The following is a 144,179-nucleotide window of genomic DNA, read 5'->3' as shown; positions in this document are numbered from 1 at the left end:
AAGTTAGTATATGTTTCATAGGTTGCGAGCTGAAGGCTTAAGTTTAGAGAGAGCTAGTAAGAAAACAATCGTGTGTACCTTATTCTTGGGGGTTAAAGCCCTTATATAGTTGAATTGCCATGGATTTCACGAAATGGCTCCAGGATCCTTGGCCCGCGTAGTTGGGATCGGTTCCGCTTTAGAGGGAGAGTAACATACCAGACAATAAAGTCTATTGTTACCTTCCGATCCGGGCGAGAAGAGGATAAGTCCTACGGTTATGCGGCTGATCTTGAGAAGTTCAGAGTCCATTGAGAAGCTTCTAGAGTCGATTAGGTGTCACTTCGGCACACGTGTGCCGAAGTGATTTTTGGTTCCGAGGTGTCTGAACACTCGAGCTCCTGACCTGTTGACAAGGCTCTCCTCGCTGAGTTGTCATCCTGTTGGCAGGTCGCGTCCACGTGTCCTTCACTTACTAAGTCGGCCCAAATCACCCCTCGTCAATATATATATATAGATAGATAGATAGATAGAGAGAGAGAGAGAGAGAGAGAGAGCTGAAAGTGACTTTGGATATAACGAAAATAAAATTAAAATAAGGATAAATTGTTGAAACATCCCATGAAGTTTGATGATTGCAATCACCTCCCCTGAACTTTCTAACATAGTTGCAAGTAGACCCCTTTATTAGAATCTTCTAAAAAGTAGCATTAAAATGTCCAACATACCTATTTAGTTACTTTTGACCAAAATTTTTATTTTCTAAATTTTCACCTCATATGAATGGCTAGCCCAAACCTTTCAAATCTCTTTTTTGAAATATATTTTTTTCCCAAAATTTCCCTTCATATCAATCACTCAAAGATAAAGCTACAACTTTAAATTCTCTTTTTTTTGTTGTTTGTAAAGTTTGTATTGTTTTTTTTTTAAATTTCTGTAGAAACCAGCCTTAGTAGTAATTGTATGGGTATTTTGAACATTTTCATGCCTTTTATTAGAGGATTCTAATAGAGAGGGTCTACTTGCAACTATCTCAAAAAGTTCAGGGGAAATGATTGCAATTACCAAACTTTAGGGGAGATTTCAACAATGGTCAAAAAGGTTTAGGGGAGGTGTTAGCAATTTAACCTAAAAATAATCAATGAAATTTTGATAAAAGTGGCTTTAGTTTGTAGGCTCAACTAATTAGAATTGAGGTTTTGAACCTTAATTCTTTGTTTCTTTTCCCTATTTCAATATGTTTCTATTTAATAATAATAAATCTAATTTATTATACTTATTTTTATTTAACATGATGAATATATAATATTATAAATGTACAAATTTTGTTATAAATTTTTATATTTTTATGCATTTTATCTATTTTTTTTATTTCATTATTTGATTTATGACGTGTTGAGTTTATCCATTCAACTTAAACAATTGAACCAATGACCTTCCATGCACCTAGGGCTCAATTTGGAAGGAGTACATATACAAATACAAATACATACAAAATACAAAGTTTTGCACTATACATATTTGTATTCATACTCCTTCCAAACTGAACCTACAGGGAAAAGTAGTTGAATTTCAGGATTGCTTCTTAAAACATTCCTTTAAATAATCACCAATATTAAAAATTAAGATATATTTATTGTTGGAAACACAATATGGTTGGACATACAAGCTGATCACTAATGACATAAAAACTAAACAAGAACTAAAAAGAACAACATAAAAAGATAACAATAAGGAAAAACACAACACTAACACTAACACTGACACTGAACTGAAAAGAAGAACCAACAAAAATAACAATAAGGGAAAACACAACACTAACACACACTACACTTCTCCTGTGCTTAATTTATTTGCCAACACTAACATTGAACTAAAAAGAAGAACAACAACATAAGAAGATAACAATAAGGAAAAGATGATACTAACACTACACTTCTCCTGCACTCACCTTTTTCATACACTATTCTTCTATATATGCTTCCATTTAGTGTGTTGCAGATGTGTCATCACATGAATGAATATTTACACACATGTAAGGAGACACCTATAGCAAACCGAATGAAAGTGTAGGAGAATGTTGGGGAAAACGGTGTAGCTAAGAGATCCAAATTTCTAGCCAATTATCTCGCATCATCCAGAGATAATATAACTTCATTCTTTAAGCTGTCAATTCCCATTGTAGAGCTTTCAATTTGAGAGTTCAAAGAAGATTCAAGCAACAAATGCACAGATTCTTCATCATATTTCTCTTTCACTACCCATGGGTGCTTACCAACTCCACATCCTCGTAAGTGGTCTAACGCCTCAACAACTTCTCTCATTGTTGGTCTCTCTTCCCCGTTCAATTGTAGGCAACGTTCTGCGAGCTCGACAACTCCTTGAAGTTGTGTATGATTTCCTCCATTCATTACTTCATCTTCTAGGATATCTAAGAGACGGTTCTGTTTCATTGATGAAACAAAATACTTTGCCATATTTTTCTGTTCTTCAGGCTTGTCATTAGAATAAATCATCTTTTCTATTAATAGCTCAACAAGGACAGCACCAAAGCTATAAACATCACTCTTGTCAGTTAATTGGCCTGTTTGCATATATTCTGGATCCAGGTACCCTAGAGTTCCTTGTACAAGTGTAGATAACTGCATCTGATTCAGGGGAACCAATTTCGAAGCACCAAAATCTGATACTTTTGCAGTGAATTTATCATCTAAGAGTATGTTCATAGACTTTACGTCTCCATGAATGATTGGCGGATCACCCGCTGAATGTAGATATGCAAGTGCTCTTGCAGCTTCTGCTGCTATTCTTAATCGATCCTCCCATGAAAACACAAACTTTTGTCTCCCATCACCATGGATACGGTGAAACAAGGTACCCCTTGTAATGAACTCATAAACTAAAATTGGAACTGGGCTATCTAAACAACAGCCCAATAGCAAGAATGACAATCTCATTTATGAATTCTTTAACTTGGATCTTGTTTGTCTCTTTGGATATTTTAATGGCAATATCTCTCTCGTTTGGTAATGTCCCTTTGTAAACTGTGCCATAACCTCCTTTACCAACAATTCGGCTTTCATTGTAATTCTTAGTTGCTTTTCTAAGTTCCTCTGAAGTAAATATCTTTAACTTTCTCTCACTATCGTCGCCATGCAAAGCAAGTAATTGTTTTAAAAATACACCTCCATTTTCTTGAAAGAATTTCTGTTTGAGTTTACGTTTTTGTGAAACCCAGCAACACCATGTAATACCAATGATAACGAACAACAACACGCATGATCCTCCACCTACATATACAAATCAATTTACAAATGAGTAAAATTATATATTTATGTATAGGAATTAGGCTGCTTAATTAGGTTATGAGTCGAGCTTTTCTACATATCCAACTCCATCCAATATGATTCCATTACAAATAGACTAGGTCCAATACAATCCAATGAATACTTTGGATCATTTTGGACTGACCCAATTTAATGTGTGAACCATCCAATCTGTTCAAATTGAGTGTAATTTAGATTGGGTCTAACCCAAACACTGCTCCATTGACACTCCTACTCTTATCTTTTGTCAATGGATCAGATAACTAGTTTAGTCTGACCAAATCCAATATAAATCCATTACATATGTATCAGATCCAATCCAATCCAATAAACACTTCCGACCGGTCCAATTCAATATGTCTTATTGGATCCTTCAACCCATTCAAATTGATTTTGAATCAGATTGGGTCCAATCCAATCCTTGTCCCATGCATGCATTGATACCCCTAACCATGTGTCAACCAATGTTTAAAAAACAAAAAATTACAAAATAGAAACATTTTTCCTCCAAGTTGTGGGTCAACAAGGTCAACCTCATCCAGATCAAATAGATGAATCTATGACATCACAATCAAATAATAAAAATATAAAAAATGGATAGAAAATACATAAAATATGCAAAAAAGAAATGAGGATAACCCAATGACAAAATATAAGAATGGTAAATAAAAATTATTGCTATTATTATTGATAAAAATGGCTAAAAATATAATAACATTAGATATATAAAGAGAATTGATGTTTAATTCATAACCCATTGACAAAATCGTAAAATACTTGGACCACTGGGTCTTTGACCAAGTCAACATCCTTTCTATTTGGGGAAAGAAATATCGCAATAATTGTATGTTCTGTTCATTCGCGGGAAATGTTTTCAATACAGGGCTATAGCGCGACTGCTGTGAGGTGGGTTGTTACTTGTTAGGAAAATTATGTCAATACTCAGTAGGAAATCTAGATTCATAAATGAGACCTGAAAATCAACTAAATGAGTGACGAATCAACTGCTCCAACCAGATAATTCAACATTAGAATGAAAACACTGGTTTCAATGTGTACTCCGCACTAGTCAGCTCATTCCAACCTTGGATAGGAGTTCTATTTGATTGGCAATAACTATAAAATTTTATGTTAACTTATTAAACGATGCTGATTCTTAGAATATTAGGCAAGGTTTTTAAATCTAAAATTTTCATAAATCTTCATGTGCAATGATAGGGATGGCAAATTTTCCCGTAAAACTAGGGCCTGGCCCAGCCCGCCCTGAACGGGACACGGATGGGATGTCCCGCCCCATTGCCATTTTTAAATAAGGAGACGGTTTAGAGTATTCTTTTTTCAATCACAAACAAACATGTAAAATATAAGTTTCTTATTGGGTTTTTCTCAAGGTTTTTAAAACCGAATTGGACAATGAACCAATCAGAAGGTCCAGTTTCTGGGTCAAACAGTCCAACTGTTTAGATTGAACGAATGACCTGTTCTGACAAAAAAATTAAAAAAATTAAAAACCGGACAAAACCGTTAAACAGTTCGAACAGTTTGAACACTCGAGTCATCGATTTACCAACTAAATTAACGGTTTTTGACGAAATAACAGTTATGGGGTAAAATGGATGACCGGTTCCTGGTTTTTCTGGTCCAATCGTCCAGTACAGCCCAGTTTTGAAAACCATGGTTTATCTAAACTCCTTCACTAAACGACCTAACCAGAAAACCCACCAGTTGTTGGGCAAAGGAAAACGATAATAGGTTGTATAAGATAATGTAGTAATTCAAACTGGAAATTAACTAGAATTCAAAAAAAAAGAAGACATGGATCTTTGAAAATTCATTCGGGGAACAAAACCTAGTACCTATTCATCACGTACAATTGGGATGAATTGCCCTTATGATAAAACTCCACTCAATCCCTCGGCATCATTTCTTACATATTAAACCAATGTTTTAAAAACCAACCTGAAACCGGAATCACTTTGGCCATCGATGCTTGGGTCAGCTGTTTGACTATCTGGTTTGAACGGATAGTCTATACTAAATTAAAATAAAAATGATTAAAATTTGTTATTTGGGTCAAACAAGTAAATGGTTTGACCACGCAGATCAATAGATAAAATCAGTGATATGAAGAACGGATTAAGAGTAAACCAAAACAATTACCACTTTGAATCTACTACTTATCTATTGTGAGGACCCATTACTCCATCCCAAATAAGATTACACTTAAACCAAAACACTTGAAAATTATTTTTCGAATTCAAATCCAATTAAATATTAAAATATTCAATTTGATTTAAATTCGACTAATTAATTATTTTAGGTAATTAATAAATATATAAAATAAATATTTTATTTATATAAAGTATATAAAAATATAAATTATTTATATAATTTAATTATTATATATATTATATAAAATATTTTAAAAATTTACATATTATTATAAAAATTAAATAATTAATCAAATTCGGATATTTATCAAATCGAATCAAGTCATATCTGAATTCGAATCTAATTAAATGTTCAGTATAAATAGGATATTCAAATTCGACCGATTAAATATTCGAATTATCCAAATTTAATTCGATTATGTCAAATCTCGAATTCAAAATCCAATTTTTGAATGACACCTCTACCAATAAGCTCTCTCATTGTCACGTGAAGTGTCGGTTGAACTTGGTTCATGCAGAGATGCCTCTGGCATATTTCTACTATTAGGAGTACAACTTTCGCGAGTTGCATCAGGTATATCAATCTAGACTGGCCTAACCTTAGGACATAAAATCTTGGGCTCAAGCCTAATGCAACCCAAGGTCAAGTCTTGTTAAAATTTTCAACCAAGGTTCAACCTGAACCGAAGACAATTTGAGTTGGGTTCAGATTTTGACCCAGCGTAAGAAGGTTGATCAGGTATGAGTGGGTTGGTCGGGCTGAATATGTTTTTATGCATTAATCATTTATTGGGTGTTATAGCCAAATTTAGGAATACAATAGACCGGAACTACGTACAAATCTATTATTGTGGACCGGTGTGGAATTTGTGGTTTTTTTTGAGGAAAGGTGTTTTGTTTGTGCTTGTTGGGTTAGTGGTAAAGAATTACTGTGGTCAGGTGGGCTGGTTTGGCTTAGTTTGGGCCTGATGTTTCACCTTGCGCTTTTAGGGCATGTCTAATTTCGGTTGGACCCCTTTGTAAATCTTTATTTTTTTTTTATAAAAAATTTTATCTGAACATAGAAAAATGTAGATTTGCTCTGTTTTAACATAGGCCAGTGTTCAAATCTTTATACTTAATTTTTAGGGTGAATTACAAACTGCGCGGTACTTTGGGGCCAAGTAATGACAATTAGCATCCCAAACTTTAATTTCTAATACCCCTATACTTTTAAAGTTTAGCACTTTGACCTTATTGTTATTAAGGTTGGCAATTTTGATTCCAACCCATTTTATCTACCCAATTCACTCGCATTGGAACCCACCAATTATATTAGTGGGTCAATATAGGTCAAGTAACCCATTAGGGTCAGTGGAAAGGGTCAGGGTGGGTTGGGTGGAGGGTGCCCATTAAGGACAAGATGGGTTGTATCAAAGTCAAGCATCTATTTATACTCGCCAAATCTTAAAAAACCTACAATTAAGTGACTCAAACATAGGCCTCCTAGCACATCCATATTTCATTTCAATTCCAAACCACCACGCCACATTTTATTTTGTGATTAAAAGTGAAATAGAAAAGATTTTATTAACTTTCGTGTTTACATGCAATTTTACAAAATGCACTTTTGCAAAAGTAGTTTTATAAAATAATTTTATGAAAACACATTTATAATAATGCCTTTACATGAAAGTGCTTTCATAAAAATACGTTTACACAAAAGCACTTTCATAAAAATACCTTTGCACGAAAGCACTTTTATAAAAATATTTTTACACGAAAGCACTTTTATAAAAATACTTTAACACAAAAGCACTTTTATAAAAATATTTTTACACGAAAACACTTTTATAAAAGTACTTTTATAAAAGTTATAAAAGTAGTTTTATACAAAAGCACTTTATGAGCGTACTTTTATGAAAAAACTTTTATGAAAGCATAAAAATACTTTTATGAAAGCACTTTTACACGAAAGTGCTTTTATGAAAGTACTTTTATGAAAGCACTTTTATGAAAACATAAAAGTACTTTTATGAAAGCATTATTATTTCGGGTATACAGGCCATCCTGACCCATTTTTGTATTTATAAGTGAGGGTAGGAGGGTCAGTATGAGTGAGGGTGGTTAAGGATCAATATGGAAGGGTCAAGTGGGTCAATATGGATGGGTCCGACAGGTTAAGGTTAGGGTGGGTTATGACCCTTTAATAAGGATTGATGATGGGTCATGATGGGTTGGTGGATCAATATGGGTGGATTGGTATTCAACCCTTACCCAACCTAACCCAAACCCACCCATTTGCCACCCTTAATCGTCAACTTTCCATCATTAACTTCAAAAACCATTTTATCATTTATGAGACCATTTCCAAAAAAAAAGGTTAAAATATAACAAAAAAGAGAAATAAAGGAAAAGTAAGAAATTGCTGAAAAATGAGGAAAAATAATATAAAATGAAGGGAAACAGGAAAATACAACAAAACACATATAAATAGAAAATTACAGAAAAATAAAACAAAGAAAAGGATGAAAAACCGAAATAATGGAAAATACAAAAAAAAAACTAAAGATTGCAAAAAATAAAAGAACTAAATGTACAACAAGAGACCACCTGCGTCAATATGCCTACTTTCATTATTTTGAATTTTGATATTTTCATATCTCAGTCCATCAAACAATGAATGAGCATTTTAGTAATTTCACCTTTATCATAAAGCCCATTAACGAGATACGGGCTAACTGCTGTAATCTGAAAGTTCATATAAGTGTCAGTACCACTAAAGTACAAGGCAGCAGTCTCTAATTTATCCAATTTTTATAAAAAAAATTATAGGTTGTAAATTAATAATAATAATAATAATAATAATAATAAAACCAAACGAAAACCCTAGACTTTAGGTCCGGGCCGAATTTCCTGTTCCAAGCCCAGACCGACCAAAAATTCAAGCTCAGCCTATACACAATATCGGATTGGACCGGGTCAACTCAGGTTGGTCCCACTAAGTTGCAGCTGTGGCCATCGAACATAGATTGCTCGGTAAATAGAAAAGATCAAGTCAAGTCAACTTGCTCGACTTGCTCAGAACAAACATTTTTGCCCTTTTCTATATAAATAAAAAATTATTTAAAAAGGAAAAAGAAGAGAGAAGAACAGATACAAGAAGAAAGAACAGACATTTTTGGCTTCACTGGGCTAGATAACGGGGGTAGCCCGTCCCCCATACCTATATAGAACACTCGAACCTGGTTCAGTAATGGAAAAATTAAAAAAGGGACTGGAATATAATTAAAATTACCTAAAGCAATCTCAGCTACTCGGCTTTGGTTTTTAATGCAGCCAGTACCAGATCCTCCCTTCAAGCCGTCGCCATGAGTCCCCTTGGGGCACGAGCAAGAGTAACTCCCCAGTGTATTCGTGCAAATATGTGTGCAGTTATTGTCTTCCTTACATTCATCGATATCTAATTCAAAGCCAGTCATTAATGGGGTTATCAGATCAGAGATGACAAAACGATGTATATATTAAATGATTAATTCTCAGTAGGATGAAATGAAATGAAATGAAAAAGTAAAAAGGATTTAAGAGATCTAGCTCATCATCATCACCTTGGCATCCTTGGGGTTGGGGTAGATAAGGGTTCCCCCGGTAACCTTTCTTACAATAACAATTATAGCCGCCGGCGGGGTTGGAGGAATCGGAGCAATCGGTGTTCTCTCTACATGCGTAGCTCGTCAGGCTCTTTATTGCATGCGAGCAGTTGTTGTTGGGGATTACCCAGTCCAGCACCACTGGAGTTACAGTAGCGTTGTCATAACGGAACGGAAGTCTCTTGGGGAGATCTGTGATGTCGGATGAGGAGAGGTTGAAGTTATTAAACCAATCTTGGTCAGCCAGGAAGGCGTAACTGCATGGATTGAAGTCCAACGAATAGCTGTGGTTATAAAAGCTGGAGAGGCTGACGTTAAACGTATCCAGACCATTTGGGATGGCAGTCTGGCAGCACCCAATGCCGGAACAGGAGCCGTTAATCAGAGTTTCCTTGCTTGAACAAAAAGAGATGCAGCCGCTCGTAAAAGAATGACCTGATGATGATGAACTCGACATGTAGGCTATGGTGTCGCAACCGATAGCTGTGAATTTGTTTCGAGTGCTCGAGAAGCTGAATAGATTTGCCAGTGTGATGGGTACTTTTGGGGGTCTGACAGAGATTCTGCCGGAGCTATTGTAACAGTCCATACCAATCCGGATGTGGACGGTGGTTTGGCCTTGTAACGAGATATTCAGGAAGGCTATGTTTCCTCCCTTGGAATCACGAAGCACTGGGGAGCCGAATGAAGTGTTACAGACGAATCGGAAATCTGAGTCTCTGAAGCACTTTGGATCGTTTCCAAGTCCAAAGGGATATGGGATGTTGACATTCCCACATTTCTCCTGGCAGCCATCCTTCGTCAAACTCAGAGAGGAAGTTGATGTCGCAGTCAGCCGGAGGATTACTAACACGACGTTAAGAATAGTTACAACCTTCCAACCCATCTCTCTCTCTCTCTCTCTCTTTGATGAAGAAGAGAGATATGCTGGTAGTTGAATAATACACGATATTTTAGAACTTTGGGTAAATTACAGAGACACCCCCAACTAGTACCTTGGGGTTGGGGGTGACAATCCGCTAAACAATTTCTTCCACATTTAGCCTTCTATAATTTCATTTATTATCAAAGTCTCCATACCCGTGTTAACAGGTGATTATGAAATTACCTAATTGCCCTATATATATATATATATATATATATATATATATATATATATATATATATATATATATATATATATATTATTTTTCTGCTTTCAAAGCAAAAGCAAAAAGAAAAAGAAATCAATTTTAAGTAATACCAAATGTTGATTAATGGCAAAGGTTGTATACTCTATCATATGGAAACTCTAGTATATTAGTTGGATGGATCAAAGACAATAATCTATTTATGGATACCATTTTTATAAACCATATCTTTGCTTGAATTTGATGGATCACTTGGATATATGGACAAGGTTATTCCATCACTGTACAATACTACTTTTATGGCCTTTGATTTTTGGGCTGATCTGGTGCATTACTTGGATAATTTATATTGGTTGAAATCCCTCTTTATCACTAATTGGAAGGTTTTAAAAACCATTTTCAATGGCTTAGATCCATTAATCATGGACATCCAATCAATGTACCAAAACTTTTAAGAAATCTATGTCAAATTAAGTGATGTACAAAACATGTCAAAGATCTAGACCATCAAAATGGCCTCCTTAGATAAATCAGTTAATCTCAACTATCCTAAATCATATTACTGATGTTTCAATTAATTTAGCCCTTTCAAATGAGATAACAAACCAATAAACCTAGACCATTAAAGCCATTTACTAGAGTCAATGGATTAAACAAAATATGGATGGAATTAGTTGTTTCTTAAGATGCCACTTTAATGGCTTAGATTATAGAGGTTATCTCATATGTCACTTTGTTTGGCTCAATTTTTAATTTTTAGAAAATTAAGTGCCTTTTATTTGGGTGGCCAAGATTAATTGAATTCTTGTGACATTGCTTCGATATGGACAGGATTAATTCTTTAGACCATTTTGATGTCTTTGATTCTTTTGTTGATTTGGTACATTCTTTAGGCCATTTTTAATAATAATAATAATAATAATAATAATAATAATAATAATAATTTACAGAGGCAAAGCCAGGTTATGGACCAGAGCCCACAAGACCTCTAGGCTCTAGGCTGTCTTGGGCCATTGCTTTCAAATGGCTTAGGTGATGTTTGACATGGATGATGATTCGTCCTTATTTTCAAAAATCAGTGATTTTCTGAAATCATTGTTTTTTTTTAAAAAAATCGGTAAATTTTTGTTATTTTGTATCATTTTTGCCATGTAAACTTGTTTTCGAGAAATCGACTTTGAGTTTGTTTGGTACTGATTCTCAAGGGCCGATTATCTTTGTATTGAGATTATTATTCGATGCCATGTTGGATGCCATGTCATCCTAAAAAAACAGAATCAGCTAAAAATTGGAAATCACTAAAAAAACGTGATTCCTGAAAAGTGCTGATTTCAAGAATTGATTTTTGACCGATTTCTTGAAAATCACCAAAACCAACCACCCAAACAGATGTTTCAAAACCAATTCCTCTAATACTAATATGGCTCAAACAAGGCAGTAATTTTCAAGAAATCATTATCAATGTCAAATATCACCTTAGGCTCAGTTTGGAAGTAGTACAAATACAAATTTGTAGAGTGCAAAATCTTCTATTTTATACTATTTTGTATGCATTTGTATTGTACATATTTGTATTTATATTTTTTTGAACTGAGAATTTAAAAGGAATATAAATACAAATATGTAGAGTACACAACCTTATATTTTGTATTATTTTCTATATATTTGCACTGTACATATTTGCATTTATATTCTTTCCAAACTGAGCCTTAATGACCACAAGCGTCATTTACATCACTGATTGTTGAGTAAAAAATAAATAAAAAACAAACCTTTGCTATGCTCCAATAAAACACGAACACTTTCTACAGATAATATAAATTAAATTAACTGTTAATTTGTCATTTTTCAACAATTTGAGGGATATTATAGTTTTCTTGACCATTTTATAGCAAAAATTGACCAAACTAATGTCATGTCAAGTAAGAGTGGTTTTAATACTTCTTGGATAATTAGGGAAATTTAAGCAATTCCCCTTACGGTTTTGAAATATCAGAGCATCCCTGCAAGTGAGTCACGTCACCAACGGTCCATCAATCGCATTGCCATCAAAACCATTGACCTGAAATATAAGTCGTTAGGGCTGTGTTTGGAAACTATGCAAATGGAGTGTAAATCACCGTTTAATCACCGTTTAGGATAAATTTGTGCTCTAGTTTATTTTCGCTTATATTATACATTAGTAAATAATAGAAAATATATTTTTCAATGCATATTTATATTGATAATAAGATGTAAAAGTACATCAATATAAAAAGAGATAAATTTACATTTAAGCAAGGTTTTATAAATCGACTCCAAAGCGGAACCATTCTAGGTACTAATTTCTGGGTCAACGGTTTGACCATCCAGATTGAACAGTTCGGATGATTTGTATATTAGGGTTAGGGCAAATATTTTATATGAAAGGAGAACTGCGTTTGAGAAGAGATGTTGATTGAGAAACCAAAAAAAAAGAACGAAGAAAAAGAAAAAAAGAAAGGAGAAAGGAAAAAAAAAGAAAAGAAGAGGAAGGAAAGGAAGGAGGGAAGAAGAACGAAGAGGGGGAGAATGGTTCGACATAACCAGCGACAACAACGGTGAAGTGGCAGCAACGGTAGATCTGAGATCTAAGTTTTCAGATCTGAAATCGCAGATCCGAGATTCTCTGCAACATCTTCTTCTTCTTCTTCTTCTCTCTCTCTCTCTCTCTCTCTCTCTCTCTCTCTCTCTCTTCTTCTTCTTCTTCTTCTTCTTCTTCTTCTACAGATCTCAGACATGAAACACGAAATACAAATTCAAATCTGAGTTCGTGTGTTTCTCTCTTGCAGCTTTATACTGTGAACTGCTGTCCGGGTCAAATGAGTCGATGGTTCGACCACTCGGGTCAGCAGTTTTCTGACAAAATCAATGGTTTTTTACCCAAGAACGGGTTATGGATAAAATGGAACCAGTTGCTTGGATAGCTTCCGGGCCGAATGGTCCGACCGTCCGGGTCAACAACGGTTAAAAAATATTGCATTTAACTGAACTTTTTATAAAAAAAAGGCATATGCTTTATTGGAATCCTTATTTGCATCCATCACAGCTAAAAGTCTATTTAGTAAGAAGATAAATTTATCGGTGCAAAACTAACTCAACTTTACAATTTATATGAACCATTTTACACTCTAAATATTTGCATTCATACTTATTTACATTGTTTTCAAAACGCAGTCTAAACCGCTAAATTAAATCAATTTAAATTAGAATTAACAGATCTTCTTCCTACTCTTTCTGGTGGAATTAATGTCTTCAGATTAATCATCATCCATGTCTTATTCTAACTATATGAAGTCGGTTTTATTGTATTCATCAAATTTGAGAAAAAGGATGTGAGGGAAAGCACTAATTAAGATTTATCCTGGTATATATATATACATTACGGCCCTAATAATACCAAACCAATTACTTGCCGGCAATAAGCCAGAGTTACATGAAATTTGGAAATTTCCATAACAGCTTGAATTGGAGCCCACCACGAGAACGTGCCGTGCCTGTACCGGACCTATTGTACTAGCCATTGATCCATCATCCATAGTTAAGACGATCAACTGCACTATAATAACTATATAGCGATTTTGACACTTCTTGTGAAAATTAAAGATTTGTTATATGTGGAACCAACTGCTGCATGTGCACATGTTTCTTTAAGGAAAATGACATTTTTGGCTGTTTTTTATTTTAATTTTTTGTTAGAACAAGTCACTCATTCGAATCAGATGGTCGAATTATTGATCTAGAAACTAGTGGCTAGAATGGTTTCGGTTCTAGGTCATTTTTTAAAACATTGGTTACATAATATAAACACATAAGAGTATACAATTTGTTTTATATTTTAACTTTTTAAACAATTAATAATTATTCATATTTTATATATTGCTTGTAATCAATGATCAAAATTCAATACGATATATTTGCCCTGTATCAGACATATTGTATTGTATTTTTGGGTTCTGAAACACGTGTTTATAGGTATTTCGTAAACCTTCTTTTCTTAATAAAAAAATATATAAAAGAGCCTACACAAAAATCAATTTAAAAAAAAAACTAAAAAATATAAAAGTGTATGATACTGAGTACCAATACGCTTCTATCGATACACAGGTGTATCAATTCCATGTGTTGAACAAACATAAGCAATGCTTAATAATAATTCCATGTGTTGAACAATCTGTAATTAACTTCATATACAATAAATAATTAATAAAAATATAATAAGTACAATAAATTAAATTTTAAAAACTTAAATAAGAATAGTTTAATCTCGAATAATTATTGAAAATATATTTATCAGAAAAATACAATAATAAATACTAAAAACATAATAAATATTAATTTTAGTATATATAGATATATAATAGATATAGATAAAGACTTTAAAACTATTATTAATAAAATTTTATGCAATTTATTTTCTAGAATTATTAATTGATAGAAGTGAAATAATGATTATATTATTAATTCACTAATAATTGTAATTATTATTGTCTTATTTAGTATTTATTAAAAAATACATTTTGAAAGTTATTACATATTTGCATTATTATTTTCTAAAAGCCTGACTTTCAATAATAATAATAATAATAATAACATATAGTTTGAAATTATATAATCTTTATTGATTAAATCGAGTACTTTAATATTTAGATTATCATAAAATATTAATGTATGGTTCAATTTGTCATTATAATTTCAAATTTGTAAATATTACCTTTTACATTATTTATTATACACATTCAAATATTAAAATGAAAATAAATGATCAAATTACTTGAATAATTCAATAGTCAAGTAAAAATATTTCGGGGTTTATTTTAAGACAAGTTTTGTTCCAAGGCCGGTTCCACCAAGGCTAACTAAGGTTGATTTATCGAATCAGTTCAGATAACAAATTTAGGTAGGGCCAATTTCAAGAATTTAAAACCTGTAGGCTCTATCCTGTAAAAAATTGGATAGAATTGATTAAAGCTGATTCAAGGTTGATTCCATTTGGTTTCGGATAGAACCTACCCAGTACTCACATGTTTGAAATTAATGTATACACCAACCATATTTAGGAGGGGCTATCCATGGATTTCAACAGTTATATATGGTTTGCTTATCAATTTCAAACAATATTTTAAGTGGACTCGGTGCTCTCAAACTCAAGATCAAAATGCTATCAGAAAAGAAAGTCAAGATCAAAATGATAGTATGGCCTAGTCTTCCGTAGTTGAGATGTGGGGTTCAAATATTTAATAGTATAAAGGCTAATTTATTAAAACAACTCTATAATATACTTTTGCTGAGTCTAAACGGAAAAGTCTTGGGACTGCATGTACACTGTTCAACCTGGAGGGGTGACGTTACCTAGAATTTCAATGCATGATGTCATGTGTGATAAAAGGGTCTGGGTCACTGGAATGTTGTTGGGTACAATCAGTTTCGGTCTTTGTCCACATTTGAATATATGAGATTTATAAAAAAAATATTTTTTCTTACATCATTTATCAGGATAAGTGATACTCATTTTTTAGGTGTATTAATTAATAATTTTTTATCTTAGGGAAAAATTGCAACAAAATTATCCTTTTTAATAACATAATGGGCTTCTAAAGTTAAAATGGTCATTATCCTTTTTATTTAAAAAATTAAAGAACAAATGCACTTGCTTGAATAAGATTATTTGCTCAAGACTCAAATAAATGGCTTCTTGGAAAACAAATGTTCCTACAAAAATAATTATCCCTAATTACCCAAGTAAATAGTTTCTCGAAAAACAAATCGGCCTAGAAAAAGAGCTATCCCTAACAATTAACATTGTGGAGATGTTTATGTTAATACGCGTGTAAATAGGCCAAATTTCTTTCTTTTTTTTAGTTCTTATTTCTGTTTTTTAAGTACTCCTCTATCTTCACTTTTCAGTTGCAAGTGACTTCTAAATCACACTAAGGCTCCATTTGGCAACATTCTGTGAAAGTGTTTTTGTTGTTCCCGATATTCTTACAGAACAAAAATGTATCTCGCAAAAATGAAAAAAAAAGAAAAGAAACAAACCAGCTATTCCTGAATGAAAATATCACTCAAAAGAACTTGTTCTTTGGGAGTGACAAAATGGATGCTCTCAAAACATGAGTTCTCTGAGAATGCATGGTTACCACAATATCTATACCTAATAATGAACATATGTGTGACATTCCCACGTGAATGAAGGTGTACTTTTGTAATTTCAGACAAAATCGTAAACTCAAGGTCTTGAAGAGGATTTCTCATTCATTCGACCTCAAAGAATGCTGTTGCACAACCCAGAAGAGGGTTGCTTCTTGTTGCGTCAAGAACTGGCCAGCGAGCGGCCAGAACACATCTTTAACAACATTTTTTTTCCTTCTTACTGTTTCCTCGTTTCAGACTTGTTGATGCTATGTTTTGTGGTCCTTTCATCTATTTCTCCCAAACTTATGCATCTTCGCAAACCCTTTCTTCTCTACCTGTGGATGAGCTTCATTTGATATATGATCTGAGCTCATTGCTTTATATATTATTTTCTCTTTTTGTTGAATATTAGGAAATGTGGGGTTAGTTTGTTGTGTCGATTCAAATGTGGGGTTCTGTTTTCGGTGTCCGCTATTTTTCAGCAATTCTAAAGTTAAACATTGGAACCTTATTGTGGAGAAAATCCAAAAGAAATTGAGTGGGTGGAAAAGTAAAACAATTTCCCAAGTTGGTTGTACAGTGCTTACAAAATCAACCATAGAAGTTGTTCCAAATTATCATATGCAAACTCTTTCATTACCAAAAACTATCTGCTCATCAATCAATAGTCTTTGCAGAGACTTTTGGTGGGGCTCAGCTGAAAGGAAAAACAAAGTTCACTAAAAGAGTGGAGATTGTTGTTGAAACACAAGGATGAGGGTGGAATTGGTATTCATGATATTGAAATGAGGAATGAGGCATTAAGATTGAAATTATGTTGGAGACTCCTAAAGGAAAACAATGCACTTTGGGTAAAAATTCTCAAGGCCAAATATTTAGAAAATCAAAATTTTTGGTTAGCAAAATCAAAAGCCAGCACTTCTACCACTTGACAGAGATTAATGACTTGAAAATATTTCTTACATTAAGGAAGCAAATGGTTAATAGGGTCAGGATGGGTTGTAAATGCTTTTGTGGATAACTGAATTCCAGGCATCCAAGTTGATTAGACCAAAGTAAGTGAAGACCTCTCCAAGATCAAAGTAGCTGAATTCATCAATCATGAGAGGGAAACATGGTATCACGACAAATTGGCCCATTACTTTGACCACAATACATTCCAATCAATTCTCTCAATTCAGTTGCCTGCTCCGGAAGCTCATTTTGATGATAAATTAGTTTGGCTCCCTACACCAAAAGGTAATTAATTAGTGCACCTTATCTAGCTTGAAATCCTTACTAAATGAACTTCCTTCATCTTCTAACAGTGACTTGTTGTCTCAAAACATAAGTTGGAATTCATTTTGGAGGACCAAGTTACTGTCACCAAATATTCTACTCTTCATTTGGAAGAGTGTTTCTAATCTCCTATCAACTAAAGTTAATATCTTTAGGCTCCACAGAATATCAGATAAATTATGTCCCATATGCAATGCACAAGAGATAGTTCAACACTTATTTTTTGGTTGTGAGATGGTCCACTGTATCTAGTTTGATTCCAGCTTGAATATTTGTATGAATAATGAAGTCGGCCACCTTATTAATTGGATAGAACAATGGATAGAGTTGGACAAGGAACAAAATGGTGAAAATTATATTTTCTTGAGAAGTGCAAGCTTGTTATGGTTCATCTGGACAACACATAATGATTTGGTTTTCAAGGGTTCGATTTTCCACCCACCTTCAATTATCAACCAGGCTCAGATATTTGCAAATATGATTATCCAAAATACACTCAATGAATCCAATGTTCACAACTTTCCTCTCTCCCCTTTGATTGCCAACTCAAAGGTGGTCAAAACCACTAGCAAGAGTGGTGAAACTCAACATGGATTGTGCTTTAAGAACCATTTCTTCTGGTTGCGGTATGATTCTTCAAAATAGTGCTGGAGAACTTCTTGCTAGAGCAACTCCCTTTCAAAAAGAAAGCCCATTGGTCATTGAAACACTGGCTTTGATGGAGGGTTTGAAACTGGCTTTAGAGGTGGGTATTTCTCGCATTCTGGTTAAGAGCAATGCTCTCACTTTAATTACATGTTTGTTAGTGGATTTGTTGGATCCACCATGGTTTATTAGTATCTTAGTTGTTGACTGCAAACAACTTCTGCGTTTTACTCAGTTTATCACATTCCTAGAAGAGCTAACATGGTTGTACATAAATTGGCTAAATTTGCTATTACTTGTGCAAGAGTTAAAACTTGGTCTCAAGTTCCTGAATTCCTCTTCAACACTATTGTACAAGAGATGTAAACCAAGTATGTTGATGAATAAATTTGCCCTAAGGGGCCTTCTAAAAAAAAATCAAGCCAAGTTGAAAATAACTGTTTTGGCTCAAACGCAGCCTACTATGATGATTTTTTATATAGAGAAGTGCTTTTTATCCACCATTGACCTGACTGGTTCGTCATCATCTTCTAATTCATCTTTCTGAAAATACCGTTGTTGCTCGGGTCAATAATTTATAGAAATAAATGATCAATTTGCTGATTCACTAGATTTTTTTTTGAAGGCTTAAATCATATTTCATTCATTCAAGAGATTGATACAAAGAGATGCCAACAAAGCCAATTATTTTTTCACATTACTATAAGATGTTACGATTGTTTAGACTATTTTATTTTTTTCATTACTGTAGAAAAGACAATTAATCAAAGCATAATGTATTGAAGAAATTATTACATGTTTTTCAAGTTAAAGACCTAGCTTTAAATCTCCCTACTTATATTTATTCATCTCGCAAATTAATCAGATAGTTGGATTGATTGACCTATCTCCACAACAAATTTCTAAATCTATTTCAACCCAAGTTACTTCGTTACAGAAAAATATGTCAATTTTCTTTTTTCTTGATATTTTGTGTTGTATATCCATTAGCAATAAAACTAGTTCTTATTTATAACACGTATTTTCACTTTATGTAAAAACTAGTAAGTATGCATTTACATTGTGCACGGTAATTTCAAATAACATTAATAATTTCAATATCCTTAATAGAAACATTTAAAAATGATAAGTAATAAAGATATGGTGTGATGGTGTATTTATATTTTATATTTCATTTTCATTGTTAACAAGAATACTTTGTATTTATCATATTTATTTTTGTTTCATATGATAAATATATGATATTAGAGATGTGCACAAATTTTATAGGCAAATTTTTATACTTTTCTCTATTTTTTATTTCTATCTATTTTTTGAATTTTTATTATATAATTATGACACCATGTGCTGACCTATTTGACATGAAAAAAAGCAATCTCATTTTTGGGCAAATTAATTTTTTTATTCCATTTATATAATTAATTGTAAAAATGATTCTTGTTTATCACACTTATTTTTGTTTGATATAATAAGTATAATATCTTAGATATCTTTTGTTTGTGTTATTTATATCAAGTTTTAAAATTTTTAATTTATTTTAATTGTGACATCATATTTTCACCCGTTTGAGTTAGACAAATGAACTGCTAATCTATCACTTGCATGGAAAATGATTTTTCCTTTGGGTCAATTTTAAATTTGTATTTTTCATTTATTAATAAAAGTAATTTTTGTTTATTATACCTTTCTTATTTAATATGATAAATACATAGTATTATAAACGTGCACAATTTCTTTTTATAATGTTGTGCATTTTGTATAGTTTTTATATTTTTCTCTATTTGTAAATTTTAATGATTTAATTATGACATCATGAGTAATTGAGTAGATCCATTTGATCTGATTGGCTTAACTACTAATCCATATTTATACTATCATATATGCCTTAAACTATATTTTTTTTATTTGCATTAAGTATATAATTACCCTAAATTTGGATGCACATCCAAATATAAGATGATGGATGTGCATATCATATTCAAAAAATAATTTTGAACCCAACCAACCCATCCAAGTCTGGCCTAAGTGTAACATGAGTTTCACTGGATTAGGCTTAGGTTGGGCCTAGTTCATAAACCAGGGCATGACCTTAGGTTGATCCAAGCCTGAGCGTGAAGTTTGTCTTAGGGTTGGGCTTGGGTTGACCGCCAATCCACCCAAATTGTATCCGTATTTTTGAGTTGGTTTTAAATTTTGTATTTTTTCTGTCATTATCAACATACAAAATTAGAGATGCGTACAAATATTTCTACATTTTTTAAAATCTTCTACCATTTTTTAATCCCATCTAAATTTTAAATTTTTATTGTTTAGTTATTACATCATGATTGACCCATTTGAATGATTGGCTCACATAAAAAAAGTAGTTTCCCTTTTGGGCTGTTTTAAATTTTCTATGCCAATTACAACATTAATATTAATAATTTTTATTTACCACACTTATTTTTTGTTTAATGTAATCAATATATAATATTAGATATTTGTCTAAATATTTTTTACAATTTTATATATTTTTAATAATTTTGTGTATTATTTTTTTCTAAATAGTTATTTTTAAATTGTGGGATCATAGGTTGACCCAATTGAAACAAATGGTTGATCATTAATTGGTCACCCAAAAAGAAAAATGGTTTTATTTTTGGTTACTTTGAATTTCATTTGCATAATTAATAAATATAATTCTTGTTTGTTGGGTAATATGACAAATACAAAATATATGTGCTGAAATGTCTTGTATAAAGTTGTCTTTCTTTCCGAATCCTCAACATCGGCAGATGTTCTCAACACACGGTGGGATGTAATGTGAGATGTTGTGGGGTGCCTCTGGACTGATTTGAACTCCGATTTGACTTCGAATCATTAACCTGCCACTAACACAAGAAATAGTCAATACAGTAGTCGCGGTAAGTAGAAGCTTGAGGCCTGCTCTGAGAGGCAGGTCGCGGTAGGGGCAGTTCCTACTGGAATGAGTTCCTGGACAATCGGAAAACCGCTCTACAATGTATTTTAATAAGTACAATTAATTATATAATAAAAACTCCCGACGATGAGTTTTTATTGCAAATAGATAGAAATAAAAAATATAAAAAATCATAAAAATTTGTCTATAAAATTTATACACATTTTTAATATTATATATTTATTATATAAAACAAAAATAAATATGATAAATACAAAATATTCTTATTAATAATAAAAATACAATATAAAATATAAATACACCAGCCCCCATAAGAATATTAAATTTATTAATGTTATTTGAAATTATGATGTACTAGGTGCATATTTACTAGTTTTTATATGAAGTGAAAATACTTGTTATAAATAACAACTAGTCTCATTGCTGATGGATATACAATACAAAATATCAGGGAAAAAGAAAAATCAACATTTTTTTTTGTAACGAAGTAATTAGGATTGCAATAGATTTAGAAATTTGTCGATTAATCCAACTATTTGTTTGATTTGCAAGATGAATAAATATAAGTACAAGATGAAACGAATAAATATAAGTTAAAGCTTGATATTTAACTTGAAAAACAGGTAATAATTTATTCAATACATTAATTATTGAATCGGTTAATGACCCATTGACCTGAGCAGTCGAACCATTGACCTGTTGATCCATTTAATGATTTTTGGTTGTTTTTTATTTTTTAATCGGGAACCATCCAAGCAATCTGTTCCGTTTTATCCTAATATCGGTCCCTAGCCAAAAGTCATTGAATTGATCAATGATCCATTGACTCAGGTAGTCGAGCCATTAACCCGTTCAATGGTTTTTGGTAATTTTTTTATTTTTTTTAGTTTTTATTGTTAGAACGGGCCATATGTTCGAACTAAACAATCGAATCGTTGATCTAAAAACCGATGGCTAGAACGATTCTATTTTCAAGTTGTATGAGTTACACGCTCAAATGACATAACATGTATGGTATTGCTTAATGGACCTTACACACTCAATTTTTTGCTTGTAATTTTTGTTGCCAGAATGGGTTGTCCATTTTTTTTTTTAATTGGAAACTATCCAGGCAACCGGTTCTGTTTTACCCTAATCTCGGTCCCTGGCAAAAAACCGTTGAATCAGTCAATGACCCATTGACCTGAGTGGTTGAACCATCAACCCATTGATTCGTTCAATGGTTTTTGGCTGTTTTTTATTTTTTTATTTTTTGTTGTTAGAAATGGGTCATCCGTTTGAACAGTTCCATTTTGGGTTGTATGAGTCACATGCTTGGATGACATAACATGTATGATACTACTCAATAGACCTCACACACTCAATTTTTTGCCTGTAATTTTTATTGTCAAAATGGGTCGTCCGTTCGAACTAAACGATCAAACTGTCGACCTGAAAACCAATGGCCAAAACGGTTATGTAAATTTTTGCTTATAATATTTTGTTGTCAGAATGGACAGTTCGTTCGAATCGAACTATCGATCCAAAAACCGATGGCTAGAATGATTCCGTTTTTGGGTCGTATGAGTCACATGCTCGAATGACAACACGTAGGATATTGCTTAATGGACCTCACAAACTCAATTTTTTGCCTATAATTTTTGTTGTTAGAATAGACTGTTCGTTCGAACTGGATGATCCAACCGTCGACCAAAAAACTAGTGGTTAGAATGGTTTTGTAATTTTTTGCTTGTAATTTTTGTTGTCATAACAGGCCATCCGTTCGAACCGAACGGTCGAACTGTCGGTTGCCAGAATGTTATTAACAACATTTATCAATAATAGTATGTAATTATACTATTTAATTAAAAAATCATTAATTATAGTTTTAATAATATTGTTTAGTTATTTTTAATATAGCAGTAATTTTTAAATTTATGAATAGGATTTATTTACAATATTTATTAAATTAATAATTACCAAAATTAAATTAAATCAACAGTATTTATCAGTAATAGTAAGTAATTATAATATTTTATTAAATAATCAATAACAATACTTTTAATAACATTTTTTATTATTTTTAATATAATAATAATTACTATATTTATTAATAGTATTTATAATTTTAATTTAAAGTAAAATTTAAATAAATATCTATTTATTAACAATCTTTATGGCAAACAGTAATTATTAATTATAATCACTAATTATATATTTATTAAATTACTGTAATAATCAGTAATTATTATTACAGTAATTACTAATTAATTACTGTAATTAATTATTGGAAATAGGTACTATTAATTGGATCTATTTGCACGAATAGATTCCATTTCCTGGATGCATAGAGAACCCATTTCCTGGATGCATTTATATATATATATATATATATAAGATAAGATGCTTTGATTAATTGTCTTTGCTACAGTAGTGAAAAAAAATAGTCTAAACAATCGTAATTAATGAGAAAAAAATTAATATAGTTTAAAAAACTAGCAATCAATTCAGTGAATCAGCACATCGATCGTTTATTTCTATAAATTATTGACCCAACCAACGGTATTTGCAGAAAGATGAATTATAAGATGATGACGAACCAATCAGGTCAATGGTGGATAAAAAATGGTTCTCTATATACAAAATCATCATATTAGGCTGCATATGAGACAAAACGGTAGAATTTTGCTGCTTGACTAGGGCGCATAACAAACTTAGGTGGCGATTTAGGAAGTCTTAAATTAAGAAACAAAAAAAATCTAAAAAGCTTTAAAGATTTCTTCTTTTCTAATATCTAAATGGGAGTTGTGAAAATATTATAAAATAATAAAAAGAAAAAAAATATTATGAAATGATAAAATAAAAATATAAAAATAACAAAAATACATAACACTAGTAAAAGTTAAAAATAATAGAAAATATTATAAATATAACAAAAATAATTTAAAAGAATAATAATTTTTATTAATTGTATTTTATTGCAAAAAATACTGAATAATAATGAAAAATATAATTTATTTTAATTATTAATAGTAACATAATTAACAACACTTATTTTTAATTTGTAAAAAATCATAGTTTTATAATTAACATGGACCTCTTTATCAACAAAAAATGTGCAAGCCCGAGCTTGAGCCTGGCCTGATCATTGAGCCTAGATCTTGAGCCCGAGCCCAACCCTTATATAAAGCCCAAAGCTCGAGCCCGATTTGTACTCAAAATGTCTTATTTTGAGTATGCTTTTATAAACTGATATTATATTAATTTAGTAATAAATTAATAAATTAATTTATATTTCTTAATACTAAATTGATATTTACTAATAATTTAAGAAGCATATATATCTATATATATATATATATATATATATATATATATATATATATATATATATATATATATATATATTATATCTAACATAAGTACTTTTTTATATATGTAATAGTATCAGGCCGGGCTTATTTGAGAAAGCCCGAGCTCGAGCCCACGAACCTAAAGTTTTGTCCAAGCCTAAAAAATAACGTGTCAAGTCAGGCCGGGCCGTCGGACTACCTGGCCCATGAATAGTTCCAATTGTATATAGAAAAAATCATATGAAATAAAAATTTAAACATCTTTTTTATTTTTTTTAAATGGACCTATCATAGCTTGTCTTGGCTTGGCCCAAGGCTCGACCCATCACGACTCGATTTACACCTCTATTTGAAATCGCCCAATACCGGGGATGGGGTAGGGAAATTCGAGGATTCCCCATCCTTAGAGGTGTAAACTGGGCTAGGCTGCCCGTGACTTGGCACGATTTTGGACCGGCTTGGCACGACACGGCACATAGGCCCAATCCGTGCTAGGCCCGGTACGGAGGTCCATGCCATGCTGGGCCGGGGGTTCGAGTCCCACGAGCCGGCACGACATGGCACAACAGCTCGTGTCGTGCCGCCCGCGGCCTGCGTGCCAGCACGACCCAACCTACATCCTAGCCCAGCATGGCCCGACACGGCCCATATATATTATATATTTTATATATTTTATATTTTATATATAGTATATAATATATTAATGAAATAAATAATTTTTTAATTTTATTATAATAATTTATTTAATTATTGCATATATAAGCAATTTTATACACAAAATTCATATAAAATTAAAATTTTAGTTTTTTGTCATTTTTTTAAATAAATAGCTTTGGTCCAATGCACGGCCTGACCTGGCCCAAGGCTCGACCCGTGGCATGACATGGCATGACATGGGCCCGCATAGGCCTGGGCCATGGGCCGTGGGCCGTGTTAGGCCTACCCCCAAATTTTTCACCAAGGAGGGCAGCATGACTCATGACAGCTAGCGGGGTAGAGCGCGGGCCGCCCATGGGCTCAGTTTACACCTCTACCCATCCTTGATGAGGAGTGGGGTGCCTTGCCCCTAAACTCACCCGACATTGAAGAGTGGTTGCCTTGAACCCGCCTGACACTAGGGACAGGGCAAGGATGGGGTAGAATGTCTTGACTATGGTGCAAGGACAGGGATGAGGTGCCCCGCCCTGAACCCACCTCCTTGTCATTCCTATATAATTATTAATTATTAGGGATATTAATAAAATATTAGCTTTTGTAATTATTTTTATTTATTTAAAGTTAATCAAAATTTCATTTAAAAATAATAAAAATAATAACAATTATTAAAATTAATACAAATAATTAATAACTATACTCCTACTTTTTGTGAAATTGACTAACTCTACCCTTACTGTTTATGTATTGTCTTAAAGTACCCTTAAGTTTTCTAACAATTAACATACCCATAAACATTAATGGAAAAAAAAAATGAAATATCAAATTTATTCTTCACTATTCATCAAAATTTCAAAATAAAACCCAATTGAGAAAAACCCATATTTGTTCATGCTGTTTAGCTCTGAAATTTACTGTATATCAGCCGACCAGCAACGCATAGAATCCTGCTCCCAATCAGAGACGGGACAAGTTTGCGAGATCATATAATATCGCCCCCCGTTGGAGGGTTACACACGTTCGTTTTGAAACTGTTATGGTGGATGGTGCTTTGCCCCATTCTAGGTATGCTGGTATTGATGAAGTTTTTTTGATTCTGATGGCAGATTTAAGGGTGCTCTATCCTCAAGTACTACTCCAAACTCACCCATCTTTGCTGAAGCTTTAGCTAGAAGCTCCAATGTGAAGAACCTTCGGATCTTTTCGGATAAATCCAATCTAGTTCAGGCTATTTCAAGCAACTTCTTCCGTATCCCTCGGCAAATTAGATCTATTCTCCTTGATGCTAAGATTGAGCTTGGTTTTTTTTACGCTTTTGGTGGTAGTCTAACCGGAGCAGTAGAAGCTTCCGGTGGGGATGAAATGAATTTGGCGGGGTATAAATACTATCAAAGTAGGGTTTGCTGGTCGAGAAGGTAATATTGGGTTTTAAAAAAATTTATATGTCACATAGTGTCACATGTGTATGGATTTTAACGGATAATGAACGGATACTAACGACAGGGGTAGAGCTAGTCAATTGTCAGAAAACTTAGGGGTAATTTAAGACAATATGTAAACAGTAATGGTAGATTTAGTCAATTTCACAAACCGTAGGGGTAGTTTAAGAGATTTACCCTTAATAAAACTAAATTTATTAGCAATTATTAAAATGAAAAATACAATTAAATTATAAAATTATTAAAATCTTAGATATTAACAGTAACTTTGAATACTTTTAGTTAATTAACAACAAATTTTGATTATTAATTTAATATTAATTAATAGTAAATAAAATTGGTCTATCCATGTTAGCATGCCTCTCCTTTGAGAAAAGATATTTATCTATTTTTTTTTATTTCTTCTTATTTTCTTTTGTTTGGAAAAAATAAAACAGTAATCATTGCTTATCTTGATTAGATTAATAAAACTGCACACTATTAGAGAGAGACCTTTAGGTTTTCCATGGCCTCTTATTTTAATGTATGTTGATGGTGCGCAATCCGATCACTCCTAGTTGGCACTTACATGGCTCTGGGAAGGTACCTGAGATGGAGAAGAAGAAGAATCCCCGGGGGCTAGCCCGGCGGGAACACTCCGATGCTTAAGTTAGTATTCCGTAGGAGAAGCAAGGAGAAGACGAATGCTAAGAGTGCAGATAGCATGAGAGTAGAAGATGATACCTCCGTTCCTTGATACTAGCTCCTTATAATAGAAATTCGTTGTATCGGGCCCACTGGCCTCTGACTGGGCGGGTATAACCGCCACTGTTAGCCTGCCGCAGCCGTTACTAGCGGGGCTGAGGTGGCACGCGCGGGGCTGTCGCCGCAGGGTACATGCCTGTCAGGTGTAAGGCACCCTCTGAAGGTGGCAGACACGGTGCTGTCTGACGAGGGATATGGCTGCTGTCTCTAGATTTGTCGGGTACGGTGGTCGGGCAGGAGATCTTCCTGTGACATGTTAAACTACTCACTCACGAGTTACCCTGTGCCGGGCTATCTTGTAAGCGGCGAGCTGCCTGTGGAAAGCTAAGTCGAGTTGTCTGGCCCGAGGTGTCTTCACCTTGAGGTATCTATAGGCGAATCGGTGTGTTCCTGTCTGGGAGAAGCTTCCTGAGGAGTGCCCAGGTGGCCCATTCCCGAGCTACTTTTTAGCGAGCTCAGAATATTTCAGGATTACCTTTAATAGAATTAGTCCTTGGGGTGACTTATCTGCTTGGGAGCTTGGGCAAGCTAGTTCCCTTAGTTCGCGAGCTAAAGTTGCCTCAAAGTATCCCTTCAAAGGTAGCTCGGGTAACCCGGAGCTCACGTTGTGGCGAGCTTCTCTTTTTGTGGACTACGATGTAACGAGCTGCTTTATGGGCCCGTCACCCGGTTGCACTAGGCTACAATGCTGAGATGTTGTTCGTGCTGAGTCAGTGTCTGCATGTCACCATTCCATAGGTCGGGTCAAATCGTCCTTCATCAATTGCCCCCGACTCCTTGAGCTGAGAGCATTTCCTTAGCACGAGGAGTTCACGAAGCGTGATGGACTGATTTGACCAAAATTCAAACTTGATTGACTACTCACATTAAGGGCACCCGTGGGAATCAAGAGATTTCTTGACTTTTCTAACTTTTTGGATTCCCAAAATGTGCTGAAGTAACTCCTAATTTTAAGCATCGTGCAGCCGTCATTGCCTTAATCGTGGAAGACATGCCGCCAATCACCTTCAGTTTTTAGAAGACGTGTGGTCAGACGCCTGCGAGCCATTGGATTCGCTTTGATCTGGGTCGTCGATTCGGAAACGTGGGGGCTATAAATAGGAGGGCCCTCTGGGCCTCGTTTCCCCTCACACCATCTTGCTGTCTTCGGATTCTGAGGTCGCGCACCTGTCAAGTCTACTTGAGTTCCTCAGCTTATTTCATCCCGTCCTTTTTCGGTGAGTCTTACTTATTGTCAGTCATGTCGGGATACCCACACCATGTCCGTTACCAGGGCAGTGACCAGGATGGTGATGCTCCCTCGAGCTCGGGGGGAGCTTGGGAGCAGGTTCCGGGGGCCAGGGAGGTCTCCGGCGAAGGAGCTTCTACTTCGCGGGGAAGGGAGCCCGATACTTTCGGCCCTTCCTCCATGACAGAGGGGAGACTTAGGTCTCTGTTTAGCTATTTCCACCACCCTAGGGACCTTCTCTATTGCATCCCTACTGTTAATTTTCCTTGGGAGCATGGCCCCAACGATATAGTCATTTACCAGGAGAAGCTCGAGGCTGGCATGCGTCTCCCTCTTAACCCCTTGATAGTGGAGGTGCTAAACCACTTCAATGTCACTATTGACCAGCTCCATCCCAATGCCATTAGGAACTTGGTTGGGATGATATCCTTGTGTTAGGAATACTGTCTTCCCTTGAGTCTAGACATCTTCTCTGCTATCCTCTGTATAAAGAATGCTACTCCCGGGGCCCCGCCGGAGAGGCATCTCTACTACTTCTCTCCCTGCCGTGGCTACAAGCTCTTGCACGAGCTCCCGAAGAAAATCCCCGCCTGGAAGCGGGATTATTTTTTGGTTCGCAACCCCGAAGGGTGGCCCTTCCCTACTTCTTGGAGGGGCGCTATCCAGGACTCCGGGACCGAGCTGGACCCCGAAATTCAGAAAACGATGCTGTCCTGGGCATCGGTAGGCTTCCTCTACTCGGACTATTTGGCTAAGGAGAAGCTCGCGCAGGCCGACCTGAGCCCGTGTAGGTTGTCCTTTTAGGTCGCGCGGTTTTTGTCATGACATTGCGTTCATATGCATACATATATCTCGTTCTTATCGAACTGATACTATTATTTATTCTTGGCAGCCATCATGTCTGGTATCGACTCACGCCGCCTTCTTTCAAGCAACCAGGGGCGCAAGGTGAAGAGGTCGTGTCCCGACCGAACTCCCACCTCGAGGGGTGCTGAGTTCGGTTCTGCCGAGCCAGCTTTAGTTAACAGTTAACACTTGTAATTGGATAATCTCTGTATCTCATCATTTTCATTTATAAAAATGATTCAAAAGAAGCTTTTCACATTTTTCGTGTTTTATTCTTACGCAAAAAGACACAGAAAGACGTACATCTACCAAACTAGCTTCGGGCTACTCAGATCTTCATGCAAAAGCTCAATGCGTCTTTTGACTGTTAGAGTTACCAGGAGATTTTCCCAAAAAGACTTACTAAACGGGCCCCAAATTTATGAGGATGAAATCCTATTCATTTTTGGCAACTGATTCAAATGATGATTTAGGACTTGTTTGAAAGTGCTTATGTAAAAAATAAGTGCTTAAAAACAAATAGTTATTCAAATAAGCACTTATTTGCATTTAATATTCAGCTTTTTCAAATGTTTATTTTAAAATGGACGTTTATTGGTCTTTTTCTTAGCACTTTAATAAGTACTTATAACTCTTTTGGTCTTTATTTTCTTTCAAATTTCAAAATATATCATGAATTTTCAAAATTATGTGGTTTGAAGAACACAAAGACTACAATAATGGAAATGTAAATTCAAAATAAAAAAGAGTAAAAAAGGTATTGCTTGGCTAGGTGTAATTTGCAGACTTAACAGAATAAAAGAAAGGAATAAAAAATTCTCCACTGTAATATTCTCTAGGACGAGCTGAAGCATCCGGGTCTGTAGGATTCTATGAATGAAAATAAAATTGTAGACTCAAACTCATCTCGAAACAAAACTAAGAAAAAGAAAGAAAGAGAGATGAGCATTGCACTGAGGAATCAAAAGAACACTAGTTGTGGCCTTATGGGTAAATCATCCAACGAACCAGTGTAGAGGCAGGCAGGTGCGCCTTCCACATATGCTGAGTAACGACAGGCGGTTGTAGAGGCGCCACATAGGAGGTCAATTCTCAGAGATACAGTGGTTGTAGAGGCGTTGGTATCTTCAGAGGGATTGTGATGGTGTCTACGATGTCCTTTGGCTTTGTGGAGTTGGAGAGTCATCTGAGGTTTTCTTGGAAGTCTGTAACGGTTTGAGAAGGATTATCAACTGATACTGCTCTAATCTGTAGCTGTCACTAGTTGTAGAGGGTATCGGAGAAGAAATAGTGGATAAGCCAAACCCTAGGTTTTTTTTATATTCAAAGGGCAATAATAGAATTATAAAATAGAATAAGTGTTTATTGTTTAAGTAATTAGGATCTGTTTTATGATTAAGTGATTGTTAAAAGAAATACTTATTGTATAAGTACTTTTTAGAAGTACTTATTTTAACAATCACTTAAAGTTGTTTGGTGATCCACTTGTCAAATCACTTATTATATTTTTAAGTACTTATTGGGATGGTGATGTTTGGTAAGTTACTTTACTCATAAGTGTTATATTGACACAAATAACAATTTTAGCCTCACTCATACATTGGTTTTAATCAAAATATTACACGAAAAATAATTTTAAAACAAAGACGAGGGATGAGGATGGCTGACCTGAGTGTTGCTGGCGAGAGCACAATGAGAATGCTTGTAATCGCAACAAAAAAACCACATCTAGTAAAGAGGGTGTTAGGCGTTTAAATTCTCAAACAAAAACCAAAATATTCAAAAATATATGTAGAAAACAAGTTCAAATGTGAAACCGACTTGGTCACCAACGAGTTTGTAGCTCGTTCAATGATGCTCCCAAGGAAGGTGTTGCTGCTAGCATGCTCAACCCTGTTCAAGTGAAGAAGAAGGGGGTTTAAGGAGAGATGGGGGTATTCTGGGTATTTAAAAAAAATAAATAGGGACATTTTAGTCCCAAAGTTTTCACATTTCCACTTATTAACAAGTACTTAAAAAGAAAAGCAACTCTCAAGTGGCTTTTTTAATAAATACATCTTTATCAAATAAGTACTTTTTTTATACTTTTTTATCAAGCACCTACAAGTACTTATTTTCCACTTAATGTGTAGTCTCAACACTTTTGTCAAGTACTTATAAAAAAGTACTTATTAAAAGTGAAATAAAACAAACACTTAGAAAAACTAAAAATAAGTACTTGTTCGAATAATACTTATTTTTAATCATTCCCAAATTTTGCCATAATTTCTTAAACTCTTGACTATGAATCCCCCCCTTTAGTGTCTTGTTGCGTTGCTCAACCCTCAAGGCACTACCCCTATTTCAGCTTTTGAAAGTTGAAACATGTCACACTGAAACCCACATACAGAACTTTTACTAGTAAGGGACCGGAGACGCTTTCAACGATAAATATATCTTAATTTGTAATATTAATGGTTACTAGCTACTTTATAACATTGTTTTCAGGGTTGATCATGAAACACAAACTGTTTTTCTTTATTTTTTTCCCTTCAGATAGAGGATCAGCTATTTCATTGCTCCAGTCAAATGAGTCAATCTGTGATTTCATAAACTAAATAATAAAATAAAAAATTGAAAAAAATTAAAATTTGTAGAAAACTTGAACATGTATTAATTATTACACATTTATTGTATTAAACAAAAATAGATATGATAAATGAGAATTATTGCTGTTGATGACAGAAATAGCTAAAATTACACAAAAAATAACTTTCTAAAGTCAAATGGTGTAGCTGTACTTTTTTTTTTTGAAGAAGAAGAAGAATATAAAGTAAAGTCTTACCCATTTATAAAAAAGAGAAATGGATGAGCACCCATCGTCCAACACCCTGATTTATATTACCAATCCTACCCCTCCCTGATTTCTTTATTCCAATCCTATCCCCTCTTAAAATGCTGATTTTATATTCCTAATCCTATCCCTCCTTGATTTTATATTTTGAATCCTATTCTCTCTTAAAATGCCTGAATCATATATATATATATATATATATATATATATATATATATATATTGTATTTGTACCATTTATAAAAATGATACTTTCCATTTTTACCCTTTATCACGTTTTTTATTTTACATCTTGATTTTCACTTTTCGTTTTTACCTTTTATTATGTTTTTTATTTTTCCAATTTTATTTAGTTAACAGTTAACACTTGTAATTGGATAATCTCTATATCTCATCATTTTCATTTATAAAAATGAGGATGGTGACAATGTTTCGTCAAAAAGCCTAATTTTCATGTTCCATTTTTACCCTTTATCATGTTTTTTTATTTTAAAGCTTGATTTTCACTTTCCATTTTTACCCTTTGTTATGTTTTTTATTTTTTCAATTTTATTTAGTTAACGGTTAACACTTGAAATTGGATCAAACAAATAAAATAACAATAAGACTACTGTGGAACCTATTCCTTGCCTTATCTAATCTTCTCCCGAAACACCTACTTAACGAACCTATTCATTGATTAGAGCTAACACGTGTCAAAAAAGCCTAATTTTCATTTTCCATTTTTACCCTTTATCATTTTTATTTTAAAGCTTAATTTTCACTTTCCATTTTTACCCTTTGTTATGTTTTGCTATTTTTTCAAATTAATTTAATTAACAGTTAACACTTGTAAATGGATAAAACAAATAAAATAACAATAATACTAATGTGGAACCTATTCCTCGCCTTATCTGATCTTCTCCCAAAGCACATACTTAACAAACCTCTTCATTCATTAAAACCAACACATGTGAAGTATCGGATGGTTTGCCCAAACCATGAATTTGAATCGAAGGAAATAATGGATTTTTTCAACCTCTCTCTTTTCATCAAGGAACAATTAGATGATTAAATGAAGTTTTTTTTTCTCCCTAATTTTTTCAATTGTCTCTGTTAACGTAATAAGTTGTATTGGATCAGGAAATGCTCTTAGGTTCATTATATTGATTCATTTTATGTGTTTTTTATCGATGATCATCTGGCCAATCTGGTAATCTGACACCCTACCAACATAATATCGAAGGGATTGTACTTGGTAGGACCATAGGGGTTTGGAATGAATTTTGTTGGCAAGAGATCCAGATTCTTCTATATAAATCGAATGGATGTTCGATTTGAATCTGAATATAAATGAATTAGGATTAACCTATATCCTAATGCTAACCGTTAATATGCAAATAATGGCCCAACCACTGACGAACAGAATGACAGGAGGCAAAAGGCCAAATGTCATCAATCACACATGAAGTGAAGACATAAATCCTAAAACCCCAATTCTCTCCTTTAAACCCTTCACTGCATATTGTATATCTTATCCACTCCCCCTACTTTAAGTAGGAAGGAGGACGTAGAAATTGCATCTCTTTTATCCTATACACCTTTCTCCTCAAAATGAAGAAAACAATATAAATTACAGAAAAAAAAGAAATACGCAAAAAAATTACAAAAATATAGAAAATCATAAAAATTTCTATACCATACTAAAAAATGAGAATGTTGTCTGTACCATTTATAAAAATAAGGATGGTGACAATGTTTCATGAAAAAGCCTAATTTTCACTTTCCATTTTTACCCTTTATTAGTTTTTTATTTTTATTTAATTAACAGTTAACACTTGTAATTTTATAAAGCAAATAAAATAATAGTCTTTTATTTTTCCAATTTTATTTAATTAACAATTCACGCTTGTAACAAATAAAATAATAATAAAACCGTTGTGGAACCTACTCCTCTCTTCTCTTAAGCCTTATCTGATCTTCTCCCCAATAGGGCTGCAATCGGATCGGATTCTAATTGGATGTAGCAAAATCCACATTCGATCTGAATATTAAGAACCTACATTCAAATTTGATTCAAAATTCAATTGGATTTAAAGACTCGGATTCGAATTCGAATCCTAACAAACTCATATAGGATTCGGAATTAATCTGACTCAACTTTAAATTCTCTAAAATACCAATAAAATAAAAAAATTATTTATTTTTCAACTTTGATATATAATAAATTAATATAAATATAACATACTAAATTTATTATATATAAATTCATATATAATAAAATATTTAAAATATATTTTTATAAATTTTAATATAATTATATAGAATTTATATATTAAAATTAATAAATATTATAATATAATCATATTCAAATTTTAATCAAATCATATTGGTTCAAATCCAAATCCGATATGACTATTAGTCAGATGTAGATTGTAACATTCGAATTTCATCCAATTACATAAATACATAATCTGAATCCAAAATAATCAGATTGGATGTCGAATTGGCCTCAGATTTTCAAGTATCATTGATAGGCTTACCTGATGAACCTCTTCATTGATTAGAGCCAACTTGTGCCAAGTATCGAATGGTTTGCCCAAAACCCATGAATTCAAATTGAAGGGAGGAAAGGATTTTTTTGACCTCTCTATTTTCATCACCAAACAATCAATTAAATGATTAAATGTAGCATTTTTTAGTTTTCTCCCTATTTTTTCATTTATTTTTTCCATTTCCCCTCTATTTCGATTGTTTCCGTTAACATAATAAGTTGTATTGGATTGGGAAATGCTTTCAAGTTCATTATATTGATTTGTTTTAGGGTGTTTTTTCTCGATGATCATCAGGCCAATCCAATAATCTTACACCCTACCAACGAATCAATTCGAATCCGAATATAAACGAATTGGATGGATGCTCAATTCAAATCTGAATATAAACGAATCAAGATCATCCTATATCCAAACACTTGCCATTAGATATGCAAATAACAGTCCCACCATTGAGGAGTAGAATGACATGAGGCAAAATGCCAAATATTATCATGCAAACAAGAAGCGAAGAAATAAATTCTAAAACCCTGGTTCTCTCCTTTAAATCCTTCTCTCTATAGTGTATATCTTATCCATTCCCCCTACTTCACAATAGGAAGGAGGAAATAGAAATGGTGTCTCTTTATCCTATGCACCTTTCTCCTCAAAATAAAGAAAATAATATAAATTATAAAAAAAACAAAGAAATACACAAAAGCATTTACAAAAAAAAATAGAAAATCATAAAAATTTCTGTACATATATATATATATATATATATATTAAGTATTAAAGCAATTATTCTATTATTAATATCTTTATTCGAATATTTTTTTTGAGATTAAAAAAATTGATATAAATGTGGATTTATGAAATTATTTATTCTATTAGTTTATAAAATATTATTTTTGAATATTATTTTTTTATTTTGTTGAAATTATTAAACACAGATGTAATTTCACCACATTGCATGTGAACACTAGAATAGAAAAATTACTTTATTTCATTAAATTTCATAAGATGAAAAGTGGCCTAGTGGATCAAGCATACTGATAAGGCTTTAATGCTGGGTGATTTGTGTTGGAATTCTTGTAGTTGCATTTTTTACAAATAAACGTGCATGCGGAAAACATGCTGATTTGTATCAGCCTGTATTTTATCGCTTTGAGCGCGATTCAAAGAATATAGGTTTAGTCGTATCATATCCTGTATCCCCTCTAGTGTATCATGTATCATATTTAAACCCTTGATTAAAGGTGGTTGAAAGTCATTGACAATTAAGGTTCCCTCCACTTCCACGTGGAGGAACCATAAGGCTATGTTTGGTTTGAAGGAAAAAGTAGTTTGTAGTTTATCCATCACAAAGTCATGAAAGAAGATCACACATTTTTAGAAAGTAACCTCAGAAACAAACACTTTATTCCATTAACTGAATTCTAAAATTTAAATAGGGCCTACTCTAATTATAGAATATAGACTAAAGCTTAAGGTCTCAAATCTCTCTTTACATGCTCTGAATTCAATTAGGAAACTAACCCAAAACAGCTTCTAATTGCTTCAGAATTAAGACAACACAATATGTTACCGGTTGAAGTGAACAATGTTAACAAGATTCCTTTGGGAGTCCTAACTTTTCTTTGCAAGAGAGATGTACAAGTAGAGTATCATAATCGAGGGTTAGGATTGATCTTTCTTTAGGGCATGAAGAGGGATGGTGCTTAAAACAATGTGTTGTAATAGAGGAAGGCTTACAAACAAAGGGTAGGAGAGTGGTGAACAGGAAGATGAAGGACTTGTTAATTTAAGAAGATGATTCAGCACAACACCATTAGGATTCAGATAAATTTATTTTTAAACTAATCTATATCGTTATTGTTGTAGGCGCTAAGTCTGAGATGATGACCAATATCAGAGCACAACATAGGCTCAATCACCCTTTGGGCCAGAAATCATATGTAGCACACCTCCATCAACTTAAAACTATTGTAGGAAAAGATGGAGAACTTCATGACTGAGCAGGCACAACTTGGCATACCATTTGAGCCCATTGGTGCTCATGATGTGATTGCTTTCAAGTTTCAGCATTTCACTAATTCAGTGGGGCTAAATATATTAACAATGAACAGAGAAAAGGGAAAAGAAATGAAAAGAATTTGGAGGGGTCATGACATTGAAACTATACATGTAAAAACAACAAGTTGTCATGTTCTACATCTAATCTAGTGATAACTCATGACCACACCAAGAGAGATAAAAAGCCCAACTGGCTTGAAACTGAAGAGGCTCTCTATTGGCCCAAGGGCATCCATTAAGTCTTGCACACAACCTCTCAATAAGGGAGATTAAATTCAAACTTAAAATTGTAAAAAATAGCAGCTCAACTAGATGGTGAGCTCTAGACTTCCTAGAGAGGATTAAATAACTGCTACTCAAAATTAGACTTGGTATGCCCCAATGCTGTTACCCAGAAATTAGACTAAGACAACCAGGAATGAAACTTAGTTTGGACTGATCCGCAAGAGCAGTCCTTAAGAGAAAGTCCATCTCATTAAACCCAGATTCTAAGATGGACTAAGATGACTTTATCCTGAAGGAAAAACATGACTTCACAGGCAATGTTATTCCACAATCTAATTCAGCAAAAAGACAAATAAAATTTAGTTAATATGATGTAATCGGTGAAGCAACCTTCTTGTCCCAAAGGTGACCAGGTTGAAAGCCAATAGGAGTTCAAATCTAGAATTTAAATTCAGTCTCTATTCCTAAATGGCTCCTCCTGACATTTAGAAAGCAATGACTCAACCTTGAAATGAGTATTCAAAACCACATACTCTTACAGGGCTCTTACAAGGCAATCAAGTTAACAATAAAACACAGAACCAGGTATGATGAAATGCTAATATGTCAAGGAAAACAATTTAGGTTAACGATTAAGATCAAAATCTCTTTCGACAAGTTAACTTTAATCCTCAATGTCGTATAGTAATTAAGTATACAAATGGATGAGCTTGAGCTAGAGTATGAGCTAGAGTATATTGCAGGTAATGAATCCTTGAAAGCTTTTGAGTGCTACCTTTCAAGTTAGGTTGCTTAAATTCTGGCTTTGGGCCTAAGGGTTGCTCCCCAATACTGAAGTTTCAGCACGTAAGGTGAGTTGTAAGTTGATTCAGCCATGCCACCCATGACTGATATAGGTTGAGTTTTCTCTTCCTTTGACCAAGTCTGTGGTGGTGCAGGCAAAGTAGACCTGTTGAACGGAAAGTGAGACATGGGATTTGCTTGGAGTACTGAGGGCAAACTAGAACCTAGTTAGCCAAGTTTTTGTGGTTTAAAGAAATTAGAGTTGCAGACCTTGGGCAGGATTACTTGGGAATGGCCCATTGTTTAAGGCTCTCTTGGACTAAAGCATCCTTAATTAGGCACAATTCTAGGACTTAGCTTAGCTTGGCTTGCTTCCCCTGTTTTTATTTCAGAAATAGATGACACAGAGACAGCTATAATTCAATTTCTTTCTCTTGTTTGGTTCGAATAAGTTCGATGGCTCCTTTATTCAATATTGAATAATTATAGCTTTTTATCTGCTGAGTTGCTTCTTTACAAGTTTCCTAGAGTTTGCTTTGACATGATGATTCTCACGGGGGCCTTAACCTATCATTCCCTACCCCTTTTAAACTTGAGCAATATCATTAGATGGAATGACATGCAGTTCTGGCAAGAAGAGCAATGCTTGACTTGGGGGTTCCTTTATTTAGTTTGATTCTAGGCAAACAAACAAAAAGATAGTGGGCTTGCGCTGCTCCAAACATTGCATTTGTCTTTAAAAGTGCTGGATTAATAGGAAGTAGTGGTCCCCTAAGTTCTTGAGTGTAGAGAGCCAAGTCTTACTTTGAAACTGCTGAATGATCTGAATGTGGAGAATATCTTTTTTGATCTTATCCCTTAGGAAGTTTGGACAGCAGGAGTTGTTCAGTTTATTTGGAACCACGGAATTTCCTAAATCTCGATCTTGCCTTTTCTTCCATTAATGGCCTAATAGAGTAAGTTAAGTTTTACTTCCATTTAGTAGTAATCATCACCATAGGCTCATTTTGAATACAAAAATAGAGAGAGACAGATTTACTTGGGAATCAAATGCCGCTGATGTGCAATTGAGAGAGAGAGACCGCAAGAGAGATTTACCTGTCAAATGTAATTGTGCGCGAGAGAAAGATAGAGATAGAGAAAGAGTGAGAGTAGTGAGGGAGAGATTCACAGATGTGCAACAGAGGAAAGCCTACCCAGCCTGCGCCACTTATGTAGTGGTAGTCATCGCTTGGCTTCTAGTGCCAATTTTTATTGAATGCCGCTAAAGATGAATATTTCCAGTGGAAATCACCAAATAATTTCATGATAGTTTCAACTTTCTTATTCTCTGTTTAATTTATGAAAAATACTTTACTCATATTTTCTATTATTTCTAGGTGTAGAACCATGGATTGGCCAATATTCCAGTTATGGGCGGAAATAGTTTCCACCCCACTCATGAAGTAACAAGTTGGGCTTTATTTCTCATTTGCTTACATCTTTTAGCATGAAAATAATAACGCATTTTCTTAACTTTGTTTTTTATGTGCAGATACATGAGTTAGCAACCCCTTCAATTCATAGTAGAGATAATTCTCATCCCACTCCAAAAGTACCATCACCAAATCCGATAAACTATTAGGAATTTGATTTATTTTTCATTTGCTCACATCATTTAGTGTGAAAATAATTTTATATTTCTTTGTGTTTTGTAACAGATGCAAGAGCCTAGAAGAAAGCCATCTCAAGTGTCTACAAGAGAGGGGGGAATGGGAAGGGCAAGGGAAAGACCCTCTTTTGATGAGTGTTCTATTTTCCTTTTTTATAATCTTTTAATTTCATTTGGACTAAAATGTGAACAATTATAAATATATATTACCTTTTATTTAATACTATATTTCAATTTTTAATGATATTAATGATCTTTTATTTCGAATAGTTATTACATGTGATTTAATGAATGGATATAAGATTTTCATTCAAAATAAATGTATATAATTGATTTAAAAACAAGTTATTATAAGCTCCATACTAGGTAATGACAAACATACTGGTCGAGGTATTTCCAAGACATTTAAATAGGTTTTTGTGACGTTTCAAAAAATGTCACTTTTAGTGGTCTGTGAAACGTCACTAAAAGTGATATTTTTCCTAACACTTCAGAAACGTCACGAAAATAAACAAAAAAATGCCACCAAAGTTGTGCATGGACAACTCTTGGAATCTTTTAGTAACGCCTGCAAACGTCACTAAAGGTGTTATTTTTCGTTACCTTTCCTGAATGTCACAAAAATAACAAGTAAATGTCACCAAAACTATAAATGGATGACTCTTGAAATCTTTTAGTGACGTTTGCAAAATGTCACAATAATTAAAATAAACGTCATGAAAACTTTTTCCAACACTACATTTGATGACAAGGGAGCAAATTAAAAGTCACGAAAGCATTTTCTTGATGTTTATCTAACATCACAAATATATGTTTTTTTTTTTTTTTTTTTGTAATGACGAGCAGTTTCTCATAAGCATACAATAATCAAGGGTAGAGCGAAGTATATTGGTGGGGATGAATCATCGTTGAGGAATGACAGTTGGTCTTGGAGATGAAACTCATCAATCAGATCACTACCACCACCATAGAAAGGAGAAGCCAAAGTAGTAGTTAATAAAGATGATGTGGGCAGAGGAGACCCCATGACCATGTTGTTGATGCCATTTATTCTCGCCAAGTAGGAGGCAAAGGAATTGGAACTAGGACTAACAAGGTCATCCTGGTTGGGGTCATTGGGGATATATGAGAAGGTGGAAGCAGTCCAAGACAAGATAGCGATGGCGATGATTGCATGAAGAGGGAATGAGCGAGGTTGAGGCCATTGCTTAATATCAGAATAAGCAATTCAGCCATGCATTTGGTATATTTCTCCACGTATGACCTTTCCATATCTTCTCCTTACAAAATAGTCCTTACGTTAACCAATATCTGGTTCATTGATGGAAGTATGGATGTCAATGGATAGGTTTGGATGGGATTCAATTTAAATGAAAACTAATTTGATTAAATTGGACGGTCAAGGCATTGAATTGGACATTCTCCAAAATGGTCCAAAGTATTTATTCAATTGAAATGGACCTTGTTCTTCTATAATTAATGAACTTATGTTTGATTTGAAAGAAAGAGTGGGAAAGGAAGGGAAATGTAGGAAAATCTATACAAGATTTCTAAAAATTTCTCTTCCTTTCCTTACTTTTTCCTTCAAACCAAACATAGTCTTAGTGTTTTCTTCTTTTCAGTTCATTCTAAGATTTGTATATGTTCTTTTAAGTTTTTATGTCATCCATGCACCTCCATGTCAACAAACAAGTGAGCAGTTTGTATGTTCACTCATATTGTGTTATTTTCCGACAATTAATATATCTTAATTTAAAATATCGGTGATTACTTTAGATGAATGTTTTAAGAACCAATAACCTATGAACCTGCATAGGTCATTGGTTTAATTGTTGGGGTTGAACTGGTCAATTCATCATGTCATAAATCAAATAATACTATAAAAAGTAAATTATAAAGATATGGGATCAATGACAAATACTGCTCTTTACTTTTATTTGCGAGAAAGACAAAAATTCCTCTTGAGTTTTTTTAATGTATCATTTATCATAAAATTTTACTAAAAAGAATCAGAACAGAGAGAAACTCTCCTCCAAATGCTACACCAATTTGCTAATCTTCCAAGGATACACACTCTGCAGGTAAAAAAACAAAAAAGATAAAAATTAAAAATAAAGCTGGTCTATCCTCCAAATGCAATATGGATGATGTTTCCTGCCTTATTTTTGGTTGTTTATTTTCATATTTATGTGATTTAGATATCTAGAAAAAACATGAGCCCAAATTTCCTATTCACTTTTCCTGCCCACTCCCTATTCGACCTGAATTGCAGCCACACATCTCTTAATTTACAATAGATATGTTTGACTCCAATTCATGGCGGGTAGAGAGTGGATAGGACATTCCGACTGCATTAATTGTTCCAATTTTTGTCTAATCCCCTGTCAACTAGCAAGGAATGATACCTGAAGAAGTTAACCAATGAGAAGCCCACATGAATTACAATGAATGGCATCAGTTGATTAGTTATTGTGTGTTTAGTTGTTTGCATGCAAAATGATTTACATATTCTCTTCTCTTGTGTTTAACTCATCCAAGTATACCACTTTCCATGACATTCTTACCCCCCTCAAGGGCATATTGTTTGTTAATTTGTATGTCCTCATTTGAGTGAATTGGAATTTTATCCTCACAAATTGGGTCCCCACACCGTCCTCCCAACACTTCCATCCATGAATTGGGAACATCTTCCCATAAATGAATTTCTTTGAAAAATGAAAACGAGCAAGATGGAACATGAATATTTTTCTTGTTGCGGCCAATTATTTTAATTCTTATATTATAGGCTTCTTTTTCACTCCAAAAAGAAATGAAGCCCACAGCAAGAATTTTTAAACCAAAGGTTCTATTATTATTCATTCTTGCCCAAAATGAGTCAGAATTAAAAAACATGAGAGCTACAGCGGCAAACTAAGCATGGCCTTAGATTCTTCTACTCTTGACTTTTCCACCCTTTGACTTTGTCAGTTCTAAATCTCCTGTTGGTGTCTTGTTGCCTTGCCCAATCCTCAAGGCACGCTTATTTCAGCTTTTGAAACATGTCACACTGAATATGTATTTTTTTATTCACAAAGTGGTGCAAAGAGACGCTTTCAAAGCTGAAGCCCACATACGGGAATATTAGATACATCAAAAGAAAATGTGGCATTTTTTAAGTTTGTGGAGCAGATTATTTTGATTTTTCTGTTCCTTGAACCCCTCCCCTCAAATAACATCAAGCATTAGCTACCTGTGGGGATGGATTAGCTCTATCCCCATTTAGGTCATTCAGGTTTCATTGATCGATGTCAATCTTTTAAATTGTGGGTGACTTGAAGATAAACCCAATTTTTGTTTCAGGGTGATGAGCCACTGATCCGACCATTTAAAAGTAAATAAAATAAAATTGCATATTAGTACCCTCTACTTTAGGCTTAGTTTCATTTTAGTTCTCGAATTTTAAAACGTGTTAATCCAATATTTAAATTTTCAAAATGTGCCAGTTTAGTTTCTGCCTTTAACAGCTCATTAGTTATTTTCGTAATGTGATAATATGTGTGATTTAAAATTTTTGAAAATGTCAAAACTATTCTTCAACACTATTCATCATCTTCTTCCTCAAGAATCAAGATTAAGCAAAGCAATATATCGGTTTTTGACAAATTGCTTTTCTCTATTGGCTTCTAAAAAATTTGGGCATTTGGATGGTTGATAAAGAAAATTAGATGACACCCAAAGAGAACTTTCATCCTTTCGCATGCCACTTAACAGTGGTTAATGGTTTTGTATTATAAATTAGCACATGTTAGAAGTTTATGTACTGGATTGGCATATTTTAATGTTTGAGGACTAAAATGAGATTTAAGCCCAAATTACATGATACTAATATACAATTTTTCCTGAAAAACTCTCCACTATTCTATACCACCTAAAAAATTAAAAGACTCATACATTTCTATTCTTTAAATTTTGCTTATATACTCTTCTATATTTCATGTTGAATTATTGACCATTCCCCATAAATTTGGCTTTGACCAGCTAAGACAAAAGTATCATTTTTCTTAAAGAAAGATGTGAACAGCGGTGGGTTCCACACTTAATAAATCTTTATTTTTTTACAAAATGGGTCAAAATCGCTATAATTATGTAGTTGATGGTCAATGGCTAGTACAATGGATCCGGTCCAGACTCCAAATCCAGAAAACCGAAACCACCCTCCTCCACTCAAAATGAGAGAGAGAGAGAGAGAGCACACACGTGCACGACGGTCGAAGCCCTGAGCTTGAGAAACGAAGAATTGTTGTTAGGTTATGCGTAGTCTTCTTCAAGCTCTAAGCTGCTGTGGGAAACAAAAGCGGGACTGAGGGGAGCGAACTGCGAACAGCGAAGTTGTTTTTCACCTATTTCCCTCGATGGTCGACTGGTGGTGGTGGATGCAAATAGGGACGGGTGGTGGATACGAACAGCGAAGAATCGTCGCTACCGGAGGTCGACTGCGAACAGCGAACTGAGAAAGAAGAGCCAGCCCCGAGCATGACGGTCAACTGCATCGTGCTGGTGGTAGATGAGGTAAACTCCTCGCATATTTCCCTCGATAAAGCAAGGGCGTAAAGTTTTACTTCGGAAAAACCGAAATTGTTTTTCACCGCAAGATCAATGTAAATCCTGACATATTTGCAATTTTACATCGATTTTAATGGTTTTTTTACGACGTCTCCAAAACTGCATGCAATTGTGAACTGGGATGCAATGATGCATTGAATCGGTATTTACACTATGAACCGTTTTGCACTTCACACTTATTAAGGTTTGTATTATTTAGAGAATCTTCTTATTTTCAGATAAAATCAAACTGTCAATTCCAGCTTAATTTGATTCAATTTAGTGGTTTAAGACATTGCCATCGAACCATCAAATCAAACTGTCATTTCCAGTTCAGGTCAATGGTTTGATGGCGATGCCTTTGGTGGGTCGGTCCACGACTTACTTGCAGGGATACTCTGATAATTCAAAATCGTAAGCGAAATTGCTTAAATTTCCTTAATTATCTAAGAATTATTAAAACCACCCTTATTTGATATGACTTTGATTTGGTCAATTTTTACTATAAAATTATCAAAAAGCTATAATACCCCTCAAATTGTTGAACAATGGCGAATTAGATTGGAGTACTGCTCCTGCTTCAATGGAGGATGACAAAGGAAGAAGGCTATTTTGTTATAACCTGGCAATTGCTTGCTTCTGTAAAAAAAAAAAAAAAAAAGGAAATGGCTATTATAAAGGGGTTATGAAATGATAATTTTTATCCAATTAATCAACCATCCAAGTGGGTAGCAAAATTTAAACCAATTTGGGTCATTCAAACAATGTGCCAAATCAACACAAGGATCGAAGATATCAAAATTCTGTAAATATTAAGGTGGAAGTCTCGGTATAATATTGCTTGGATGGCCAAGATTAATAGAAGTAAGCCATTTATATTGGTTTCTAAACCATCAGAGTGATACCCAATATAAATTGTCCAACCAATGCATCAAATCAGCTAAAAACTCAAAGTGGTATCCTAGAGCAATAGATTAATCTCGTCCATATATATCCGAGTGATCTATCAAATTAAACTAATTAAAGATATGGTTTGTCAAAATGGTATCCATAATTACATTGATGAATTTGATCCATCCACCTAATACGGTAGGGTTTCTTGGTTTGTTATCTCATTTGAAAGGGCTAAATTAATTGAAATATCAGTAATATGATTTAGGATAGTTGAGATTAACTGATTTATCTAAGGAGGCCATTTTGATGGTCTAGATCTTTGACATGTTTTGTACATCACTTAATTTGACATAGATTTCTTAAAAGTCTTGGTACATTGATTGGATGCCCATGATTAATGGATCTACCATTGAAAATGGTTTTTAAAACCTTCCAATTAGTGATAGAGAGGGATTTCAACCAATATAAATTATCCAAGTAATGCACCACATCAGCCCAAAAATCAAGGCCATTAAAGTAGTATCGTACAGTGATGGAATAACCTTGTCCATATATCCAAGTGATCCATCAAATTCAAGCAAAGATATGGTTTATAAAAATGGTATCCATAAATAGATTATTGTATTTGATCCATCCCCTTCGATCGCCTCGGTTTGGTAGTTGTTCAACACCATTTCCTCCACTAGATCATAAGCTTCCTCCAGCGTTTTCCTCATGATTGTGCCACCTGCAGCTGCATCAATAATAGAACGATTAGAGGGGGTAATACCATTATAAAAGGTTTGGATTTGATGCCAAGTTGGTATCCCATGGTGAGGACACTTCCTAAGCATCTGCTTGAATCGTTCCCATGCTTCATACAAAGATTCCTTCTCTAATTGAGCAAAAGTAGTGATATCATTAATTAACTTTGCTGTTTTAGAGGGTGGAAAATACTTAGCTAAGAATTTTTGGGTCAAGTCATTCCAAGTGGTGATGCTTCCTGTAGGGAGTGAGTTAAGCCAATCTTTAGCTCTATCACGCAATGAAAATGGAAATAGTCTAAGCCTAATAGCATCATCGCTAACTCCATTATGTTTAAATGTATCACATATTTCTAAGAAGTTAACAATATGTGCATTAGGATCATCACTTGGTAACCCACTAAATTGAATACTCGTCTGAATCATTTGGATAATTCCAAGTGGTGATGCTTGAATTGTGGGCTCGTAAATGCTGAAAGTAGCCCCATCAATTGTTGGACAAGCATAGTCCAAAAGGGTGCGATTTGCTTCTGCCATTTCTTCCTCAACTTCTACTACTGGTTCGCCTCTTTCAACATCCTCTCTCGTTTTACCTTTGTTGGCTCTTTGCAATAAGCGAAGGGTTCTCTCTATTTCAGGATCGAATCTTGCTAGTCCTTCTCTTCTAGTACGTGTCATGCACTAATAAATCTGAACACAGGAAGAGTTCGAACAAATAAAAAAAAAAAACAGAAATAAAAATTCAAATTAACCAAGGTTAACAAGTCCTAATATTACTTTAGGATTAAATCCCCGGCAACGGCACCAAAAACTTGATATCTATAATTATAACCCTAGCAAGTGCACTAGTTATCAAGTAGTATAAAAATATTGTTCCCACGAGGATTTAACAAAATAAGTATTGGAACTACAGCCTTCCTTAATTATTTGGACAATTGAAATTCAGATCCAACAATAAGAACTACTAAATTTTAAAAATAGAAAAAGAAAATAAAAGCAAGAGTAATCAATAGCTGAATATGCAACGATTAATTGAAATCGCTAGGACCATTGGTCCGCCTAACCATTCCAATGAATATTAATGGATGAAATTAACCAAGATAATTTGTCATTCCCATAAGCTGAAGTTTTTCCAATTTTATTTAATATTCTTTCCCAAGATATATCAAATCTATTTCTATCAAGTAACCCTTTGATCCCTCGACTAGAGTTCTCAAGATAGAAGTGCATTAAGTTCAAAGAAAAACTTATACATTCAGATGAATCATGTGTATATATCCCTATATACCATTCAATTCACACCATGAATTATTTAGTCCACTATATGAATTCCTCTCCCGATTCATTCACATAAACCCAATCAATTAAGAGATGGCCACTCCTAATCGCATTAAGCAAAATAACTCATAGACTATATGGAAATCATAATCTTGGATAAATCATGATAAAAATATATTCATTGTCATGGTTAGGATTTCCATAGCCCTAGCTATAAATAAATCAATTCATGATAAAGGAAATAAAACAAACAAGAGGAAAGAAAGAACTCATGGTGTCGCCCTTGGAGCTGAGATCTTCTCTTCTTCTTGCTGCCACCTCCTTCTTGAAGCTTTCTTGCCTTGTTGATCTCCTTCTTGAAGCTTTCTTGGTGGTTTTCTTGATTACTTCAGAGGGAACTTCAGTAATTGATTGATGCCTGGTGCTAGTCCACCCCCCCTACCCATTTATATAGCTTTAGGGGGAGGGGTTGTTTTCTACTCGTTCTTGGAGTTCTCCCTCGAAAATAGAAAGTCCTAATCTAATCCTATCCTTATCTCTTATCTAGTTATCTCAGTCTTCTTTATCTTTCTAGAATTACATCAGAAATTTAAATCTAATAGGACTCTTTATTCTTGCATTCGAATTGGGCTTCTTTAACAACTTGGGCCGCTACAAGGCTTTCTTGCGAAATGGGTTTCAGTTGTGAACTAGGCTTTACTACGAAATTGTTCCAACTTCGAGCCCGATTTTAACCTCAGTGTAGGCCGAATCTATCAAAACCCAAAACATTAAAGTTGTAAGGTTCTCTCCTATCTTTTCGGGGCATTTTGATTCAGCCCAATCGGAGCCCGGATATGAGAGTTAGGCCGAGATTACTGAATGGTGCCAAAATTGTGAAAAACCATCTAATTAGCCCTGTTTTCCTTCTTGCGACTTCTTTCCTTGCCCTGAATCAAAATACCAGAGTAATGAGTCCAATTAAGTGTTAATTAAGTGTAAAAGGACTGAATATTCAGAGATAAAAATATGATAATTTTTATTCACATCAGGTCCAACGACCCGTCTACTATGTAAGTAAGGTTTTGTAGGATGTAGAAACTAGGTACCCCGACATCGAGAAGCTGGCGTATGCGCAAGTGGTAGCAGCTCGGAAGTTACACCCATTCTTCCAAGCCCACACCATTGTCGTCCTCACCAACACACCTCTGAGGCATATCCAACTTAAGCCCGAAATGTCAGGGAGATTGACAAAGTGGTCTATCAAGCTGAGCGAGTACGACATCCTATTCGAGCCACGTCCAGCGATCAAAGCCTAAGTCTTAGTGGATTTCATTGCAGAGTGTACATTCAACACACCGGCCCCAGAACTGACTAAACCCACTAACACGTCGAAGGCGTCAAATAGTGCAGCACCGGTCCCAGCCAGGGTTGGACCGACCTGGGACAATGAGTCCTGGATCATCCATGTAGACAGCTCGTCTAACCTACGAGAAAGTGGTGTTGGACTAGTACTGTATGGTCCGAGCGAGGTGAAGCTGGAGTACCCTCTCCAGTTCGGATTCAAGGCGAAATACGAGGCACTAATTGTCGAGCTCAACTTAGCGATAGAGATGGGTGTTATGCACCTCGTAGTGTGCAATGACTCATAGCTAGTGGTCAACTAGGTCAACGGCAATTACGAAGCTCACGATGCAACCATAGTAGCCTACTTAGCCAAGGTCAGAGAAATCTTACGAGGCTTTCACTCTTACTTCATCAGGCAGATAGCGAGGTCCGATAGCGAGGTCCAAGAAGACTCCTCGGCCTCCACAGCCCATTTTAGGGTCACCTCAAATTGCCAAACTAGGGAGTGGATAGTAGAGTTGACCTATCAAGGAAGGAAAACAAAATTAAGTACCACATTGTGTAGTAGCTATTGAAGGAATTAACTAAGTACTAGATACGTACCACCATGACATGATGAGCTGCTCTCGCCTCGAGCTGACCCACCAGTAGCTCGGCCCATTGTGTTACTTCCTCAGCAAAGACCACATCCTTGCTCTTGAGGAGACCATACTTTGGATTCATGATGCTCTTCCGCATGCGGGGGTCAACATCCCTCGCCTACATAGACTAGAGCTCGGGACCTGAAGTCTCCTTGGGCGTGTGATGCAAAGAAGCCCTGCCTTGGTCTTCCTTAACTAAGTTGATGACGGGAGGACATGTGGGCTCAGAATGCTGAATATGTTGTCGGTAGAAAAACAATAGTAAGAAGCTAGAGACTGCAACCTTTCGGTAGTCATGGTGGAAGGACCAAAGCGATCTGGCTTTTGGCTAGGACGCGAGGTTGACGTCCCTTGTTCAGACACCTTGCGGTTTTGACCCGATGCGTCCGCCCTTTCCGAAGTGAAGTCTGGAATTTCAACCGAAGCATGTGCCCCAACAGAACCGAACTCCTCAACATAGGCCAAGTTACCCACCTCGGTCTCGACGGACTCATTGCTCCCATCAAGAAGCTTATCTATGCTACAACTAGACGTGTTGGACTAAGAAGGAAAAAGACAACAAAGCAAGGGAAGGCAAACTCACCGTGAAGAAAGCGGGATGACCTCGGACACAAGGACAGATGACACCGAGCTGAGAGATTTGAACGTGACATCAAGGAACTCGATCATGCGGTTTATGGCAAGAAAAATGGGCCCTTCAGCCCCTATTTATAGCCAATGTAACCGAGGTTCAATGGCCAAGATCTACATGATCCAATGGCTCCCATGAAAATCAGCTACACGCTACCCGAGGTTAAAATCGATTGAGCGCGCGTTTTGACGTCGGAGGAGTTTATAAGCAGCGCGACGTCCGCGCGTACTCGATATGCGATCTTGGTCATTTCCTGGTTGAGCCAAGCGGTCCTACAAGTCCGACCGAAAAGCCTCCCTTTGTACCATCTAGACATCACGCAAAATCCACCTGTGCTTGTCATGAAGTCCCCGCACTTGGTCAGGACCTCTGGCACGGGGAGTGAGGGTTAATTGATGAGGGGTGATTTGGCCCAACCTAGTAAGTGAAGGACAAGTGGATGTGACCTACCAATAGGATGATAACTCAGCGAGGAGAGCCTTGTCAGCAGATCGGGAGCTCGGGTGTTCAGGCACCTCGGAACCAAAAGTCACTTCAGCACACGTAATCGACTCTAGAAGCTTCTCAATGGACTTCGAACTACTCGGGATCACGCCGTGTAATCGAAGGCCTTATCCTCTTCCCGCCCGGATAGAAAGGTAACCATAAACTTCATTGACTGGTACGTTACTCTCCCTCGGAAGCGGAATGGATCCCAACTACCCGGGCCTAGGATTTCAGAGTCGTTTCATGAGATGCACGGCAGCTCAACTATATAAGAGCTTTAACCCCAAAGAACAAGGTTCGCGTGATTGTTTGCTTACTAGCTGGGCTAACCACCCAGGGTTCTCTAAGCTTTACTTTCTTGTATATATATATATATATATATATATATATATATATATATATATATATATAATATTACTTTAATAAATTCATTTCATTTACTAATTTGATAATCCAATGCATTTGCACCATTAATATTCTAAATCCAATGGACAAGATTAATCTTTTCAAATCTTATAAATAAAATTTGGATATAAGTATATATATATATATATATATAATATTACTTTAATAAATTCGTTTCATTTACTAATTTGATAATCCAATGCATTTGCACCATTAATATTCTAAATCCAATGGACAAGATTAATCTTTTCAAATCTTATAAATAAAATTTGGATATAAGTATATTTGACCTTCCAATCGATTTTTGAACACCTATTGTTAAGAGGTTATACATGTTGGTCTCACATAACAGTTGTATTGGTTATCATCTCATCGTGTGTAATGGGACAAATATCTTTTTTCCCTAAAAGAGAGAGACAAGAGGGTAAAAAGTGCCACATAAATTATTCCAACCTATATTGGAAAGAAAAAAAAAATAGCTTTTCAGAATTGAATTGTGCATAATGTATCATATATAGCCAGGCTTACAAGATCTTGAGCCTATTGTTTTCTTGGTTGACTTCGGGTTCAAAAACTAATCTAGCACATCATAAGATTCAAACTCAATTACCATCAAACTTGATTAAAGCTAGCTAGATTTGATCACACCCCTATTAATGATACCTTGCACAAATTTTGGTCATCACAAGCTATCTTGAATTTCATGATCCCTTGGATCAACTTCAAACACTTGTTACTATATATGTTCACGATCCCAATCAGGCGAAGGCAAGAACAGATCTCAAGTCTTGGCTAGAACCAGCTACAACTGAACCAATAGAGTTGATGTGAAGTTATGGATTATTGCAATACATGTGAATTTATAGATTGTAGCTTGGTTGTAGAAGTGGAGGGAGGTGGACTACTCAAAGTTGTTGGGTAGGGCAGCCCAACCCTAAAGTCCGACGATTAGCCGGAGGGAGGTTTCTTTTCATCTTCCCCTTCAAGTTTGAGGCCATGAGGATTTTGAAGGAAAGCCCATTTCGGGTGAATGGTTTTAGAAGTTATTGTTTCCTGAAGCGATGGTCTACAGGGGCGGAGAAGGTAGACCAATTTAATAGTTTTCAGCAATGGAGCAATTTAATACTTCTACTTAATTTGATGCGAGGCTTCAAGCTGCTAGTGGCAGTGGAATGTGTCTCTGAGTCAGAAGGTGAAAGTGTTGTTTTTGGTATGAATGCAAGCATCCCGGGTCTTGCTGTTTTTGGAAACCAACCACCTTTGTCCTAATGAGATATTATGGACATTTAACTAATTCATCGCATCGATCAATTGTATGTGTGTGTGCCCATTCTGTTTAGTGATCGCAATGTATCCTTCTTTGATCAGTCTTGGATCAGACATGAGGGGAGAGACAACAATCTTTTGGTTTTTTTTTTTTTAATTTGGAACCTTTCACTGGTATTAACAATCAAATTATTAGCCCCCAACAGAGAAACTTCACCTTAGGTGTGACGGGACCAAACCAAAGAGCTCTGACGGGAAAGGGATTAACACTAATAAAGTTGTGCAAGGTCTTAAAAAGGAGCCAAAAAAGTAGTTTCCACTCATGCATCTAGTAAATCGCCATTTAGATTCTTCTTGAATCTGAGTTCTCTTCATCCCTGAGGCAAAGCCCACTTTCAAATCTTGCATTAGGGTTACACGTTCCACTTCAAGTGAGAAAAGTGAGTCCCCAATCCCTGTCACCTATTGTTCATGAGAATAATTTTTTCTTGGAAAAAGGTAAAGTAATTTTATTCAAGAAAGAGAAATTACAGAAACTCCCAGACCAAAAGAAAGGTCTAGAAGCAAATCAAGTTATAGACTCCACCAAAACTGAGAATTAAAAAGATGAGGCAAATGCAGGTGCTTAAAGTCCTGAGTAACAGACACCCAAGACATCATCTTACCCACACCTCTCTGTACTAGCTCTTCTGGACTTTTATTGGTCCTGACTCCTGAGAATATCAAGAGAATCTAACATTACTCTCCATTACTTTACCGGGGAATCTAGAATGTTGTCTTCTAGAATGAACATCTCATTTCAGATGGATTCCAATATTAGCAAACTCCCTTGCAGAGACTCATTGTCTTTAAGAGATTTTAATCTGGGACAATATTTCTTTCTTGTGTATTTTATTTTCTTATTAAGATCCTATTATTTTAGTCTTAGAATCACTTTGAATCTGTTAAAATCTCTTGAATTTCTTTATGAAAAATTGCATACCAAGTATAGGTGTCAATTAAGAAAGGAAGAGGAGAGAAGGAAGCAAGAAATGTTGAAAAGGGTTATCTGTTTTATTTATAAAAAAAGGTAAGGTTGAGTCTGGCATTGCAAATAGATAACACGGACAGGACTACTAGGTGCTGACTCTATGAAGATGGTTATAACTATTTCATGCCCCAAAATCTGCCTAAAAGAATGTAGGAATGCCATATCTTTTGGAAATCCAGTGTCATCTGGCGTAGGTGGAATGTGCAGAGATGAGTGGGAAAATGCTACTGTTAGATCTATAATTCCTGTTTTCTATTATTAATAAATTGATTTTTTTTTGTTGTTGATAAAATAATGCTGCTCTAAAGTTATTTCAGAGTGGTCATTAGCCGGATAATGTCAAAGAGTTGATTGTCCATGGGCACTTCTAAACTGCATATGAGAAGCAAAGTGATTTGTGACCAGGTCAAAGGTCTCAGTCAGATGGACTATGACCTTGCTGAATCCCTTGCCAAGGAAGGAGCAGGAAGGAATGCATAGGGAGTGGGCCAGTGGGGGGATCCAGGTCCAGGGGCTCAGCCAATAGGGATGCAAAGTGATCAGGTCGAAATTGGATAGGGGTATATCCAATTTTGATTCGACAAGAAATTCATTGTATTTGAATCTGTTAAATACTCTAGTTGCCCTATTCAAATTTGATTCAATAAGGTTAATGGATATCCAGTTCGAATTTGATTCAATTCAAATTAAAGAGCAAGAAAAAACAATTTCAGCTACCCTGTTAATCCTTCAAAAATCTTCCAAGTCATCAAGTGAAAAAGGAAAAGCAGACTTACCTATTTTGCCTTAATGAGTTTTGCAAATAGCAGACAAGCGGCAATAGTTTAGGGCAGCCTAGCAACAACCTCAACTAGCAACTCAATAATAGACAGCAGTTGAAGATGCATTTTAGCATTTGCATCCCTAGAAATTAAAACTCATGATCATTCAAAGATGCATTCACCATTTACAGCCCTTGAAAATGTTGAAGAAAGGGATGGAGAATGAACGCTGGTAACTCTGTCAATCTCTATGGCTTGAACTGCAAGACTATATGAGATGAACACTGGTTAGCAGTGGCAGAAGAGTGTTGGCAATGGTGAAAATTGCTGGAGGGTCTCAGGTTTGATTGGTAGAACTGAGTTTAGAGATAAGGGGAATAGTTTTTAGGAAGGAAAATCAGATTATGGGAGATTAGGAAAGGAAAATGTTTTTTTTTTTTTGAGCAAAGAAAGGAAAATGGTTTAGGTTAAGAAAAACCTCAGGGTCTCAGCATTTGATTTTTCCCATGAAGATAATCAATTAGAATGTTAGGGGGTTGGGGAGTCAAAGAAAAAGAAGAGTGGTTAAGGAAGTTTTTAGGAAAGAGAAGTCAAATGTTGTACTAATACAAGAAACAAAGTTGGAAGAGGTGGATAGAAGATGGGTAAGAAGTGTGCTATTAGCCAGAGGCTTAAGCTAGGCTTTTGCACAGTTGTGGGGAGCCTTAGGAGGCATCCTAACAATTTGGAAGAATGAGAAGATAGAGTGCACTGAAGAATTGATTGACAACTTTACGGTCACAGTGAAGTTTAGGAGGAAAGAGGGTGGGTTATAATAGGATTTAACTAATGTCTATGGTCCAAATTCATATAGGGAAAGGGAAGAGTTTTGGGAAGAACTAGCAGCCATAAAGGGTCTTTGGAGTGGTCCTTGGTGTTTGGGGGGCGATTTTAATGTCATTAGATTTGTGAGTGAAACAACTAATCTTAGCCATAGGATCACCTCTAGCATGAAGAAATTCAACCTACTTGTGGAGTCCTTTGAGCTAAGAGAGCTCCCCATGCTACAAGCTAATTTCACTTGGTCCAACTTTCAAGAAAAACCCCTATGTTGTAAACTAGACAGATTCCTATTCTCTGTAGATTAGGAGACTGCTTGGAGGGGAATGGTAGTAAGGGCACTTCCTAGACCAACTTCGAATCAAGAGAAATTAGGAGAAGGACCTTGTTTGTTTTAGTTTCAGAACATGTGGCTACTTCATCCTGAATTTTTAAAAAAAGTACAATAGTGGTGGGAAGAAGGTCAAGTGGAATTCAGATGAAAATGATATAGATTCTAAAAGGATTGCTAAAAGGAGTGGAACAAGGAGGAGTTTGGAAGAATCGAAGAGAGAAAAGAATGGATTGCTAAAAGGATTCAAGAAATTGATATCAATGTTTTAAAATGTGGAGGAGTGACGCGAGGCATTCCACTACCTAGAGGTATGAGGCGTAGTTCAGAACGCAAGAGGCATAAGCTTCCCGAACACAAGGAGGTGTAAGCCTTCTTAAGAGATTTATCATTTGAGGCCATTTTCGTGGTGTAGATCGTTAGATCGTTGGCACATCACTTTAATTGATTATGCGAGATTGGTATCCAATTAATGAATTTGATCCAACCACCGACATAAATTGATTTCTTCCTTTTCTTTTTGCTTTTGCTTTCAAAGCTAGCAGAAAAATAATATATAAGGACAACTAGGTCACTTCATGTTCACCAATTAACACGGCTAGGGGCTTTGATAATTATAGAGGGCGAAATGTGGAAGAAATTGATTAGGGGATTAAGTGTCACCCCGGCCCCAAGGTAACAGACTAACAGTTGGAGTGTCTCAGTAATTACCCAGAGTTCTAAAATATCGTGTATATATACCGCTACGAGCAAATCGCTGTTCTTCATCTACCTAAAACCAGATACACAAAATCAGGTCTGCACAATTGCAAAGAGAGAGAGATGGGTTGGAAGATTGTCGTCGTGTCAGTAATCCTACTTCTGAATGCGGCATCAACTTCTTCTCAGAGTTCGGCGAAGCCTGGTTGCCAAGAAAAATGTGGGGATGTGAATATCCCGTATCCCTTTGGAGTTGGAAATAATGATTCAGACTGTTTCAGAGACTCACATTTCCACTTTGTTTGTAACACTTCATCTGGCCATCCAGTGCTTCTTGGTTTCCCTAGAGGAAATATACCCTTCCGGAATATATCGTTAGAAGGCCAAACCACCGTCCACATCCCGATTGCTATGGACTGTTACAATCAAAGTGGTAGAACCTATGACGGGTTCCAAGAAATAGATATCAAGCTGGCAAAGCAATTCAGCTTCTCGAGCACCCGAACCAAATTCACGGCGATCGGTTGCGACACCAAGGCCTACATGTCGAGTTCATCACCTTCAGGTTATTCTTTTACGAGCGGTTGCATCTCATTTTGTACAAGCAACGAAACTCTGATTAATGGCTCCTGTTCCGGCATAGGATGCTGCCAGACTTCCATTCCAAATGATCTTCATACCTTTAACGTCAGACTCTCCAGCTTTTACAACCACACCTACTCGTTGGTCTTCAATCCCTGCAGCTACGCCTTCCTGGCTGACCAAGATTGGTTTAATAACTTCAATTTCTCCTCACCCGACCTCATTGATCTCCCCAAGAAGAGGCTTCCGATCCGGTACGACGGAGCCCCTGTAACTCCAGTGGTGCTGGACTGGGTAATCCCCGACGACAACTGCACCTATGCAATAAAGAATCGGACGAGCTACGCATGTGGAAACAACACCTATTGCTCCGATTCCTCCAACCCCACCGGCGGCTATAATTGTCACTGTAAGCAAGGTTACCGGGGGAACCCTTATCTACCCCAAGGATGCCAAGGTGATGATGGCGACCTCTCTTAATAATTTGTTGTTTTCACAATTCATTTCACCCTACTGAGAATTAATAACTTCCATTCATGGCTGGTTTTGCATGTAGACATTGATGAATGCAAGGAAGACAATAACTGCACACATGTGTGCACAAATACAGTGGGAAGTTACAAATGTTCGTGCCCCAAGGGGACTCACGGAGACGGCTTCAAGGGAGGATCTGGTACTGCTTGCATTAAAAACCAAAGCCGAGTGATTGAGATTGCTTTAGGTAATATTAATTATATTTTTCCAGTTCCATTTATAATTTATCTTATAATTAAACTAACCGATCAAATTTATTTAATAAAATCCCGCTGTAAGTCTGTGACCAGTTTGGGGAGTTATATGTGTATGGGGGACGGGATAACCCCGTTGAAGCCAAAAATGTTTGTTCTTAAGTGAGCAAGTTGACTTGACTTTTTTTCTTTTTAATTTCTACCCACAGCTTCAACTTGGATGGGGCCACCTGAGTTGACCCGGCCCAATCCAATATAATGTATGGATTGGGCTTGAGCTTGAGTTGTCGGTCGGGATGGGCTTGGAACAGAAATTTTAGTTGTATTGCATAAATTTTAGTTGGGCTTTTTTTATGATTATAAATTATAATTGATTATTAAAATTTTCAGTTTATAACCTGTAAAAAAAAATTAGTTAAAATTAGTTAGTAGATTTTGTTCACCGAATGAACTTCCAAAGATACATGCCTTTCTCTGAGTTCTAGTTAAACCCAACAAGAAACTTCTATTTGGCAAGTTTGTTTGTAGTTGAGAATAATCCCCCATCCAAATCCACTCATCATCCCTGAAGATAACATAAAAATTCTGTGGTTAATGTCGATCAAATACAATTCCCATTCAAGGTTGGAATGGGCTGACAGTGTGGATTACACATTCAAACCAATATTTTCAATCTAATGTTGAATTATCTGGTTGGACCAGTTGATTTGTCAGCCAGCTAATTGATTTTCAAGTCTCCAATATGAATCTGGATTTCCTCCTCACATAATGGCCTTCACACCCACCTCGGTAAACATATTTCTGTGATTTTGTTTTCTTTTTTTATATTTAGTTCTCCATGCACCATTAATAGCCCTCCCTTTTCCCTAAATCAGTTGTTGCGAGAATCGATTAATTCCATATCACTACTGAAACGAATCAACTAACATACCAATGAATCACCCTTATTGGTAAAATAAAAATTTTATTTAAAGAAAGATAACAAGGAAGGGGAAAAGGATAGCACAAGCAAGGGAATTTGGATCTATTGACCATAACACATTGCTGGCCATGCTCATCCAGCCACGCATATAGAACACCAGTTGTTATGCGCAGCTGGATGAGCTTGATCAACAATGTGTTGTGGTCAGCAGATCTGAACTCCAATAACACTACGCTAGGTATAGAGAGCACCACTTCACCTACCAAACCCCTACACACCAAAAAATGTCAAAAAAGAAGCAAACAACTAATTAAACAAAAACAAGCTCCCAGGACCAATACAAGCCAAACTAGCGACATCCCAAACCGCAATAACAACTACAAGACCTTGGGACCTCTACCCCTTCCTCTTGCACTCTTAGCACCCTGATTTCATTTTCTTAATTAAAACATCTACATAAACGTCCAAGAGACTTATCTAACTGTAGCCTGCTGGCACTCTTCCAATCTTGTACGCATTCACATCTTCTTCCACTTCCAGCTCGCTATTGCACTCCGGTTGCTCTTCCCCCACTCTAAAGTCTTAACCAAGAACTTTTCCAAACGGTTGAGATTCACCTTCTTTTTCTGCTTCCAAGAACAATCAGATTTTCTTCCCACTACTTTCTAGTTGCTACCCACACTCTATCCACTATGAATTGTAGCCACACATCGCCATCTTGAATTGTGAATGTGGGTAAAAAAACTGGGTAATTGGCCAATCAAAAAGGACCTAGTGAGTTTAGTTACCTAAATATTCTTTCTCTACTCTTATCTACTAAACTTGTTGTAGTAGGGTCTACCAGAGGTCCAACCACCCTCATATCAGGATACGAAGAGCCCCCCTTCTCTCCCACCCTCAAACCCCTAGAAGAGCCGTGCATTATGATAGAAATTCCCAATTCTCTGGCAAATACAGCCCTTTTGATCATTTCTTCACATGTACCTGCAGTAGCATTCAAGTAATGTCCTTTGATTTCGCCTATTTCGGCTTGTGCTTTGTAAATTGCTTCGGCACAAAATAAGAAACGGTCTCTCCAACGCAAAGTCTTCAGGCCCACCTGAGCCAGCCCTAAGTAAATTCCTCTTTGTCCAACACCCAAGACTCTTTTTACAGTATATGACTTTCTTAACGTGCAACCTAACCTGGGCCTTTAATCTCGCAGACCCCAATTTTTCTTTGAATCTGTCCCAAATTTTGGTGTAATCTAACTGAGCTCAAGCCTCATACCGTCTTGGCAAGCCGAGATCGAATAGCTAGTTATTCAGTTCAGTTTGGCTCGATTCTACCCCTACCCTCAAATACTCATAATCCTTTATAAAATATCCATAAATTAGATATTTTGGATGGTTGTTTCAGGATGAAGAAAATTTGGCGATTTCCCATCCCCAATGGGGAATGAGTGCCTCACCCCAAACCTGCCCCACCACTGGGGTCGGAGCAGGGATGGAGGAGAGTGTCTTGACTTGCTGGGGCAAAGGACAAAGAGGAGTGTCCCATCCCATGCATTGCACACCCCCCACTAGTATATTTTTAAAGATGTTAATCTATTTTCTACACATTAACGTATTTTAATCCATGTTTATATTTTTATTATTTGATTGGGATGTCATAGGTTCGACTATTTTATCTGTTGGAAAAATAATTTGACTTATTGATTCACCACTTTGGAGGAAAAATGTTTCTATTTTGAAATAGTTTGTTTTTTAATTGAAACGCATGGTTAGGGGTGCCAATGGGACCAGGTTTGGTTTCGACCCAGTTCGAATCAAAATCAATTTAAATGACAGCCCAATAAGACATATTGAATTGGACCAGTCCTGACTTAATGGTCCAAAGTGTTTATTGGATTGGATCTGGTCCATTTGTAATGGATTTATATTGAATTTGGTCAGACTGAACAAGCAATATCTGGTCCACTGACTGAATATACATAACTGGAGTACAGGTGTCAAAGGACCAAATTTGGGTTAGACCCAATCTAAAATACACCTAGTTTAAACAGATTCAGCAGTCCAAACATTGAATTGGGCCAGTCCAGAATGACCCAAAGTAATCATCATATTGGATTAGACCTGATCCATTTGTAATGGATTCATAGCGGACCAAATTGGATTGGATCAATATGCAGTCCATTGACAGCCCTACGCATGGATAATCAATAGGCCCCTCTTTGTTGGTCTAGATTGTCATTTAAAAAAGCTCCACGCTTGACCTGATCAGTATATATGCCTAATTCCTATACATAATTAAATAATATTATAATTTTTACTTATCTGTAAATTGGTTTGTTTATATGCAGCTGGAGGATCCTGCGTGTTGTTGTTCCTTATCATTGGTGTTGGATGGAGATGCTGGGTTTTTCAAAAACGTAAACTCAAACAGAAATTCTTCCAAGAAAATGGAGGTGTATTTTTAAAACAATTACTTGCTTTGCATGGCGACGATAGTGAGAGAAAGTTAAAGATATTTACTTCAGAGGAACTTAGAAAAGCAACTAACAATTACAATGAGAGCCAAATCGTTGGTAAAGGAGCTTATGGCACGGTTTACAAAGGGACGTTACCAGACGAGAGAGATATTGCCATTAAAATGTCAAAAGAAACAAACAAGATCCAAATTAAAGAATTCATAAATGAGATTGTCATTCTTGCTCGTCTCAATCACGAAAATGTGGTGAAGCTATTAGGTTGTTGTTTAGAAACCCCAGTTCCAATTTTAGTTTATGAGTTTATTACAAGGGGGACCTTGTTTCATCGAATCCATGGAGATGGGAGACAAAAGTTTGTGTTTTCATGGGAGCATCGATTAAGAATAGCAGCAGAAACTGCAGGAGCACTTGCATATCTGCATTCAGTAGGTGATCCGCCAATCATTCATGGAGATGTCAAGTCTACGAACATACTCTTAGATGATAAATTCACTGCAAAAGTATCAGATTTTGGTGCTTCAAGATTCGTTCCCCTGAATCAAATGCAGTTATCTACGCTTGTACAAGGAACTTTTGGTTACATAGATCCAGAATATATGCAAACAAGGCAGTTAACTGACAAGAGTGATGTTTATAGCTTTGGTGCAGTCCTTGTGGAGCTATTAACAGGAAAGAAGATTTATTCTGATGGCAGGCTTGAAGAACGGAAAAATATGGCAAAGTATTTTGTTTCATCAATGAAACAGAACCGTCTCTTTGATATCCTAGATGATGAAGTGATGCATGGAGAAAATCGTACGCAGCTTCAAGGAGTTGCGGAGATTGCAGAACAATGCCTACGATTGAGCGGGGAAGAGAGACCAACAATGAGAGAAGTTGCTGTGGAGTTAGACTACTTACGAGGACGTGGAGTTGGTAAGCACTCATGGGTGAAAGAGAACTATGATGAAGAATCTGTGCAGTTGTTGGTTGAATCTTCTTTGGACTCTCAAATTGAAAGCTCTACCATGGGAACCGACAGCTCAAAGAATCAAGTTATATTACCCCTAGATGGTGGGAGATAATTTGCTATAGTAGTTTGGATCTATTGCACCACCATTTTCCTCAATTTTCTCTTAAACTTCCATTCAATCTGATATATATAGGTGTCTCCTTACACATGTGTGAATATTCATTCATGTGAAACACACATTTGATGACACATCTGCAACCCAGTAAATGGAAGCATAGAAGAATAGTGTATGAAAAAGGTGAGTGCAGGAGAAGTGTAGTGTTAGTGTTGTGTTTTTTTCTTATTGTTATCTTCTCATGTTGTTGTTCTTCTTTTCAGTTCGGTGCCAGTGTTTGTTTTAGTGTTAATGTTAGTGTTAGTGTTAGGAAATAAATTAAGCGCAAGAGAAGTGTAGTGTGTTAGTGTTATGTTTTGCTTTATTGTTATCTTCGTTGTTCTTTTCAGTTCAATGTCAGTGTCAGTGTCAGTGTTAGTGTTGTATTTTTCCTAATTGTTATCTTTTTATATTGTTCTTCATTTCAGTTCTTGTTTAGTTTTTGTCACTAATGATCATTTTGTATGTCCAACTATATTGTGTTGGGCCTTTACAAATTTGATAATCCAATGCATTTGCTGATTTGATATATTGTGTTTTTATGTCATTAATATATTGTAAAACAAGTCAACGGCAAAGTGTTATTTAACATTCCCATTTAATGTTGGTTAGGGAAAATACACAAAAATCCCTCTTTTTGTTCAATAATTGGAAAACAAACCATGGTAATTGTTGAAACCTCCCTTGATGTTTTTGACCGTTGCTTAAACCTCCCCTGAAGTTGGGTAATTGCAATCACCTCCCCTGAAGTTTGGTAATTGCAATCACCTCCCTTAAACTTCTTGACATAGTTATAAGTCAACCCCCTTTGTAAAATCCTCTAACAAGAGGTATGAAAATGTCTAAAATACCCATGTAATTATTATTAAATTTTCTTATTGAATAAATTTAAAATGGGATGATTTTTATTAATACTTTTATCATTTATAATGACATTTTGTTAATAATCATATAATTTCTCAAAAAAATGAATTTGTTAATAATTATAATTAAATTAATTTCACATTTCAGATATTAATAATTTTATTGATGATGAAGTAAATAAATATTTACTTTAAAATGCAATTTACTTGATTAATTAACTAAAAAATAATTCTTTTAAATGGAAGTTGATTATTTATCCTATAATAATCTACCATTGAATTATCAAATGGGTTATAAGTTACAATTAAATAAAACTTAATTTTTAATATGAAATAAATAATAATCATATTAAGTTAATTTAAATCAATTATATTTTCGATTGTATTTTGATTGAATTTAATTTTTATTACCTATTATATTTAATGCAACTCTAATGGATATAAATCAAAATTAAATTGAAATGGAATAGATATAATTGCAATAACATTAATGGATTTTAGGAAATTTAATGGAGTATTTGAGAGGAAAGAAAATTAGTGGCATGAATTATTGGACGATTGAATGTTAATGGTATGAATGTATGATTAATGAAGAGAGATAAATAAAGGAGTTCATTTAGAAAAAGGTGAAGGAGAGAAAGATAAATGATGAGTCAATACCTCTCTCTCTCTCTCATGTTTATAGAACTCCAATCTAAGGTTGAAATAAGCTCACAAGTGTGGACTACAGGTTGAAAACAGTGTTTTCAAACCGAAGTTGAATTGTTTGGTTGAATTGGTCCACCCATCACTAGTTGGATGGTTTCTCGGTTTGTTTGACCCCAAACCATTTACCAATAAGAAAAACATTGACTTGGTCAATGACCTAGGGGCCTTTTATGGCTGACCATTTGACCCAACATTAATTCTCTTTTTCTATTTTTCTTTATTTTGTCCTTTTTCGTTATTAAAAACAATAATATACATTATTTTTTTTAATATGATAAACATATAATATTATATTTGTGCCCATTTTGTAAATTTTCTATATTTAATTTATTAGGAAAATGTTGTAGTACATAAATTTAACCTTAAAACAAAAAACTGAACCGGATGAGAAAGTGAAATGTCATAATTGACATCTTTAATGTTGTTAAACAATTTAAAAAGATGAATAAGTACACCTTATGATACATGAACCAATGAAAAGTTAAATAACCATGGACATCTTCAATATATGTGGATATGTGGTTCATTGATATTAAGATTCAACTTGTCGCAAACATTTATTTTTGCATTACAATAGGACTCTGTTGTCTATTTTATATTTTTGTCATTTGATTTTTAGTGTCACAATTAAGTTGCCTATTTAGTCCAAATAATCTAACTGCTACTTGCCATGTAGAGGGAAAAGCAATTTCCTTTCTAGAATCAATTTTCTAAATGTTAGATAATAAAAACCCATTCCAGGACCTCACCAAACAACCTGTTAATTAGGTGTGGGTTTTTATCTTCTAACACAACTTTTGATATACTATCTCAAGGAGCCATTCAACCTAAAAGCTTAAACTATTAAGTGAGGTCACTAATTAAGTTTTTATTCTCTAATAACACTAACACATTGGTTAAAACCCATGGCCAATCAATAGAACCCTTTTGATGGTTTGGATTATCATGTAGAATACCTCCAAGCTTGGCATGATTAGTCAATCTAATTCCTATAAACATATAATTTTATACTTTTACTCATTTGTTAACTGCTTTATTCATGTGCAGGTGTAGGATCTAGGCTGTTTTTCCCTTTCATTGGTAGTACATGGAGCTACTTGATTTTACAAAAAAGAAAATTAAGTAAGCTCAAACAGAAATTCTTTTAAGAAAATGGGGGTCAACTTTTAAGGCCAAGATCCGTATTTTCATGGGAGGATCGATTAAGAATAGCTGACCTGCCAATCATTCATGGAGATGTCAAGTCTATCAACATACTCTTAGATGATAATTATAATGCAAAAGTATCAAATTTTACTACTTCAAAATTGGTCCCTTTGGATCAAATGCAACTAACTATCTACTCTTGTACAACGAACTTTAGGGTACTTAGATCCAGAATATCTGCAAACAGGCCAGTTAACTAATAAGAGTGATGTTTATAGTTTTGGTGCAGTTCTTGTGGAGCTATCAACAGGAAGGAAGATCCACTCTTTTTGATAGGCCTGAAGAAGAGAAAAATCTAACTGTGCATTCTCCTCAATGAAAAAGAATTGTTTCTTTGATATCCTAGAAAATCAAGTGATGCATGGAGCAAATCATAAACAACTTCATGGTTTGAACAATGAGAGAAGTTGCTGTGGTGTTAGACTACTTACGAGTTGGCAATCACCCAGGGATTGAACATAACCTTGAGGAAATAGAGCACTTGTTGGTTTGAGTCTTCTTCAAGCTCTCAGAATGAAAGCCAGACCATGGGGAATGACAGCTTGAAGATTCAATTTATATCATCTTGAATGGTGGGAGATAATTGCCAAGGTGTTTGGATTGCCTATACTTTTTTCCCTCAACTTTCTCCTTACACTTCCATTTCCTTTACACATGTATAAACACCCACTCATGTGATGGGAACTTCTGCCACCACTGAATTGAAGTGTAGGAGAGAAGAGCACATGGAGAAGCGTAGGAGATGGGAGTCGTTGCCTTACATAAATTATTATATATGTTTTATGTTCTCTTTAATTTCTTTCTTTTCAGTGAAGAATGTATTTCCTTTTGTTGATCCCTATGTTGTTTGTATTTGATTTTAAGCAATGAACCCATTTGTTTGTATTGGCCCAAATCTCTCTTATTTTGATCGAAACTAGTGAGCCTACATAAAACATTTGCAATATAGCAGAGCTCCTCCATAAAATATGAAAAAAGAAAAAAAGGGCCAGATTTGATTCGTGATTCGGCGTATTCATATGCTGGCCTGATCTAAGTCAGGCTTGGGCAAGATTTCAAGTCCATAGGCTCGGGCTCAGGTCTAAAACATTGGATCTGACCTTTTTTCATGCTAGGATCCGACTTTTTCAAAAAAGCGAGTTCAAACCCAACTTGATAATGTATTATATAATAAAAATATATTTTATTTAATATATATATATATATAATAATTTTTCTTTATTATTCTTCTCTTTTTTCAACTAATAGTGTGACCTTTCATTGTTCTTTAAGTTTTGAGGTCTTTTCATCTAAATAAAACAGTTTTTTATTGAATAAAAAAGAAAAAAAAAATCCCAATTTCCTAGTCGGACTTGGTCTTGGGCCTAGGATTTGGGCTTTATATAAGGGCTGGTCTTGAACTCAAGACCCTGATAATCGGGCCTGAGTATATTCTATTAACACAAAGACAAATTCGACCCAAAACCGGTCCGCCAGGCCTCTATTGTCGAGATCAATTATGGGTGTAATTTTAACAGGCCCAACCCGAGTCCGGACCGGCCCAAGCCCACAATTTTACATGGGCTGGGTCCGCTGGGATGGTTGGGATTTTCAACAATCGGCCGCTCTCTTAGAAAGACTGATTTTCATTTCCGCCGTTCAGAGCCAAACAAAGAAAAGGGGGAGAAAGGAAAAGAAGAGAAAAGACAGAAGGGGAGAGAGCTTCCTCCTCAATCTCTATGCCCTCGTCGCGCCCTTTCTCTCACCTCTGACCTCTCCCGAAATTTCTACTACCACTCCAACGAAGGACGACTTCTCTCAGAGCTCCAAATTTCTCTCTCTCTCTCTCCCGTTTTTACAATGTCAACTTCTCTCTCTTTCCCAGGTAAGCTCAAACCTAACCCAGCCACCTCTCCCTCCTCTATATATCTAGATCTCCCCTAGAAACTCGTTAAATTTCTTTTTTTAATCTTTTTATTTGAAAATCTGGAGCAGATTCTCGTAGCAAATGGAAGAAGAGGAAGAAAGATACTACTCTCGGAAGCAACAGCAAGAGGCAGAGACCCGAAGATGAAGACGACGACGAAGAAGAAGACGACGATGTCGACGCTGACGAAGACGAAGATCTTCACCCCATCAACACTGCCCGCCCCACCACCGGCGCCCCCGCTTCCGCGGCGCCCGATTCCGGCCACGACACTCGGGAAAGCGAGGTCCTTTCTGACGGAGGAGTCCGGATTTCGGACTTCCCGGCCGTGATCAAGCACACTGTGAACCGCCCACATTCGTCGGTGCTTGCAATCGTTGATGCCGAGCATGCCCTTCAATTTTCAGACAACCGAGCTCAGCAAAACTCTTACTTTTTCGAGAATATATCTCATGGACAGCTTCAGGCGTTATCGGCCGCTCTTTCTGACAGCCCGTCTCTAGCCCAGTCGGATCAGGACAGAGATGGCTCTTCATCGGCCTATGTCTGTACTCCCCCGCAAATAATGGAAGGTCGGGGCGTCGTCAAGCGGTTCGGGAACAATCGGGTACTCATTGTTCCGATGCATGCGGGTATGTGATTCGATTTCTAACCTGATTTTTCTCTGTTTGCGGCCTCAGTTTTGCTTAGTTGGGTCTTGAAATTCTCTTTTGCAGATTGGTTTTCGCCGAATTCCGTGCACAGGTTGGAGAGACAGGTGGTGCCGCATTTTTTCTCCGGAAAGTCTGTGGAGCACACACCGGAAAAGTACATGGAATGCCGGAACCGTATTGTTGCTAAATACATGGGGAATCCGGAGAAAAGGTTATCTTTGAATGATTGCCAAGGGCTGGGTGTTAGCATTGAAATGCATGACTTGAACCGGATTGTTCGGTTTCTGGATCACTGGGGAATCATTAATTACAGTGCGGCAACGACGAATCATGAGCCTAGGATTAGTGGGCAGTACCTGAGAGAGGAACCCAATGGGGAGCTGCATGTCCCGTCGCCTGCATTGAGGTCTATTGACAGTTTGATCCACTTTGACAAACCCAAGAGTCGGTTAAAGCCTTCAGATGTTTCTTCATCACCATCTTGTCCTGGTGATGAATTCTCTGATTTGGACCGCAGAATTCGGGAGCTCTTATCCGAGAACCACTGCTATTGCTGTTTTCGGCCCTTGCCTCGTGTGTACTATCAGTCACAGAAGGAGGTAACTTCGTCGCCCTCCTCCCGAACGTTTTCTTCTTTCTGGTTTCTCATCTTCCTCTTTTCGTTCGTGTTCATCGTTAACCTTTTGGATTTCATGGTTTTAGTCATATGAACGTAGATGCAATGATGGTGAGCGTGGTTATTTTGCAAAGCTGTCAGATATGATTGAAATATTTGAGCCCATGTGTCTAACTAAATTCTATAACTTGGCAAAAAGAAATCTCTCTCTCTCTCTAGATGGGGGTTGTAGAACAAATCTTAATCAACTCAGTTACTATTCTATATATCAACCAAAGGCTAACCTATGAAGAAACCTCACATAATGAACAACATAATATGATCAAGTAAGCTTCTTTCCGTGTTAGTTATTGGTAAATGAAGTCCCCGCAAGGGGAAGTGTAATTATTCTAGCTGAAAATTTAACATATCTCTCATCAATTTGTGTTGATCAACCCAATTCTGGAAGAAATGGCAATGGTACCAAACACAACCTAAGCTCATTAGATATCTTGTTTGACCTGGTGTATGATGCGTTGGACATTTTATTACACCATTTGTACACCCTCCATTTTTTATGGGGGATACTGGATAATGATGATAGCTGTTTTCTATGGCATCCAGGCTTGACATGTTTGAGAGACATGCTTAATTAAAGGATCATAGTCAGTGCAATATCCAAGAATTGCACCTAAAACCATTTTGATGTGAACACTGAAAAGATGGTTAGTGTAGCCCTGTCTCTCTAAGAAGTTTCTGGAGGCAATTTTTCTTTGGTAAATAAAATTTTAAATCATGCTTACTGCTTGAATCTTGATGTGAAATCTGAAATGAATTCTAATATAGTATGAAATCTTAAGTTGCTGTGATGTTTCTTTGGTTTCCACTTGTGTGAGTAATCAACACCTTGCCAAGCAGGTTGATGTGCTACTTTGTTTGGATTGCTTCCATGAAGGGAGATTTGTTATTGGTCACTCAAGCATGGATTTCATAAGGGTGGATTCCATGAGAGAATTATGTGATATCGATGGGGATAGTTGGACTGACCAGGAAACACTTCTACTGTTGGAGGCATTGGAAATCTACAATGATAACTGGAATGAAATTGCAGAACACGTTGGCACCAAGTCAAAAGCACAGTGTATCCTCCATTTTGTTCGTCTGCCCATGGAGGATGGTCTGTTGGAGAATATTGAAGTTCCGAGCAAATCTGTCTCAGCTAATGTGCCAAACATAGCTGATGGTGAAAGACAGTATGCAAATTCTAATGGTGATTCTCAGGATATTTTTGCACTTTTGGTTCCATTATTTTCATAGTTATAAGTAACTATATGTTTTCTGCAGAGTTAGGATCATGTATTTCCCTTTTGTTAATTATAAGCTTTTTTTTTTCCAGGGCATTCTATTGCAAACCTTGATTCAGAAAGCAGACTACCATTCGCTTCTGCCAGCAATCCTCTTATGTCCCTGGTAGGTTATTATTTCTGCAAGTTCCGTATTTCTATTGTTATTTTCTTTTCTCTGTCACTAATACTTGCAATATTAACTCCTTTTATTTGATTTACATTATATAATCTCTAGTTTATATTCTGTATATTTATGTTTGATAAACCAATAGTTGGATGCGTGGCTCAGTGCATCTTCAGAGGGATTTTGATAACTAGCTTCATATAGTCAAGCTCTTCCTTTCATCAAGCTCTTCCTTTGAATCTTTACTTACTATAGCTTATTCGGCAACACCATTGTCGCATCTTTGATTTCCTCTATGTTTGAGGCTTTATCATAAAAAAATTGTGTTTCTTTCACACCCCACAACACTACTGTCCATATGCATTGCCATATTTTTCTTCAAGTTTTACATGCTATCAAGTCAGTGTTGAAGAGTCCTATAACTTCTGTTGGAGCAACCCAACTGTATTCAGAGCACCCAAGAAGTAATTCCATAACTTAGTGGCAAAATGGCAATGTAAGAAGAGGTGGTTAGTTTTATCCCCATTCCTGAAGCATAGGACACAGACATGAGGGGAGAGAAACTTCACCTTAGGTGTGACAGGACCAAACCAAGGAGCTTTGACGGGAAAGGGATTAACACTAATAAAGTTGTGCAAGGTCTTAAAAAGGAGCCAAAAAAGTATTTTCCACTCATGCATCTAGCGAATCACCATTTTAGATTCTTCTTGAATCTGAGTTCTCTTCATCCCTGAGGCAAAGCCCACTTTCAAATCTTGCATTAGGGTTACACGTTCCACTTCAAGTGAGAAAAGTGAGTCCCCAATCCCTGTCACCTATTGTTCATGAGAATATTTTTTTCTTGGAAAAAGGTAAAGTAATTTTATTCAAGAAAGAGAAATTACAGCAACTCCCAGACCAAAATAAAGGTCTAGAAGCAAATCAAGTTACAGACTCCACCAAAACTGAGAATTAAACAAATGAGGCAAATTCAGGTGCTTAAAGTCCTGAGTAACAGACACCCAAGACATCAGCTTACCCACACCTCTCTGTACTAGCTCTTCTGGACTTTTATTGGTCCTGACTTCTGAGAATATCAAGAGAATCTAACACGTACTCTCCATTACTTTACCGGGGAGTCCAGAATGTTGTCTTCAAGAATGAACATCTCATTTCAGATGGATTCCAATATTAGCAAACTTCCTTGCAGAGACTCATTGTTTTTAAGAGATTTTAATCTGGGACAGTATTTCTTTCTTGTATATTTTATTTTCTTATTAAGATCCTATTATTTTAGTCATAGAATCACTTTGAATCTGTTAAAATCTCTTGAATTTCTTTATGAAAAACTGCATACCAAGTATAGGTGTCAATTAAGAAAGGAAGAGGAGAGAAGGATGCAAGAAATGTTGAAGAGGGTTATCTGTTTTATTTATAAAAGAAGGTAAGGTTGAGTCTGGCATTGCAAATAGATAACATGGACAGGACTACTAGGTGCTTACTCTAAGAAGATGGTTATAACTATTTCATGCCCCAAAATCTGCCTAAAAGAATGTAGCAATGCCATATCTTTTGGAAATCCAGTGTCATCTGGCATGGGTGGAGTGTTCAGATATGAGCGGGAAAATGCTACTCTTAGATGTATAATTCCTGTTTACTATTATTAATAAATTGATTTTTTTTTTTTGTTGCTGATAAAAAAATGCTACTCTAAAGTTATTTCAGAGTGGTCATTGGCCAGATAATGTCAAAGAGTTGATTGTCCATGGGCACTTCTAAACTGCATATGAGAAGCAAAGTTATTTGTGGCCAGGCCGAATGTCTCAGTCAGATGGACTATGACCTTGCTGAATCCCTTGCCAAGGAAGGAGCAGGAAGGAATGCCTTGGGAGTGGGCCAGTGAGGGATCCAGGTACAGGGGCTCAGCCAATAGGGATGCAAAGTGATCAGGTCGAAATTGGATAGGGGTATATCCAAATTTGATTCGACAAGAAATTCACTGTATTTGAATTGTTAGATATTCTAGTTGCCCTATTCAAAATTGATTCAATAAGGTTAATGGATATCCAGTTCGAATTTGATTCAATTCAAGTTAAAGAGCAAGAAAAAACAATTTCAGCTACCCCTGTTAATCCTTCAAAAATCTTTCAAGTCATCAAGTGAAGAAGGAAAAGCAGACTTACCTGCCTTAATGAGTTTTGCAAATAGCAGACAGCGGCAGTAGTTTAGGGCAGCCTCGCAACAACCTCAACTGGCAACTCAACAATAGACAGCAGTTGAAGATGCATTTCAGCTTTACATCCCTAGAAATTAAAACTCATGATCAGTCGAAGATGCATTCAGCATTTACAGCCCTAGAAAATGTTGAAGAAAGGGATGGAGAATGAACGCTGGTAACTCTGTCAATCTCTATGGCTTGAACTGCAAAACTATATGAGATGAACACTGGTTAGCGGTGGCAGAAGAGTGTTGGCAATGGTGAAAATTGCTGGAGGGTCTTAGGTTTGATTGGTAGAACTGAGTTTAGAGATAAGGGGAATAGTTTTTAGGAAGGAAAATCAGATTATGGGTGATTAGGAAAGGAAAATGTTTTTTTTTTTTTTTTTGAGCAAAGAAAGGAAAATGGGTTAAGAAAAAACTCAGGGTCTCAGCATTTGATTTTTCCCATGAAGATAATCAGTTGGAATGTTAGGGGGGTTGGGGAGTCAAAGAAAAAGAATGGTGGTTAAGGAAGTTTTTAGGAAAGAGAAGTCAAATGTTGTACTAATTCAAGAAACAAAGTTGGAAGAGGTGGATAGAAGATGGGTGAGAAGTTTGTTGTCAGCCAGAGGCTTAAGTTGGGCTTTTGTACAATTGTGGGGAGCCTTAGGAGGCATCCTAACAATTTGGAAGAATGAGAAGATAGGGTGCACTGAAGAATTGATTGACAACTTTACGGTCACAGTGAAGTTTAGGAGGAAAGAGGGTGGGTTATAATGGGATTTAACTAATGTCTATGGTCCAAATTCATATAGGTAAAGGGAAGAATTTTGGGAAGAACTAGCAGCCATAAGGGGTCTTTGGAGTGGTCCTTGGTGTTTGGGGGGCGATTTTAATGTCATTAGATTTGTAAGTGAAACAACTAATCTTAGCCATAGGATCACCTCTAGCATGAAGAAATTCAACCTACTTGTGGAGTCCTTTGAGCTAAGAGAGCTCCCCATGCTACAGGCTAGTTTCACTTGGTCCAACTTTCAAGAAAAACCCCTGTGTTGTAAACTAGACAGATTCCTATTCTCTGTAGATTAGGAGACTGCTTGGAGGGGAATGTTGGTAAGGGCACTTCCTAGACCAACTTCGAATCATTGTGCAATTAGGCTTTCACAAGAGAATTTAGGAGGAGGACCTTGTTTGTTTCAGTTTGAGAACATGTGGCTACTTCATCCTGAATTTCTAAAGTACAATAGTGGTGGGAAGAAGGTCAAGCGGAGTTCAGATGGAAAGGATATAGATTCTACAAAAAGTTACAAGTTCTGAAAGATAGGATCAAAGAGTGGAACAAAGAAGAGTTTGGAAGAATCGAAGAGAGAAAAGAATGGATTGCTAAAAGGATTCAAGAAATTGATATCAATGTTTTAAAATGTGGAGGCGTGACGCGAGGCATTCCACTACCTAGAGGTATGAGGCGTAGTTCAGAACGCAAGAGGCATAAGCCTCCCGAACACAAGGAGGCGTAAGCCTCCTTAAGAGAAGGGGATTAGGAGGAGGATGAAGAGGAAGGGGGAATCTCATTTTTTCTTTATTTTTAATAAAAATGTTTTATATTAAGAAGAATAAAGATGCATAACATTAGTTGAAAGGGGGGGTCTTGTCAAAGCGGAGGCATTTCACCTGCAAGTTTGTTTTCAACTCCACATCCCTCCATAACTCTCAAAATAGATTAGGATATCAATTCGAAATGAAAAGAAAAGTATTTAACTCCTTTAGAAACCTCAAACACCTTCCTATTACCCTAGAAGCCCTTACCTCCAAAGATTCCCTTGTCCATGGTAGCGGGAGTAGAGAGAGAAGAGGCTGCCGCTCCCTCTAGAGGCCTCCAAAAAGGTTGGGACTTGAACCGCCCCCTTCAGAAAACCTCAAGGAACCCTAGAAAACTAGAGTGCCACTTCCTAGGTCAAAAATTGAAGAGTTCTACTAAATTAGGACTCTCCCTCTTTTCCAATTCTTCTTGATTTTGGTGTTAATCCTTAGACCAGCTACTAGGAATTGCTAATCCACCAAAAAATCCAAAAACTAGGCTTACTTGAATTCTTCGATCAGCCCTTTACCTCACCATGCAGTCGGCCGATCTAGGGCTGCATGATAGAGCAGCACAAAAAATCTCTAAACTTGCTTTGGTACCAAGTAGAAAAGTTTGGACAACCTGTTTTTTATATAAAAACTATAAAAGAAGGAGAAAGGAAGGAGAAGAGAAGGTTTCAATAGAGAAAGAAAGAGAAGAGAGATAGAAGAGAATGGGAAAAGCCAGAAAATTAGGTTTGGCGGCCCCTTTCATTAGATTATATACTCATAAATAATAGAGGGTACAAAGATGAGTATGCCCTTTGTAAGTCAACTACTTGTAAGAACTAAAAAGACACTCTTAACTTAAAACCTAAACTAATGGGCCTAAGGCCCAATAATTCCCTAATTATGCTATGTAAATAAAATAAGTAATATCAGCCCACAATTCAACACTAACAAATTTATATGGCCCCAATGATCACAGGTAGAGGAAGAAAATGTGGGAAGAATTGAGTGATATAAGGGGCTTGTGGGAAGGATCTTGGTGTGTGGGAGGGGATTTCAATGTAGTTAGATTCACAAAGGAAACCACCAACCCTAGACAAATAGTGTTTACAAGTGTGAGAAAATTCAACCTCTTTGTAGATGCCTTTGAGTTTAAAGAAACCCCACTGGTGAACAATAGGTTCACTTCGTCCAACCTCCACTCAAACCCAATTTGCTCTAAGCCAGACAGGTTCTTGTTCTTGTTCTCAACAGACTGGGAAGAGCATTGGGGAAATGTTAACTCTAGGGCTTTGCCTAGACTTACCTCCTCATACCATTGGCCCATAGTTTTGTGTAAGGAAGATATGAGAGGTGAGGGTCTTGCCCCATTTAGATTTGAGAATATGTGGTTACTTCATCTGGGATTCACCAAGAAAATCAAAGAATGGTGGGAGCAATGCAACCCCATAGTAAATAGGGAAGGCATGAGATTCCACAAGAAGCTCCAATTCTTGTAATCTCAGATAAAGGAATGGAACCTACTGGAGTTTGGAAGATTGGAGAGAAAGCAATTTCTGTCTAAGCAGATTAAGGAAATAGACTTGAAAGAAGAAAGGGGGGCTTTTGGAGAGGAAGACAAGGAGGCTCGATAGAGGTTAAGGAAGAAATTGGAGGAGATTCTGCACAAAGAGGAAATAAGTTGGAGACAAATCTAGGTGCAAGTGGTTAGAGGAAGATAGAAACACTATAGAGATAGTAGGAAAAAGAACTTAATTTCAAAGCTAGAAGTGGAAGGAGCCGTTATTTCCCACCCTACATAGATAGTAGGGCCTTCGTAAATCATTTCAAATCTATCTTTAGAAGGCCATTGAATGAGAGGGTTTGTTTAGAGGGACTGGAGTGGCCGAATATAAGAGATGAGAACAAGGAGTGGATAAAAAGGAGGTTTTAATTGAAGGAAATAAAGGAGTTTGTGTTTTCAATGGATAGAACAAAAGCTTTGGGTCTAGATGGGTTCACGATGGCCTTCTATCAAGACTGTTGGGAAATTTTGTAAAGGGATTTAATGTTAGTTTTTGATGAATTCCATAGAAGGGGAGTAATTAATCCGGGTTTGAACTCTAGTTTTATTGCTTTAGTCCCAAAGAAGAGAGAGGCTTCACAACCGAAGGATTATAGACCGATAAGCTTGGTGAACAACTTATATAAAATAATTACAAAAGTGTTGTATCTCGGGATTAAGAGAGTTCTTCCTACTATTATTGCACCCAACCAAGGAGCTTTTGTGAAGAGCAGACATATTTTTTAATCAAATCTTGATTGCTAATGAGAGTTTGGAGAGCTTAAAAAAGACCAAGAAGAGGGAGTGGTGTGTATACTAGACCTAGAAAAGGCTTATGATTTAGTGGATTTGTCCTTTCTATTGGAGGCCTTGGCTAACTTCGGGTTTGGGGAAAGGTGGGATAATTGGAACTTGGGATGTGTTAGGAGTTGTCACTACTCAATCTTGCTTAATGGAACTGTGGTGGATTTTTTGGGCTTTCTATTGCTCTTTGGAAGGTATCCAAAGAGCAAGGGAGTTGAACATCAGATGTTTGGTCCTTGAAGGTGACTCGGAGGTGGTGATTAGGTGGTTAAAGGAAGAAGACAGCGGTTTGTGGAGTTATAACAATGAGAATAAAAAATTCAAATGGCTGAGTAGGGATATTGTGGTACATTACAATTGGGTGAAGAAGACTGCTAATTCTTTTGCTGATGGGTTAACAAAGCAAGGGGTACATAGGGAATCGATTTTTTGGGCTAACTTTTGACTTTTTTCATTGTTTTCCATTGTATTCTATTGGTGGGGAGACTTTTTACCTCCCCTTTTGTACCTTAAGTTTCACATAGTTTCATATCATTGATAAAGTTTCTTGTTATTGATAAAAAAAAAAAAAACTGTAGTGGGTTTTTTTCCTGCACTAAGAGGAATTAGACAAAGAGACCCACTCTCCCCTTTCTTGTTCACTTTGATTACAGATGCGTTATGGAGATAGATACATAGTGCTGATTCGAGAAATTTGTTAAGAGGATGGAGAGTTGGAAGGGAGGAGATTCCACTTACACACTTGCAGTTTGCAGATGATACCATACTGTTCTTGAAGGTGGGGACATTAATTGGATTAGGATCATGAAATTGACAATACAACTCTGAGCAAATGTCCAATCTGAAAGTGAACTTTGATAAGAGTTGTATAGTGGGGGTGAACATGGAGGAAAGGGAATTAAGTGAATATGTAGGCTCGTTAGGTTGTGCAATTTCAGAGTGGCCTATGAACTACTTAGGTCTCCCCTTAGGAGATAATCCCAAGAAAGTTTTTGGAACCCGGTGGTGGAAAGATTTGAGAAAAGACTTGTTTCTTGGAGGAGAAATTATCTTTCCTTGGGGGGGATAGTCACTTTGATTAGATCTATCCTATCTAACCTACCTGTGTATTTCTTGTCAGTGTTTAAGATTCCCACAAAAGTCTCTAACAAACTGGAAAAGCTAATGAGAGATTTTTTGTGGGAGCAAGAAGAGAAGAAGAGGGACCATAGGGTGGGGTGGGAGGTGGTAACTAGATGTAAGAAGCTAGATGGTCTAGGGATTGGGAATATTAGGAAAAGAAATATGGCTTTGTTGAGAAAGTGGCTATGGAAGTTTTCATTGGAAAGGGAAAAACTGTGGCTGGCGTTCATGGGCTGGAGGACAATGGCTAGGATCCTGGAAATCTAGCAAGGACTATAGGTGCTTCTCCTTGGAAAACCATCCATGATCTTCTTCCAGTCTTCTCCTTGTGGATTAGGTATGTGTTGAATTCTGGCAATATTATAATGTTTTGGGAGCAAACTTGGGTTGGGGGTTTCCCTTTGATGGACCAGTTTCCTTCTTTGTATGCCCTATCTAACTTGAAGAATGAACCCATCTCATCTTTTATTATGCCTTCAGACTCCTCTTCCGGGTTTGGGTGGAACCTGGGCCTGAGAAGGATTGTTAGGGAAACAGACCTTGGGAGTACTTTAAACTTGTTAACCATTCTTCAGAATGTTTTCTTGGATCCCTCTAAGGAAGATATCAGAATTTGGACCCCATCATCCTCTGGTACTTTCTCTTGTGCTTCCTTCTTTGGAACCTTATCTCAGCCTTCTGCCTCTAGTGGTCCGTCTTTCCCTGTTAAAGAGGTTTGGAGTAGGCCCATTCCTCCTCAGGTTGGTAGTTTTTGTAGGGAAACATTCCTGGAAAGAATTAACACAGGTGACCTACTTCAAGGAAAGATACCCAATTCTTGTCTATCCCCACATAGGTGTATTATTTGCAATGTTGAAGGGGAAACTGGTTACACCTTTTGATATCTTGCCTATTTGCTAGAATTATTTGGGATTGGGTTTTCTCCCTTTTTGTGTGCAGCTGGACCCCTCCCTTGAATGTGCAAAGCCTCTTCTCTCCTTATTTTAGTTGGCCTTTAAAAAGAGGGAGAATCATGTAGAGATGTATTAGGGCTGCAGTCTGCTGGTCTATCTGGGAAGAAAGAAACTCACATACCTGCTCAGAAAAGGAAAGAACCATTGAGAATGTAATGGAGCTGATAGGATGGCTCACTGGATGAAATCTCTGGACCTATTCACGGTTTTTTCCTTGGATGACTTGATGAGGAATTGGTTGAGATAGCTAATTCTGCCCAAGTTAATACGGTTTCTTCTCCCTCTTGGACCTCTCCCCCACCTCGATTCATGAAGCTGAATTTTGATGGAAGTAGTTTAAGGAACCCAGGGCTCTCTGGTATAGGGGGAGTGTTCAGGAATGAAGGCCTTATTATAGCCATGTTCTCAGGTCCTATTGAAGAAGGAGACTCTCTTAGGGCTGAGATCCTTGTGGCTCTGGAAGGTGCCCAAAGAGTAAGGGAGCTGAACCTAAGAAAAGTGGTTTTTGAAGGCGACTCAGGTGGTGGTGAGATGGCTAAAGGAAGATAACTCTGGTATCTGGAACTACAGCAATGAAAAGAAAAAATTTAGGTGGCTGACTAGGGACATTGAGGTGAAATGCATTTGGGTAAAGAGAACTGCTAACTCGCTGATGGGTTAGCCAAGCAAGGGGTGAATAGGGGATCTCTCTTTTGGGCTCAATTTTTATCATTTATTTTTTTGTTTTGCTAAAATGGGGGATTTAAGAAAGTTTACCTCCCCCTCTCTTGTAATTATAGTTTCTTATTCTTAATAAATTCTGCCGTTACTGATCAAAAAAGAAAGAAAGAAAAGAGGAAGGGTAATGTGGAGAGCAACGAGGGCAGCAGTTGTCTGGGCGGTGTGGCAAGAGAAATAACATAATCTTTCAAGGGAAAGAAAAATCAGCACATGAAGTCATAGAAGAGATCCCCATAAAGGTTATACATTGGTTGAAATCGCTGGACCTGTTCAAGGACTTCTCTGTAGATGACTTAATTAGAGGGTTGTGCACAGTAGCAGCTTCCTCCTACACCTTAGCTATTCAAGAGGACTGGTTGCCCCCGTTATCTGTGGCTGTTAAGCTAAATTTTGATGGCAACTCTGTAGGTAATCCAGGCCCCTCTGGAATTGGGGATGTCTTTAGAGATGGGGAAGTCCAAGTCCTTGCCCAATAGGATTGGGGGACTCTCTTAGAGCAGAAGTTCTGGCACTCCTACAGGAGCTCAAACCGACTAAACAGCTGGGTTTTCAGCAGTTAGATGTGGAGGGAGATTTGAAATTGGTAATAGGTTGGATGCAAACAAACAGCTTAGGTGCTTGGTCCCTCTAAGGGAGATTATGCAACTAACAAGGGAGCTTGAAGTCTGGTTTAAATGGATTAGAAGATCAGCCAATGCAATGGCCGATACTTTAGCAATGCAAGGAGTTAGTAGGCAGAACCTTTTTTGGGCCTGTTTGTAATTTTGATGAGGGGTCACCTTGTTTTTGAAGGTGATAGTTTGTACTAAGTTTTCTTAAAGAATTAATGAAAGTTACCGTTTCCCACCAAAAAAAAAGTCAGCAGCCTGACAACTGGTTAAGTTTAGGGTTTGGTAAAATGCTAATGGTTAGAGAAGTTTTCTTCAAGTTTAGTATTATTGAGAGTTTTAGGTTTATATGGAGGGAATTTTTTAGGTTTAACTTTAAATTGAAATTAATTTTACACTAAAGTGAGTTTTTATCTTTTTAGCATTGTATAAACGTCTTTTAAATAAAATATAAAAGTATTATAAAAATATGTTATATATGATTAGCCGATCGAATTGGATTTTTCTTTTTAAATCGAATCAGGGGATGATTCAAATTCAATCCCATAAGCAAACAGATTGTATTTCCTGATCTGATTCAATTTGATAATGCACTAAGGGATATCCAAATACAGCACAATCAGATCAGATTCAAATTCTAATCAGATCAGGACCCAGTTCATTTGCACCCCTATTAACCAAGGTTGATGTACATAGAAATTATCTGTTTTGCTTTCTTTGAGGGTCAGCTATAATTGAGTTTTTGGCATCTTTCTTAAACCATCTCAAAGATGGGGTCCTGACTTGTATGTATGATCATTGGCTAGACAAGAAATAAAGCTTTAGATTGTTTTTATTTGCAATGTTCAGAGAACTGGAACAGGCATAGAAAGGGAGAGGTTCACAGGTCAGAGGTTCAACCACAGTCAAACCGGAAGTTGAACTGTGATGGCATAACATATATACATAAATACTATGAGACACTTAAATACTATATATAATATATTTTATAGATATTATTACACTTGAATGTGGTGGATAGATAACTGGTTTCTAAAGTTTTAAAACAAAAGACCAGGGTTCAAGCCTCTCAACTCACGTTTTCTTTAAAATATGTGTATTAAAGCAATATATACATTAAAGAGGCATAAATGAGCACAAATAAGAGATGAATTAATGGTAACAAGATAATATATGTAATTAAAAGGTCTTGGGTTCAAGTCTTTCCATTACCATTATGTATTTCTATCCATGTGGTGACCCGGGTGGTTTTATAAAACTGGGACTGGTTTACTGGTTTCCTGGTTCAACCAGCTGGTCAGCCAGTTTTTCATGAATTATGGTTTTATGGGTATGACCGTACCAGCAAGGGGCCCAGGTCACGGTTCAACTGATCTGATCAGTTGATCCAGTCTGGTTTCCTAAACAATGGTTATTTGCATGAATGACCTTGTGACTTTTAGTCAGAGTAACCTACTAATGTCTTGCAGAAGTCGAGTTTGGTTGGTACGGCTCTTTGAATATGCTGAACACATTTTTCTTGTTTCTTTCTATTCTTTTCTATTTATCATTTTTGTTCCTACTTCGGTTGTTAGAGAAAATGGCCATTTAGGTCCCCCCCCCCCCTTTGGATGCTGCAGTGTTTAATGTTGTTGATTCCTTCTATGGGTTTTCTTCAGAATATTGTATCAGCAATTTAATATAACATTTTTTACCAGTTGATTCCTTCCATGGATTTTTCTTCAGAATATTGTATCAGTAATTTAATTTGAATGATCTCCTGTTAACCTAACCATTGGGAAAAAATTCTAGGTTGCATTTCTAGCATCTGCAGTTGGGCCACGTGTTGCTGCAGCCTGTGCTCATGCATCATTAGCAGTATTGTCAAAAGATGACCACCAAGTGGCTGATTCTAGTAGTGCCCCACAAATGGAAGGCGAAACTGTGGGAGTACAAGGATCTAATCAGAATCATGCAGTTTCTTCTCCTCTGCCCATTGAAAGTGTGAATATTGCTGCAAAATTTGGTTTAGCTGCTGCAGCAACAAAGGCAAAACTATTTGCAGATCACGAGGAACGTGAAATTCAGAGAATGGCTGCAAGTATTATAAATCATCAGGTATTACCATTGTTCTTACATTTTGAATTTATTTTTCCTTTTGATTTCTCTGGTTATGCTTGATGTTTTTATTTTGCCATCATTGGTTTTACTGAAAGAGCTGTTACATGAATACAGTGGCTTCTCTTACCAAAGAATGCTTTATTGTATTTTCTTTAGTGGCCGGTTCTGACACTTTTCCTTCAGGAGTAGGATTGCCAGTTTAAATGATAAATATGTGCTACATATAAAGGGAACAGTTAATGGTTTTAGCTTCTGTTGAAGCTGAGGTTATTATTATTATTTAAGATTGTCAACAAGATCTATCTTTGTTGAAACTGAAAATGATGCAATCATCTAGGACACTGCAAAGGGGCTAGATACAAAGGCTTTTTCAGAGGGAAACTAGGAAAAGCAAAACCAATATACACACAAATCTCTCCTAACATTTTTGTATATAGGTCTATGAAATGAAATTTGGGGTTGGGGATACTGTTTGTGGGTGGATTTTCAAGCCAGGCGATTATTAACAGGCATAGCTCATAAATGCAGGTTTATGAATTGTTTTGGCAAGGCCAAGACCCAGGAGTCATGAAATCAATTCAGACAATCATATTACAATTTTAGAATTTTAGATAATAAGATTGTATCACTTATGTTTTTATCCGAAATTGTATCTCTTGTTTCATTCCTCTCCCCAAACCCAAATTCACCATGCACCATATCATAACCTGCATGTCTTTTCCCCGCTGCATTATATCATAACCTTACCATCTGCTCAGTGTCTTAGTTAATTAATCTTAATTTTTTATCAATAATGGCAAATTTTATTAAAACAGTGAAGCTTTAATTGCAAAAGAGGGGGAGGTAAACTGTCTTAACTCCCCCAACAGCATAAAAAAGAAGCAAAACTAGAAATGATCCCCAAAAAAGGAACCCCTATTCACCCCTTGCTTGGCTAGCCCATTGGCAAGTGACTTAGCAGTTCTCTTTACCCAACTGTATTTAACCTCAACGTCCCTAGTCAGCCACCTAAGTTTTTTCTTTTCAATGCTGTAGTTCCTTATATCCGAGCTGTCTTCCCTAAGCCATCTCACCACCACCTCAAAGTCACCCTCAATAACCAGTCTTCTGATGTTCAGCTCCTTAGCTCTTTGGGCACCTTCCAGGGCTGCAAGGATCTCAGCCCTAAGAGAGTCTCCTTTCCCAATAGGGCCTGAGAACATGGCTAGAGTAAGCCCCTCCTCATTCCTGAAAACTCACCCAATACTAGACAGCCCTGGGTTCCTAAAGCTGCTGCCATCAAAGTTTAGTTTTATAAATCCAGTGGGAGAAGGGGTCCAAGAGGGATTAGAAACCCTTTTGACCTAGGCAGAGTTAGCTATCTCCTTCCAATTCCTCAGCAAGTCATCTAAGGAGAAATCTGAAAATAAGTCCAAGGATTTCAGCCAGTGTACCACTCTTTAAGTGTATCAATTCCAATATGTTTTCAATGGTTCTCTCCTTTTCTAAGAAAATTCATAAATTTCTTACTTCTTACTTCCCATAAAGACCAACAAACTGCTGCCCTAATACATCTCCACATAATCCTCCATCTTTTCAAAGCAAGCTAAAGTAAGGAGAGAATACACCATTAAGAAGAATTGGGTCTCTCTCTTTGAAGCAGGTCACCTGTATTAATTCTTTTCAGGAATGTCTCCCAACAAAAACTGCCAACCGAGGAGGAATGGGCTTGCTCCAAACCTCTTTAGCAGGGAAAGACTGACCACTAAAGGCAAGAGGCTGAGATAAGGTTTCAAAGAAAGAGGCACAAGAGAAAGTACCAGAGGAGGATGGGGTCCAAATTCTGGCATCTTCCTTAGTGGGATCCAAGAAAACGTTTTCAAGAATGGTTAACAAGTTCAAAGTACAACCGAGTTTTGTGTCTCTAACAGCCCTCCTCAAACCCAAGTTCCACCCAAACCTAGAAGAGGAGTCTGAAGGCACAATGAAAGAAGTGATAGATTCATTCTTCGGATCAGACAGGGCATACAAAGATGGAAACTGGTCCATCAAAAGGGAATCACCAACCCAAGTTTGCTCTCAAAACTTTATAAGGCTACCAGAATTCAAATCATACCTGATCCAATAAGAGAAAACTGGAAGATCATTGATGGCTCTCCAAGGTGAACTGTAGTCCTTGCCAGAATTCCAGGATCCCATCCATTGTCCTCCAACCCATGAATGCTAGCCACTATCTTTGTCCACAAGTTTTCCTTTTCCACCAGAAACCTCCACAGCCACTTCCCATTATAGCCATGTTCTTTTTTCCTGATGTTCCCAATCCCAAGATCACCTAGCTTCTTGCAATTAATCTTAATTAAATTTCAGTGCATAAAAGCATTTTCTCCCTTGAATGTTCCCTAACTTCAGATGGGGAATCCTGTAGGATGCATTAATGCAGTTGAGACAATTACACTACAGTTTTTTTTTTTATTATTAGTAAGAAATGCTCTTCTTTCTATTAGCAATATGAACATCTGACATATGAAGCAACTTCTACAAGTCACGAAGGTCCATTTTCGGTAGTTTGATGTTTAACATGAAAACCACCTTCTGAAATAACATTCCAGATTCTTTATATGACTCAGATGTTATTTGGATAGATATAGTTCTCAAGGGTCCATTACTTGGTGCAATCTGCAATGGTAAAATCTCAGGCTGGCAAGCTTGAGAACACAGGTTCAAGTCTGAGAGCGGCCAGCCTGCCACTTTATGCAAACAAATGCCAAAGGTTAGGACCGTTTCCAGTGTACCCCCTCCCCAGTCCCCAGATAGCTAGGTCCAACATTGGGTAATGGCCTTTTCTTATGTAGTTTTCAAGATATGCAAGGGAGAAGGAAGAAAAGATATTGAAAAATCCAGTGATGCTGAGGAACCTCAGATAGCCCCAAAGCAGAAAGTTTCTTAGCTATCTAAGCTATTGCATTTGTTTCCACATTCAGGTTGTTTTCATGTGAAGGCACTGACATAGAGAATAATGGCTTTTTTATATTGTATAAATGTATAGTATAATGTGTTATTAGATGCAAGACTTTTGATTCTGCAAGTAAGGTTCAATATTGAAGCAGGTTTTGCTTAACTTTTTTTTATTGGTTGATTTTGCATAATGGTTATTCATAACATTCACCTTCTGGTTTCTTTTGGAAAACATCTGAGTTTTGACTGATGGTCTTAAACACATGTTAGATTGTTAGAAAAGAGAGCCTCAACATATGTTAGCGTGACCAAGCTCTCTCTCTCTCTCTCTCTCTCTCAAAAGTTCTTTTTGGTGGGGATGTAAAAAAGACCCTTCCTTTTGAGCTAAGCTAATGGATGTTTGCATACTGATCCAAAAAATAAATAAATATGGCAGTGAATGGAGAAAATAATTTGAAGGACGATGTCAAATAGACAAGTTATAGTAGGGAAAAGCTTAATGGACAGCAATGCCAAGGGAAATGTGCCATATGTTACGTTGGTAGAGATCTGTCCTGATAGTAAACTGAAAAACTTGCTTGGCCAATGCATTTCTGAGTAGGAATCTTAGGATTCTTTACTCAAGATTCCAGACTGTTAAGATTGTCTAGTACTGTTAATGATATTGTTTGAACTGCGAGTTAGTTAGAGCCGTGTTCTTATGGTTCATCAGTGAAACAAACATTTGTTATAGGCTGAAGACGTTGAAGGCGTGCACTTCTGTTATCATTCTTTCCATTTAATTGGTTTTTGCTTTTCTACATAGTTTGTCATTTATAAATTGACGGGCTTCTTATTTATCAAAAAAAAAAATCACTGCTTAGTTTAAATCATTATTAAAGGTTATTGCAATTTTAGTTGAGCAAATGGTAAACATGCATATTTATTTGGGGCAGAAAGGGTTTTCAACTTAAGGTTTTTTTATTTTTGTTAAGGTCATGTCTGGGACCCGCACTGGTGATGCATTTACAGAAACTGAGTGGCTAAAATGTATTTTCTAAAGTAAAACTATTTCTGATGGTTTCATGGTCTCTAATTTGTTTTATTTTTTTCGGCACAGTTGAAGAGACTAGAGCTGAAGCTAAAACAGTTTGCGGAGGTGGAAACATTGCTGATGAAAGAATGTGAACAGGTGGAGAGGACAAGACAGAGGCTTGCAGCTGATCGGACCCGGGTTATATCGACCAGGTTTGCACCTCCAGGAGCAACTGCTACCCTACCACCTGTTGCTGCTGCTGCTGCTGCAGCTATAGCAAATAATAGTGCTGGACCTGCTGCTAGCAGCAGGCAACAAGTAATTTCAGCCTCACCTGCACAGGCAAATATCCCTGGATATGGCAGCAACCAACCAAACCACCCAAACATGTTCATGCCACGGCCACCGATGTTTGCTTTTGGACCAAGGTTACCCCTATCTGCTATCCACCCACCTACGACAGCCGCCGCCGCTGCCTCCACTGTTATGTACACTTCGACCCAAGGAAGTGTGCCCCCTGGCCTCACTCATCCAATGTTAAGACCTGTATCTGGGACAAACACCCATGTAGGTTGACTACCGGAAAAAATGGTTTTCATGCAGAGCTGTATCATTTAATTAGATTACACCCTCTCTCACGCACACAATCATTTGTGATTGCGCAAAACAAAAAAAAAAAAAAAAAAAATTGTCATGGTTGAAGCGTGTGCCCTATTATCCATCAGCTTGACAGATTGCTTCAATGCAGACCCCACTAGAAAACCAGCCACCAGCCCAACCAGCATAGCTTATGTTTTCCCGTAAAAGTAAGAAGTAAAAACAACAAATGCCAGTGATAACACAAGAATTCGGGTGGATGACTGCATGCGTCATTATGACATTGACATTCCAAAATTGGGTGGAAGCGTGTGCCCTATTATCCAGGGCCTCTAAAATTGGGTGGCTGTTGCTCTTTTCGTAAGGGCCTTCATCCCTCTTGTTCTTCAATACTCTCTCCGTCTCTCGGGCTCGGATCGATTGCCCTCGTTCAAGTGAACTATACGATGTTGATTTGGCTGAATCTTTTGAGTTGACAGGACAAGGTTTACTGTACCAGAATTCAGAAGTCAGAACCTTAATACATTGCAAAATGGCACCATATTTGCTATCAGTTCTGATGAGGCACGTCTGAATATCTGATCTGCCAAACTAGTTGCGAACACTTTCCTTGACAGGCGTGCTGCGCATCCTTGAACTCGGAAGATGACAAGGGAAAGAAAGCCTGTTGGCATTTCTTTTCTTCTGGCCAAAACAATGCAACTTGAGGCAATTTGCATGGAGCACAAATAGATCCAGCCCTTCACAAGCATGGCCTGGAATTTCACCTAACTCAACCACACCCACTTCCAGCTATCCTATACGCAGCTTGTTTTGCTGTGTCCTCTCTGAATACGCCACCAATTGCAGCCATTCATGGCTGACCCAACGGGCACCATGCGCATAGTTTCAGAAAACATGGGTTATTCTTGGGCTTGGCATGCAGTTCTCCGGTCCTAGGGTTTACCAAGAGTACTTGGAATTTTTCTTGTACAACTATTTTTCTGGAGCTGTTGACTGGCTGCTGCTTGAATGCAGAATTCACATTACTTGTAAGCTTTCCCCTGGATCAACCAAGCTGGCTCTCCATAGGGCACCTAAGAGCTTCCTGTTTATCAAAATCCTTAAAACAACAAAAGGACCCACTTCAATCTTAATTCTCAATCGGGGTTCAAATGTTAAATGTTTTAAGTGAACTACGAATTTAGCAAACATGGTTGTTTCTTTGGCAGTAAAAGCTCGTTCAGTATGATAACAAATGAACTTGCTTGCTTCCAGCAATGAGATCAGTGTCCATTTAATCAATGAGGCATAGGGAAGGAACTTTCCAGGGCATTAACGATAAAAACACAATGAAAGAAAAAACCATTTGTTTGATGGGGAAAGAACAAATACAAGCACTACTGAACATTGAAATAACCCCAACTACTGGTAAATATCCAAAAAAAAAAAAACAGGTAAACTGATAATATTGGATAAACGTAGCATTTAATATGCTTCAATTTGAAATGACGATAGCAGCTCAGTTGTACACCATATATTTGGGCGTTGCACTAAATTTCTGATAGCCTTTGATGACCTTGTTAACTGCATCAAGGAAATCTTTCTCGGTCACTGTTTTTCTTCGTGCCCTTATAGCAAACATCCCAGCCTCCGTGCACACACTTCTGATGTCAGCCCCTGAGAATCCATAAAACATAAATTACAAAACCATGGAACCAGAATATTCAAGAGGGATAACAGACATAAATACTTAGTAAACAGAAGAATACTTGGTAAACAGCAGGCCTATGGGAAATGGGGACAAGTATTAAAGTGGCATAGAATATTTATTTTATGTAAAGACAAAACAATGACCTATCATTAATAGAGGAAATTTTTTTTTGCATTCTTTATCAAGTCAAAGAACAAGGAGTAATTAACGTGCAACAGTCGAGGCAAACTCGCACATAGTTTGCTAATTTGACAAAATAGCATCCATCCATTTTGGTCGCTATCTAGGGAAGAGACGAAGTTTTTCTTTATGGAAAGCAAGCAGATGACTCATTAGTGGGTGAAGAAAATCTTCGACCTTTCTGGCTAGATCAAGGATTCAGTTAAGAAACTCATCCAACCAAGAAAGCATCTTCACAGGGTTAATAGAAGCCTAACAACTTGTAATTTATTTTACCCAAAAAACAAATAGTGGGCATTATTAATTTCTTTAAAAGTAACATTATAAAAGAAAAACAAGAAACAGTTCCCAAAGTAGCATCAATTACCAGTGGAGTTGGGGCAAAGTCGAGCCAAAAGCTCAAACCTTATATCTCGCTCACAATTCATTGTTCTTGTGTGGATCTTGAATATCTGTGTCCTGCTCTCCAAATCAGGTAGCCCAAACTCAACCTTACGATCCAGCCGTCCTGGACGTAATAGTGCTGGGTCCAGTGTGTCTGGTCTGAAAAAATTGTATAAATGAACATAAATATGAAGAGGGAGATGAGTAGTTGGATAGTAACCTTAAAAGAAGATTAATACTAAAATATTAAACATCAGAATACCTGATATATAGTGGACTAGAATGCAGTCAATACTTAATCATGGTTCAGGACCGACATTACAGTTATGTTTTTACATCTTTATAGAGTGCAGATGTGGCTAAAGTTTGCATACAAACACCCAAACACCTTCAAATAGCCTACTAGAACCTACAAAAACTGGGGTTGGGGGAACGTCTGGCAACTGATTTATCACTTGGCATCTTTGACCAAGCAGGAAATCACTTCTCAGCTGGCAACTTTCTTGACCCCTATGCACATGCCAGGGTGCTGAGCAAGCCAAGCGGCCTTCTTGACAGAAGTCCCTTTACCAAGGCATTTAGAAGAATTGGAAAGGTACAGCCAAAACTCAGGTCGAAGCTATAAGACTGAACTCAACAGTATGGCAGCTCTTGAATGATCAACAAGAAATTCTAATTACTATGTAGCCTTCTTAAATTCAGCACATCACATCCAAAGGTGATATCAGCAAGAAACAATAGATAGTGAACCAACTATTGGGCCACCAATGGCTTTACTTGACAGAAGTAGGTCAAGCTTCCACAATATAGAGCTCAAAATTTACTAAAAGAATTTGAGAATAATTAGCAATTAACAGTTGTAGAAAGATTTTTTTTTATCAGTAACAGTTGTAGAAAGATTGGTAACTAACCTATTTGTTGCCATCAAAACTTTGATATTTCCTCGAGCATCAAACCCATCTAGCTGATTAACAATTTCAAGCATGGTTCGCTGAACTTCATTGTCCCCACCCACACCATCATCAAAACGTGCACCACCAATGGCATCCACTTCATCAAAAAAAACAATGCAAGCCTTCTTTGAGCGTGCCATCTAAAGAAAAACAGTGTATGATAAGGACCAAATGAGGCAAGAAATTAAAGCAAACATTTGCTTGCTGGAAAATATAATTAAATGAAAGAATCTAAAAATTAGGAAAATCTAGTTAACCAAGCTGGTAAACTGATGGACGGATAATAACCTGAAAGAGCTCCCTAACCATTCGAGCGCCCTCTCCTACATACTTCTGAACAAGCTCACTTCCAATGACACGAATGAAACAAGCATCAGTTCTGTTGGCTACAGCTCTAGCTAGGAGTGTTTTACCAGTTCCAGGAGGACCGTAGCAGAGAACACCCTTAGGGGGATCAATTCCAAGCTTTACAAATTTCTCTGGGTGAAGCATGGGCAGCTCAACGACCTTGCATAAAGAAATCAAATATAGGTTCAACAAAAGGTACTATTGGGGATATCTGGCATGACAGGATAGATGAGCTTGACGATTAATTCTTAATAGTGAAATTCTATAATAACATGCACATACATATGGATCTTAAAGATCACAAGTAAAGGATCAAAAGACCTCAATATGTTTTGCCCAAGAATGTAAAGATAATAAAGTTAACATAAAAGCACTAAGTAAATATTACACACTTCTCGCATCTTTTCAATCTGCTCTTTGCATCCACCAACATCATTATATGTAACATCAGGCTTTTCTTCTACCGTCATCATCGTTACACTTGGATCGATCTTTGGGGGTAGTGGAATCTGAATCTGATATTTATTCCGATCTACCCTGCAACAACAGCATAAAACAACATATTACCAATCAAAAACAAACAACAATAAAAAGGCAGAAAACAACATAGGCTTAAGCAAACCAACTATACTGAATTGTAATTATGAATGAATATATTTCAAGAAAACAAATGTCGTTTATTACTTCTCTCAATTTGGACTAATTGTAAGAATTAGCAAGAGAACCATGAAAAATCACATCCCGTGTGTGTGTCTTAAAGAGAGGGAAAGCGGAGTTAATCAACTGAAGGTGACTACAGATAATATAAACAATAAGGGAATAGATAATGACCCAAAAGGTTCTGACATCAGGGTTAGGGTTCTTCTAGCAAGTGGACATACCTTTTTAAATACACAACCTTTGACACCAGAGTGCATTTTGGAAATTAAGCTGTCTGATAGTTGAAATGTTAAATGAAAAACCCCTCACCATTTTGGGATTTAATAAAACTTAAGTCCAACAATACATATGGCCCTTGATAGAGTGGATTAGTAAAAAAAAATGATTCATGCAGCCAATCTCATGTGATTGCGATAAGGCTTTGTTGAGTTGACTATTACGAGCAAAAGTTTCAACTAAGAACCTTCTGCTTAACCCTTGTATCAAGGTTCAAAGTATTAGAAATGCAAGGTGTATCGGAAAGGCAATTCTAAGAGACGTATCAGGATACGCTTTGGATACATATAGATACGGACGAAAAATCAAGATACACATGGATACACTAGAAAATAAAAAAAAAATCCTTAAGAAAATATATTAACAATAATAAAATCGAGTTTTATATGACTATAACTAATTTATTTAAATATAAAAACCATACTTTATAGTTTATATAAAGTTTCGGGACATAATTGGTAACCGTTGAAAAATAATAGAAAAACTAAAATGTATATATGTGTATATATATACTAATATTTATTAGTTAATATTTTTGAAGTCATTAATTAGTTAATATTTATTATATAGACTTAGATAATATTTATTATGTACATAAGTTTATATATACCTTAATGTTTAATAAATAAATATAATTTTATTAATTTTTACTATTATAGAAAATTTAATAATTAAATTTTAGCATTTATTGAGAAACTTCCACCAAAAGAATAGGGATAACTTAAGAATCAAAGTACAGAATATTAAGACAAGCAATAAAGGTATGGCATAGTGGACTAATTGTCTTTGTAAATAAATGATTAGGGCTTGAAACTTCTTACCGTAAATTTATGGTTTTTAACAAGCTATTTGACTTAATTAGCATTTAATGGCGTGTTAAATGCCTTAATTAAAGGTGATTCGAAGAGCATATAATTAAATAATATTAGCATTTAATGACATCTCAAATTCAAAGGCTTAATTAAAAATGATATAAATGAGGAAAGAGAGATAAATTGAATTTGAATTTAAACAGTAAAAAGAGAGGGAAATTAATTTCAGATTGTAACAGCTGATACATAGTGCGTATTGGTCTGTTTCGGGATTGTATCGGCTGATACATACCTGAAATGGTCCAATACGATGCCGATACAGACCCATATCAGTCTAATACAAACGAAAAAACACGAAATTACCTAATTCTATACGTTTCATGTATCTTATCGATCCCGAAACGGTATGTATCAGCCGATATGGGTCAATACATTGCGGAATTTTAAACCTTGCCCTGTATCTGTATGTATAATCAATTTAAAGGTAAAGTGATCTAAGAATCACAAATTTTCATTAGCGTGGACAAATCAACATCCTGATATAATAGGGCCAAGTTTTAGTAATACATCCTACAGAAGTAACAATAAAAATGTTCTTAATAATCCCTTTTTATCAGGTAAGACAACTTGCTCAAAAGTTGAAATAATAAGTATTAACTACAAGTCAAAATTCTAACTGCTTACAGATGCTATCATACATCTGAAACCAGTGGCATAGGAAATGAATGAAAAAAGCAGACTATTCAACAAATAAAATTTTAGGACACATCCAATTCCATGCATTGAATCTTCAAGCAACAAAAACATGAAAAATTTTGTTTTTTCAAAGAACACAATGTGAAAGATCTTAGTTACTAGCCGCGAGCCATCGGTTTCGAAGAACACACGTGACTGGGGTTTCGACTATGATAGACATCGGTTTCGGTCTATCATCGTCCCCAGCTGCGAGCCAAAAGGGGGAATGCACACAGCGTCTAAACCAGGAAAGAGGAGGGTGTTACAATGGGTCTCCCGATGCAGCTTGAAGGAGCTTAGCCCCATGCAAGGCTTCTCAGAGAGGCCGGAGCTAAGTTTCACTAGGGGAAGAACTGAAGAGAAGAAAGAGAAGTTTGAAGGGTGGGTGCAGTGAGGTGAAGACGATGGTGAACTGGAGGACCTTTCTGTCGATAACTCTAGCGTGGGCAGTGTAAACGATGAAGGCAGCTGTGCTGGAGGTGATATGGAAGGGTGGAATATTGCAAGATTATTCCAGGGTGAAGACTGCAATCGGATTATCTCATTCCTAAGACCACAGAGTGCGCAAGGTTTTTCAGGAGGGGAAAACCAGGAGAACCGGAAGCAGAGAAGGAATATGCTATCTAGAGGTGACCCAGGGGTAGAGTGGAAAGATCACCAGGTTGACCAAAGGATAGAAGTACTTCCCAACCAACTCAGGAAGACAATTGGTTACCAACCTTCGGAACAAGAGAAGGAGGCCGGGAGCAGTCCTATTCTAGCTTGTTCTTCAGTCCCAAGTAACCATGTGTTTTCGGTTTGTGATACTAATGTGCCCCCTGTGCCTTTGGTTCCAGATTCCGTTCCTGTACCATGTCCTGTAGCCCATGAATTTGCAACCAAGCTAGTAGGCGGGCTCTATGAGGAGGGGGAGAGGGGAAGGATTGTGGGAAGGTGCGGGAAGAAAGGTATAGAAGTGGACAAGTGTCGGAAATCATTGAAAGAGTGTTTAAGGATGTGGAAGGGCAGCTGATATGGAGGAGGGAAGGGGAGGAAGGAAGAGAGGAGGGACAGGAATGAGGGTAGAGATGGAGAGGGTTAGGGGGAGAAAGCAAGGAAGGAGGGAGGTAACAGTAAGGGGAGGAAGGTTGGAGAGGAAAGAACTGAGGTGGGATTAGAGGAGAGGAAGGAAAGGCAGGTGGACAGAGATGAAGGGGATTATGTAGGAAGGGTAGGGGTGGTGGAATCGGTGAGAGAAGACACGATAGCAGAATTTGTAGGGAAGTTGGGCTGTAGGCTGGAGGATTTGAACGAGTTGAAAGAAAGCTTACAGAAGAGGAAGATGCATATCATAACAAAGAAGAGGAGGTTGAGTGAAGTAGAGAGACTAAAGAGAGATGTAGAAGGAGACAAGAAGCTCGAGGTAAAAGGAGATAGAAGAAAAGGGGGAAAGTAGCGGGTAGGTGGCAAGGGGTTTGTAAAAGAAGCAGAATGAAGATTCTTAGTTGGAATGTGAGGGGAATTGGGAGTGCGAAGAAGAGAGCAACAATAAAAGAGGTAATAAGACGGTATGACCCAGACATTGTGCTGTTGCAAGAGTCTAAGAGAATGGAGTTTAGTGACAAATGGGCAAGGAGTGTATGGAAAGCCAGGGGGATTAGCTGGGTGGCGGCTCCATCGTGGGGTGCTTCCAGGGGGGTTGTAACAAAGTGGAAGAGGGATGTGGTTGAAGGGATGGAGGAGTTGATCGAAAAGTACTCGGTTTCCATGAAGTTTAAGCAACAAGAGGATGATTATATGTGGGTGCTCACAAATGTTTACGGACCGAATGATTACAGAGAGAGAAAGGAGTTGTGGGAGGAACTGGCTGATGTTAGAGGTTTGTGGGATGGGCCTTGGTGCATGGGTGGGGACTTCAATGTGATAAGGTTCTCGGAAGAGTCCAATAAGATTAACCAGAGGGTGACAAAAAGCATGAGGAAGTTTAACAGTTTTGTGGATGCCTTTGAGCTTAAAGAGATTCCCCTAGCGCATAAGGCATTTACATGGTCAAATCTCCAATCTAGACCCATTTGCTCTAAGTTGGATAGATTCCTGTTCTCTTTGGATTGGGAAGAACATTGGGGAACCTTGGATGCTAGAGCTCTCCCAAGGGTGACCTCGGATCACTGGCCCATAGTCTTGTACAAGGAGGAAAGAAGGTGTGGAGGTCCTACCCCCTTTAGATTTGAAAATATGTGGTTACTGCATCCAAGGTTTACTAACAAAGTGAGGGAATGGTGGCATGAGTGTAACCTGTCGGTGGAGTGGGAGGGGATAAAATTCCATAAGAAACCACAATTCTTGAAAGCGAGAATTAAGGAGTGGAACTTGATGGAGTTCGGGAGGACAGAAGAAAGAAAGGGAGACTTGATGAAGAAGATTGAAAGCCTTTACTTTAAAGAGGAAAGGGGAGAATTTGGAGAGAAAGACAATGACCTCAGGTGAGAGTTGAGAAGACAGTTAGAGGATTGCCTGCACAAGGAGGATGTAGGTAGAAGGTTTGGACTGACCAGATGTAGGGGTGGAGAACAAGAGAAGGATGGAAAGAAGCTCTAATATAGAAGAGATCAAGGAGGTTGTGTTTTCTATGGATAGAACAAAAGCTCCAGGGCCAGATGGGTTTACAATGGCTTTTTATCAGGATTGTTGGGATATTTTGAAAGATGATCTCTTGCGGGTGTTTGAGGAGTTTTTCAAGAGAGGAATTGTCAATCCGGGTGTGAACTCTACATTTATAGCCTTTATTCCCAAAAAGAAAGATGCATCCCACCCGAAGAATTTTAGGCCAATAAGCTTAGTGAATAGCTTGTACAAGATCATTGCAAAAGTGTTGTCTTTGAGGCTGAAGAAGGTAATGTCGGATATCATTGAACACTATCGAATAGCTTTTGTGAGTGGAAGACAAATTACAGACCAGATTTTAACTGCTAATGAGAGTGTGGAGAACTTTAAGAGGGATAAGAAGAAGGGAGTGGTCTGTAAGCTAGACTTGGAAAAGGCTTATGACTTGGTGGACTAGGAGTTCTTGAGGCAAGGTTTAACCAAATTCGGGTTTGGGGCTAGATGGTGTAAGTGGATCATGGGTTGTGTCCGAAATTGTCATTATTCAGTGCTAGTGAACGGGACAGTGGTAGATTTCTTTCCAGCCAGTAGGGGTATAAGACAAGGAGACCCCCTTTCTCCTTTCTTGTTCATTTTAATTGCAGAGGTTTTGGGGAAATTGATTCACAGAGCAGATTCTAGGGGGCTCATTAGAGGCTGGAGGTTTGGGAGGATGGAAACCCCCCTCACACATTTACAGTTTGCTGATGACACGATTCCGTTTTGTGAAGGTAGTAACATGAGGTTTATCAGGAATTTAAAATCGGTGATACAACTGTTTAAGCAACTATCCAATTTGAAGGTTAACCTTGGGAAAAGATGTGTAGTGGGGGTGAATTTGGAGGAGGGAGAGATTAGGGAGAGTGCTGAAGTGCTGGGGTGTGAAGTCACGGAGTGGCCTCTGAACTATTTAGGATTACCATTAGGTGATAATCCCAAGAGAGAGCTTCTGGAACCCGGTGATGGAAAGGTTTGAAAAAAGATTGGTATCCTGGAAAAAGAATTACCTCTCTCTTGGCGGGAGAATTACATTAATTAAGGCCACGCTTGCTAACTTACCCATCTTCTTCATGTCGGTGTTTAAAATCCCAGTGAAGATTGCTAACAGATTAGAGAAGTTAATGAGAGATTTCCTGTGGGAGCCGGGAGAAGAGAAGAGGGATCATAGAGTTAGCTGGGAAATAGTGTGCAGAAGTAAGTCGTGGTGGTTTGGGGCTTGGGAGTATTAGGAGAAGGAATATGACTCTGCTGGGGAAGTGGCTGTGGAGGTCTCCTATGGAGAAGGAGAAGCTATGGGCTAGAATAGTGGCAATTATTCATGGGCTGGAGCATAAAGGATGGGACACTGGAATCAGAGCTAGGATCACAAGCAACTCTCCTTGGAAAGCCATTCATGAACTGCTTCCAGTTTTCATTCCTAATATCAGGTATGACTTGAATTCCGGTAACTCCATAAAATTTTGGGAACAAACCTGGGTGGGGAGTGCCCCACTAAAGGATCAGTTTCCGTCTTTGTACGTTCTTTCTGATTTGAAAAATAAGTCGATCTCATCTTTCACCACCCTGTCCTCTTCCACTTCTGGGATTGGGTGGAACTTGGGTCTAAGAAGGGATTTGAGGGATTCAGACTTCGACTGTATTTAGAGCCTTCTTGCACTTCTTGATAACGTTGTCTTAGACCCCACTAGGGCGGATTCTAGAATTTGGACACCTAACCCCAATGGCATTTTCTCTTGTGCTTCGTTCTTCAAAGTCTTAAGTCAGTCCACCAGTCCTACCCTGTCCCCTTTTCCTGTTGGTGAGGTTTGGTGCAGAGCTATACCTCCTAGGGTTGGTAGTTTTTGTTGGGAAGCCTATCTGGAAAGAATCAACACTGGTGATCTACTCCAAAATAAGAGACCCAATACTTGCTTGTCACCTCCGTGGTGTGTTCTGTGTAAAGCAGATGGGGAGACTGGTTTTCACCTAATGGTGTCGTGCCACTTCGTGAGGTCATTGTGGGATTGGGCTTTCTCCTTATTTGGATGCAGCTGGAATCCCCCATCAGACATGCAGGGCCTTTTCGCCCCCTCCTTCAGGTGGCGATTAAAAAGGGGAAGGATAATGTGGAGAGGACTAAGGGCTGCAGATTTGAGGACTATCATACAGTTTAGAGCGATACAATGGCTGAAATCTCTGGAAATATTCACAGATTACACTGTGGATGACATGTTGAGGAAGTGGGGTGAAATTGCAAGTTGCACGCAGACCAAGTCAGTAATGAGTGTGGCTTGGACCCCTCCACCTAGTGGATTCTTGAAATTAAACTTTGATGGATGCAGTAGGGGAAACCCGGGACAATCAGGGATCGGGGGTGTTTTTAGAGATGAAAATGGGGCCATCTCTGCTATGTTCTCAGGCCCAATTGGAGTGGGTGACTCCCTTAGAGCTGAGATATGTGCAGTTATGGAAGGAGCCCGAAAAGCTAAGGAATTGAACATCAAGAAACTTATAATTGAAGGGGATTCAGAGGTGGTGATAGGGTGGCTGACCAAAGAACAAAATGATCTTTGGAAGTATAACAATGAGAAGAGGAATTTCAAATGGATGGTGCGGGAGATGGAAATTAAGACATGTTGGATTGAGGGATCAGCTAATTCCCTAGCTGACGGTTTAGCAAAACAAGGGGCAGAAAGGAATTCCTTGTTTTGGGCTAAGTTGTAATGTTAGTGTCATTGTATCTTTGTATTTTCTTCTTTCCTTTCTTGAAGTTCTTTGTGACTCTTGGAAGATAAGTGTGTTTGTCTTCCACTTGTAAATTTTCTACTAATGAATTAATGAAAGTGTTATTGATCAAAAAAAAAAAAAGATCTTAGTTACTAGAGAAATTAAAATATTAAAAATTTGTTAATAAGTATTACAACTTTTGGAGAAGATAAACAGAAAGCCTACCCCACACGCATGCCTTCTTCAATATCAGTTGGGGAAACTTTGTCTCCCAGTCCAACAACAAACTGCAGTAACCATTAAAATAAACGGGAAAAGAATTAGACACAATTTCTTCCATGCCAAATTTCTTAAACTTTACCGATTGCCAATAGAAGTTAAGCATTGAGCAGAAAATTACCTTCGCAATTTGCTTAACATTTATGACATACTTTGCATCTTCAGTATTTGGATTAATTATCTTTGTGCATCTAGCAACCTGTTTCCCAAAAGTAAATTACTGCTCAGACCTACAACTGATTAAAAAACCCAATCTAAATAAAGAAACATGAAGCTGTCAAGATACCTGCAGTGGTTGCTCCTCCTGCATCATCTGCTTATCAGAGACAAGATCCCATTGGCTAGGTGCAGCTAAACCAGTATCGGACTCTTTAATACCTATAGTTTGAAGACAGTAAAGCCTCTTCAGCCAAGAAAGAGAACCAGCCTAAGAGTTCTATTCAAAAGGGATGAATTAAGAATGGCAGTAATAATGAAGACATGAACAGTAATCCAAAAGAAATACTTGAAACATCTGTAATTTATATTGCCAAGCATAACAAAATAATGGATTCAGTCATGTAAAAGGAGAAGCACCACCCAAAGCTGTCCATGAATTACTGGTTAAAGGTAAGAGATGCTCAAGTACATAAGCATGTTTTATAAATATAATATAATGCAAAGATATTTTATTCCCAAAGGACGGATTAAAAATGGAAGCAACAATGAAGACACCAAGGACCACTGATCCAAAAGACATCTGGAAACAACTTATACTGTGGACTGTACAAAAATAATGGACAAACCCATCAGAAAGAGTTAGAGACACCACCCAGAACTGTTCATGAAATACTGGTACAAAATATGTAATGCTCCAGTACATAGGCACATCCTATGAAATATGATGTGGAAAGTGCACTATCATAGGCTAGAATTATAACATAAATCCAACGGCTAAGATCAGCACAGCCCAATCAAAGGGATAGGATTTATTGTTTATGAATGTCAAGAGGAAATGTTAGGTGTTTGCACATTTGCTTTGTAGACTATCAAGGATATATACTTTTAATAACAAAACAGATGATTAACCACAAAGTAGAAGATTAAATTCCATGGGAAAAAATTTTGGGAAATGACCTTGTAAGAGCTGATAAATAAGTAGGCCACATGTACATCAGGAACAAATAAAGAATAATAAATTCCCAACAGAAACTTCTTTGTTCCCCTGCATGAACTTTTATTAGCCAATAAGATCTTGAAGTTTGCAGCCTTTTGGAATGCTACAAATTTTAGACTCCATGAAAGTATACTCCCATGAGTAAATAAGTACAATCAATAAAAGACATCTTTATGATAGTTCTACATCAAAACTTTTTGAATCAGCTAATCTAAAAGCAACAGCGTCATTTTCATATAGCTAATATAAAGGAACAGATCAAATACAGTAGGATACACAAATAAAATCTATAAGTATGTCAGTATGCACGCTTTTGAAGTATATGAAGATTTAAATGCATCACATCATGTTTAACTTTCAACATATTGAACCATGTGTCATATCAATACCAATGCCTCATACAATTTTGCATTCAGTAAGCAGATAAGGTTTCAGTGCCATTCTTCCATAAAACTTCATTAACAATCCTTATACTTGGCATCCAATGTGTGAAGTAGGTAAATCTAGATCAAGCCAATCATGTTTATTTTACTAAAAGGACATGCATAGTATTCATTTTCTAACCACATGAGAATGAGGCTTTAATACCTTAATGAAAATTTAAGTATCATTACTGATAAAAAAATGCTTATTTTACTTTTACCAAATACTTTTCAAGAACATGAAAGATGGGCTAGGCTGAACTGGATACTGAATGCCCACTTAAATTATCAATTGCATTATGTATGGATCGTAGATGACATTCATTAAGCCTGACAGGCTCACACTCAATCTCCTGTTCCTTCCACAGGCAACAAATTCTTGTAACTTTAGGTAACAGGAATAAAATCCATACCACATAAATCATTGACTTTCTTGGCCATTTCCTTAATTTCCTTCTCTACTTTCTTTATACTGGTAGAGTAAGGTCCAAGACCCTGCAATCAGAACATTCAAACAGAGAAAGAGGTATGACACAAAAGGTTACAATAAACTGAACTGCAAGAAGATCTGGCACCAAAATAACAAAAAACATTACAGAGATTGATAGGTAGAGGAAAAACCAAAGCATTAAACATAAAACATGCACAATGATTCAACATAAGATAGGCAGCAGCTCTCAACTGGATATCCTCCAAAATAAAACATTTTACAGCCATGGACAAGAACCATGCAACTAAGAAAAAGAAATGACCTAGCTAGATTTCCAAACTCCAAAGACTAAAGGATATTGAGCAACGGACAGACATGATAATGATCCAACATTTCATGTTGGGTTTGTTGTAGTTGAATTACCAAGTTGAGTACACTTTTAATTGGTTCAGATGGTATTGCCTTCTCATAAAGCATTTTACATAAGGTCAATAATCAATATTAAATAGTAATTCAAGCATTCCGGCATAGGTGCAGGTTTTCAGTATTGGAGAAAGAGCATTGGGTTTAGTAGAGAATAGTGGAGAGGCTCTATGCTGGCTTTACAACAAATTTATAGAGATGAGAGGCAAAGTGAGAGATCCAATAAAATAAGAGGTTTTTTGTAATAACCAAAAAAGAAAATATTTTATTAAAAAGAGAGAAATTACAACAAGGTGATAAGTTATCACCCACAAAAGTCAAAGCCCAAAATCAAACCATCAAGACCCACTAACCCCTTTGTTTCTTCCTTCTAGCATCAATAGAACCATAGGTTTACCGAGGTTGTTTAGAGATGCCCCCAAAGGTTTATTTTGGAATCAATACAGATGAAGATAGACTTTAAGTTAAGCAAAGATGTTTTGTTATAACAAGGTTGTTGGATAAGGAAGTTTTTAGCAGGTTACCAAGTATATGGGAGAGAACTTCCTGTTCCTCTTTTTTACTCTCTATATTATGATGTTACAAACAACCTTGTTTGATTGTCCATTGCCATTGATGTTGTGGGTAATCAAGTTGGCCATATCCCAATTGTTTAGGCTTTAGCCTCGGATGCACAAATCTTGTTTCACCATTTCCCTCCTCCATAGACAATACATTCTCTGAAATTGTGAGTTCACAAATTTGCTCACACTACTCCAACCCAGACGGCCCTTGTATGTTGTTAGTTGCAAGTGTACATGGGTGTATTCTTTAACTCTTTTGCTACTTGGTTAATGAAACATACTTTACCTTTTTCCAAAAAAAAAAAAAAACACTATAAATCTCTAATCGGGGAATTTTCTTTTTACCTTGCTTCCACCCCACCTTATCTTCATTCTTATGGGCACCACAATCTCTTGTATATTTTATGCAGTTTGCAGGAGCCAATCTAATTTTAATTTAGGAATGTTCGACTCTCCCCACAACCAGAGTTAATAGCGACAGGATTGGCTCGAGCCAAAATCAATTCTTAAATGGAAAAGTATACACTAACAAAAAGCCACACATTAATACCGAGAAGCACAACCTTCCGACAGAAAAATCAGGGAAAATGCTGTACAGCATAACAAAGAAAATGAAATCAAACCCATATACACGGAAGAGATGAAACCCTAAAATAACACAGGAAGGAAAAACCCGGTTCAAGAAAACGATCCACAACTAAAACAGGGCAATCCGCAAACTACTGAATGTAAAGGCAGAACCTTTGTAATTGAGCCCAAGAAGGAAACCTTTTTATCCAAATCTAATGATCTCGTGCAAAACGGATCAACTCGAGGGATCAAATTAAGCTGTAGAGGGGAAGGGTAAAAGAAAAAAGATTAGGGTTAATGCAGAAACGCACATAGGTTTTGAGAAGAGCGATGTCATCTTCGTCAAGGGGACGAGGATTTTTCTCGTTGATCTCCTCCTCAGGTTCGGGCGCCATGATCCTTGCTTCGAGCTCTGGAGCTTGCTTGCGAAACAAGAGAGGTAAAACAAGAGTTGAAATCCAGTCTGCAGACTAGTAGCTAAGGTGATATCTGCCGGGCCGCCACCATGGAAGCAACTTTGCTTTAGAAACAGGTCTGCACGGACCGGCGGTTCTGTAAGGACGAAGAACCGAACTGCTAAACCGTTTGGTGCATTAACTGAACCGATACGTTATCAAACCGATCAGCAGGACAAAAAGCTGAAAAGAGTGACTGGCTCATGTCAAAGGGCGATGCTGTGTTTGGTTTGAAAGGGCGGTACGTTATCAAACCGATACGTGTACCCCTTCCTTTCCCTACCTTTTGTCTCAAACCAAACATCCTAAGAGTAAGGCTCTAAGCCTCTAACCGGACCGGATTCGGATTGAGTCTGACTACATCTGAGGTTGATCCAATTACCTGATTCTGACCATATCTGAAATCCAACAAGATTTGGGGTAGGTGAAACTGACGTCCAAATTCAAATTCTAATTCTCTTCTTTTAAAAAAAAATTCGAATTCTGTCTTTGATCGTGATGAAGAGTGATTTGGCCCGACCTAGGGGACACGTGGACATGATCTGACAAATAGATAATAGCTCAGCCCGACATGCCAAGTCCATAACAGATCGAGGTCAAATATTCAAACCACCTTGGCACGGGTCACCTCAGGACGAGGGCACCTTGGTAGAAGGCCGCAACAAGACCACCTCGGTCCCAAGGCACTTCGGCATTCACCCCAGTTCGGAACTAAAGAGCATCAACTCGGGGATACTGACTTAGACCACTACATGGCGACCCCGAAAATCTCTCCATCAGATCTGGGCCTCACGGGATCACGCCTCGTAACGGCAAGCCTTATCTTCCCCCCGCCCGGTTTGGGCAGAATTAATAAGTCTTATCAGTTGGTAACATTATCCTCCAATTAAAGAGAAAACGGATCCCATCATGGCGGAGATCCCAGAACCGATCCGCAAAACCCGCGGGGACTCAACTACATAAAGGCTCCAACCCCGAGGGCACAAGGTACGCGTGATTTCTCTTCTCTCTAGCTCTCAATATTCTCAGCAATTTTCAACTCGCAACAAGTTTGCTAACTTAAGCATCGGAGCGACCTCATCGGGTTAACCACCCCGGGTTCTTTGATCTTATTTTGCATATCCACCTAGCTCACTGTCTGACTGGAAGTCAGATCAACCTCCAGCATGAGCAGTTTAGATCGCGCAACATCAATTGGCACTGTCTATGGGAAACGCTACAGAAAGACTTTTCCACACTCAACAACAACTCATCTAAAAGCAATGGCATCCTTTAGTCACGCCGGACATAGCTCTGAAATGAACGTCTCTGGGGGGGAAACCTCAACTCCCAACAGTCTGCATTGGTTAGTTCACCATACCGCTCATTGCAGTTGGGGTTCAAATACCGATCATGTCGCAAGCTTCCACGCAGGTAAACGCACCACTCTCTCCTGTAGTTAGTGCGACCTTTGCTGAACCATCTGTGGTTCCCCCCGGAGTCGGGCAATCCCAGTTCGATGACCTAGTACACTGCGTGTGGGCCATTCAGGTCCAAATGCAATAGGTTCAACAGTTCCAGTAGTATCAACAACAAGTCTTTTACCAATTCTATTAGCAACAGTTCCCTCAACTGCAACAAAGCCAATAGCTGGTTCCACCTCGGCATCCAGCGATTCAGCAAAATCGGGCTCACATACAGAACACTCGATCTCCCCAACGAGGCAAGGAGACTTCTCATGTTCCCCTTCCTCTTGGGAGCCAAGTCTCACCTCGCGACAGGAGAGGCGGGCAAGTCACTCCGCCCGCTTCACAGGGCAACATCGGAAACAGGTCCGGAGATACCTAGCCCGCCAGGGCCATCCTTCCTTGGTGATCGCATCAAGAGGGTTCGCTCGCAGGTAACCGGTTCGGGGTTCTGGCCACCAACTCAAGGCAAGGCCCTTCCATCCCTGGCAGCCAGCCTCAACATCTAGGGAGCTAAGAGCCACCTCGCGCCAGAACAATACCGAACTACACAGAGGTCAACAACACCAATGCAGAGCCAACGAAGAAACAACAGTGAAGGCATCACAAGGCACGTCGAACCTCAATCCGGAACAGTCAGCTCCCAAGGCCCAACCACCATGAACGAATAAAAGGTAAAGAGGAGGCGAGCTCAGCAACAACAAAGACAATTCCTCTCCTCTCTGGGTCGTCCCCTCTCTTCTCTGAGCTATTGGCGACCCCGATGCCCAAGGATTTTAAAATGCCTCCCCTCGACAAGTATGACGGATCTTTTGATCCTAATGACCATGTGAACTCCTTTTAGTCCCAGATGCATCTAGTTGGGGCTGACGAGTCTTGCATTGCGTGGCTTTCTCCACCACATTTAAAGGGGTAGCTTGCACATGGTACTAGAACCTCACGCCAAGAACGATCAAGAGTTGGGCGCAGTTCATGGAATTGTTCACCTCGCACTTCATCAGCAGCAAGAAGTGCCCAAGGTCCCAAGAAAGCCTCCTCAACGTAGTTCAACAAGAAGGGAAGTCCATTAGAAGCTATATCAAACGCTTCAATGACACATGCCTGCAGATCCCCGATCTAGATCCAACAGTGAGGCTCACGGCAGCAAAGAAAGGCATAACTCACAGGGAATTCAAGTGGCATGTGGTGGCCAACAAGCCAAAAGACATCACCAAATTCCTTAAGCTTGTCGATCAGTTCATCGGGACCGAGGAAGAGATGAATCAGAAGACTAAAAATCCAGCGGAAAAGAGAAAAAGGGAAGGTGACAACGCAGGCAATGACGGAAACAAGAGAAGAAAGAGTAAGTCCTCGACTAGGGGAGGAAACAAATTTGGGAGCCGATCTCCTTCGCGATCTCATAAGTCAAGTTAGCATTCCAGAACTCCGTCTGTCGAAAGGATGAGCTACACACCCCTCAACGCGAAGCAAGGAGAAACCCCGATGGCAATCAAAGACTCCTTCTATGTGAAGTGGCCACTCGGTTGAGGGGAGATCCCGCCACCAGAAACAGAAATGTCTATTGTCACTTCCACAAAGACCATGGACATAGTACAGAGAATTGCAGGAACCTCCGCAACAAGATCGAGGAGCACATCTGTCGCGGATATTTAAAAACTTCATACAAAGATAAGACAGGAACCAGGTATATCACCAAACAGACGGGCAGGGGGACCAGAGAAGAAATGGCCCCGAGTCCAGCAGCAGACAGAGCGAGCAGCCGCCACGGTAGTTGCCTGAAGAAAGGCTGATCTGCTGCGTAATCAACATGATTACTAGTGGGTCTATCATCCCGGGCTGCACTTCGGCAACAGGTCGAGCTTCAATTCGTGAACTAGAAAACGAAGAACAGAACCTGTTGAAGTGACCCAGGCTCGAAGACCCCATCTACTTCACAAAAGATGATGCGTGCGGGATCCAATATCCTCACGATGATTCTCTGGTGATAAAGCTAAGGATAAATGATTTCGAATTCAAGTGCGTTCTAGTGGATTCGGGAAGCTCGGCCGATATTTTGTTCAAAGATAGCCTTCGACAAGTTGTAGCTCCAGACAAGTGATCTAAAGCCGATGGATACTCCCCTGGTGGCTTTAGCGGAGAAGAGGTCAAATCTCTAGGATGAGTCTTAGTACCCATAGAGGTCAGCATGTGGCCAAATATTGCGAGGTTTCAGCACACATTCTTAGTTGTTGCAACTCCCTCCCCATACAATGCCATAGTAGGTCAGCCCATTACGCATGCTCTACGTGCAGTAGTATCCACCTACTACTTGGCAATGAAGTTTCCCACGGACTATGGAGTAAGGGTGATGCGAGGCAACCAGCTCGAATCTCGCAAATGCTGCGTCGTCGCCCTCAAGGGGAAAGCCAAGCTAGCGGCTAACGTCAAGCTCGAGCAACCTACGGAGTATGCCAAGGAGCGAGCTACACCGATAGAAGAGACGATCCACATCCCGGTCTCCACAGATGATCCAGCTAAGACCCTCCAGATCGGTGCTTCGATCGAGGAACCGCTTCGCTCTCAACTAGTAAGTTTTTTACTTAAAAATTTAGATATATTTGCTTGGTCTACGGCAAAAATGCCCGAGATAGATTCGAAAGTCCTAACTCATAAACTAAATACCGATCCCTTAGTCAGGCCCGTTAGACAGAAAAAACGCAACCTCTCCCCAGAACGTTGGAGGATAGTCGACGAGGTCGGGAAGCTCTTGGCGGCAGACTTCATCAGGGAGGTCCATTACCCGAGCTGGGTAGCTAACCCAGTTTTGGTAAAAAAGGCCAATGATAAATGGCGCATGTGCGTCGATAATACTGACCTGAATAGAGCCTGCCCTAAGGGTTGCTTCCCGCTGCCCAAGATCGACCGCCTAGTGGATGTGACCTTAGGGCATGAGTTGCTGAGCTTTCTGGATGTTTACTCAGGCTACAACCAGATCAGGATGGACCTTGCCGATGAGGAGAAAACGACCTTTATAACCGAGCTCGAACTGTATTGTTATAAGGTTATGCCCTTCGGACTAAAAAATGCTAGGGCAACCTTTCAAAGACTTGCAAAATAAGATTTTTGAGCCATTAATCGGCGACAAAGTTGAATGCTTTGTAGATGATATGGTCGTTAAGACCCAATTTTCAAAATTTCTATTGAATGATTTGCAAAATGTCTTTGAAATTTTACGAAAATACAACATGAAGTTAAATCCCAACAAATTTTTCTTCGGCGTCACCTCGGGTAAGTCCTTGGGCTACATAGTCAACTGACGTGGCATCAAAGCCAAGCCAGAAAAGATAAAGGCCATCTTAGATATGAGGCCACCTCGCAAACTAAAAGAGGTTCAGAGGCTTAACGGCCACATAACTGCTCTGAGGCATTTCATGTCTAAATCGGCAGAACGCTGCCTGCCTTTCTTTAAGGCCATAAAGAAAAGTAAAGACTTTGAGTGGACCATGGAGTGTCAGCTCGCCTTCAATGAGCTAAAAAAGTACCTAGCTAGTATCATGGTTCTAATCCAACCCGAGGAGGGAGATATTTTAAAGCTATACCTCTCCGCGAGTGACAAAGTGGTCAGCTCGATACTGATAAAAGAGGTAAATCGGGTCCAACGACCCATCTATTATGTTAGTAAGGTTTTGCAGGATGCTGAAACAAGGTATCCGGAGATCGAGAAGCTGGCGTGCGTGCTAGTCATAGCAGCTCGAAAGCTTCGACCCAACTTCCAAGCCTACACCATCGTCGTCTTCACCAACAAGCCTCTGAGGCAGATCTTGCTCAAGCCTGAGGTGTCTGGCAGACTGGCAAAATGGGCCATCGAACTTAGTGAGTACAACATCCGGTACGAACCACGAACGACGATTAAGGCCCAAGCCTTAGTCGATTTTGTGGCAGAATGCATGTTCAGCACCACAACCCCCAAACTGGCTGAGCTCGAGCACATGGAGGAAGCTTCAACCAGCGTGGAATCAATCCTGATTAGAGCAAGTCTGACCTGGGACGAAGAGCCCTAGATCCTCCATGTCGATGGCTCATCCAATTAGCAAGGAAGTGGCGTAGGCATAATTTTGTACGGTCCAAGCAAGGTGAAACTAGAATATGCGCTCTGGTTCGGGTTTGCAGCATCCAACAATGAAGCAAAGTACAAGGCATTAGTAGTCGGGTTCATTTTAGCGAAGAAAGTAGAGGTTAAACACCTCATCATCTGTAGTGACTCCCAGCTCGTGGTCAACTAGGTCAGCGGCGAGTACGAAGCCCACAACCCACCATGGCTGCTTATTTGGCTAAGGTCAGAGAGGTTCTACGCGGCTTCCTATCTTATTTCATCAAGCAGATCCCGAGATCTGAGAACGCTGAGGCTGATGCTTTGTCCCGGTTAGCCAGCACAAGCAGCAACACCATGCAGACTGTATACGTAGAGGACCTACATCAGCCTAGCATTCTCGGGGGTGCAGGAGAGGCCGCTCATGTAGTACAAGCATAGCCGAGCTGAATTGACCCACTCGCGAGCTACCTGCTTCACGAGACCCTCCCTACAGAGCGCAGTGCGGCCATAAGAGTAGAGTGTCAGTCAGCTAAGTACATCATTATAGACGAACAGTTGTACTAGAGATCTTTTACACTCCCCTACTTGCGCTACTTGCGACCCTCAGAGGTAGAGCTTGTTCTCCACGACACCCATGAATGCTTGTGTGGCAGACACTTGGGTACTACTGGCCCACAATAATGAACGCAGACGCACTTGAACTCGTCAAGAAATGCGACAAGTGTCAAAGGTATGCCAACATCCACCACTGACTGCAAATACCTCACCAGCCCGTGGCCCTTCGCAGAAGTCGATAGACGAACTGCCCAATGTGCTATGGGCCTACCGGACTACCATCAATACCACCACGAGTGAGACTCCCTTCAATCTCACTTACGACACGAAAGCGGTGATCCCAGCAGAGATCGAGTGCCAACACTACGCTTGGAGGCCTACAACAAGGAGACAAGCGACGACAAGCTCCGTACCAACTTTGACCTGGTAGAAGAAGTACAAGACCTGACATACATTCGGACTACGGCTTACCAGTAGAAAGTGGCTCGGTACTATAATGCCTGGGTCAAGAAACAACACTTCCGTGTCGGTGACCTGGTTCTTCAGAAGGTTATGGTACCTGAGCCCAGTGTCAGTAAGCTCGGACCGAACTAGGAAGGCCCGTACTGAGTAAGATGAGTATTCGGGGAAGGTACGTACGAGCTCGAGACCTTAGAAGAAAAACAAGTACCTCAAGCGTGAAACATTGGCAACCGAAAAAGATACTACCTGTGATCGCCAAACTAGAGAGAGGGTTGCGAGTCACTCCTAGAAGCCTAAGGGCCATGATGTCGAGCTGGCATAAGACCTCGACACTATGATAAGTCCCAATCGCCTCTTTGGCATAGGCAAATCACCCCCCATGCCTAAGGCATAGACAGTTCGGGTATAAACCCTACAACGTCTAGCCTAGTTTGGCATATAATAATAGGTTGGACCCACAACTCTAAGGGACAACCGACATCTAAGCAAGTAGCCCGTGCGCATACAGATCGGGTATATACCCTACAACATCAGCTCACATCGGTGTACATTATGTGAAGTTACCCCAAATAGTGGTCCAGCTCAGTAGCTCGATGGTTTAGGGTAACCAACACTTAGAAAAAATTTCTTAGACATTCCTACTTCTGCCTGGTTTAGTTTGCCAGTTCGGAAATTGCTTATACTTAAAAAAATTTGCACAAAAAAGTCAAAAATGTTTTCATTTCATTTGATGTAAAGATGTTGAGTACAAGAGGAAAGAAAAAGCAAAAAACTTCCATTATAACCCGAGCTCAAAGGCTCAGGGTGTACATCAAAACAGCCCAAGAAGAAAGGCAAGGACCATGCATTCGGATTGCTAGGCAGGTCGGTCTCCATATGCTCCACCTCCGCGTCCTCTTGACCTGATGGGCCTGCCTCTGAAACTTCATTGTTGCTTTCCTCTTCGGAGGAGCCGGGCTCTTCGTTTGCCGCCTTCACCACCTTTGGAGTAAGATTAGACATAGAAACGACTCCGAGGTCCAGCTCGAGAAACTTCTTCCGCATCAGGTATTTGCACAATTTGAAGCCGAAACGGTAGGAGCTCAATCCATACTCGACCTGGAGGTTGTGGAACTTCGGAGACTCCTTGAAGTTTTTGATGGCGCGCTCCCTCTCTTTAGTTCGCGCCTCTCGAATGGCGGTCTCGAAGATTTCAGCGCATTCTCATATCATAGCTTCAAAATTCTCGTTCTCACGTTGAAGCTTCCCCTTCTCCTCTGTCAGCGCCATGATCAGCTCTTGTTGGCTCCAAGCTCCCTTCTTAGCCTGAAGGACCTCGCCCCGAGCTATATCCAGCTCGTGGTAAAGTTTCCGTGCCTTCTCCTCGGCTTCCCGAGCTTGCTTCAAGCGAACCTCAAATTGGTAGACTAATGAGTGAATGGCGGAGTTCACCTAAGCAAAGAAGGTAGAAGTAAGTACATTTAAAAAGCGGACAAGGAAATGAAATGTAAAGTAAGGTACTTACCACCATGAAGTAGCTGGCAGCCCGGCCTCCGAGCTGACTCATAGGCATGTCGGCCCACTCCGTAACCTCGGTAGGAAAAACAACATCCTTACTCTTGAGTAGCCCAAACCGAGGGGGTCATTATGCTTTCCTGCGGGAGCTGGGGCTCGGGCATGGAAGTGCTCTTCAGTTCATGAGGCAGAATGCCTTCGTCCTAGTCTTTGTCCAGGTCCACAACGGGAGGCTGAGGACGGACCTCCTCCTCCGGTATCTTGGCAGAAACCGGCTCTAGGTCAGCGACCTCGGATGAAACAGGGGTAGAAGGACTGACCTCCCGACGAGACTTCTTAGAAGCCTTCCTCTTCTTCCCTCTCTGGAAGTTATTGAGCAGGTTCTCAGCGTCGACCTCCGGCATGGCTATTGCAAGAAGAAAAGAAAAGGTTAGTCATGAACCAAAGAAAGTTTAAAGTAAGTAAGTACCGAGGTGAAGACCTACCAGGAGGGCTCAGTCTAGCTCGCGCAAGCTTCTCCTCGGCCAAGAAGTCTTTCATCTCCAGGCCAAGGTCCTTCCAGGAATTAATAACCGCCATAGTCTCTGCGTCTAAGCTCACACCGGGATCTTTGATAGCCACCCTCCAATGAGTCGGGAAGGGTTCCCTCAAGATTCCGAACAAAAAAGTATCTTCTCTTCTAGGTCGGTACTTTGTTCGGGCTACCGAACGGGATTTTAAACCCAGGCTGAGGAGAGATGTAGTAACTTTGTTGGACGTCCTCGCGCAGACAAGCGGAATTCTTTTTGATTGAGTAGATCGAGCTAAAGATGTCTAAGGACAGAGGTTGGTTGTATTTGTGGAATAGGGAGATAGTACCTACTATGTTTCGGATAGAGTTCGGGTGTAGTTGGTCGATAGTGATGTCAAAAAACTTGATTATTTCTATAATAAAGGGATGGAGTGGGAAGCACAGCCCGACTATGAGCTGCTCCTCGAAAACCGTGAGCTCATGGAGATTGTGAGCCCAAGGGTACTGATCTAAAGGAACGCTAAAGGCTAGGTTATCAGGGAGATGGTAGCGAGCTACCAAAGACAACAGCCTATCCGAGGTCATGATAGAAGGACTGAAGTCATCCGAATCCCGACCCCGAGAAGAGGATGGGACCTCCCCTCTAGAGGTCAGTCCCTCCTCTCAAGCTTCGGGCTCTCTAGGTTGAGATGGCCCAACTTTAGGTAAGGAAGTCTCCTCTAAAGGGCGGAGAGGGGAGTTACCTAGCGAGTAGTTGACCTCGCCAGCGGGAGCCGGGGACTGCACCTCGGCACCCTCGAGCTCACTAGAATCACCTAGGAGCCTATCTATGCAAGCACTAGACATGATTAAAACTGGAATAAGAATGGAGAACAAACTAAGAAAAGATGAACTCACCAAAAGAAGAACGACCTCGGAATACAAAGAAGGAAGTAGCGAGCTGAAAGACTCCGACGCGACCTCGGGAGAGCTCAATCACAGAATTTTTGGCAAGGAAGAGGGGTCCCTTGGCCCCCTATTTATAGTTCACCACGAGGCGATCAACGGCTAAGGCCTGCTCGATCCAACGACTCTCATGAAAACCGATTGCACGACGTCCGATGATGAAATCGGTTGAGTGCATTTTTGACGTCCGCGGAGTCCATAAACAGTGTGACGTCCGCGCGTACACTTGACGCAACCTGGGTTATTGCTAGTTAAACCAACAGTTCAAATAGGTCCGACCAATTGATCTGCTCAGACCTCGTGCCAAATCTGCCTGGACTCATATGAACTCCCCGCACCGGGTCAGGACCTCTGGATCGGGGAGTAGGGGGCAATTGATGAAGGGTGATTTGGCCCGACCTAGTAATAGGGGGACACGTGGACATGACCTGACAAATAGATTACAACTCAGCCCGACATGCCAAGTCCGCAATGGATCAAGCTCGGATATTCAAACCACCTTGGCACGGGTCACCTCGGTACAAGGCCGCAACAAGACCACCTCGGTCCCAAGGCACTTCGGCATTCACCCCAGTTCGGAACTGGGGTGTGTGTGTGTGTGTACTTATGTATGTATACACTAGTAATTAAGCATGTGCATTGCATGTGAGATATTTTTCTTCATATTAATTACTTGAATTTTACATATAGAAATAGAAAATTAACAAAAGTAACAATATGATTTAAAATAAACTTAAATGCTTGTAGTAATGTGTGCATGCATTATGCGTGAAAATTTTAAATTACAATTATTATTATTATTAAATTTTGTATTTCATTTGTCATAAATAAAAATATTTTTATTTTAACAATTATTTTATTTAATATGACAAATATATAACATTAGAAATATTCTCAAATATTTTTGACAATTTTTTTTGCTTTTTCATTTTTGTGTTCTATCATTTTTTAAATATTTATTATTCAATTATGACATCATGATTTTCCTTAAAAAGTTAGGTCATTGACCCACTATCTATATAAGCAAATAGCTTTATTTTTTAATCAGTTTTAAATTATAATTCGTCTACATTATATAAATAATTTTTACTTATCACACTTAATCTGTGCTTGACATAATTAATATAAAATGTTTTATATATTCTTTTGATTGCCTGTAGCTTTTTTTTATCCTTTTAAAGATTTATTATTTAACTAGCATATCATTGATTGATTATTTTGACCCACACCACTAATCCACCACCCAAAAAAGAAAAGAATTGATTTGTATGATTACATTAAATTTTGTATTACATTTCCATCATTGATAAAATTTTCTCTTATGTTTAATACTTAGTTTTGCTATTTTACCAAAAACTGTTTATTTTTGTTCAATATACTGAATGCATAATATTAAAGATGCACCAAATATTTTATTTTTTATAAAAATATAACATTAGATATGTGCCCAAATTTTTCTCTATTCTTTTTGTGATTCTTTGCATTTCTATTTTTAAAAACTTTATTATTTGACTATGACATCATTTCATCTCAAAGTGTAAATTTGTCATTCCATTTTCATCATTAATAAAAATACTTCTTACATCTTTTTATTTTTTGTAATGTATATTTTATATATTTTATTTAATTATGGCATTATTTATTAATCCATTTGATCCCAAATGGTTGAATTGCTTACCCGCCACTAGGAGGGAAGGAAATGTATTTTTTCAAATTATTTTCAAAATATTTATTTTTATACTATTAAAATATATCTTAAATATAGGATTTAATAAAAGAATATATAGGAAAATAGTTTTATTCCCAATTGATTTTAAATTTTACATTCCATTTCCAATATTCATAAAAACGTTTTTTATTTATAATACTTATCATTGTTTAATATGCCAAATACATGATGTTAAAAGTGTTCCCAATTTTTCTTTAATTTCTATATTCTTTTAATTTTGTCTATTTTTGAATTTTATTATTTAACTGTGGAAATATGAATTATTATTTTAAAAAATAATTTTATTTAATATGATGAATATAGAACATTAGAAATGTTCCCAAAAGTTTTCAACAAAATTTGTACTTTTTCATTCTTTGTGTTCTATCTTTTTTTAAACATTTTTTATTCAAATAAGGCATCATGAATATCTTTGAAAAGTTGAATCATTGACCCACCGTCTAGATAATAAAATAGTTTTGCTTTCAAATCAATTATAAATATATATTTCATCTACATTATATAAATAATTGTTACTTATCACACATAATTTCTGTTTGACATAATTAAGATATAATTTTTTTTATCTATTCTTTTGATTACTTGCACTTTTTTATTTTTAAAAATTTACTATTTAACTATCATATCATCGATTAATCCATTTGACCCAAACCACTAACCTGCTACCTAAAAAGAAAAATAATTTGATTTCTTGGTCAATACTAAATTTTGCATTACATTTCCATCATTGATAAAATTATTTCTTATGTATAATACTTATTTTTTTTTCAATATAATGAATGCATAATATTAAAAATGTACCCAATACTTTTACTTTTATAAATATATAACAACAAAAAGTGCCCAAATTTTTTCTAATTTTTTTATTTTTTTTATTCTTTGCTTTTTTTCTATTTCTAAATATTTTCTTATTTGATTATGACATCATTTCAATTCTGGGTTGATTTTAGATTTGACATTCCATTTTCATCATTAATAAAATTACTTCTTACATATAATAATTATTTTTATTTAGTATAATGAATATATAATATTAGAGATATACCCAATTTTTTTATTTTTTTGTATTTTAATATTTTATTTATTTTTAATTTATTATTTAATTATGGAATTATTAGTTAATCCACTGGCCCAAATGGTTAAATTGCTTATCCACCAGCAAGAGGGAAGAAAATGGTTTTGTTTTCAAATTACTTTTCAAAATATTTATTTTTATGCTATTAAAATTAATAATGTGGATTTAATTAGTAGAACTTAATGATGAGATCTTAAATATATGATTTAATGAAAGAATATACCTTAAATATGAGATTTAATGAGTGAGAATATGAAAAATAGTTTTATTTCCAATTGGTTTTAAATTTTATATTCCATTTCCATCACTAATTAAAACATTTCTTATTTTTCATACTTATTTTTGTTTAATATGTTGAATATATTATGATAGAAATGTCCCCATTTTTTTTTTTAATTTCTATGTTTTTTGCATTCTATCTATTTTTAAATTTTATTATTTAATTGTGGAAACATTGATTGACCCATTTGACTCAAAATGGTTTAATTTCTTACCACCACATAGATGAAAACACTATTTTTTAGGTATATTTTAAAATTATAAGTTTTTATGTTATTGAAATTGTTAATGTATTATGATATTCAATGCATTGAATATCATAATATTACCTTTTTCAACTCATTTAATATCAATAACCGATTGCCCTATTTGCCCTCTTATTTTATCAATAAATTTAAATATGGAGGGGTAAATTTTGTCTTGAGAAATTTCCAAAAATATTTTATGGCTATTTGTGCCTTTTAAAGTAGTATAGATATTCTCACATTACAAGTTACAAACATGGCAATTAAGCTACATTGACAGTAAGTTACATGGAAGTTTCCATTTGGTGCAATAGCCTTGTAGACTGATTGAGAGATCCTCCTCATTTATTCTGGAAGTGGAATATCTGCAAGGTCCTCCCTGTAAGGAAGTTCCTCAGATTGAGTGTTGGTTCTTCCATTGAACCCTTTCTCCATTTGGATCTGAGCAGTAGGATCTAACTTGGGTGGCTCCATGAATGTTACTGCAGTGTCTTTGCGGAAGCTTAAGTAGAGAACAGCAAGAATGTATAATGCCATGAGGGGAAACACTATGATTCCAATGAATACTTTGGCAACTTTTGGCAGATTATTGTGAATCAGCCAACCAACAAATCCTGTGCTCAAGTAATAGACATTGATACTGATGATGCATAGCCCAAAAATCCATGAGATCAAGATGATCTGCAAGAACAACCATTGTGGACAAAATCACACTTGTCAGCCCATGATTTTACCATTAAACCAATCAATGGCTCTTAGTTGTGATACCGAGGCAGTAGAAAACCAAGTAATACTCACATATATAGAATTCCTGTGGGGTCCCATCTTGGTAGAACTGCTACTAAATTTGAGAAGAGGGATAAGAGCGAATGGCAACTCAAATGACAATATCATCTGCATCATATCCATTACAACAATTTCAGGATTAATTAATGAAAAGGCTAAATTAAGTAGATGATATTCCTCAAACAAAATATTGAGTCAATTCACAAACCGAGGCTATGATGATCAGCCGACCAGCACCAGAAGAACCACCAATGATGGAGACAACAAGACTAGGTGTAATAGCAACGCAACGAGTCATTAAATTCCTTAACCACTTCCTCATCTTAAGGTCCAAGAACCCCTATTTGAATTTACAAAACAAGATGTATGTTTAACATGAAATCAAATCAAATCAAAATGAAATAATGGGCAACCGGTCTAGTCCCACAACCTGCATTATATATTGGCCTGCATAAGTGCCAGTGATGGTGGAGCTCTGTCCTGAAGCCAGTAAAGCAATGGCATAGATGGTTGAACTTGACTTACCCAAGACATTCTGCAAGTAAAGATGATTTTTGTTAGGAATAGAGTTTTTTTCTGATCACGCTTCCCCAATACGTGCTATATTATGTTAGTGATATACAAACCTTGAGAAGAAAAGCAGCCGAGTTTAGAGTGAGATCACTGCAGTGATCAGCGTCCTCATGGGAAAGTTTTGGGGCCGAGCAGACAGTGCCTGAGACGGAGGCCACTGCAATATTGATCAAAAAGGCTATAAACAGTGCGAATCCACTCTCTATCAAGAAAAATCTGCACGCATCCTGCAAATTCATGAATTCAAATTTAGTTATCACATGTTTGTAGAGTATAGCTCAAAGAGAAGTGTTTTCTTGGTATCTTACATTAACTCCACGGATAGATTGAGGTACCTTCCTTGAAAGAACAAGAGCAGAGTGGAGAAAGAGGTTATGCCTGTTGACAAATCATGGGAAAATGAAGTTGAAGTAGAGTGAGAAGTCTAGGGAAATGGCGTTCTCAGAAAATGATAAAGAATGATGAGGCCAAGAGGGATGGGGTCCTACGGCATGACGAGGGCGCCCAAGAGAGCAATAGCATCGGCCGTGGCACCATTACCACTGAGCCTAGGTAGGAACATCCCCTTCAGCACCTCTGTTGCAGGAGGCTTGACGTAGCTCATTTCTCCAAAATAGCAACCAGCCATCACAAACACTAGAAGTGCTATTAACATCTCCAGCTTCCGGACCTGGAGCATGATCAGGATCAGAAGCAAATGAGCAAACTCATGGTCATTAATTAACAATTAAGCCCAAGTTGATGGTTTTGATTTTTGAAGTGATTAACCATGGGTTACTACTAAATCTGCTTCTAGGAGCTTAAGAAGGTACTGAATCAACATGGGTGCAGGCCGAGGAATCATGTGTTCATGTATTGGAGTTGTTGCCAAGTGATGATTAGCCATAGTTGCAGAAGGGTATATCTTGTAAACTGATATGGATTTAGGAAATGAAATTTAGTCCATGAATGAAAAGCTTTTGGAGACAGGAAATCTTCTCAACACATGAAAAGTAAAAAGATAAGAAAGAAGTTAAAGAAAGGAAAGAAGACTTCGTTTTCCTCAAGAACAAGAATCATAGATAGTTAAGAAACACAAATGATCTAAGTATTAATTCCAGGTGGGGAGATGGCTTGGGCCCAACAGAACCCCATTTGTTCATCTCTCCACTGGCTATTTATGGGGCAAACTTTAGTGTAGAAATTTTCAACGGATGTCCTTAACACATCATGTTTCAAATTGTAGCTTCAAAAATCTAGATAATTAAGATACTTGGAGAAAGCACAACAGAGACAAGTTTTGATTTAGGGATTGAACACATGGTCAGTCGATCCAGAGGGTCCCTTTTCTGATGGCAGCAATTTGTTAGATAGTGAGGACAAAATACTAGGCAAAACCGAGTTCAGCACTTTTAAGACTCTTAATAGACAATTTGATTGATCACATTAAAAAATTATAGGTTTACCTATTTGTTAACTATTCTACTAGTTAGTTTCATATGATGTCATCAGCATTGATTAATCAAATAAAGATTACCCCATATCTCTGTAGACCCAGAAGTAGGAGAGTACTCATGCCAGTTAAGAGAACACCAGCCCATACTGGGATATGAAACAGTATATTCAGAGCAAAAGCCGTTCCAACAACTGTAATGAAACAGAAAACCCATTAGTCATGTAACAATATTATGCAAATCTGAACAGTAATGGAGGTAATAGATAGACAGACAGAGAGAAACCTTCAGGAATATCAGCTGCAATGACGGCAAGCTCTGCCAGCAACCATAAACAATACTTTACGTGTTTTGGGTATTCTACTTTGCACAGCTCGGACAAGTGCTTGCCTTAGACCCAGAAAAGAGAAGAAGAGAAAAGAAAAGTAGATTTGAAGATTGAAATGAAGAGCTGAAGAAATTAAAGCTTGTGGGTCTGTGTCATACCTGTTGCTACACCAAGATTCGCTGCAAGGGACTGGATAATGAGAGCGAAGATCAACCCGATGAGAACGACCCAAAGTAGCTGAGAACATCTCAGAAGAGAAAGTAAATTTAATAAGTAAATGAATAGAAGGGCTTAGTTTTTCTGTTACATGCATGCATATTTTCTCATGAGGCTCGGTTTGGAAGGATTACAAATACAAATATGTAGAGTGCAAAACCTTGTATTTTGTTGTATATTGTATTTATTTGTACTGTACATATTTGCATTTGTACTCTTTCCAAACTGAGCCGAAAAGAGATCATGGGTTTTCCTTTTGTGGTCTTATACCTCATATCTATGGTTGGATCCCGCTTGAAGATCAGTTTCCACTGTAACATATATAGACCATTATTAGCTTGAAATAAAAGAAACAATCACAGGAGACAAGAAGCAATGTTTCTGTGTGTATGTGTGTGTAAAGAAAGAGAGAGACTTACAATTTCCAGGGTCTAAGTAAGCCAAAGAGACTAAAAACCCAGGGCCTACATATGACAAGAACTTCCTCCAGCCAGGTTTCTAGTTATCAAAATAGAGTGCAAAGAAGTAAGTAACATCTTAAGATTAAGAAAAGAAGAAATAAAGTTTGAAAGGATGAACCTGGTGTTTGGGATCCTCTTCCTGGAAATCTTTGTTACTATGATCACTTATGGATGGTGGACGCTCCTCTTCCAAATTAAACGAAGCAATTCGGTTGCTTCCTCCTCCCCAAAATGGTGGGTCCCTTCCAACCGCTTGATGTTGTTGCTGCTGTTGGCTCTCCATCTCTCTCTCTCTCTCTCTCTTCACAGTTGGTGAACTCTATTCTCTCTAACTAAGCACATGAATACATGATACAGTCCTCTACTTATGGACTCTATTTATAGATAAAGAATAACATAAAAATGCAATGTGGAAAACAAGCCAGTTTAAGCATCAATAATACTCCCATATGGCATACCCTTATCAGTACTCATCTATGCATTATGTGTGAGATCAAAGTCACTTTCAACACATACAAAGCATCTATGTAAACTAAAAAAGAAACCCAACCAAATAGCATTTTACACTCATGATCAGCTCATATGACATTTTCCTGAGACTTAAATTCAACTGCTACCTTAATCACTGGGCTTCCCATTGGTCAGCCCCCCTTTTTCTATTTCTTTAATCAATTTGTCCCATATGTTTGGACTATTTGGTATTTTAATAGGGTCATATCTTAATTGGAATTTGGGAGGGTCCAATATATATAGTGGAATATCATTTTGCAATGGCAGCTAGCCACTTCATCACTTTACCATATCATTAAAAATCTATATGTTTTCCACATCATACTCCATCCTAGGTCAGTGAGGAGAGAATCACCCAGAAGGGCAGATGTACACAGCCTTGCCCTTGTACATACAAAGAGGTTTTATATCATCAAAATTTAAGAATTGGGATCTCCTACCAACAAATGTTCTCACTCCTTATCTGAGACTGCACATCTCACTATGAAACTGAGGCCCATCATAAAAGTAGGACCCATCATGTATGAGATGTGTAGTGTCAAATGATGTTGGTAGGGAGTTGGAATGTAATTTGTTGGCTGGTGATCCAAACTCCACACCAAATGTCAAAACCAGTAGACGATCCTCTCCTTGTTCATGCAACGCATCCCTTCAGATCATCTAATCCAACGGATATTTTTTAATGGCAGGAAATGTTATTAATTGGGAGATTGATTTTCCTTTAGAAATGAGGCCTATAAGTTATAAATTGTAATTGATATTAGGGTTGTAAATGGATCATCAGATTGGAAATATGTAGATCCAAGTTTTATTTATTTTTTAATATTTGAATGCAAATCAAATCTTTTCCATTGAATTTAGATTGGATTCGGGTATCATTTGGATATTGAACGTCATTATTAAGATAAACTAAATTAAGTTGATCAAGATATCATATAATATTAATAAAATGAACTAAAAATAACTTCAATTTTGCATATCATGAATAAAATGAACTTCAATTAAGTAAACATTACTCATATTGGTCATGGTCCCAGCTATATGGGGTCTTAAGTGGAGTGGACTAGATCTGGATTTGGATGTGGATGTGGACATTAGATCAATTTGGATCACTGTCAACCAGATCTGGATTTGGATATGGACAAACCGATATCATTTGCAGCCATTCCTGTGGACTTATCAAACTTGATTATTATGCTTATGAGATCTCCATGAGAACACCATATGATATTTCTTGGGGGCATTTCCCACAACCTTCTTTCTCCATTGAATTAGAGCTAATTAGACCTATTCATGGGCCAGGACAGGCTTTGTCACTATTTTAAAAGAACACAACCAGGATAGAGTCTAAGCCCGGCCCTCATATAAAGCCTGAAGTTCAGTCCTAAGCCTGAAATCTGACCCAAAAATTGGAAAAAAAATACTCTTCTCTTTTTACTTAATAAAAAACTGTTTTATTTATATTAAAAGACCTTAAAACTCAAAAATAATGAAGTATCTCACTATAGCTTGAAAAAAGAGAAAAAGAATAAGGGAAAAAAAATATTATATGTATATTTTTATTATATAAATTACATTTCTTGTTATATAATATATTATCAAATTGGGCTCAGGCTCATATTCAGGCCGATTTTTCTCCTGATCCCAAATCCGTAAACATAAATTCATGTCCAAGTTCAATTTAAAACAGGTCAGACCAGATCGGAGCTTCTGGCTACCCGACCCATGATCAGGTCTAGAAATAATTTATGGTGAAACATAGATGAAGTGATAACATATCAACCTTTCAAACGGCTGCTTTGCATCAACTAATATAAAAGAAAAACAAAAACCCAATTGGTTAATAACACCTCTGCTTCTAATTAATCTAGGTCTTCTAATCTCCCAGATGAAAGGTCACCATTAACAAGTAGGAGACAGCTTTAATGGCCCACCATGAATATCAAAATCTCAACCTGTCCATTCTCTGCTGTCATGGTGATGAATGAAAAGGATACTGAACATCAGCTGCTAACCACCTCGTCGACTGAACCACGCCACTTACCCTCCCTTTTGTCTTCATTTCCAAGTCCCAAGCTCAAGTGTGCATATTTCAAAGAAAACAAAACAATGGTAGTTTTGCTTTCCTAAATTCCCTCACCCAAAAGCATTAGTTTAGATTTTAGATTACAATATCCCATCAATTCGGATGCCAAATTTTATCTTATCTTTAAGGTGCGCGCATGTCTTGAATCCTAAATTAGAAAAACCAATTCCTCACGGGAGGCCTTACTAAAATATGAATAAATATAATATCTGTAGTTTTGCATACATAAGTATCTGTTCTCATGTATTTTGTACCTGATGACAATGACGTAGGACTGAATTAGGGCATGCTTATGCTTTGCTTAATGTAGATTATAAAATGAGGCTTGTGCAGGCCATGTGGGGGCTTGCTGACAGCACGTGGTTATTCGTGCCGACCACGTGGTGGGCTTGATATGCTGGCATTTTCTCATCTTAATGCTGCCATGCTGGCTTTATATATATATATATATATATATATGTGTGTGTGTGTTTTGTGCTATGATGTTTGTGCGTGTGTGAAGATTAATTAAATGGATTGATCACTTAATTGACCCAAGCTTTTAGATTAGGTTGGGCTTGCATTTGATGGTTGCAATGCAGACCATTTAGAGCCCATTTGGAAGGCTTCAGCTTTGATTGAGCTGTTTGGAAGAAGCTGCTAAAACCAATTTCAGCCAAAAGTCAATTTCTTAGTTACATTAAAATATATAAGGCTTGGTCTGAAAAGAGTACAAATGCAAATATATACAGTGTAAATATATACAAAATAATACAAAATATAAGGTTTTTCACTCTGCATATTTGCATATGTACTCCTTCCAAACTTAGCCTAAGGTTGTGTTTGGCTGCAATGCAAACTTAGACGTCCTAGTACAAATGCATGGGAGTGCAAATGTAAAAAATGCAAATTATATTCTTGTTTAATTTTATTTTAGATTTTGTTTTATTCTACTTCATGTCTTAATTTACTTCATTTGTACTGCAATAAAAAAAAAACTAAAATTAAAAAAAAATGGTCAAAATTTACACTAAAATTATTTGCGCTGTCATAGTTATGCATCAGTATAAATTTATTTGCATTGCAGCCAAACACAGCCAAAGGTATTTATGGGTTTTTCACCAAATACAACTTTTAGGCTTACTATCTGGGGCCCACTTTGCAAAGCCACAAGGTTTTGCATGAAAGCCCTCCCAAACGGGATGGACAAGTACAGCCCAAGCACAATTCCGGGCCAAACCTTCTTCATGCTTCAGCATGAGTTGGGTGGGCTTAATTTCGGGCCTTGGGTAGGCATTTAGGCAAGCACGACCTTACCATAGGCAATTTACTAATTTGTATTTTATATTGGCAATAATTTTTAGGGTAAATTACAGATTGTCTCCTTGTACTTAGATGTGATGACATTTAGCCCCTCGACTTTGTTTTATGGCAAAGAGACCCCCTGTATTTTTAGATTTCAGCACTTTGCCCCTATAATACGCCATTGAAGAGTTGGGGTCTCCTGCGAACAAAACACCTTCCAACACTCTACCAATGTAATCTGACACCACATATCTCACCATGAGAGTTGGAAGGCAGGATATCCGGACTCGCCATTGACAGGGTTGACTATAAGGATAAAATTATTAAATTGCCCATTTGAGATTTGATGTGTTGGGAGTAAAAGCTATCAAAATGAGGATAATGGGATGCTAAGATAGAGTTTCTCTCTTGCACTGGGTTGTGCTTTCAAACCCTACCCAATCCAAAAGAAAACTGTATTTTATCTTTTATACTCCGCCCATTGAATCTTGAATCTGAATTGGCAAAACAAAGTTCAGAGGACTAAGTATACCACCCACAAACTACAGGATTGCAGTCCGTAATTTACCGTAGGTTTTACTTGTGCGTGTATGTACAGCGTAAATACATATAAAATAATATAAAATATAAGGTTTTACACTCTACATATTTGCATTTGTACTCTGATGAAATCTTTTTCCCAAATAAAACTGATCATATGATGTAGTAAGATTTTTTTTAATTAATTAAGGCCATGTTTGATTTGCTGTTGTGAGTCTCATTCTTTCAGTTCTTACTCATTTTGGACAAAAATGAATCATATGAGAGCATTTATTTACAAAATTCTTGCCATGGGACTCATTATTTTAGAATAAAAATGAATTCATGGCATAAAAATCAAGCTAACTTGTAGAATGAAATATAATGATGCTTTATATTGCGCATTTCGTTTCTATTAAAAAAATTCTATACCAACCGTCATAAACCGCTAGCCTGAGTCTCAAAAACCACTAGCATAGATTTCTACGGACGGATGGCTGGTAGTCTATTGTAAAAACATATGTTGACAGATATTGACCATTGGCCATCTGCCAATAAAAATCTATATGGCAGTTTTTGAAACCTAGTATCTGGTTGGAATCGTGGGCATTTTTCATTCAATTTTGTACTTTATTTGTTTGCAAAACCGGAAAGGGTAATAATTGCAATTGTCTATGACAAATAGGCGCCACTAGACTCCACATCAGCATAATAGTGAAAAAACGCCTAATTGTTGTGAGAAGCTTTAAAAAATAATTTCCGCAAACAGTAGGTGTACATAAAAATCAAAGTCACATTTTGCTATTCTCGATGCATATGAAAGAGTATGAGAGGGGAAATGCTGAAGTAGTGCATATGTGGCAGCGTTTATTGAAAAAATGCCCATACCTCCAAATACACGCGGCGTGGTGCCTAGGCGTGTGACACGCTTAGTCTGGCAGTAGTGGTTTATGACTGTCCGTATAGAATTTTTTTGAAAAATGAAGATAAACAATATGAGTATGAATTTATGATGTTTTATTATATTTTATGACTTTATTAATATATTATATTTGTTAAATATACTATTATCAATTTGATGAAATTGTTAGATATTTTGCACTTCTTCATGTTTTAAATTTTATTTTTAATCTTACAAATTTTAGATTCAATTTCTATTTGAAGTTCCAATATCTTTTCATCATTATAATAGCTGTCTACCCAATTCAACAAATTATTATTTTTTAATTAGTTTTAAATAGGTGCTAATTGCTTCCAAAAAAAATGAATGAAAATAAAATTTGTAATCAAACGGGTTCAAAACTTATTCTTATTCTTGCCATAAAAAGAATGCATGTTTAAAAAAAAAGCGTTCGATTAGTAGAAACATTCTCTCATTGCTCATTTTTACCCATTTTTGTCAATTCTAAAATTTTATTATTGGAAAGAATGAACAAAAATGAATTGTGAACCAAACATGTCAAGGGACGATGCGTAAGATGTGAACCTTTCTAAATTCCTTTGCTAAGTTTGGGCCTGGAACCTTATAAATAGGAACGCAAGTTGGGCCGAATTAACTTGGGTTCGGGAAAAGTCTAACTCAACCCAATGTGTCAAAAATCAGACCCTGACAAAACCTGCGACTTTAACCCAACCCAGTTATGTGATCAGGTGGGCCAGGTGGGCCAGGTGGGTTTGAACTGGAACTTCTTTGATATGTCAATATGGATCGGTACTTTCTGATACATGCCCAATACCTGCTGATACACACCTCGTTACAAGTGAAACGATATTGAAATTGGACCATTCCCCCTAGAATCTGTTTATGGGCCGGGCTTCGGCTTAACTTTTGACAAATTTGAATGGGCACGGCGCATAAACAACCTCAAACCCTAAGCGGTACCTTAAACGTTGCTCATGCCATTACAGGATAGGTGAGAATCTTAAATAGAAAAGGAGTAACCATTTAATGGGCCGGCCCATTGGAGTCGGAGATATCGGAGGAAAATATCAACACCATTAACAAACTTTTGGCAACAGACCTTTTCAAAGTAGAATAGATAATTCAGGGCTAGGCTTGGATCCAATATTTTCGGCATTTTGGGTTGGGTTCGGGCTTAACCTTTAGGTAGCCAAGTCCTGCTTGACCTGAGCCCAGCCTGACTGTATACATTGAAACATACATAGATAAGGTTAATTGACCAACCCTATTGCATCAAATTTGAAGGCAGGTTGGGTCCAATTGGAAAGATCAGGCTTGACCGGCTCGATCCAGACTTGGGCCTTAGACCCAAATCTTATGGTTGATTATGGGTTGAACATAAATCCGGCCCAATCCGCCAACTTGTGCCCCTAGTATTAAGAGAAAAGAGAAATCAACCAAACCAAAACTAATATATAAAATTAAAATTGGTCTGTCCATGTCAACAGCCTTCTCCTTTGAGAGAAGTAATTTATCTATTTTCTCTATTTTTTGTATTTTACTTATTTTATTTTATTGTAAAAATATAGGCAATTTCAAATAACAATAATAATTTCAAATAGCCCACTTTTATCATAACCCATGTTTTAGATGAGAACCAGTATAGGAAGACATGCAAGGGTCAAAGGTCAGCCAGTTCTTTTTTCTCATCTCTCTCTATTCTTCACGTTTAGAACCCAACTTACATTTTTTTTTCTATTTTGGGCAAATAGCAGGGCTATTTCTCCAAGGTTATGTTTGGTTTGAAGGAAAAGGTAGGGAAAGGAAGGGAAAGACAAGGAAACCAATACAAGGTTTGTAAAGGTTTCCCTACCTTTCCCTACATTTTCCTTCAAACCAAACATAGCCTAATTGGTTCGATCAAAAATCACAGTAAAGCAGGGGGCGATAGGTTCTTCCTCTTGGATCGTACTGAAAGGTATGTATTCCAACCCTCTTTGTTTGACACAAAAGCATTAATCACTTTCTCATATGAAAGTTCAAAAGCTTAAAGATTGGATGATGGCCAAATATAGCTTTTCTTGGCCAGTTTTGATGCAAACATTGGACAACGACGACTTCTCCTTAGTTTCATGCAAAGATTGGCCGAAACTACATGTTGGTTTGTTTCTGTGTTCGCTCCTTCGAGCAAACGTCGAGCGAAGAAGAAAGCCTCCGAACAGGTATAGGTTGGGTTTGAATATGTCAACCCGGTCCATTTAACTAATGTCACGTGGTAGCGTTATTAAATGGACTAGGTTCTAATCAGATAACAATCCATATCTGGTCCACTCCCGATTTAATAGAGTTTTTTATTTAATGATATTTATAGTATTTATTAAATCAACATATAGTTTTTAGCAAATAAAATTACAGTTTTCATTAAATAAAAGTACTGTATTTATTAAATCAAAATACATTACATAAAAATGTTGTATTTATTAAATAAATATGATTTTTACATAAAAGTTACTGTATATAAAAATACGGTTTTTATTACATATAAATAATGTATTTATTAAATACAGTATTTTAATTAACAGTATATTGCTAACAGAATTTTTTTATTAATTACAGTGTTTAATAAAATATAGTATTTAACTCATTATTTTAATTAAGGTATTTATTTAATTAACAATATTTTCTATTGTTATGTTTGGCTTTTATAATGGGGGTAACGGTAGTTTGTAATTTTAGGATTTTTAAGGGGTATTTAGTAATTTCTTTAAGCTCAAGAGGTATTTTGGTCAATATGGGTCTAAGGAGGTCAAAACTAAAATTCTAATATAATGGTGGGTATTTTGGGTAAAAAAATGTGGGTAGATTGGTTTGAGTATACATAGTGGTTTTGCATGTGCAGGCCAATGAGATTGACTAAAATAGAATACTTTTTATATGGAGGTGCAAATGAGGGTATTTTTGTTAAAATTTTACAAGGTCGGGTTTTAAAGCATTTTGAATTTGATTGGTAGGTTCAAATTGGCCCAAATAGGCCTGAATTAGGTAGATCTTGAGGGTAGTGATTCAGTCAATCTAAAGCATTCTGGATTGATTGGTAGAGTCAGATTGGCCTAACCTTGCATGGATCGGGATCCGAAAAGGGCTTGATTCGGTCAATCCGAAGCTTTGAAACGAAATCTTGGTGCAACTAAGAGGCAAACAAAGGTATGGCTAATTTTTTTTTGAGTAGGGTTTTTAGGGTGTCTAGGATCTGATGGAAAGATTTAGATGGCGAAAATGTATCTTTATTTGATGAAGGGGCAAATGGGGGAATTGTGGGTTGAAAATTTATGGGTAGATGTTTTGGTGTGCCTAGGGTTCAATCATATGGTCTGATTGGTCCAAAGGTGTTAGGATCAAGGAGATCCTGGGATGCTTCAAGCAAACAAGAGGGTTTGAAAGGGAATCTTGATTTGATTAAAGAGTAAGTGGAGGAATCTTGGGTTGTAATTTCATGGATAGGTATTTTAGGAGGTCTTGGTTTTTGATGGTAGGGTTTGGAATTTTTAGGCACTTCAGAGGGATCAGAACGGTCTAATTAGGTGTTTGGGGGTAAATTTTAGTGACGACTAAGCAAACATCGGGTGTTGGCAATGAGATTTCTAAAGGTATTTATCTATTGGATCATTTGGTGGGGTTTGATTGGTCTATAAATGGTATGATCAATGGCATTTAAGAAATATATTGGCTAATGAGATAGTCCAAAACAAGGGTTAAATGGGGGATATCCATGATGAAATCAGTGGTTAGGTGTTTATAGGTATCTAGGTCTCTTTAAAAAGCCCATTATCTCTAATTTGTAATTTAGTTTAAAAAATTCTCGTGCATCGCATGGGTATCGACTAGATATTAAACCGCAAACCAAATCAATGGTTTTTGGCAAAATAACGATTTTGGCGTAAAACAGAACCATCAACTGACCAGTTCCTGGTTCTTCTGGTCAGATCCAGTTTTAAAAACCATGATATAAATCAAATAATATAAATAGGTTGAGGTTAAACAATAAAAAAATTATTAATTTAAAAATCCACTAACTTTCACTAAAAATAAATATTAACAAAACTTAGTAAATATTAAAAATGTGTTTCAATTCCACTTAAAAATCCAACTTAATAAACGCTAATAAAAATAAGAAACTTAAATATAAATATATTAATTGATAGTTTTAAATTACCAACAATTAATTAAAAATCCATAGGGATCAAAGTATCGGCATAGGCCGATACACCAATAGGGCGTATAGACTAACTCTTTTTGTAACAACAAATCTGATTTTTAATTTAATACTTTTAGTCAATTAACAACAAATTTTAAATTTTAATTTAGTACTAGAAAGGACCCGTGCGATGCATAGGAAAATTTGAAAGATTTAATAATTTTATTTTTCATTTAATGTTGATTTATAAAAAATAATTATTGTTAATTGAATATGAACAAATATTTTTTAATAAATTTATTTTTATTAATAATTTGTAGTAATTTTAATAAGTTTTATTCTTTTTATTATTTTAAATGAAATTTTAATTAATTTTAAATAAATAAAAATAATTATAAAAGCTAACATTTTTATTAATTCCACTAATAATTAACAATTATATAGGAATGACAATGGGGTGGGTTCAGGGCAGGGCAACCTATCCATTTCCCTACTCCATAGTCAAGACACTCTACACCATCCCCACCCTGTCCTCAATGTCAGGCGAGTTCAGGAGCAAGGAACCCCACTCATCTAGGATGGAGAATCCTTGAATAATTATTGATAGTTTAATAAATATCGTAATCTTAAATAATAGTTTAATCTCTAATAAGTATTAATCTATAAACTATAAAAAATATATAATTACTAAAAATAAATTTATAACAAAAATATAATAAATATGATAAATTAAATTTCAAAAGTTAAATAGTAGTTGTTTAATCTCCAATAATTATTGATAATTTTCTATTAAATAAAAAAATAAAAATACATTTATAAATAATTATTGAAATCATATTTATAAAAAATAAAAATAATTACTAAAAATAAAATAAATATTAATTATAGTATATATAAATATATAATGAATATACACTATTATTGTAAAATTATTACTAATAAATATAATTTTGTTGATAGTTATTTTCTATAATTAATTGATATAAGAGAAATTAGTTATTTACAATATTATTTAGTTATTGAAATAATATTGTTATTTAAATTCTTAAAATATTAATTATTTATTGAATTTAATAATCCATAAAATTATAATTGTACTGTTATTACATAATTCGTTATTAATTTTGTAAAATATTGAATTATTATTAATATGAATATTATGAATTGTATTATAATTATTTTTCTACTTTTAAGAATTTTTTTAAACTTATTACATAATTTCGTTATTGTAACTATTTAAATTTTTGTCATGTTAAGTATTTTGTTATTTAAATATTTAAATAATATGTAAAATATTTAAAAAATTATTATTTGAATTTTATTTATTTTAATGTTATCACATAATATTAAATATTTTGTTAATTATTAGTGAAATAATGTATTTTTTTATAAATATTAATTAATTAATACTGTATTTTTTTAAATAATGTTAATTATTAAAAATTAAGAATAATAATGCAATTGTAAATATTTCAAATTAAATCATTTATAACTTGTAATTTTATGTTATTTATAACATAATAGATATCACTAATGTATTTTACATTAAGCTTTCAAAGGCCAGAACCGACTTGAACGAAGTGTTTCTTGGTGGAAAGTGCGCCTAAAAACCAACCTGAAATGGAGAAGAGTTACCGAACTTGCATTTTAGAATCTAAGGAAGAAGAAAGACCACCCTAAAATGGAAAAACGATGCATTTCAAAAGAAAAACGAAAAACAAAGAAAAATGAAACTTATCTCTGATGAAAAACAAACAAACAAAGAAAAAATTACTAACCTAAAACTTATCTCCAATGTTCTCACCACCAATCTGTAAACCTCGTCAAAACTTTATTTCCAACATACTTGAAACTATTGAAATAGAATTTATCTCCAATGTTGTCACAGAGTTAACTTTCTGTGAACACAATACAGAATGAATACAGAGTTTACTTTCAAAGAATAGGATTTAACCCCCCCAAAAAAATAGAAAACATAATCTAAAACATACCTGATATGTGTTCACTGAAGAACCATAAAAAACTGGAGGATGTGCCTTCATTCTTCTATGTTCACTGGTCTTAGATTTTTAATGTCTGAGGTGGCTTTGTAACTTTGATTGAGATGCATTGAAAGAAGATGGAGAGGAGTTTGGAATATCCTTGAAATAAAAGCATGTGACAGGAGATGCATTGGAAGCCCAAACGCCTTTTGCAAAACATCTCGCTACAAACTCATTTTATTGGTTTAAGTGATATTATGTGGATTAAAAAAATAGGAAATTCAAAATTATGAGAAATTAGGAAAAAAGGTGGGGGAGAAAGGAGAGATGTGTTGACATGGCATGTATAATTTTAATATATATATATATATATATATATATATATATTGTGTGTGTGTGTGTGTGTATGTATATATGTATATATTAATTTCTAGAAATCATCATATTTTCAGACATATACCGGTAATTTCTTGGCTAAAACTAATTAAATATAATTACCTGATAATTATGTGTAATTTTATGCTATTTATAGCTTAAATTATAATTACTATTTAATACTGTGAATTAATAATTAAATGTAATTTTCTGGTAATTATATTTTATAGCTTAACTTATACTTACAGTTAATTATAATAACCAGTGTTGATTACTTTTAATTGAAAATATATTTATTAATACTGGAATTATTTATATGTAAATAAATCTAATTTTTTGAAACTAATTTCTGTTTATTAGAATTACTGTTAATTAGTAAATTACCATATGTTGATTTTTGTTAATTATATAAATAATTATTGTTAATTATACAAAATAATTATGGTTAATTTTGTGATAATCACTGATTATTATAAATAAATAGTGTAAATTAAATATTTTATTCAATACTGTTAATTAATAGATACAGTATTTTTTAGAATAATGTTAATTATTAAAAATTATGGAAATACTGTTAATTATAAAAAATAATTACTGTTAATTTTCTTCTTTTGAAAATACTGTTATTTAATAAATACGTTACTGTTAATTGCAGTTCATTTTTGTTACTTTGTTTTTGGTTATTTTTTTGAAAATACTGTTATTTAATAAATATATTTTTAATAAATTACTGTTAATTAATAAATACAGTAATTATTAATACTTGTAATTAATAAAATTAAAAGTAATTTTAATAAATACAGTATTTTGTTGCATATTTTCATATTTCCAGAAACATAGTTACGTAGTTTTTGGTTATTTTTTTTAAATACTGTTATTTAATAAATACATTGTTTTTAAATAAATAATGCAATTAACAAAATACTGTATATATTAAAATTACTGTTAGTTATTTTAATATTGTAATTAATACTGTATTTTTTAAATAATGTTAATTATTAAAAGTTAGAAAAATACTGTAATTATGAAAAGTGTTGTAATCAAAACAATACTGTAATTATTAACGTCAACCAATAAATAATACTGTGATTACAGTTAATTACAGTATTTATTAACATTTGGACGTTAATTATCTCACAACCAATCCACGTAATCAACATTAAATTTGCTGACGTTAATTACAGTATTTATTAACGTTTGGACGTTAATTATCTCACAACCAATCCACGTAATCAACATTAAATTTATTGACGTTAATTATTGTTAATGTTAATCAACATTAAATATTGTAATTAATCATGTAATGGACGGTTGGTGCGAACCGTCCTAAAACGATTTGGGTTCGGGCGTACCCGATATTCTATAAGAAAAAGGGGTCGCGAAAAAAACCGTTTTCATTGTCTTCTTTGCCCGGCCGTTGAAACGGGTTCTGCGACGACAGGTTAACTTTTTTTTTCATTTTTATTGTTTTTTTTGCTGTTTTCTCTATTTTCTAATGAGTCGATTTTATTTTTGATTCTCAGCATCAGAAATACACTTAATAATTCACCCAATAATGCAAAAAAAATAAATCACCTTATCAAATCTGTTTTTCACAAAACAAAAAAAAACAAAAAACAAAATCAAATACGTACCTAGTCTAAGCAAGCAAATTGGAGAGTTGCTGAGATTTTTCTTTCAAACTAAATCACGTCTGCTCAAGTGAATTCGAATCTGAGACCTGAGTAAAGTTAGACTGAAAAAAAGAAAAGAGAAAACATGCATGGGAGTCCAACGGTTTTCGTAGAAAAACTTGAAAGTCTAAAGTTCCTAGGCTTCCTATAAGATAAGATTTAATGGAAGACGTGGGGAGGGGCTTTGGAAGTCCAAACGTTCCCACGCTTCCTAAAGATTGGTTGTGAGATAATTACATGGATTAAAAAATTAAGAAAAACAAAAAAAAAAATAGAAAAATAGAATTGGAGTTTCATCGAAGGAGAGACCTGCTGACATGGCATGACTAGTTTTAATATATATATATAGATACTTGCAGGAACCCGTGCTATGCATGGGATTTAGTAAGAGAAAGCTAAATAATAAAAATGGTCATACACTAAAATACCGTTTATAGTTTAGTGGATTTACTAAAATCTATCCTATAATTTGCAATGCATTTAATCAATCTTTCATTAGATGATAATGGAAAATGACAATGTTGACCTTAATGTTCATTTAAATAAATTTAATCAAAAAGAAAATAAAAAATAAAAATATCATTTTTGCCCTTAATAAGACATAGGCAACCACTTTATTGGCTACATTTGTTTAATTTTGTTTTTAATACAAAAAAAATGTTAGGGGTACTTTTGGAATAAAAAATCATGGGCCTAAGAGAAAAACAAACACTCAATGAAATCATGGGCCTAAGGCCCCAATTTCGATTCTAAAATTAATCCCCACCCTCGATCCCTGACAGGGATGGGTTCCCAGTGGGGATTCGAATCCCCAAAATGTTTTTAGATAATATTAATTTTTTAAATTAATTAATTTAAAATAAATAAAATTTTAAATTATAAATCATGTTTTAAATATATTTTGATAATATATATATATATATATATATATATATATAATATAAATAATATAATAGATTGTTTAATATAAATAACATTTAATATATATAGATATATAATCGGGGTCGGGTGGGCCTCAATCCCCGCCCCCGCCCCGCCAAAATAATCCCCATCCCCAGCCCCATTGGGTTAGGGAAGTCAAGTCCCGTCAGGGATGGGGAAAATTGCCATCTCTAAAAGTGTGTTCTAATAAATGACCCTAACAAAAACACATAAGAGTATACAATTGTTTTATATTTTCAACTTTTTAAATGATTAATAATTATTCTTATTTTATATACTACTTTTAATAAAATTTTTATAATACAAAAATAACAATAATTAATTTCAGTTTGGTTTATTTATCAAATTGATGAAACCAACCAACCCAATTAACTTGACCCGAGTTTGTCGGTTTTCTAGTATTTTAAGTTGGCTTTGGTTAAAAAATTTCTCAATTCAACCAAGTTGGATCAGTTTCACTTTGGCTATTTGTAAACCAACCAAAATCAAACAACCTAACCATGGATATATATATATATATATATATATATATTTATATTTTAAATATAATTTTTAATATGGAAAAGGGGGAATTTTCCCATATTTCTTAGTCTAAAATGTTTTATATCATAAATCTAATTTTTAAATTTATTATTTAATAATCGCACTATAATTTTTAAAATTAAATTAAATTTTAAGTTTAAATCTTTTGAACAAACTGACCAAACCAAAAAATTGATACAAACCAATACAACTTGAGTGGGTCGGTTTTCACAAAAGGTTAGTCAGCTTCAAGTGACCAACTCCCTAACTTGACCAGGTCAATTTTGTTGGCCAAATAGCCTACAACCGCACTGAACCAACTCATGAACACTCATAATTTTAGCTAAATTAATAGTCTTATCTCTAATAAATAATAATAGTTTAATCTCCAATAATTATTGCAAATTTATAACAAAAATACACAATAATTGAAAATATATTGATAATGAAAACTGCAATAATTACAAAAATTACAAAAATAAAATAAGCACTAAAAATATATTAACTCAGTCAATAAATTGTATAATCTCAAATAATAGTTTAATCTCTACTAAATATTAATCAATAACTTATAATAAAAACACAATAAGTACAATAAATTAAATTTAAAAATTTCAATAATAGTAATTTAATCTCCAATAATTATTGAAAGTTTTCTATTTAATAACTAAAGAAAATAAATTTATACATACTTATTGAAAATACATTTATCACAAAAGACAATAAATATTAATTTTAGTATATATAATTATTTAATAAATGTACATTAAGTGTTTAAAATTATTATTAACAAATATTATTTTTTTAAGTTATTTTCTTGAATTATTACTTGATATAAGTGAAATTAATTATTTACAATATTATGTAAAAATATTAAATTATTATTAATTTCAATATTATGTTATAATTATTTTTCTATTTTTGAGTTTTTTTTTATTTTAACTATTTAAAATTTAGTTATGTTAAATATTGTGTTGTTTAGAATATTTAGTTATTTAAAAACTTAAATAATATGTAAAATATTTAAATTTTATAATATTAATTATTTATTGAATTTAATTATCCATAAAATCATAATTTATACTATGATTGCATAATTTCATTATTAAAATTGTAATATATTAAATTATTATTAATTTAAATATAATGTTATAATTATTTTTCTACTTTGAAGAAATTTTTTAAATTTATTACATAATTTTGTTATTTTAACTATTTAAAATCTAGTTATGATAAATATTTAGTTATTTAAGTATTTAAATAATCTATAAAATATTTAAATTTTTTTGTTATTTGAATATTTATTTAAAGCTATTACATATTATTAAATATTTAAAAAACATTTAAATTGATAATCCAGAAAAATTAGTTTAATTTGTTAGTACATAATTTTGTGATATATTTTGTAAAAATATAAAATTATTATTTTTTGTATTTTTAATAAATATTTAAAGTTATTCTATACTTTTGTTAGAATATTTAAATAATTCTTAAATTTTTTTAATCCAAACTTTATTTAGATAGACATAGATAAAAAGTAGGGGAGAGGATAAATAGGAATTATAGATAATTTATGAGAGAATCTATCTAGTAAATTAGAGATAATTTTGGAGATAAATAGGAATTAGAGATAATTTAGAAGATAAATAAGAATTAGAGATAATTTTAAAGAAAGGGATAGTGGGGGGGTAATTTAGGAGAAGAGATCATTTAGGTTGTTGGGAAAGTGCATCTCATTAGTTATTTCAAAAATGACATGGAATTAAAAAATAAAATAATTCAAAAAAAGAAGAAAATAGATAAATAGCTTCTCACAAAGAAGAGGCGTGCTGAAACGGCTAGGCCTATATATAAATATGTATGTATGTATGTATGTATATATGTATGTACAAATTAATTAAAAGTAACTAATATGAAGAGAATTAACAGTGTATCCTAACCGGTGAAGAATGTAGTATATCAAATGGGTATGTATTACACCTACGATCATGTCAACTTTCAGCCCAACAAAATCTCCTTAAAAGCAGCCCTATTGACTTGACCGAGAATTGTTCCAGTTGTGGAATATGTCCTGTTGTAGTGTCTCAATTATATCTTGGATTTGGATCTGATGACAAGTGGAAGCCCTTGTAATTGCCCGTATGTCTTGTTGAACTGGTCCAAGTAAGACAAATACACACATGGACAAAATTAAGGTTCAACTAAATTGGAAATTCAATTTCAAAGAGATGTATCTAAATATCCTTTAATTTTTTTTAAACAAACAAACACAACATCAAACCTTAAAAAAAAGTGTATTTAAGCCCCATTTGCACTCCCATCATTTACACTAGTGGTGACACAATTAGGGGTGTAAATGGATCGAATTCGAATCGGACCAGGCAATATCCGAATTCAATTCAATATATGATGGATATTGAAAATTACTATCCGAATTTGCATTCAATTAAATATTCAAATATTCGATTCGATTCGAATTTGATTAATTAATTATTTTAGATAATCAATAAATATTTTATTGATATAAAGTATATAAATTAATTATTATATATAAATTAATAAAATATTTTATATATTATATATAAGAATTAAATAATCGGTCAATTTTGAATATTTATCGAATCGAATCAAGTCATATCTGAATTCAAATTCAATTAACTATTCAGTAAGAATGGGTATCCGAAAAGGAGATTGCATTTCTAAGTAGCAAATTCATAAAAGAGTGCATAGAAGCGTTGGTTTAACATTGCTACTCTATAAACATCTACAGTCGCATCTTACACTGAACACTGAAATAAGCTCTGCACCAACTATTTGGGCTGGGGTAGAAGTCCAGAACATAATAGCATAAACCCATTTCTCACTGAAGCAGCCAAAACCTCAACGGGACTATGTTTTAGTAATCATCATCAACTATTACATCATGGTTGGAAATTTGAATAACTTTGAACTAGGCATTTGTTAATGGCTAGGGACCTCCAAGTAGGAGTGTCAATCAACCGGTTTTGGTTTGGATCCAATTCGATCCAAACCTTATTAAATTCAATTTGGATGGTTCATTATAATTATTAGATTATGTCAATCCAAAATAAATTAGTCCATATTCTTATTGGTTTGAATTAGACCTAAACCAAATTTTCAATAATCCGATCATGAGGACAAACCCTTGTCCAATTTGAAATCAATCAAAATTGAAAACAACATAAAATCACTTTTTATGAAAGCACTTTTACGAAAATAACTTTATAAAAGTAATTTTATGAAAAGTGTTCTTACAAAAGCACTTTTGTAAAAATACTTTTATAAAAGCATTTTTACGAAAGTACTTTTACAAAAGTAGTTTTATAAAAGCACTTTTGTGAAAATACTTTTATGAAAGCGCTTTTACAAAAGTACTTTTATGAAAGCACTTGTATAGAAATACTTTTATAAAAGCACTTTTATGAAAATACTTTTATAAAAGCATTTTTAAAAAATCACTTTTATGAAAAAACTTTTACAAAAGCACTTTTATAAAAGTACTTTTACGAAAACACTTATAAAAACACTTCTATGAAAGTACTTTCATAAAAGTCTATGAAAGTACTTTTACAAAAGCACTTTTCCAAAGTACTTTCAATAAAGTGCTTTTGTAAAAGCACATTTATGAAAACATTTTATCAAAGTACTTTTGCAAAAATGTTTTTTCAATGCTAAAAGTGCTTTTATATAGTTTTGATATTTCATTCAATTTGGATTGGATCCAATCCAATCCATTTACATTTTAATGGATTAGATTGGACCGAATTGGGTCCAGTCCATTTATAAGTGAACTCACATTGGATTGGATCGGGTTGGACCAAATCCATGCAATCGACACCTCTACCTCCGAGGTAAATTGATTGCGTAGGTTTTTCTCTTTTTTTTTTAATAAATCCATAGAGCACTACAACAAATGGGGTGTAGTGCACCCCTAACAATCAGCTAAACAAATAGAGGAAAGAGAAGGGGGAAGGGAGGATAAGTTAAAAGATACAAATTCCGAAGTAGTAATCTGGGCTTCGCGAGCAATCCAATCTGTGGCCTAGTTCACTTCTTTATAGACATGTCGAAAGATAAGTCTTCTAGTACAGGTGTTCTTCATCCTGATGCAGTTCTCGATTGTGTTCTTCATCTTCTAAGGGGGCTTCGTCTTCTGGTTGAGGCACAAAATCACCAACTTTGAGTCTCATTCAATAATGATCGAAAATTGACGAAACTTCACTGCCATCTTAATGGCCTCCCAAACTGCCTACGCTTCAACTTGATTGATTGTACAACATTCAATCTTGACAGCTTTGGTATCTAGGATATGACCAAGATGATTATGGGCAATACAAGTAACAGTACAAAGACCATCTAAGATAGGAGAGACATCAAAGTTGATTTTAATGCTATCTTGGGGCAGAGTAGTCCCAACAATGGGCTTCCACAACTTGGGAAGGGAATCAATGCCTGCACCTTTTTCACCTTCCAAGAATTCTAAAAAAGAATGCATGGCACGTTCAAGAATTACTTGAGGGCTCGTAATGTAATAAAAAATTTTCTGATTTCGATTTTTCCAAATAGCCCACAAAATGAAAGCTATTTTTTCTTTAATAAGGAGCTTTTTGTTATTTTTGTTTGACATACTGACCCACAGTCAAGAAGGTTTTGGTCACTATCTAACGGACCCTCTAACGGGTTACAAAGAATAGACCAGATTTGGTAGAAAAAAGGACAATGCAAGTCCTCTTCCTCATCTCGGAAACTACAAGCTCCATCAAAAGCATCTTAGGAAGCTTATTTTGGAAGAGAAGAAACAGAAAAGTTTTTAATTTTTGGAGAGCATTTGATGTTCCAAATGATATCAAGCCACTTTATTGAGTTATGAACCCCGTGGATTGAGTAGCATTTCAGCAAATACAAATAAACTGACTAAATAGAAAAAAACTCCTGAAGAGTTTCAATCCCGAATAATTTTATCTTCAAGCCGTATGGATTTGATTTTTTCCCAAACATCATTACGGACGATTGCGTAGGTTTAGAACTATCAAGAGCAACTCTCACAGTAGGCAAAAAGAAATCAAGGCCAAGAAATAAACTAAGCCTCGCCTACACAATATACCCAGTTTACCCATACGAGACTAACCAATCTCTTTAACGTTTTTCTTTTTCAAATTCTCCTTGACCCAGTCGTCAATGGTTCAAGCATAACAAATAGCTGTTCACAACCTGCTATTTTTCTATTCTGGTTTTTTCTCAGAACAAGGGTAATGATATTAAAACACTGACACATAATAATCCTTGCAGAAAGAAATAAAAATAAAAACCAAAAGAAAATCAACGTTTCAATGAACTTACAGAATAGTATTAAAAAAGAAAGTGTCAAGGTCAAACGGACTTTACATGAAGAGACCCTTTTTTCCTTTTTTTGGTGAGACATGGACAGACTAAGACCTACAATTAATGCTCTAATAGTCAAAGAATCTTTGATTAGGCTCCTCAAATGACCAAATAATTCTCAAAATTGGCTTCCGTGTCTGTAAAATAAGACAGGAATCCACCCCCGACTAACCAAAAGCGACGACGAAAAAGAAGTATAAAAAAGAGTAATAAGGACTTCTATACACATATGAACATCATGGGCAAGTTAGTAGGCAGAGGCTACTGCTTCTAACCTCCATGTATGTGCTCTCTTTTGCACACTAAGAATTGAGCGAGATGCATCTGAGTTGAGCACGCAACTTCACTTCAGGAAAACACCATAAGAAGGTCTATTTGCTCTTTTCCTGGTTCATCTTTCCTTCGCTTCTCGCATGTGCTTCTCCCTTTGCTTTTTTTGCCTTCTTTTTTTAAAGGGACTTGTTGTTTACTAACCTCTGCTAGCAGGTAGTTCTTTAACTGGTTGTTTAGAAGAACCATCAGATCGCTTCACCATCTTTGGTTCAACTTCTTGATTTTCTGGTTCAGATTTCCCACCCAATTGCAAATTGTGAAGACCATTTAGTGTGTCTTCAAGAGAAGCTGTATGCGTTGCGCTCGTAGAACGGTGTGGTAGAATCCAAGTACTCCAGTCTCCACGTCTACGCACCTTGTCATCCTGAGAACCAAATGTGATTATGAGATTGAGCAAAATCATATTTCATATACAAGTTTTCATATGGCCATTGGAACTTACTTTTACTTCTACAACAGTTGAAGCAGTCAACGATCTCACTATCAAGCCAATATCATTAGTCATTGCTTTAACCTGATACATAGAAGAAAAAGAAATATGCATTAAGAATAATAAACAAGTAGGGAGATGAGAAAGAGAAAGGAATGAAAAAAGGAGAATGGCACATGCAACCAATAAAGGAGAAAAGGAAAAAAGAAATATCTGCAATATAGGTCACTTGTTCAAGTTCTTCACTGATGATTACTTTTGATAGTAGACAAAAATGGTAAGAAATGTTAAAAATAAAAACAAGAATCATTTGTCAAATGCCTACATAGAGAAGGCAGCCCCAACATCATAGGTTTTTTCTGTGAAATGAGCCAACTCGAGCAATACACCTATCAAGTCATTTTTTGTTTAATCTTTCTTCTGCAAGTACTTTAAGTTAACCACATGTTTTCCTCTCATTAATGATAATGGACGGGGAATGGGAGAAAAATACATAGGGACACCTTAGACCACCCTGGAGCGGATGAGAAAACTTTTCAGTTGCAGAGGGCAGAGACAGGCCATAAGGCTAAGTAGTGAGAAAACATCTACAGGACTTGCATGCAATTTAGAGTATTTGCCACAAGTGCAACTAGCTACTGGATCAACATGTAGTATGGGCAGTTTAAAAGTCTGACTTGGTAGCATGGGAAATTTAACATCAAATCAAACAGAAATGAAATGATTGAAATACAGTCTACCTGGATATTAGCCCCACAAATCCCGGCCTCCTAAATTGAACTTTTGAGCATAAACAAGATTCATTGAGGCAAATTTGAGTAAGAGGTAACATTTTTATCTCTTACTTGGCTTCAAAAAAACGGATTAAAGAACACACTTTATCTATTACCTAGTTGTAGTTTTAGTAACATTTTCCACGCAATTTAAATAATGTAAATGCAAAATAATTGAATAAAACAAGATGTTTGTTAATCTAACGAAATATTCCTTTTTCCAGAAGCATTAATGACTGCCAGGGAAATGTAATTGTTAATGGTTTAAATGACAAGAGAACTTTCAAGAAGGTATATTTCTTTAGGTCACACTAAATTTCACATCTACTGAAGTTCAGTCGGGATTATGGCAACTAACATTAAAGAACATTCAATAGCTAACAAAGAAAAATAAGGTAAAGGCTGCATTATTCTGAGCCATTTTGGCTGCTTCATATGTATTTTCATACCAATAAATAAAACCCACCACACTGATAATAAATTAAGAATTAACAAATTCACAAGGAAAACCAAAACCAGAGATCAATATCGAATTTCAACTATTAGGTAACGCAGTAGAAATAAAATTTATAATCAACCCTAAATGTGAATAAATAGGATATAACACTTATGGTGGCCATCCAGCCCTCTAATAGGGCAAAAATCCCAACATAAAAAGATGATAAAAACAAATGTAAAAATAACCAGATCATTCTTGAAAGAAATTTGAGCATTATAACAAATGTTGATTCTAATCTATACAACTCATGCAAATGTGTTAAAAAGAAAGAAGGTAAATATCCTTGCAACTTACATATACGTGTCAAGAAAACAATGGGAAAATGGCATCAGGTTATTCAACTAATTTGTTGCTTTCATTTTAATAGATTAATAGGTGATAGGGATCGACATGATTTGACAAATGAGTCGGGTGGCCTAGATAGCCCAACACATGTATGCCTACAACAGCTGTGAGGTGGAGAAAGGATGTTTGAACACACACCAAACAGAAAGGTTGTACTATTTTAATGACAAATTAACTAAACGTATGAGAAGCTGAACAAAGCATACAAAATCTGATATAAAAATTGGACAGGAGTTATAATATAGGTATATTACTTTGGCAAAGAAAAATAACAAATAAACTTTAGGACCATCTTGGCAATTGGATAACACAATGGGGCAAATGAGTGCAGTAGTTTTAACTAATTAAAGCTTGATATATGTAAAATGTTCTGTAATGCATTTATAAAAAGGATTCATTGAACAATATAGAAAATATAAGCAATACAGATATATCTATTTAAATTCAACAAAATAAACAGAATTAAGACACTCAAGTTATGCAGTTTAGAGCCTGGCGAATTTGGCAACAGAGTACTGAAACAAGGACCTGATGCAGAAAATCTTGATTCAAGAAATATGAAGGAAGACATGCATGTACACCATGTATCAACATCTAGAATAATTTGCTACCAACCTAGGACCTATGAGACAATTCAATTAATGAATTACGCCTAACTGGTAATCAAGCCCAAAAAAACACCATAAAGACAGAGGTCAGGGCTATCATATAGTGATCCTCCCTGAGACTGAAAATAGGATATTCATGACGCAAGATAAAAGTAGACAAAAGTTCAAATAAGGATTACAGAATGTAATGCGTCACATGAATCTTCAATGCTTATGGAATACCAGACATGCACTATCACAAGATAAAAAATTAGTGTATAAAACAGCTCAAAAAGTGCAGTCATTAGAGTATAACATCAGGCGTACCTAATAATCATGTTATTCTCTGTTGTTTCAGGGTATGTCACACGGATTACCACTTCTGACCATAGAGGCATTCTTTGTTAATAGAGATGATTCATGCATTTTATACCAAGTTACTCTTAAAACATTTGCAGTTTCTGCAGTTCTTAGTCATATAGGAAATTGTTCCATCTGCTACTTTGTATCCTATCATTAACAGAGCTGCTTCAATCTTAGCGCCTTACCTTAATTTATATCATAGCCATCCATCCAGATGCAGAACAAACTCACTCAGAACCTCTACTTCCCTTCAATCATCTTCCAAATTACTCGATGATATCTACAGCTTAAGTTCTAATTAACCATCTTTTATTTCTTATTTTCTAACTACTTCAAAATTTAACCTCCAAGGAAGTAGATTATTCTTTTATTCTTGATTGGGTTGAAACAAAAAATTCTATTATATCCTAGAAAGAAAATCTCCATACAATCATTTGATTAATTCTATCACATCGTTCAATGAGAATTTACAATCTTTTCTAGAGTACAACATATTTGAAGAGAAAATTACTTCCCAGAACCTAAATTCAGTATGAAATTCTGATAAAAACTTACTACCTCAGACAGAAAATTCACAATATATAGAACACTAGAACCTATAAGTCATAAAATGACTACATTGCTCTCCTCTTTCTGTTTCTTCACCAACAGAAAGTAAAAAATTCCAAACATGACATGCAAATCTATTCTATTAAAACAAAATAAAATATAACATCCATTGAGAGTTGAGACAACTCACCCTTCTGAACCCTGCAATAAGATTAGTAGAAACCCAGCCTTCACCATTCATCTCGCCCCTCAGGTAAAAATCATTCACCAAGTTCTCTTCACTGTGTGTTGCAGCAAAAACAATTAAAGGGTAAGTTGTAAGTAAACGAGCAACGCCAAAATAACCAGAGAAAGAATGTCTGATCATTCTCTAATCACCTGAAGTAATATTCAATTTGCTTTTGTATTTTAGTGCACAGCTCAACATCTGGGTTAGGCAAGCTGTACGGCGGAGATGGCTGAGGATATAGCGGCGGGCCATTCAAAGCTTCCATATAAGGCACCAGGGCTGGCATCGGAGGGCCATAAACTGGAGTAGACGCATCTGCAATCCGACGAGTTAGTGACTGATCAATCAGAACAAAAGACCTTCCGATTCAAAGAAAAGAAGCTTAAATATTTACCTGTGAAGTACGGATTCCTGTAATACCCATAAGGAGGAGGAGGCATGTAGCCTGGAACTGGAGGAGGGGGAGGGGGAGGGGGGACATTGACAAAGGGAGGATTGACCATTGCAGTCGAATGAGGGAAAGAATGCGGAAGCGGCGGTGGTGGCGCGAGGAACCCTGCAGGTCCATTAGCAAATCCGTGAGGCGGGTGCTGCGGGTTCACCGCTCTGGGATTGAACCCTCGATTAGAATTCCAATCGTTGAAGCCACGCGGCTGGTGCCGCCTATTCGAATAGTTCTGGTTATGATGATGATACCCATCTCCACCTCTATTTCCTCCCCTCGTATTGAATCCAGTCCCCCTCTGGTTAGAGCCCATTCGAGAAGTATGGTAGTTCTGACTGTTGTGATGATTGAAAGGCCTCGACGAATGACTCGGAGCTGATCTGGAATTCGTGGACTTTGCCGTCGTTGTCGACGATGAAGTTGAACTGGGCTTCTGCTTCTCCGCACCAGAACCAGGACAATCGACAGATACATCAACCGAAACAGAAAGCTTCAAATTCATACTAGAAGAGGACCCATTGTCGCTCGGAGAAACCGGCCCAGAAGCGATATCGGTGGAGACCGAACTACCATTGATGTTCTTGGTTTCAGCAACCGGCAAAGGCAGAATCTTGCTGGGAATCGTTTCCTTGGAAGGCGATTCTGTCAATTGAACTTGAACCTAAACCCACAAGAAAATATAAAGAAATAAAATAAATCAAAAAATATCCCCGCAATATTAAAAAGAAAAATCACTAACGAACGAAAAATTCAGAAACCCTAAAAATAGAAAGAACGAAAAGGACAAGGCTGAAAGAGAGGGAGAAGATAGAGAAAAAGGGCATTCATATACGTACCTCAGGAGGAGCTTTCGGGGAAGAAGTAAGAGAAAGAGCGGGCCAAGAGGAAGTATTCATGACGAATGCAGTTGGAGAGTTGCGAGGAGGCTCAGGCACCCGCTTCCAGGGATTATTGACGGAGCCGGCCTGATGGGGATTAATGGCGGAATCTTGGGTCTTTGAAGCGATCTCTGTAGGACCCAAAACGAGACTCTGAGAGGGAAAAGGCAGAGACGACGAAGGCACTGCACTGCTCATTATTATTACTTCTTTCTCTCTGTCACTCGCTATAAAACAACAAAACAACACTCCTTAGACCTTGGTTCTGTGGATTCGGGCGGGTTTGAGTCAGAGTGCCAGAGGGTAGCCGCGAAGGGGTTTTGATTGTTACTGCAGATACAGACGAAGACAGAGAAGTTTCTCAAGACTATTTATTCTGATTGGAAGATGGATTAAGTTTCAATGACTCTGAATCTCAAATTCTCAATTGGTTTTGTATATGGATTTTGGGTTTCTAATGTTCAATTCTGTTAATTTGTTGATGTTTTAGAGTTGGACTCCAGTTAGGGTTCTTCAAGGGAAGAAAAAGAACCAACCAAATTACCAAATATTTTTTACGTTCCAACAGGGTGAATGTAGTAGAATCGGTCGGGTCGGGTTTATCAGACTATTCGACAAGTGGCCCAGAATTGACTACGTGTTTGGTGGAATGGGGATCCACTCGGATCGAGAATACCAAACCTAGAGATGGCGACTGGACGGGAACCGGATTCTGTCCAGCTAGGTGGTCTCTATGCTGGGTTTACGTTGATCTGGCTCGAGTGGGTCGGGTCAACATTCAACCCGTATGACGTGACATCTTTGATCTGTACTTTTCTAGTGGTGGAAGTTGGACTTACCGATATTCGTGTGAAGTGGGTTGGGGGTAGGGGACTATGCATGGGGTTGGGCCTACATTTCAAATGGCTCGTGGGCCGTGGGCCACGGAATCCAAGTGATTGGACCGGTAGTGACCTGGGTCCAGGTTTGCTAATTTAGCCTCAGATACCCGGTCCAACAGCCCAACACAAAACCGCCTTCCATTTGGATCCGGTGTAGAGAATCAAATCTTTCCCTTCATTTTTTATGCAACCAAATGATGCTATAGTTAGAACTACTTCGGTTATCTGTGGTTCTAGAAGTTGGGCTGGGATCTTCACAGGCCCAGCCAAAATTACCTGGGTCCTGGCCCTACTAATATTAGCCTTTTGGCTTCTGTAGGGTTTATGCTATTTAGGGCAAGGGAGGGGTTGGGTGTTAGCAGGTCTTATCTAAGGCTGTGTTTGCTTTGATAGGACATAAAAGAG

General features: G+C 36.4%; 6 protein-coding genes, 1 non-coding gene and 1 pseudogene across 10 annotated transcripts; 3 read left to right on the top strand and 5 right to left on the bottom strand.

Moving 5' to 3' along the window:
- Positions 1-1,592: 1,592 nt before the first annotated feature.
- On the bottom strand, positions 1,593-10,119 carry LOC148851879 (wall-associated receptor kinase 2-like). Its single transcript, XM_088946967.1, has 3 exons — positions 9,064-10,119; positions 8,754-8,918; positions 1,593-3,269 (listed from the first exon to the last, which is right to left on the bottom strand). The coding sequence occupies exons 1-3, from the start codon at positions 9,989-9,991 to the stop codon at positions 2,896-2,898; spliced, it is 1,467 nt and encodes a 488-aa protein (XP_088803093.1). The 5' UTR covers positions 9,992-10,119; the 3' UTR covers positions 1,593-2,895.
- Positions 2,103-2,705, bottom strand: LOC148851880 (putative wall-associated receptor kinase-like 16 pseudogene; annotated as a pseudogene).
- Positions 10,120-45,830: 35,711 nt separating the features above from the next.
- On the top strand, positions 45,831-45,937 carry LOC148851878 (small nucleolar RNA R71). The gene has a single exon (XR_016100077.1). It is a non-coding gene; the product is annotated as a small nucleolar RNA R71 (small nucleolar RNA).
- A 9,456-nt stretch (positions 45,938-55,393) lies between these two features.
- On the top strand, positions 55,394-64,586 carry LOC148851877 (wall-associated receptor kinase 5-like). Of its 2 annotated transcripts, XR_016099036.1 has the most exons (4): positions 55,394-56,481; positions 56,581-56,745; positions 60,016-61,394; positions 64,246-64,586. XR_016099036.1 is itself a non-coding variant. In XM_088943708.1 (3 exons), the coding sequence occupies exons 1-3, from the start codon at positions 55,566-55,568 to the stop codon at positions 61,206-61,208; spliced, it is 2,274 nt and encodes a 757-aa protein (XP_088799834.1). In that variant the 5' UTR covers positions 55,394-55,565; the 3' UTR covers positions 61,209-61,473. The 2 variants fall into 2 exon arrangements, 1 of the variants encoding a protein (XP_088799834.1); XM_088943708.1 differs by lacking the exon at positions 64,246-64,586 and having other exon boundaries at positions 60,016-61,473.
- A 1,065-nt stretch (positions 64,587-65,651) lies between these two features.
- Positions 65,652-84,899, top strand: LOC148851876 (SWI/SNF complex subunit SWI3C-like). Its single transcript, XM_088947650.1, has 7 exons — positions 65,652-65,891; positions 66,002-66,565; positions 66,650-67,185; positions 68,100-68,451; positions 68,578-68,651; positions 79,940-80,245; positions 84,282-84,899. The coding sequence occupies exons 1-7, from the start codon at positions 65,867-65,869 to the stop codon at positions 84,771-84,773; spliced, it is 2,349 nt and encodes a 782-aa protein (XP_088803776.1). The 5' UTR covers positions 65,652-65,866; the 3' UTR covers positions 84,774-84,899.
- A 1,227-nt stretch (positions 84,900-86,126) lies between these two features.
- LOC148851875 (26S proteasome regulatory subunit 7A) lies at positions 86,127-100,851 on the bottom strand. Its single transcript, XM_088947652.1, has 10 exons — positions 100,318-100,851; positions 98,434-98,515; positions 96,729-96,820; positions 96,564-96,641; positions 96,389-96,450; positions 88,745-88,889; positions 88,293-88,511; positions 87,963-88,144; positions 87,035-87,210; positions 86,127-86,453 (listed from the first exon to the last, which is right to left on the bottom strand). The coding sequence occupies exons 1-10, from the start codon at positions 100,399-100,401 to the stop codon at positions 86,296-86,298; spliced, it is 1,278 nt and encodes a 425-aa protein (XP_088803778.1). The 5' UTR covers positions 100,402-100,851; the 3' UTR covers positions 86,127-86,295.
- A 12,590-nt stretch (positions 100,852-113,441) lies between these two features.
- On the bottom strand, positions 113,442-117,694 carry LOC148851874 (metal transporter Nramp7.2-like). Of its 2 annotated transcripts, none has more exons than XM_088946042.1 (13): positions 117,189-117,694; positions 117,029-117,107; positions 116,880-116,920; positions 116,552-116,630; positions 116,351-116,455; positions 116,149-116,258; positions 115,121-115,302; positions 114,941-115,010; positions 114,686-114,859; positions 114,490-114,594; positions 114,268-114,399; positions 114,072-114,167; positions 113,442-113,954 (listed from the first exon to the last, which is right to left on the bottom strand). In XM_088946042.1, the coding sequence occupies exons 1-13, from the start codon at positions 117,351-117,353 to the stop codon at positions 113,619-113,621; spliced, it is 1,674 nt and encodes a 557-aa protein (XP_088802168.1). In that variant the 5' UTR covers positions 117,354-117,694; the 3' UTR covers positions 113,442-113,618. The 2 variants fall into 2 exon arrangements, with proteins under 2 accessions (XP_088802168.1, XP_088802169.1); XM_088946043.1 differs by having other exon boundaries at positions 116,351-116,425; positions 117,189-117,422.
- Positions 117,695-137,405: 19,711 nt separating this feature from the next.
- Positions 137,406-143,438, bottom strand: LOC148851873 (uncharacterized). 2 transcript variants are annotated; one of them, XM_088942887.1, is made up of 6 exons: positions 142,852-143,438; positions 141,965-142,676; positions 141,720-141,885; positions 141,532-141,622; positions 138,238-138,309; positions 137,406-138,159 (listed from the first exon to the last, which is right to left on the bottom strand). In XM_088942887.1, the coding sequence occupies exons 1-6, from the start codon at positions 143,089-143,091 to the stop codon at positions 137,932-137,934; spliced, it is 1,509 nt and encodes a 502-aa protein (XP_088799013.1). In that variant the 5' UTR covers positions 143,092-143,438; the 3' UTR covers positions 137,406-137,931. The 2 variants fall into 2 exon arrangements, with proteins under 2 accessions (XP_088799013.1, XP_088799014.1); XM_088942888.1 differs by having other exon boundaries at positions 141,720-141,870; positions 142,852-143,375.
- Between the last annotated feature and the right edge of the window lie 741 nt (positions 143,439-144,179).

The sequence above is a fragment of the Nelumbo lutea genome, chromosome 5, assembly GCF_056320005.1.
Source record: "Nelumbo lutea isolate HS-2025 chromosome 5, American lotus-T2T, whole genome shotgun sequence".
Lineage (NCBI taxonomy): Eukaryota > Viridiplantae > Streptophyta > Magnoliopsida > Proteales > Nelumbonaceae > Nelumbo > Nelumbo lutea.
This window is presented reverse-complemented; position numbering and strand designations above follow the sequence as displayed.

Bases quoted from the DNA above. Each gene is read 5' to 3' on its own strand.
- LOC148851879 (XM_088946967.1), bottom strand. From the start codon at position 9,991: ATGGGTTGGAAGGTTGTAACTATTCTTAACGTCGTGTTAGTAATCCTC. The intron at 8,919-9,063 runs GTGATGATGATG...GCTTTGAATTAG, and splicing joins CCAACCCCAAGGATGCCAAG to ATATCGATGAATGTAAGGAA. The intron at 3,270-8,753 runs GTAATTTTAATT...TTGTATATGTAG, and splicing joins AGTAGCTGAGATTGCTTTAG to GTGGAGGATCATGCGTGTTG.
- LOC148851877 (XM_088943708.1), top strand. From the start codon at position 55,566: ATGGGTTGGAAGATTGTCGTCGTGTCAGTAATCCTACTTCTGAATGCG. The intron at 56,482-56,580 runs GTGATGATGGCG...TTTTGCATGTAG, and splicing joins TCTACCCCAAGGATGCCAAG to ACATTGATGAATGCAAGGAA. The intron at 56,746-60,015 runs GTAATATTAATT...GTTTATATGCAG, and splicing joins AGTGATTGAGATTGCTTTAG to CTGGAGGATCCTGCGTGTTG.
- LOC148851876 (XM_088947650.1), top strand. From the start codon at position 65,867: ATGTCAACTTCTCTCTCTTTCCCAG. The intron at 65,892-66,001 runs GTAAGCTCAAAC...AATCTGGAGCAG, and splicing joins AACTTCTCTCTCTTTCCCAG to ATTCTCGTAGCAAATGGAAG. The intron at 68,652-79,939 runs GTAGGTTATTAT...AAAAAATTCTAG, and splicing joins GCAATCCTCTTATGTCCCTG to GTTGCATTTCTAGCATCTGC.
- LOC148851875 (XM_088947652.1), bottom strand. From the start codon at position 100,401: ATGGCGCCCGAACCTGAGGAGGAGATCAACGAGAAAAATCCTCGTCCC. The intron at 96,451-96,563 runs GTAATTTTCTGC...TGGTTACTGCAG, and splicing joins ATGTTAAGCAAATTGCGAAG to TTTGTTGTTGGACTGGGAGA. The intron at 88,145-88,292 runs GTTATTATCCGT...GTTTTTCTTTAG, and splicing joins TGGTTAGGGAGCTCTTTCAG to ATGGCACGCTCAAAGAAGGC.
- LOC148851874 (XM_088946042.1), bottom strand. From the start codon at position 117,353: ATGGAGAGCCAACAGCAGCAACAACATCAAGCGGTTGGAAGGGACCCA. The intron at 117,108-117,188 runs GTTCATCCTTTC...TTTGATAACTAG, and splicing joins AAGAGGATCCCAAACACCAG to AAACCTGGCTGGAGGAAGTT. The intron at 115,011-115,120 runs GTAGGACCCCAT...ATTTGTCAACAG, and splicing joins TTGGGCGCCCTCGTCATGCC to GCATAACCTCTTTCTCCACT.
- LOC148851873 (XM_088942887.1), bottom strand. From the start codon at position 143,091: ATGAGCAGTGCAGTGCCTTCGTCGTCTCTGCCTTTTCCCTCTCAGAGT. The intron at 141,886-141,964 runs GTAAATATTTAA...GTCGGATTGCAG, and splicing joins CAGGAATCCGTACTTCACAG to ATGCGTCTACTCCAGTTTAT. The intron at 141,623-141,719 runs GTGATTAGAGAA...TGCAACACACAG, and splicing joins CAAATTGAATATTACTTCAG to TGAAGAGAACTTGGTGAATG.